The following is a 144,179-nucleotide window of genomic DNA, read 5'->3' as shown; positions in this document are numbered from 1 at the left end:
CCCCTTAACTAAAACCATTTTCCCTGTCCCTGCTGCCGAGAAACATCCACACAGCATGATGCTACCACCACCATGTTTCACTGGGGGCATGGTGTTCTTGGGGTGATGAGCTGTGTTGGTTTCACACATAGCGTTTTTACCTTGGTGGTCAAATTGTTTAATTTTGGTCTCATCTGACCCACAGCACCTTCCTCCATACATTTGTAATGACCAGAGGTCCTAATAAGATCCAGGTGGTCACAAACTGAGGCGGAGACAGAAATACCAAAACTCCCTTTACTGGGATATGAATTGAAATGAAATTCAAGATTATCTGAAACAGTCCAAGATTTCCCAATTATTTACACTCAATCAGCCAAGGCTGAAATCAACGTGCCAGTCCCAAAATCTCCAAATTATGTGTATTACACTGAAGTGACAAAAGAATTTTACCTAACCACTAGTTTAAACAAAGTCTTCTAGTGAACTATCTGAAAAGCAGGTGTAAATCTGATGGAGAGGTGTTATGGGAGACTCTGGGATAGCACACTGGCTATAACTTATCAAATACCAACAATATGAATATACTCTATATGTAAATATAACAACCGTTCCTAAACAGTTAATCTAGGGATACCTGAGTATCTATTACTACAGCACTGTTAACCTGAGATGAGTCTCTAATCAGGTACAGGATATATCTTGCGTCGGCTGCAGCCAGTCCCAGAATCTTCGTTGCCAAACAGTTACAGCAAAACAAAGCTTGTGTCTTGTCTGCCGTTGCCGAGCCCACACGTCGGGGACTTACAGTTCTGAAGCCTCCAGATACGATCCGGGTAGCACTTCAATGGGGCTTGTGGGGATCCCTCTTGATATGGATGATACAGGATACAGTCTCTCCTCTTACAGTCACTAGCAGCTTCCTCTGGGAGCAGACTGCCTGAGTCTGCATAGAAAGGTTGTCTTCAGTCTTTTTTCAGCTCAGCAGAGCAGGGATTCCACCAGGGCCGGCATATATGGCATGAGCCCAACACAGCCTCCCTATATACAGCATGAGCCCCACACAGCCTCCCCATGTACAGCATAAGCGCCACACAGCCTCCCCATGTACAGCATGAGCCCCACACAGCCTCCCCATGTATTGCATGAGCCCCAGTTTCCTCATATATTGGATGAGGCCCCACATAGCCTCCCCATATACTGATTGAGCCCCACACAGCCTCCCCATATATTGCATGACAGTATACAGCCTTCCCATAGCCTCACCAAGTGCAGCATGACACCCCCATAGCCTCCCCCATGTGCAGCATGATACCCCCATAGCCTCACCGTGTGCAGCATGACACCCCCATAGCCTCCCTGTGTGCAGCATGACACTCCCATAGCCTCCACATGTACAGCATGAGCCCCACACAGCCTCCCCATGTACATCATGAGCCCCACAAAGCCTCACCATGTACAGCATGAGCCCCACACAGCCTTCCCATGTACAGCATGAGCCCCACACAGCCTTCCCATGTACAGCATGAGCCCCACACAGCCTCCCCATGTTCTGCATGAGCCCCCAGTTTCCTCATATACTGCATGAGGCCCCACACAGCCTCCCCATAAACTGCATGATCCCCACACAGCCTTCTTATATACAGCATGAGCCCCACAATCTCGCCACATACTGAATGAGGCCCCACACAGCCTCCCATATAATTCATTAGGCCCCCACAGCCTCCCCATATACTGACTGAGCCCCACACAGCCTCCCCATATATTGCATGACAGTATACACCCTTCTTATAGCTTCACCATGTTCAGCATGTCACCCCCATAGCCTCCCCATGTGCAGCATGATACGCCCATAGCCTCCGGTGTGCAGCATGACACCCCCATAGCCTCCCCATGTTCACCCCCATAGAATCCCCATGTTCACCCCCATAGAATCCCCATGTTCACCCCCATAGAATCCCCATGTTCACCCCATAGAATCCACACGTTCACCCCATACAATCCCCATGTTCACCCCCATAGAATCCCCATGTTCACGCCCATAGAATCCCCATGTTCACCCCCATAGAATCCCCATGTCCACTCCCATAGAATCCCCATGTCCACTCCCATAGAATCCCCATGTCCACTCCCATAGAATCCCCATGTCCACTCCCATAGAATCCCCATGTCCACTCCCATAGAATCCCCATGTCCACTCCCATAGAATCCCCATGTCCACTCCCATAGAATCCCCATGTTCATACACATGGAAAAAAAATACCACATACTCGCCTCGGTCCCGTTCCCAGGCGCCCTGCTTCTGCTCCTGTCTTGTTGTCTCCGATGTGCTGACTCTGACGCGATGACATGATGTTATAGCGTCAGCTGTTTCACACGCTGATTGGAGGAAGTGGCCGGAGGCTCCTCCTCCACCAGTGCAGACAACGGGAGACAGCGAGCGAGCGGGTGGTCACGGTGCGGCCGGACTGAGACAGCCAGAGGGCCGGATGTGGCCCACGGGCCGCACTTTGCACAGGTCTGCCCTGTAGTGTCTGTTCACATGCACCATTTTTGCTGTGGATTGATCTACAGTGTTGGCAGAAAATATTCAGCGTTTTTGCAGCCTTTTCACTTGCATTTTTGTGTCCCATTCATTTGAATATGGAAAAAAACCTCCGCAGAAATGCTGAAAGACGACAGCAACAGATTTATAAAAAAAAAATTGTCTTCTGGCCGATGTCCGTATCTGGCTGCTGCACTGGAGCAGCGCCGAATGGTATAATAGACTGCACTATTCCACACAATAGTATATTAAGCCCTGTTCACACTGCGCTTCTGCAGAGCGTCCGGGGGCTCGGCCTGAATCCCTCTAAAATAGGATTCACGTAAATCCCCGGCGGGGCCACAGACGGCACTGACACAAGCAGAGGTCAAATGTTTTTTTTCTGAAACTGACTGATTTATTTTCTTATGCCAGGTGCACACGATCAGGAATTGGCAGTGCTTTGGACGCAGCACATGTCCGCTCCCGGCTATTGAACGTAGGTGATTCCACATGTGATCACTGAATCGTGCGGATTCACTGCGTCCAATACATTTATTGCGTCTCCGCAAGATAGATAGACATGTTGCGATCTGGAAAAACACGCCGCTTGTTCGTCTCCACGGGTGAGCTGCGGGCGTCTGTGGATGCATAGTGGACATGGGATTTCTTCCCATCCACTATGCTCTAACATCTGGACGCTGCACAAGTACACAGCGTACCTACAGCGATTACTGATTGTGTGCACCTACCCTCAGAGATTCTGTTTTTTCATCTAAAGTGTCCACATTTCTGTGGCTGTTGGAACAGACAGACACGTTCAGAAAAAAACCCATCACATGTGGGATTCATGTCATTGCAATCTATGGTTCTATAGGGGATTCAGGCAGAACACACCGGGGCGCAGTAAAGAAATACAGCGTGCCCTAATGTAAAACACAGGCATTAGACAAACTGCTGATCCCTATTTAGGCGACACTAGAGTTACAGAACTATATATGCAGCATTATATACACTATACATGTACACACATTATATATATATTTTTTAAATATAGAAGCATACACTACATATTGTATATACAGTATACAGACACATACATTGTGTACAAGGACAAATATAAGGTACTAGAGGTGTGCCTGATGTGCTGTTCTGTCTAAAGTTATGATTATATGGTTTCATAGATTGTGTTATTTTCCATGCTGTGTAGTCATGCATTTGGTCTGCTGCCACCTGCTGGTCTTTTTCTGTACAGCAGCCTGCAGTCAATTAATTCTAGTATATGCCTTCCACTTCCGGGTCAGGTCACTCCTTCTCCTCCTGCTGGTGGCCATTCTTAGTTTCATTTTCACCTGGGAGAGACTCGCCTGTACAGGCTGTGAAAGGCATCAGTTTTTTGACCAATTTGCTGAATCAATTTGCTGCACCTTGCTACAACTTGCTACCGCCTTGCTGCATATTGCTGTACCACCTTGGCTGTTACACCTGCACTTCTGGAGAAGTACTGCATTACCAATCATATGCTGTATGTCCAGATTTCCAATAAGCAAGTCTAGACTTCACAATATCTGGTGTGTATCATCTCTCCGAACACTGAACAGCAACAATGGTCCTGTCTGCTCTGCATTGAGGAAACGGAAGGTAGGAATCTCTCCCAGCCCCAATTAGCTACACCTCCATTCACCTCATGTGGGGACAGAACAGTCAAAAAACTGCCTTGAAGCCCGGCAAGAAAATCACCCTTATATCCTAACCCATCTGCCCGCTCACATACTGCAGCCCTGCTCTGCTAAGAAACTCTGCAGCATCACCCCAGACCGCATTGTGCATAGAGACTCCCTGTATATTATGCAACATCGCTGCAGATTGTCGGACTGAAAAACCCCACAATTCTCTAAAAAGACATTGGGAATCTTATCAGGACGTCTCAACTAAGCTGCACCGCGATTTCCAGCCCCCAATTCAAAAGTTCAGTTTCTTAAAGAGACAGTGCACCTTAAATCAAAATTGCCGAAAAAGACCCAGCACAGTCTCCCACTGCTGAAACAGAGAAAATACTACCCGATACTGTCCATTATGAAGAGGAGGAAACAGAGCCAGCTTCAGAAACAGACCCAGACTCACGACCAAGACGCTCTGTCAAACCAACCATAAAGGCTGTCGAAAACTATCACAATATGAAGGATGAGTTTAATGACAACCTGGACGACCTAGGGGAACGAGTCACCTCCCTCATGTCAAGCATCCAACGCCACAAAAATGATGCAGCAAGTCTACAGGACACTATAAAACGGCTAGACACAGCCAACGGAAGATACAAGAGACTATCCACAAGGTACATTGCCTTCCTAAAAGACTCTAATATTGATGAAGCCTCATCAGAGTTAAGCAAAGTAGATTCCACAGAAAGAGAAAGGGATGCCGCCGTGCAAGACGCCAAAGATAAAGCGGAGCTCCGTATTGCGCATTTGCAAGAAGCTAGATCTCACAGGTCAGGTTCATTCAAGCACTCTTCTCGGTCATACAAATCACCTGCTCAATTACTTCAACCCTCAGCGACAAAATCCTAGAGGCCCGTTTAAACGCAGAGCGATCCAAACTAAGACATTCCTACACAGAAAAGAAAGTGGAGGCAGAAGCCAAGAAAGCTGAAGTGGAGGCAGAAGCCAAGAAAGCTGAAGCGGAGGCAGAAGCCAAGAGAGCTGAAGCACAGACAGAAGCCAAGAAAGCTGAAGCACAGGCAGAAGCCAAGAAGGCATAGCCTCAAGCAAAGATTCTTCAAACACAAATGGAGGAAGAAATCACGCTAGCCGAAGTAAAAATATTCAAGCAAGCAATGAATCAAAACCTCGACCCGATTTGCCTACCACCACTGGAAGAAGAGGACCCAGCTGTCCGTACCAGTGATTACATGCAGAAACAGATCTCTGCAGCACACACCTCCAGCGATGTTCAGCCCAACAATGTGGAAACGTCCAAGTCAGCCCAACTTACGGTGCCAGTGTTACCCACAGCATCTGCAGAGACCCAAGACCAACGTCATAATGTGTCCCTTCAGGAGCAGTAATCATCAGAAGCCGACTACATGACGCACGCCAGTCCATCTCCACAGTTCAAGCCGCAGTCATCAAATTCTCCAGAGGTTAAACCACAGCTCAACCCTGCAGCAACATCATTCTACCCGGGAACAATTCACCCTTCCACACCACACAGCTTATACGCCCGAGAGGCAACACAAGCTAACATGGTAACAAAGAGTGAAGGATCGGACATGTCCGAGTTAGCCAGGTTTAAGGTGAGCAAAGAGCTAATCAGCACCAGCCTTTCAAAGTTTGACGACTGTGCAGAGAACTACAGAGCCTGGAAAGCAACCTTCAAGGCCACCATTGCTGACCTCAACCTATCTGCAGAACAGGAGCTCGACCTCATGGTAAAATGGTTGGGTCCTGACTCCACAAACCGTATCAAGAGTCTTCGGACCGTCTACGTGGGGCAAGCTGAAGCAGGTCTCGCTGCTGCCTGGCTGAGACTTGAAAGAACCTATGGCAGCGCTGAAGCCATAAAAAAGTCCCTATTCAAAAGACTGCAGAACGTTCCAAGGATCAACCTTAAGGAAGCCCACAAGCTTCTGGGCTTAAGCGATCTGCTTATGGAGCTGGAACTCGCAAAAAGAGACCCTCGTCTGTCTGGATTATGCTACCTGGACACTGCCCATGGGGTGAACCCAATCGTCTCAAAGCTGCTGCATAGTCTGCAAGAGAAGTGGGCAGTATGCGTTTCCAGGTACAAAAGGCCACATGATGTCACCTTTCCTCTGTTCAATCAGTTCTGCAAGTTTGTCGATGAATAGGCCCAAATGAGGAACGACCCTAGCCTAGACTTCCTGGAGTCTAACACTGCAGCTCCAGCAGCACCCTCATCAAGGTATGAAAGCGTCTCACATAAACGCAAGGACATGAGGAGCAGTATAAGTGTCAGAAAGACTAACCTGCCACCACCTGCAGTAACTGCCGATAAACAGCACACTATTACATCGAGAGATAAGTCTTTCAATCGTGAGTGTCCCATTCACAAAAAACCACACTCATTGAACAAATGTAGAGGCTTCAGGTCCAAAACCATGCAGGAGTGCAAGAAAATCCTCAGTGAACTTGGGGTGTGTTTCAAGTGCTGCGCCTCATTAGAACACATGGCCAAGGACTGTAAATCTGCCATTAAGTCTGAAGAGTGTCATAGTGACAAACACCCATCAGCTTTGCATCCAACCTCAGCCACCAGCGATCCAGCAGTCGCAGTTACCTCTAGTCCGGCTACAAGCCATGGCGGGGAGCCACAGAATAACACCAGTTCTACCACGACTGTCTCCTGCTCATGCTTAGAGGTATGTGGGGAGAGCCAAAGTGATAAATGCTGTGCCAGGATATGCCTAATCAGAGTTTATCCAGAAGGGCAACCAGAGAAGGCAGTAAAAATGTATGCCATCATTGACGATCAGAGCAATCGATCCCTAGCTGGACCTAAGTTCTTTGAAGCCTTTGGAATCAAGGGACCAGCAATGCCCTATACTTTGAACACTTGCTCAGGCCGCATAGAGACTAGCGGCAGGAGGGCACAAGGTTTCATTGCTTCTCCTGTCAACGGAGGCGTAGAAATAACCCTACCTATGCTAATCGAATGCGATCAAATACCCAGCCAAAGGGATGAGATTCCTACACCAGAAGCTGCGTTCCACCAACCACACCTAAGGCACCTAGTCAGCGTTATCCCACCTATGGACACAGATGCTGAAATCCTACTTCTGCTCGGCAGAGACAATTTAAGGATACATAAGGTCCGCCAACAGTGCAAATGTCATGGTCACGTGTGACTGGACACACCGCCTCCAGCAGGGCGAATTTAAATAATAGAACGTGCAGCCGGATACACCGCCTCCAGCAGGCGAATTTCAGTAGTACACGTATGTCTGGATACACCGCCTCCAGCAGGGCGAATTTCAGAATAAAGGGGAAAATCAGGATACAATGGTGGCCCTGCGATAGGGAACGGGGACGTGGAGACCTCCTGCACTCCCCTGAGTCAGTGTCTCTACACTCCTAACGATCCCTAGGCCAGTTCCGCACCGGGCGCCGATCAGGATGCCTGAAATCCCTAGCTCGCCCTGAACCAATCCCTTACTAGTGAAGTAGATGGTGCAGAAACTAATCCCACCACTGCACTAAAGCACACATTGAGGAAAGTGACAAACAGGGAAACACCACTTAGCTTTGCTCTATTGCTAATGCTCCAAGCAAACTCACACAACAAGATATGGCCTTACCAGAACCCTGTCTGATGACAAATGCACATATAGCAGGATGCAGCTGGCCTCCACTAATAGAGGCAAGGGGCAGCTCAGGTGCAAACTACTGATAAAAACAGCCACCCCATACCTAACCATGGTGGGGTTGGCTGCCTAGTAGGAAAAATGCACATAGATAAGGCTTGCATAGGACGTCAGTCACATATATATGTGTGATGCAGTGTGTCTGGCTTGCAGCCTATTAATGACGCCCACAGTATTAGCAGGCGGGCTGCTACAGCACTAAAATATGCAACACACAGTGACAGACGCCCCAATAGACCAAGCCAACAAAAAGAGGCCAGACTGCATCCTGCAAAAAATGATATTAGTGCAAAAAAATTAATACATACAATGAGTACATTAAATGAGGTATTGGTTCATATTTTGGCCAAGATAGATATAGCCTGCAAGCCAACGTCAAGGCTCCTCATGATATTGCAGGTCCCTAACACTAATATCAAAACAGCTAACATAGAAAAAATTCAAAAAAACTCACACAACAAGATATGGCCTTACCAGAACCCTGTCTGATGACAAATGCACATATAGCAGAATGCAGCTGGCCTCCACTAATGGAGGCAAGGGGCAGCTCAGGTGCAAACTACTGATAAAAACAGCCACCCCACACCTAACATGACTAAGGACATGAAATATCTGTCAGAAACGCGTAAGGTAGCCTTGCCTGTCACGGTGGCTTATTAATATAATTTTAAAACCTTCCTAATAAATGTGAGTTTTATCTTTTTTTCACTAATTTTGGTGCTGGAGACCCCGTCTTTTTTCCTTTGGATTTGTAGAGAAAGACTTCTATGTAGATGATGGACTAAAATCTCTACCCACAGAAGAAGCAGCGATCGACCTACTCAAGAGGACCCAAGGTATGCTGTCCCAAGCTAAGCTTGCACAAAATTGCTTCAAACAGCACGGCTGTCATGAGAGCCTTTGATTCAAGTGACCACGCACCAGACTGTCCGCCTGTGCAGAGAAGCTAAGGCCGGAGTCACACTGGCGAGGAATACGGGAGAGTGAGAGGCGCTAAAAGCACGCATTAGACACGGACCAATGATTCTCTATGGGGTCCCTCGCACCAGCCGTATATTTCTCATCCGTATTCTACGGTCCGTGCCAATCGCAGCATGCTGCGATTGTCAGCGTACTACGGCTGTAGTACGCCAATGCAAGTCTATGGGTGCGCAAAAAATACGGATTACACACGGACCACACGTGTGACTTGCGAGAAATACGCACCCGGTGTCTTTTAGCAAAGCCGGCAATTCAGTGCGCTATACAGTAAACTCACACTGACAGGTTTACTAAAGAAACGAAAGAATAGATATATACACATAGAATACATATATATATATATATATATATATATGCATTCTATGTGTCTATATCTATTCTTTCATTTCTTTATTAAAACTGTCATAGGGCTCCATTATATGTCCATTTTGCAAGCCTGCGAGAAAATCTCACCATACGGATGCCATACGGATTACATACAGATGCTGACATGCGCAAAATACGCGACCACACCTTGATTACGGATGACATACGGAGCACTATTTAGGGGTCTGTCATCCATATTACGCATGTAAAATACTGACCGTATTTTGCTCAGGTTAGTGTGACTCCAGCCTTAGGCTTGAGGTGGAACCTGTCAGTCGACACCTTCAGTTTCCAAATCAACTGTGTAGACAAACCATTCACTATACGTGGTGTCCTGTCAGTGGTGAATAGCTTATACGACCCACTAGGATTTGTAGCACCAATTACCATACAAGGTAAATCCCTTCTGAGACAGCTTTCCGAAACCGTCAAGGACTGAGATGCCCCACTACCTCCTGATAAGGAACCAAAATGGGAAACCTGGAAGCAGTCTTTGTGTGCCTTGGATGAAATCCATATACCAAGATGCTACGCCAGAACCTCACTTGCTGCCAGCACTAGGACGGAACTCCATGTGTTCTCAGACGCATCCACAGAAGCCATTGCAGCTGTCGCCTACTTGAAGGTGACGGGTCCCGACAATCAAGATCACGTTGGGTTCGTTTTCGGCAAGGCTAAGTTGGCTCCCAAGCCTGATCACACTATTCCCAGGCTTGAACTCTGTGCAACCGTGCTTGCAGTAGAACTCGGAGACTTTATACAGCACGAGATGGACACCAACATAGACGACGTACAATACTACACTGACAGTAAGGTTGTCTTAGGTTATATCTACAGCCAAACAAGGCGCTTCTATGTGTACGTCAGTAAGTGCATCGAAAGAATAAGGAGGTCTTCCGAGCCTGAACAATGGCACTATATCTCATCTGAACTTAATCCAGCTGACCATGCCACGAGACCTATGTCTATAAGGTCCTTTGTTAACTCTTCTTGGCTTTCAGGTCCTAAGTTTCTGTTGGAACAGAAGGGAAGTGAACATGTCCAGGAAGTCTTCAGCATCCAGGATCCGGATGGCGATCCAGAAGTCCGCTCCGAGGTCAGTGCTTTGGCAACGAACACTAAACCAACCTCCAGCCTCGGTTTCCAGCACTTCGAATGCTTCTCCAATTGGATGAGACTCGTCAAGACTACCGCAAGGTTAGTCCACATTGCAAGATCTTATCACGACTCTCGTGGAGACAAAAACGGTCACGGCTGGCACGTCTGCCCTAAACCACTCTCTGCCGAGGACATTTCTTACTGTGAGTCTCTTATAATATGTTACGTCCAGCAGAGCGTATTCAGTACCGAATGGGAATGCCTACACCACAAACAACAGATCCCTCTGAAAAGCCCCATTGCCCATTTGAATCCAGTAATGGACAGCTTCGGTTTGCTAAGAGTCGGTGGTTGTTTAAATCAAGCCAAGATTGCGACTTCAGAGCAACATCCTTGCATCATTCCCAGTAAACATCATATCACTGATCTACTGATCCGGCACTTTCATGAAAAAACCGAGCACCAAGGCAGGCAGATCACAGAAGGCAAGTTACGGTCTGCAGGGCTTTGGATCATAGGTATAAAAAGACGAGTAGCAGGATCATTACATCGCTGTGTGCAATGTCGGAAAACCAGAGGAAAACAGGTACATCAACAAATGGCTGACCTGCCCTCTGACAGATTGAGTGCCGAACCGCCTTTCACCTACGTTGGTCTAGATGTCTTTGGGCCATGGATGGTATCTGCATGCAGAACTCGAGGTGGCCACGCCAACAGCAAACGTTGGGCCGTACTATTCACTTGCATGAGTGTCCGTGCTGTCCACATAGAGGTAATAGTCTATGGACACATCCAGCCTGATCAACGCCCTCCGGCGGTTTCTAGCGATCAGAGGACCAGTGAAACAGTCGAGGTCTGACCGCGGAAGCAACTTCATCAGGGCATGTCGAGAGCTGGATATTAACATCAAGCCAATTCAGGATCAGCTGGCAGAAAGAGACTGCACCTGGATTTTCAATCCTCCGCATAGTTCTCACATGGGAGGTTCCTGGGAAAGGATGATCGGGATCTCACGCAACATCCTGAATTCTATGTTTATGGATGTAAACTCTTCAAGGCTTACGCATGAGACCTTGGTTACTCTTCTGGCCGAAGTTTCTGCCATAATCAACTCAAGACCACTTGTCCCAGTGTCAATGGATCCCGAAATGCCGACCATTCTTTCGCCAGCTACTCTTCTCACCCAAAAGACGGGGAACCCGCTAACAGTCAGCGGAGAGTTTACTCATGCAAACACCTACCAGAAACAGTGGAAATGTGTGCAGTACCTCACTGATTACTTCTGGAACTGGTGGAGAAAGGAGTATCTCGTGATCCTCCAAGGAAGAAGGAAATGGCGACAGAGTAAATCGAACTTGAAAGAAGGAGACGTGGTACTAATGAAAGAACAACAAGCCCAATGGATCGACTGGCCTATGGGAATCATTACAAAGACTTTCCCTAGTCAAGACGGTAAGGTCCGGAAGGTGGAGCTGAAGGTCCTTAGGAAAGGCGAGCCTAAGACATTTCAGAGGCCAATCCATGAGCTCGTATTGATACTACCAATTGAGGACATTTCGGTAGGATGAACCACGAACAGAACCCTGCCCTATTACTTCATCCATTGGATTACCGTTGGGTCGGAGACAGTTTGGCCTAGTGCGGCTTCTCCGATCCGAAGATGGGTTTTCTTTGGATTGTCTCAGGAACTGTTATCTACCTTGTTTTGAAGTTATTATTGCATGCATGCATATTTCTGTTTATTTTACAGGTTATTGAACTTTAAAAAAAAACAAAAAACAATATAGTGAAATCCATTACAGAATTTCAGATGGGGAGTGTGCTGTTCCGTCTAAAGTTATGATTATATGGTTTCATAGATTGTGTTATTTTCCATGCTGTGTAGTTTTGCATTTGGTCTGCTGCCACCTGCTGGTCTTTTTCTGTACAGCAGCCAGCAGCTATTTAATTCTAGTACATGCCTTCCACTTCCGGGTCAGGTCATTCCTTCTCTTCCTGCTGGTGGCCATTCTTAGTTTCATTTTCCCCTAGGAGAGACTCGCCTGTACAGGCTGTGAAAGGCATCAGTTTTTTGACCAATTTGCTGAATCAATTTGCTGCACCTTGCTCCAACTTGCTACCGCCTTGCTGCATCTTGCTGTACCACCTTGGTTGTTACACCTGCATTCCTGGAGAAGTACTGCATTACCAATCATATGCTGTATGTCCAGATTTCCAATAAACCAGTCTGGACTTCACAATCCCTGGTGTGTATAATCTCTCCGAACACTGAACAGCAACAATGGTCCTGTCTGCTCTGCATTGAGGAAATGGAAGGTAGGAATCTCTCCCAGCCCCAATCAACTACACCTCCATTTGCCTCATGTGGCGACAGAACACCCTATGCTATCGCATCGGAAGGGAAGTGTGTGTGTACGTGTTTGTGTGCGAGAGTACGTGTGAGTATGTGTGTGCATCTGAGTACATGTGTGTGTGTACATATGTGTATGTGAGTACATGTGTGTGTACATGTGTGTGTGAGTACGTGTGTGTGTACATGTGTGTGAGAGTGTGTGTGTGTGAGTACATGTGTGCGTGTGTGAGTACATGTGTGTGTGAGTACGTGTGTGTGAGTATGTGTGTGTGTGTCCCGCAGCTGCCTGCTCACCCACCTCCGTGCTGTCACAGCCAGCAGGAAAGAGGGTGGTTTGCAGCCTGTGCTGGAGATGTGAGTACATGTGTGTGTGTGTGTGTGATTATATATGAGCATGTGTGTGTATTTGAGTACATGTGTTTGTAATGTGAGTACGTGTGTACAAGTGTGTGTGAGTGCGTACATGTGTGTGTATGTACATGTGTGTGATACCCCCCTTATTATACCCCCCTCGTTATACCCCCTTGTTGGCAGTTGCGGGTCCAGTGGGGTGGTCCAGCGTCGGAGGGGGTCCTGGCGGCGGGCAGCCGGCAGGAAAGACTGCGGCTTGCGGCCTGTGCTGGAGATGGGGTGCGGCGCCACCAGAGGGCAACCGCACCCCATCTCCAGCACAAGCCGCAAGCCACGGTCTTTCCTGCTGGCTGTGACTGCACGGAGGTGGGTGGGCAGGCAGCAGCAGCGGCTCCGGAAGCGGCGGGTCCAGCAGCGGCGACGGCGGGTTCGGGTCCAGAAGCGGCGGCGGCGGCAGCAAGTCCAGTGGTGGTGGGGTTCCGGTGGAGGCAAGGGGGTTCCCGCGGTGTCCCGCTGCTGGTACTATGGAACGGCCTGGTACCACTAGCAGGTGCCATATTGGAATACCCATCACTTGGGTATTCCAATATGGCTGTTGGTGTACTGCCGTTGCTGCGTGGTGGATTGTGGGATTCGGGGACATCCAGATGGAAGTGGATGACGGACAATTTAAGGAGATTATATATATTGATATACACACAGAAACTGTTTTGCCTTGTTCCACGTATGATGCTGTGTGGATTCCAGCAAATGGCTTAACCTTTCATCCCATCCACTCCCATAAACAAGACTGTATGGGTGCTTAAGTCTATATTTATTGGGATGATATGGACAACAATGGGAGATGAAAACAGATGGTATAGTAGATGAAGTTATTGAACACAGTAGTAGATGAGATCAGGGGTTGTTGTACAAAGTTGTAGATATCAGAGATTGTTGAACACAGTTATGAATGATTCAGATATTGTTGTACACAATGTGGCTGATTCAGGTAAAAACTATAAGAAACAGATAATGCAGCATGTAAGTACTGGTAGATAATATACAATACACAAATACTGGCAGGTAGTCACAGCAATACAAGGTACTATCACAACAGTAGCAATGATACAGGTTATCATGCATTATATAGAAGCTGAGCAATATAACATACACAGCAGCAAAGGAGAAAGATATCTTGGTGAACACAGTAGTAGATGAGATCAGGGGTTGTTGTACAAAGTTGTAGATGATATCAGAGATTGTTGAACACAGTTATGAATGATTCAGACTCATGGCTGCCAGCTATGCATTCACTGGCCAGAGGGTGCGTGTAACTATCATGCAGTGTAATAAAATTACAGGAGTTGAACATGCATTGCAAACATCATGGGGGGCTGCAATATGGCTGCTAACACAGATGCATAACTCATAATTGCGTTAACCTTACCGGAATCCGCTTGTTATAAGCATTAGTTTTGCAGAGAGCTGGACGCATGTGAACAGCTCAGAAATCCGGCAGAAATTGTTACATGTTGTTGACCAGGCAAGGAAGAAGGGGCGGTTCTGAAAAGTTAACCATTTAGGGAAGCAGAAGATTCCAAACACTTGAATAAGAAAGAGACAGGCAACTATGACACCTAATGGCCATAGCTGGAACAGCACTTAAAATATCTTACTGCCTAGAATGGGCAGAACACTCCCCGCTTGGCATCAACAGATGCCACTATTTGGCTCTTTTGGGGATAATAACAATATGAGTTCAGTAACTGGCCTGAGGAACAGTTTGTTCTCCCCAAGTTTGCTCACTTTGACCTCGTCCTTGCTGGGAAGAGGCTTGGTGACTAGGCCGAGTGGCCACTCATTACGATGTGACTGATTGTCTTTGACAAGTACCATATCGCCTGGTTGGATGTTTGGGTGGTCTTTTTGCCACTTTGTCCTGGTTTGTAGAATGAAGAGATATTGCTTCTTCCATCTGTCCCAGAAGACATTGGACACGCTTTGTACTTGCCTCCATTGGCATCTGAAGAGATCATTATCCTTGAATTCTCCGAGTGGAGCTCTTGGGACACAGGTTTTCTGTGTGAGTAGCATTGCCGCAGTAAGGACTGTCGGGTCTCCGGAATCGCTGGAAAGTGCTGACAGTGGCCTGGTGTTCATGATAGCTGATACCTCGGCCAAGAATGTGGTTAAACTCTCAAGTGTGAGTCTGGTGTTCGCTTGGAGGATGATAGAGTCTAGTATCTTGCATGCTATTGTGGCGCCCCTGAGGGTTCAGTTGCCACAGAGGTACTGCACCTCTTCCTGAGGTGTGGTACCCCACCTTCCAGGTGAGTTGGAGGCTCCTAACCACGCTCCAACACTCGCATCCCACACAACATGGTAGTTCAGCAAAGCCACAGTGCGGCTCCCTGTTTGAAGTGTAGCAGAGCACCTTTGGTGGCTCCCTGCTTGGAACACGAAACATGCTGGGAGGCGGGTGGAGTTGAGAATACATAAAAGAGGGGGAAGGTTTAGGAGTTCTGTTCAGAGTCGGAGAGTCACTCAGAGAGGAGTGAGGAAAGAAGATCCCTGGGAGAGGGATGGAGGAAGGAGTGCTGCAGCTGTCTCATTGATCTGAGCCAGCTGGCACGGGAAAGGAGAGAAAGACATTGAACTGAAACCTGATCTTCCATGAGAAGGAGAGATAAGTACGGAACGTAGGAGTAAAAGGGAACAGAGGATGTGGGCTAAAGGAAGAACCCTGCCTAGAAGTTCTAAGCACAAGGCCGGGGACCGGTCCCTGAGGTTGTATCGACACTAGTGGTTCTGCAGCAGACATCGGTGGAGTAGTGGGCTGTAAATGCACTACTCCCATCTAAGACTTGGGGGCACAACAGCAACATTGATAGTGAGCCGGGATTCAGGAGTAAGGAGACCCCGAAGCAGGCTACAGCTGTCTGCCGTACACGTAGAGTTCTTGGGAACATCTGTCAGGAGGAACTCCAGTGTAACTCAGCACTAGGAGATCTTCACACTTAAAGGCGCTATAAGAGGAGATGTTCAGAAAGGCACATGTTGGCGGAGTGTTGGAAGGGAGCATTCCATCTCACTTGGAGGTTGATTGAGTCCCTGACCCGGAGGACACGGCACAGAGGCGGGCACCGGTGTGTACTACAGACTGTGAGTAAAGCTTTGGAACTACAAGCCCCGGTGTCCTCCATTCATTCCTGCGCCAACACACCTGGTACCGCTACATCTGGGTACCAGTTTCTACACTGCCTGCGCTTCTCAGCTACCCCTCCATCTACACTGCCCTGGGACTCCAGTTCCACCTGTGGGGAGCTTCTCCATCTTGGCTGCAACACACCACCAGTCCCAGAGGATCTGCATGCAGCGTCGGCTTAACATCTCCCTTGCCAAACACCACAGGTGGCGTCACGAACTATTCATCAATTCTATTTGATTGTTCTTTCACCCCCTTTTGCCATGGAGCCCTAGGGCCACGGACCAGGTCACAGCTTCCGTGACAACTCCCATTGAGATCAACATGCCCGGTGCCGAGTACCCCGATAGCCCTGGCCGGGCGCCCCACTATGCTTATCATTCTCTCCCAGGCACCTCCCATGTGCGAAGAGTGTGGCGGATTGAAAGTCCAGGTGCATTCTTGCTCGCATAGGTACCTTTCAACATTAGCGATGTCCAAATTAGAAGGGATTTGGAGTTCTCTTGCCACTCCAATAAAATTCGTACTTTTGTCGGAGCGAATATGCTTCACACGGCCTCTGATTGCGGTGAAGCGTTGAAACGTATTTATGAAACTTGAAGTGTCCATAGACTCGATTACTTCATTATGAACAGCTCTGATGGACAGACAAGTGAATAGAACTGCCCAACACTTTGCTTCAGTATTGGATTTCCTAGTGCGTTGAGTAGCCACGAACCAAGGACCAAATATGTCTAGTCCAACGTTGGTTAAGGGAGGTTCGGTACTGAGTCTGTCGGATGGAAGATTGGCCATCTTCGGATTTTGGAACGAGCCACGGAGTTTGCGACACGTAACACAGTTGAAGATGAGTTTGCTCACGCTTCTCTTTGCGCCGACTATCCATAGACCAGCCGCCCGCAGATTCCCTTCGGTGAACAAATGGCCTTGGTGTCTCACCAAGTCATGATGATGCTGAATGAGCAGGGTTGTGATGTGATGACATCCAAGGATTATTACCGGGTGTTTCTCTGAAACTTCTACCTCGGCTTCTTGAAGACGACCACGTACTCTCAGCAGCCTGTCTTGGTCAACAATTAGATCAAGCTTCTTTAGCATGCTGTTTCCAGGAATAGGTTGTCCCTTGTTGAGGTTGTCTTTGACTATTTGTGTATCCATGATGTCCAGGAACATCGTATCTTCTGTGGACATCGCTACCTTATTGTCCTCCTTTGTCCTGTGGAAGACTGTACATCCCATGTGGTCTTGTTCACCCTCACAGGCGTGGTCTTCATTGGTAGGTGCTGAGGAAGGGCAAGGTGGAGTGCTGTTTGGCAATTATTTTACCAGCAGACTAATGTGACATGGCCAGAAGAGAGACATCCATTTTCTAGTGTGCTGGTAAGCATACTGTTGACTGAGGCAGGCTTGTGTGCCCCTCCTAGACAGACGTCTCCTATGATGACCCATCCAAGGCCGAGCCTCTGTGCATACGGAGCGTTCCTGGAGCCGTTTGTACATTCTCTAGTCTTGTGGACTCCTAGTATATCTCTTCCCAGGAGTAGAGCTATTGGGGTTCCTGGATCCATCTCAGGTATCAGGTGGGCTATACGCTTCAGATGGGGTTGATGTGTCGCCACCTCCCGTGAAGGTATTTCTGACCTGTTGTCAGGAATCCGGTTGCACTCCAGGATGGTCGGTAATGATAGGCAGGTTTGGCCATCTATGGACTCCACTTTGCATCCTGTTGCTTTTCTCCCCACTGTCTCAACGGTACCTGAACACGTCCTCAGGGTGTAGGGAGAACCAGGACCTACAATGCTGAAGTTGTCAAAGAAGACGGACCTGGCTAGGGACCTGTTACTTTGGTCATCCAGGATTGCGTATATCTTGAGGGCTTTGTCCTTGCGGCTTGCAGGATAGACTCGGACAAGGCAGATTTTTGAACAGGACCTTCCTCCTGTGAGTCCCCTACAGATCTCTGTACATTTAGAGCTGACCTCAGGGGTGTCTTTGTCAGTGTCCTTCTGCTTCCCATCGTGCTTCTCTGCTTGCGACAACACTTGTGGAGGTGTTCCAGGGTGCAAGGCTGTATTGTGATCTGTGCTGCTGCATTCTGCACATTTCACGCTAGCTTCACAGTTCCTGGCGAAGTGAGCGGTTGTGGCACAACATTTGAAGCAGATGTTGTTCTCCTTGAGGAAACCATTGCGATCCTCTAAAGACTTCTCCCTGAAACTCTGCATTTTAGTAGAGGATGTGGTTTCTTGTGTAGAGGACAATGTTTACTGACATCCTGAGGCTTGTTCTCGTCTGGAGGGGGTTTATTCACCTTGTGAGGAGGGCCTGTGGAAACAATGTTAGTTTTGTGGACTGCCACGGGTGTCTTACCGGATTTGACACCAGGGGCAGTGGAACATGAAAGAGTAAAGTCAAAACTAGGGTCATTTCTAATCCTAGATTGTTTAATGACAAAATCAACAAATACAGTGAAAGGAGGAAATGATACATGATTTTGTTTTACTCTGAACCACATGTAATCCACTTTTCTTGTAGGTTGTCAGGAAGTTTCTGTACTATCGGATTGACACCCTTAGCAGTGTCTAGAATGCCAATCCGGGCAAGTCTCCTTCTTCCTGGGCAACCTGTAACTCATCAATAAATCACTCAGTTCTCTAAGCTGTAGATAACCTTTAGGTCCTATCTTAGGAAAATCATCAATTCTTTTATATAAAGCATTCTTATGACTTCTACTGACCCATAGCATTCATCAAGTCTTTCCCACTCTTTACGTAGACCTGTGCGAGGATGCTTTACATTAATGTCTCTCAGTCTTTTGGCATGCTCGACCGACTCACCTCCGAGCCACTTTACTAGGAGATCTAACTCCTCACTACAAGAAAGGTCTAGACCATGAATGGCGTTCCGGAACGAGGCTCGCCGTGACCTATAGTTCTCGGGTTTGTCAGTAAACTTTACAAGTCCTTTTGTAACTAGTTCTCGGCGGGCAAAGAACTTTGCAAAGTCCATGGTGGCTCCGTCAGTGCTGGTACGAGCCAGTATGTTATAGTCATGTCTAGTGTGTGGTGTATCACCATACCTATAAGACGCTTCTGACTCCAGATAGTCTGTGTGGTACCTTCTCGGTGAAGAAGGTGTCTCTTCAAGGCATGATGGGAGCTGTACCTTCTTCTCAGTGAAACAGTAGCTGTGGTCGACATCTCTGTGCTGGACGTCTCCTCGTCTGTGGTACTGAAGCTCGGGGTTGGATCGCTGGTAATCGGCATAGGCTGATGGATATGATGCGCCAGGGCTGTCATCCACGCCGGAATGTTGACAGACTCTGCGACGCGCTGCGCTGGATCTTGCTGCTCTAGATCTGGTCCAAAAATGCTGCTGCGTCTTTCAGAATTGGGATTCTTCATAGCTTCCAAACACTCAGCCTTAGCTATTGCAGCTGCTGTCTCTTTGTCTGCAGCAAGTCTTTCTAGTTCTGCCTGCAGGCGTGCGGTTTCGGCCTATCTCTCTGCTTGCAGACGTGCGGTTTTGGCTTGCAGACATGCAGTTTTGGCCTCTCTCTCTGCTTGCAGACATGCAGTTTTGGCCTCTTGATCTGCTTGTCTCAGCTTCAGATGCATCTCTTGTTCGACGAAGGAGGATTTTGCTTTGGCTGCTTCGGCCTCGGCACGAGCGACAGCAGCTACCTCTGCTAATGACGATCTGCTGGAGCTTGCTCGTGACCTCGTTTTGAGTGAGGATGTGCTTTTCCGAGACATTATGCGTTTAGCTGAGTACTGCAGAGTATATTGGAGAGAAACTGAGTCTATGTATGGCGGGCTTCCGAGTGGCGGGAAAGATGTAACACTTCTTGGCGGGCTGCAGTAGCATTCTGCGGCTGCTGTGATACCCGTATGCGGATCAGTGTGGGTGTTAGCTTTCCCATACAGTCTATGCAATCACCGAGTGTGACTGGCGGTCCTTTACTGAGCCCTGGGCTCTTATTCCCTGCGGCTGTATGGGGGCTGTTGTAGTACCTGTATGCGGAGCAGTCTGGGTGATAGCGGTCCCTTACAGCCTGTGTAACCACTGCCTGCGACCGGCGGTTCTGTTTTTACTGGGCCCTGGACTCTTGTCCCCTGCAGCTGTATGGCGGCTGCTGTAGTACCCGTATGCAGAGCAGTTTGTGTGATAGTGGCTCTGTACAGCTTGTGTAATCACCGCCTGCGACCGGCGGCTCCGTTTTTGCTGTTCTGTCTTCTTCCATGTCACTGTGTGGATTCCAGCATACGGCTTAACCTTTCATCCACTCCCAGAAACAAGACTGTATGGGTGCTTAAGTCTATATTTATTGGGATGATATGGACAACAATGGGAGATGAAAACAGATGGTATAGTAGATGAAGTTAGTGAACACAGTAGTAGATGAGATCAGGGGTTGTTGTACAAAGTTGTAGATGATATCAGAGATTGTTGAACACAGTTATGGATGATTCAGATACTGTTGTACACAATGTGGATTGTTGTGAATTCTCTTTTTTGGCCTACCTCTGGTTACTAGTGAAGGTAGTGGAGCTGGTTGTATTGACAGTGGGGTCGCAAATTCTCTTTCTGGGCTCCCTCTGGTGGTGACTGGAGGTAATGGAGCTGATCTGATTAACAGAGGCTTGCCACCTGATAATGAGGAGGATGATTGGAGATCTGGAGTTTCTGACTGGATTTAAGACAGCCGACTCCCTCTATCCCTGCTGGTGATTTTTTCCTGCCTCCTGAGGTCTTAGTTTCCAGCTCAGTCCCTGCATGCTCAGCTAAGTGGTCTTTTGCTACTGTTCACATTTGATCTGGTTTTGTCTATTTCAGTTTTGTGTGGTCATCCAGCTCCGGCTAGGGCTGTGCTGAATCTCCATCCATATGTTACTGCTTGTGCCAGTTTGTTTTTGTCCCTTACTAGATTGGCCTCTTTTTTGCTCTGCTTTCAGAATATACCAGAGTGTTGATATAGTGGGCGAAGTCGTGCGACTTCAGTATTTTTTCTATCAGACGTGTTGGACATTTTTTGCAGGGTTTTTTGCGTGATTGCAGACAGTGTCTTTCCTTTCCTGTCCTGTCTAGTTAGTGTGGGCCCCATCGTTTGCTCAGTCTATTTTCCTACCTACGTTTGTGTTTTCATCTTGTCTCACTGACAGTATATGTTTGGGGGCTATCTATTCCTTTGGGGTCTGCTCTGGAGCAGTTTAGATTTCCCCTTTCTTGCTTTATGCTTATTTAGCGCTCCGGCTGTGTCGAGGCGTCTAGGATCATCGTAGGTACGCTCCACGGCAACTGCTAGTTGTGTGGATAGGATCAGGGGTCTGCAATCCACTTAGGTACCAACCTCTCTGGTTTTCTGTGGCTTAGCTTGGTCTTGCTCTCCTTCTCTGTGACCAAATCATAACAGTGGATGATTCAGGTAAAAACTATAAGAAACAGATAATGCAGCTTGTCAGTACTGGTAGATAATATACAATACACAAATACTGGCAGGTAATCACAGCAATACAAGGTACTATCACAACAGTAGCAATGATACAGGATGTTGTTATCATGCATTATGTAGAAGCTGAGCAATATAACATACACCGCAGCAAAGAAGGGATATATCTAAAACAACTCATGGCTGCCAGCTTTGCATTTTCTGGCCAGAGGATCCATGTAACTATCATGCAGTGTAATAACATTTCAGGAGTGGAACATGCATTGCAAACTTCATGGGGGGTCTGCATTATGGCTGCTAACACAGATGCATAACTCATAATTGCATTAACCTTACCGGAATCTGCTTGTTATAAGCAGTGGTTTTGCAGAGAGCTGGACACATGTGAGAAGCTCAGAAATCCGACAGAAATGGTTACATGTTGTTGACCAGGGAAGGAAGAAGGGGCGGTTCTGAAAAGTTAACCATTTAGGGAAGCAGAAGATTCCAAACACTTGAATAAGAAAGAGACAGGCAACTATGACACCTAATGGCCATAGCTGGAACAGCACTTAAAATATCTTACTGCACAGAATGGGCAGAACAGAAACATTCAGTTTATAAACAGTATATACAGTATGCTCACATAAATATACACTGCACACACACACATATATATATATATATAATATACACAGACAAACATACTATATACTGTATGTACATGCATATACAGTATATACACTCACTGGCCACTTTATTAGGTACACCATGCTAGTAAGGGGTTGCACCCCCTTTTGCCTTCAGAACTGCCTCAATTCTTCGTGGCAGAGATTCAACAAGGTGCTGGAAGCATTCCTCAGAGATTTTGGACCATATTGACATGATGGCATCACACAGTTGGCGCAGATTTGTCGGCTGCACATCCCTGATGCGAATCTCCCGTTCCACCACATCCCAAAGATGCTCTATTGGATTGAGATCTGGTGACTGAGGAGGCCATTTGAGTACAGTAAACTCATTGTCATGTTCAAGAAACCAATCTGAGATGATTCGAGCTTTATGACATGGCGCATTATCCTGCTGAAAGTAGCCATCAGATGTTGGGTACATTGTGGTCATAAAGGGATGGACATGGTCAGCAACAATACTCAGGTAGGCTGTGGCGTTGCAACGATGCTCAATTGGTACCAAGGGGCCCAAAGAGTGCCCAGAAAAAATTCCCCACACCATGACACCACCACCACCAGCCTGAACCGTTGATACAAGGCAGGATGGATCCATGCTTTCATGTTGTTTACGCCAAATTCTGACCCTACCATCCGAATGTCGCAGCAGAAATCGAGACTCATCAGACCAGGCAACGTTTTTCCAATCTTCTACTGTCCAATTTCGATGAGCTTGTGCAAATTGTAGCCTCAGTTTCCTGTTCTTAGCTGAGAGGAGTGGTACCCAGTGTGGTCTTCTGCTGCTGTAGCCCATCTGCCTCAAAGTTCGACGCACTGTGCGTTCAGAGATGCTCTTCTGCCTACCTTGGTTGTAATGGGTGGCAATTTGAGTCACTGTTGCCTTTCTATCAGCTCGAACCAGTCTGCCCATTCTCCTCTGACCTCTGGCATCAACATGGCATTTCCGGCCACAGAGCTGCCGCTCACTGGATTTTTTTTCTTTTTCGGACCATTCTCTGTAAACCCTAGAGATGGTTGTGCGTGAAAATCCCAGTAGATCAGCAGTTTCTGAAATTCTCAGACCAGCCCTTCTGGCACCAACAATCATGCCACGTTCAAAGGCACTCAAATCACCTTTCTTCCCCATACTGATGCTCGGTTTGAACTGCAGGAGATTGTCTTGACCATGTCTACATGCCTAAATGCACTGAGTTGCCGCCATGTGATTGGCTGATTAGAAATTAAGTCTTAACACACAGTTGGACAGGTGTACCTAATAAAGTGGCCAGTGAGTGTGTATATATATATATATATATATATATATATATATATATATATACACACACACACACACTACAGTTCAAAAGTTTAGGTTCGCCCAGACAATTTTGTGTTTTCCATGAAAACCCACGCTTTTATTAATCAAATGAGTTGCCAAATCAATTTAAAATCCAGTCCAGACATTGACAAGGTTAGAAAAAAGACTTTTATTTGAAATAATTTCTCCTTCAAACTTTGCTTTTGTCAAAGAATGCTCCTTTTGCAGCAATTCCAGCATTGCAGATCTTTGGCATTCTAACAGTTAATTTGCTGAGGTAATCTGGAGAAATTTCACCCCATGCTTCCAGAAGCCCCTCCTACAAGTTGGTTTGGCTTGATGGGCACTTTTTGCATACCATACGGTCAAGCTGCTCCCACAACAGCTCAATGGGGTTGAGATCTAGAGACTGCGCTGGCCACTCCACTACAGATAGAATACCAGCTGCCTGATTCTTCCCTAAATAGTTCTTGCATAATTTGGAGGTGTCCTTTGGGTCATTGTCCTATTGTAGGATGAAATTGGCTTCAATCAAGCGCTGTCCACAGGGTATGGCATGGCATTGCAAAATAGAGTGATAGCCTTCCTTATTTAAAATCCCTTTTACCTTGTACAAATCTCCCACTGTACTAGCACCAAAGCAACCCCAGACCATCACATTACCTCCACCAATATCCAAGAAGTATCATTTCTCCTTGCGGAGAATGACATGCTAAGCATGTCGAGGTGAGGAGACTTAAAGCCGCAATGCTCCTCTGGGAAATATGCTAATTATGCAAATTGTCTCTTCGGAGAGGAAGAGGACTAGCACTCTAGTGCCACCTATTGGAGGTAGCAATCCTAAAAGTCAATGTTGACCCTTTAACGAGCCTAGTTACATGACTTAGGATAAAAGCCAATCCAGAATCTCCATTTGCAGACTCCATTTGCAGAATCTCCATTTGCAGACTCGCAGACTAGGCTCGTTAAAGGGTCAACATTGATTTTTAGGATTGCTACCTCCAATAGGTGGCACTAGAGTTCTAGTCCTCTTCCTGTCTGAAGAGACAATTTGCATAATTAGCATATTTCCCAGAGGAGCATTGCGGCTTTAAGTCTCCTCACCTCGACATGCTTAGCATGTCATTCTCCGCAAGGAGAAATTATACTTCTTGGATATCGGTCAGATGCCTCTCTCACAGCCAAACCAGATCTTCCACTTTGCACTGATGAGGGGCAGTACCCCGAAACACCGTGTCTGCAAATGGAGATTCTGGCTTGGCTTTTATCCTAAGTCATGTAACTAGGCTCGTTAAAGGGTCAACATTGACTTTTAGGTTTGCTACCTCCAATAGGTGGCACTAGAGTTCTAGTCCTCTTCCTCTCTGAAGAGACAATTTGCATAATTAGCATATTTCCCAGAGGAGCATTGCGGCTTTAAGTCTCCTCACCTCGACATGCTTAGCATGTCATTCTCCGCAAGGAGAAATGATACTTCTTGGATATCGGTCAGACGCCTCTCTCACAGCCAAACCAGATCTCTCACTTTGCACTGATGAGGGGCAGTACCCCGAAACACAGTGTCTGCAAATGGTGATTCTGGCTTGGCTTTTATCCTAAGTCATGTAACTAGGCTCGTTAAAGGGTCAACATTGACTTTTAGGATTGCTACCTCCAATAGGTGGCACTAGAGTTCTAGTCCTCTTCCTCTCCTTTGCATAATTACCTCCACCATGCTTGATAGATGACGTCAGGCATTCTTCCAGTATCTTTTCAGTTGTTATGCGTCTCACAAATGCTCTTTTGTGTGATCCAAACACCTCAAACTTGGATTCGTCGGTCCATAATACTTTTTTCCAATCTTCCTCTGTCCAATGTCTGTGTTCCTTTGCCCATATTAATCTTTTCCTTTTATTAGCCAGTCTGGTATGGCTTTTTCTTTGCCACTCTGCCCTGAAGGCCAGCATCCTGGAGTCGCCTCTTCACTGTAGACGTTGACACTGGCAGTTTGCGTGTACTATTTAATGAAGATGCCAGTTGAGGACCTGCGAGGGGTCAATTTTTCAAACTACAGACTCTAATGTACTTGTCGCTCACTTGTGCAGCAGGGCCTCCCAGTTCTCTTTCTGCTCTGGTTAGAGCCTGTTTGTGCTCTCCTCTGAAGGGAGTAGTACACACCGTTGTAGAAAATCTTCAGTTTCTAGGCAATTTATCACATGGAATAGCCTTCATTTCTAAGAACAAGAATAGACTGTTGAGTTTCACATGAAAGTTCTATTTTTCTGGCCATTTTGAGAGTTTAATGGAACCAACAAATGTAATGCTCCAGATTCTCAGATTCTCAACTAGCTCAAAGGAAGGTCAGGTTTATAGCTTCTCTAATCAGCCAAACTGTTTTTAGCTTTGCAGACATACAGTTAGGTCCATATATATTTGGACAGAGACAACATTTTTCTAATTTTGGTTCTAGACATTACCACAATGAATTTTAAACAAAACAATTCAGATGTAGTTGAAGTTCAGACTTTCAGCTTTCATTTGAGGGTATCCACATTAAAAGTGGATGAAGGGTTTATGAGTTTCAGCTCCTTAACATGTGACACCGTGTTTTTAAAGGGACCAAAAGTAATTGGACAATTGAATCCAAGGCTATTTCATGGACAGGTGTGTGCAATCCCTTCGTTATGTCATTCTTAATTAAGCAGATACAAGGCCTGGAGTAGATTTGAGGTATGGTGCTTGCATTTGGAAGGTTTTTCTGTGAAGGAAACATGTGGTCAAAGGAGCTCTCCATGCAGGTGAAACAAGCCATCCTTAAGCTGCAAAAACAGAAAAAACCCATCCGAGAAATTGCTACAACATTAGGAGTGGCAAAATCTACAGTTTGGCACATCCTGAGAAAGAAAGAAAGCACTGGTGAACTCATCAATGCAAAAAGACCTGGGCGCCCACGGAAGACAACAGTGGTGGATGATCGCAGAATAGTCTCCATGGTGAAGAGAAACCCCTTCACAACAGCCAACTAAGTGAACAACACTCTCCAGGAGGTAGGCGCATCAATATCCAAATCTACAATAAAGAGAAGACTGCATGAAAGTAAATACAGAGGGTTCACTGCACGGTGCAAGCCACTCATAAGCATCAAGAATAAAAAGGCTAGATTGGACTTTGCTAAAAACATCTAAAAAGCCAGCACAGTTCTGGAAGAACATTCTTTGGACAGATGAAACCAAGATCAACCTCTACTAGAATGTTGGAAAGAGAAGTGTGGCGAAGGGTGGTACAGCTCATGATCCAAAGCATACCACAAAATCTGTAAAACACGGCGGAGACAGTGTGATGGCTTGGGCATGCATGGCTGCCAGTGGCACTGGGTCACTAGTGTTTATTGATGATGTGACACAGGACAGAAGCAGTCGAATGAATTCTGAGGTATTCAGAGCCATAATGTGTGCTCAGATCCAGCCAAATGCAGCCAAACTGATTGGTCGTCGTTTCATACTACAGATGGACAATGACCCAAAACATAAAGCCAAAGCAACCCAGGAGTTTATTAAAGCAAATAAGTGGAATATTCTTGAATGGCCAAGTCAGTCACCTGATCTCAACCCAATTGAGCATGCATTACACTTGTTAAAGACTAAATTTCAGACAGAAAGGCCCACAAACAAACAGCAACTGAAAACCACCGCAGTGAAGGCCTGGCAGAGCATCAAAAAGGAGGAAACACAGCGTCTGGTGATGTCCATGAGTTCAAGACTTCAGGCAGTCATTGCCAACATAGGGTTTTCAACCAAGTACTAGAAATAAACTTTTTATTTACAATTATTTAATCTGTCCAATTACTTTTGGTCCCTTTAAAAACAGGGTGGCACATGTTAAGGAGCTGAAACCCCTAAACCCTTCATCCAATTTTAATGTGGATACCCTCAAATGAAAGCTGAAAGTCTGAACTTCAACTGCATCTGAATTGTGTTGTTTAAAATTCATTGTGGTAATGTCTAGAACCAAAATTAGAAAAATGTTGTCTCTGTCCAAATATATATGGACCTAACTGTACTTGCATAAAGGTTTTCAAGGGTATTCTAACCATCCATTAGCCTTTTTACACAGTTAGCAAGCACAAAGTAGCTTAAGAACAATGGAGTGGTGGTTGTTGGAAATGGGCCTCTATACACCTATGAAGATATTGCATTACAAAAACCAGACGTTTGCAGCTAGAATAGTCATTTACCACATTAAAAATGTATAGAGTGTATTTCTGAATCATTTAATGTTAGCTTCATTGGAAAAAAACTGTGCTTTTCTTTCAAAAATAAGGATATTTCTAAGTGACTCAAAACTTTTGAACGAGTGTGTGTGTGTGTGTGTGTGTGTGTGTGTATGTATATATATATATATATATATATATATATACACTCACTGGCCACTTTATTAGGTACACCTGTCCAACTGTGTGTTAAGACTTAATTTCTAATCAGCCAATCACATGGCGGCAACTCAGTGCATTTAGGCATGTAGACATGGTCAAGACAATCTCCTGCAGTTCAAACCGAGCATCAGTATGGGGAAGAAAGGTGATTTGAGTGCCTTTGAACGTGGCATGATTGTTGGTGCCAGAAGGGCTGGTCTGAGAATTTCAGAAACTGCTGATCTACTGGGATTTTCACGCACAACCATCTCTAGGGTTTACAGAGAATGGTCCGAAAAAGAAAAAAAATCCAGGGAGCGGCAGTTCTGTGGCCGGAAATGCCATGTTGATGCCAGAGGTCAGAGGAGAATGGGCAGACTGGTTCGAGCTGATAGAAAGGCAACAGTGACTCAAATTGCCACCCGTTACAACCAAGGTAGGCAGAAGAGCATCTCTGAACGCACAGTGCGTCGAACTTTGAGGCAGATGGGCTACAGCAGCAGAAGACCACACTGGGTACCACTCCTCTCAGCTAAGAACAGGAAACTGAGGCTACAATTTGCACAAGCTCATCGAAATTGGACAGTAGAAGATTGGAAAAACGTTGCCTGGTCTGATGAGTCTCGATTTCTGCTGCGACATTCGGATGGTAGGGTCAGAATTTGGCGTAAACAACATGAAAGCATGGATCCATCCTGCCTTGTATCAACGGTTCAGGCTGGTGGTGGTGGTGTCATGGTGTGGGGAATTTTTTCTGGGCACTCTTTGGGCCCCTTGGTACCAATTGAGCATCGTTGCAACGCCACAGCCTACCTGAGTATTGTTGCTGACCATGTCCATCCCTTTATGACCACAATGTACCCAACATCTGATGGCTACTTTCAGCAGGATAATGCGCCATGTCATAAAGCTCGAATCATCTCAGATTGGTTTCTTGAACATGACAATGAGTTCACTGTACTCAAATGGCCTCCTCAGTCACCAGATCTCAATCCAATAGAGCATCTTTGGGATGTGGTGGAACGGGAGATTCGCATCAGGGATGTGCAGCTGACAAATCTGCGCCAACTGTGTGATGCCATCATGTCAATATGGTCCAAAATCTCTGAGGAATGCTTCCAGCACCTTGTTGAATCTCTGCCACGAAGAATTGAGGCAGTTCTGAAGGCAAAAGGGGGTCCAACCCCTTACTAGCATGGTGTACCTAATAAAGTGGCCAGTGAGTGTATGTGTCCCAAATGCTGGTCCTGGATTCCACGGAGCTCCACAGTCACACAGCTCTCAGAAATGCTATGTACATGCAAGGGAGAGACCTGTCACTCACCTAAAGCAGCCCTGGGAGGAGTCAGCCAAGGCCGGAACTTTTCTAGTCTTGTCTCTGGCTATTGTCCCCAGCTGGCCCTACAGCATATACTTTCTCTGAAATGCTGGAGTGTTTCACAGATTGACATGTGGCTGCTATTGTGCAGCCAGGCTGTGATTCATGCTGGGACTCCAATAATAGTATACATCCCTGAAATAAAAGTTTAACGGTGTTGAGACATGTGACCTTCATGCCTATAAACATCATTTTAGTCCTTAAAGGGGCACTAAACTTTGCTGTGTTGATAAGTGCAAACATTCGCATGACATTTTTGTGTTACACATGACTGGCAAGCTGGTATAAGCATTTACAGTATCTAAGGCTTTAAGTCTTTCTAGTGGAATTTCCCATAAAATATATCAAATACAATAGAAAAAAACACCTATAGAAGTCCCTGCCATGGAACAAACGTTAATCACCAAGCCAAAAAATACTGGAAGATCCAAATACATTACAGACACTGTATTTATTGAAAAAAAATAATGACAAATAAAATTTCAGAAGTGAAAAATGTATTAATAGAGATAAAATCATAATCTGCACAAATACTGAAGGGGAGAAAGTAGGAAACTAGTGACCACCCAACGCGCGTTTCGCTTCTATCCACGGATGAAGCATAGAAAAGAAACATGTGTTGGTTGAGGTGGATCTTGCATCCTTTTGACCATTTCTGCAGGGGCTGTTTGGATGGTTCTGGTTTCTTTCCATGCTTATTTGCTAGCTGTATTTTACGCCAGTATTATTTAGCACTCAGACCATGCTTCTCTTCAGCATCTTAATACTTAGTTCTGTACATTTGCCCTTTCATTACTGGGGTTTTGTATCAATTCTTTTTTTTACATACCGTATATGAATTGCTACTTTTCGAGATAATTCTCTTTTCATTTGTGCAGATTATGATTTTATCTCCATTTACATACTTTTCCTTTTGGGCGTTTTATGTGCTTTTGCCATATTTTTTCACTAAACGTTTTGCCTGTATTTGTGTATTTGGACTATCCCTTTATTTTTTGTTTAGGTGAATACATTTGAAATATTATCAGTCATTTTAAATATAAGCATAATCTTCTCTACCACTGTTACCTATGGGAAAATGATGAAAGATGGTCAGTATTTCAGTACACAACATTCCAGAAGCAAAATGTTCTTTGTTCTCTTAAGTAAGCACGTCCATGCGACTAGCAGCTATAGCAACTGTTAGTAAGGGATATATTGCCTACTCCTGGCATAGGATGGGCACAAAGTTGGCAGATACAGTAACATTGCACAATGCCTATGCTTCCTTTCTAAGCACATACCAATAGATGCGTCAATATATTTTTTATAGCTCACATGTATCATTTTGTCTTTCAACTGGTTAATAGCACCATTGCACAGCAAATAATTACATGTGGATAAAAGAGAGTGGTAAAGATTCAAGTGTCAGTTCGCTTAAAGTGGTTGTCCGGTCTTAAGCTACAAATCTGCAGGTATGCTATGTGACTGCAGACATGTGAATCCTCACATTGCACGCACTGCGCGCTGTGAGGACTCCGATGTCGACGCTGGGAGGTCATGTGGCCAAAAGTATAGGATTTGACTATTTCTGTCCACATTTTCACTAGACTCTATCTGGCCTTGCTCAAAACACTTGCAATGAGCGAGGCTGTGCCCATCTAGTTGACATATGACCGCATGTATGTAAATCGCATACTTGCGGTCATGCTTATGTAGGGAAGGTGACCTGACGGACGGACAGACTTGTCAGAATAGAGAAAGGAAGGTTTGCATAGTTTAGACAGGTGTCAGTTATCACAATGGGGGAAACAGCTAAGAAAGTGTAGTGGACGAGCAATACCTTGGGCTGACCATTAGAGGGCAGGGAGGAGTGTGAGTGAAGGGCTTGACATCAGCTTAGGGCTTAGGAAACCATTGGTCATGGGGGGCGGAGTTACAGGGAAATGGGAATGATATAAATTTAACAGGAGGGTTCCAGAAAGTTCCAGTCCCCAGGGGGAGCTCAAGTGACAGGAAGACTACTACAGTTTGTGCACTGTGAGGAAACCAAACCAGGGGGACTGAAGAGAGAGAAAGTCAGGGGGGTGGTCCTGACATAAAGTACCGCAGTATAGACGAGGCTCCGGGTGTAGGACACCGTATTTGGAACGACGTTTGACCAGTAAAATTACTGTTGGTGCACAGGCCTACGGCGGCCACAGTGACGGCGCTGTCAGAAGCGTCGCAGAGTGTAAAGGGGGACGGTACGTATATATACGTCCCTGGAGAAAGTACGGAGTTAAATGTGTTCTGTAACTGGAGAACTGTGAGGACAAGTGCGGTGTGCAGTGAGGCCGTCTGGCGGACGGCGAGAGAGAGAATAAACTTGGACCTGTTGCACCCGAAACTTGCCTCCAGCTTGTGTCTGTACGTCACTGCGTGGTATCCAGAGGAACCACCCCCCAGCCCGGCCCACCGACTCTACACTTGGCGTAGTCGACAGGATCGCCGCCGCTAATACTTCATCTTCTGCGGCAGGCCTGCCCCAAGGGATGGAAAAAGACTCAGACTGCTCTGTGTGGATTATAAGCACCTGTGGAATACAAATCACCCACCTGTGGATTACAAATCGGGAACGCTGTGGAGGATCCATGTTGTTAACAGAGGATCTGGGGCGGTACCAGGTACTGTGCAGGATGGCGGTGTTACTTCAATGCAGAGGAGAGGTCCGGGTGTTTACAGTTGTTCAGAATGGACTAGGACCCCCTCCAATGTACCCCAGGGGGAGGTGGTATGTACCCGGAGGCCGATGCTCCCATACACTGGATCCTGGCAGATGGGTGGAGAGGCCTGCCACGACCCCACCCAGCATAGGGAGTGGCACAGAGGAAAGGCTTGGCTGCGGCTGCTTGGTGCCATTCGACTGCTGCCCAACAGACGGTATGAGACGCTGTGGGTGTCGAGGCATCGGGTGCCTGGAGTGGCGATGGAGGGGGGAGGTCAAGCTTCGCCAGAAAACGTTCCCCTCAGAGTCACGGGCAGGCAGCTAGATTTTGAGTGGAGAAGTGGAGTCTGTGAGGAACCAGTGGGAGCAGCCACCGAAGTTACCAGCAGAGAGCCTCCCTGCGGAGCCCTTGAGCCTGGAGACTAGTCCTGCCCAATGGCAGGGTGAAGAGCGGAGACTGCGGAAAGAGCCGCGTGATGACGTGATGGGGGCCACTTCGCTGGGAAAGGTGAGAGTTCCCCCGGCCCCGACACTGGCTCCGCAAGCGGCCCCTACCATTCAGTCACAGCACGCGACATCCTGTGTTCCCGGGAGCCCGGCCAAGGAGGGCCCTACCATCTATGCAGAACTGAGCAGGGCCTCCGCTCCTGGTCCCAGACCACCACGCCCGGAGACGCCACATCCGGTGTCGCCGGTCTGGAGTCTGACCCTAGAAGACGCCATTGCGTCCCCTCTGCCACTAGCAACCTCATCTTCAAAGTCAGCCGCTACCCCGGTTCCGGCTGAAAGTTTAGGTGCAGCCTACCCTGCGGCCGCGGCTATGCCGGCCCTGGAACCGGCTGCGGCCTGTTTGACAGGCCCTGTGGCCCAATCTCCTGAGAACATGGCTGCTCCCATCCGCCACCCGGCCCCAGCGGCTGCTGGGCCGCTGACATCATCGGCCGCCTCTGCCCCGCTCTCTTCTTCGGCGGAGTCCCGCCCACCAGACTCCAGAGCCTGCATTGTACCCTCTGTTTGGGTTGCGGAGGTTATTAAGAAGAAGAAGGCCCGGGAGCAGGAGATATGGAAACCTGCTCCATGCAAAGGGAGAGGCTGGTATGGCGGCTACGAGATCTTTGGGGCGGCTCGTGCATATGAACATCGCCAAAGGGTACGGATTCATACGGGATCTTGCGACTGGCCCTGCTTTCTCTGGGTACTGAGAATATCAACCCTTCTATTAGATTTGTTATGCTACATATTTTCCTGGTAACCAAAAACACAATAGCGTTTTGGTGGCTAAAAACCGCTTCGCCTTCTTTTTCAGATATTTTAGATAAGGTTCGGATCCATAGTTCTATGGAGAAAAGGTTTGCTCTTATTAACAATGCCTTACCCGATTATCACTCTAAGTGGGACCTATGGAACCAAAAATTTTCCTAGTCTAAAGTTACTTACTATTTGAGTTATGGTATTTACTGCTTCTCTGATTGTCTGTTTGCCTTAAAAGTATTGCAGAAAGCAGGGGCGTATCCAGGGGGCAGCCGGGGCATTTGCCCCGGGCGCAGCCAACAGGGGGCGCCATCGGGGCGCCTGATGCGGCGGTCTATGGAGGAGAGTCGAGACTCCCCGTCAGCGGCATTCTGCCGCCCCCACACTCAGATGATTCTCCCGTTCACTGACTGAGCGGCTGTCAAACTGACAGCTGGCGCAGAGAAAGTGCTGCGCGTCAGTGTACTAGCGTCTTCAGACGCCAGTACATACATGTGACTGCCACTGACTCACTTGTTCTGTAAGCGCCAGCGGCACCTCACCGCCGCTGGCACTTCCGCATCAATGAAGCACAGCAGCGTGATCAGGTCACATGATCACGCTGCTGATGTCACACGCCGGCGGCCGGCTCTTCAGAGGCGAAGACTAAAAGGCAGGGAGGCAGCGTTGCGGTTAGTGGTAAGTGCTCCAGATGGGTAATGGAGCTGAAGACACCACCGACTGTGCAAGGGAAGATTGGGGGATGGCTGCAGAGTCCCATGGAAGGGATAGGGAGGGAGGAGGGGGAATAAATTTACTGAGGACAGTGTGTGAGGACTCAGAGCAAGGCCAGGGTGCAGACATATTCATGTGGTGTGGTGGAGAAAGATGAGGAATATATGGGGGGAGGAGGGGGAAACCTGAGGACATTATGGGGGTTAATGTGGGGAAGGGGGTTAATGAGTGGAGAAGGGGGTTATTAAGTGGGGGTTAATGAGTGGGGATGGGGGTTAACTATGTGTGGGGGGTTAATGAGTGGGGATGGGGGTTAATTATGTGTGCGGGGCTAATGAGTGGGGATGGGGTTAATTATGTGTGGGGGTTAATGAGTGGGGATGGGGGTTAATTATGTGTGGGGGGTTAATGAGTGGGGATGGGGGTTAATGAGTGGGGATTAATGTGTGGGGGGGTTAATGAGTGGGGATAGGGGTTAATGTGGGGGGGGTTAATGAGTGGGGATAGGGGTTAATGTGTGTGTGGGTTAATGTGTGTGGGGGGTTAATGTGTATGTGGGGTTACTGAGTGGGGATGGGGTGTTATTTAATGTGTGTGGGGATTTGGAGTGTGGATGGGGGGTTGTTTAATGTTTGGGGGGATTTGGAGTGGGTATGGGGGTTATTTAATGTGTGGGGGGATTTGGAGTGGGGATGGGGGTTATTTAATGTGTGTGAGGGATTTGGAGTGTGAATGGGAGATGTGTGGGGGAGGGATTTGGAGTGGGTATGGGGGTTATTTGATGTGTGGGGGGATTTGGAGTGGGTATGGGGGTTATTTAATGTGTTGGGGGATTTGGAGTGGGGATGGGGGTTATTTAATGTGTGTGAGGGATTTGGAGTGTGGATGGGAGATGTGTGGGGGGGATTTGGAGTGGGGATGGGGGAGTTTAATGTATATGGGGGATTGGGGATGGGGGATTTAATGTGTGTGTGTGGAGATTTGAGGACACAAAATGAAGAGTATGTATGAGGAAACAGTATGGGGGATTGGTGCAGGCACAGTATGATGGGTGCAGACAGTATGGGGAGCAAACGGGTTAATGTATGTGGACAGTATGGGGAGTGAGGGTGATGGGATGTGTGCAGACACAGTATGGGGAGTCAGGGGAATGTGCGAGCAGACAGAATAGAGAGTGAGGGGGGTAAATATATGAGGAGACAGTATGGTGAACAGAGGGGATGTTAGAGGAGACCGCATGAGGAGGGAGGGGAATAGTGTGAGGCCACAGTATATTGCAGATATTTTTATTTAGGAGCATTATAATGACACTTCTATCTTTAAGGGCATCGTGTGGAGATTTGCTGCAGAAGACCGGAGAAGATGGACGGCTACAGAGACAGCTGTGGATGAGAAAACTCATCATGGGGTCTGACAAGAAGAAGAAAAGGATAACGACTACAGAGACGACGTCATCTATAAGGTACCAGGATGTAAATATTATTTGTGATGCTAATTCTCATGTTTTTATTTTTTAGGAGCATTAAAGGGGTTGTTCAGGTTTGTGCTGAGTCTGCAGTCATTCTATGTGACTGCAGACTTCTGAATTCTCACAGTGCTCACTGAATGCTGTGAGGATTCTCTCATGCAGGTAATTTACATACATGCGGTCACATGCTGACTAGACATGTGTGGCCTCACTCAATGAAAAAGAACAGAGTGAGGCCGGGCACGTCTAGTCGGAATGTGGCCAGAAGTATATAAATCACATACTTGTGCTGACATGACTGTACATCGGCAAGGGAGAATCCTAAAAGTGTGCAGTGCATTAGTTGTGAGAATTCAGAAGCTGCAATGTCAGGATTCAGCTCTGCAGGTTCCAGTGTCATCACATGGACACTTCACTCATATGCGATTTTCATAGTTATGGTCCTGTGACAACGAGCTTCTCTTCCTGCTTCTCTCAGTTTTTTACTGAACATTGAGAGCATTAGGAGGAGCAGCTCGTGGGTACATGGCTAAGTGTGCAAATCGCATATGTACTTGGGGGGGGCGCCGAACCAAATTCTTGCCCCGGGTGCCAGAAAGCCTAGATACGCCTCTGGCAGAAAGGTAACAAAGTCTTCACCATTTGTCCTAACGCACCATTTGTCTTATCTAATTTTAATTTATTTTATGTGTGATGTAACACTGTAGAGTAGAGTTCTCTACTTTTTATTTTTTTCCCATGTTTACCCTTCCTTCCCTGTAATATTATGAAAATTTAATAAAAATTATATTAAAAAAAAAAACCAAAACTTAAAATTAGAAAATTAACTTTTTACATGCAAAGGAAGCCCCCCAGAATGCTACTTTTCAAATGTTCTGTTGTCTATTGTTGTGGCAGCACAGTGGCTCAGTGGTTAGCATTGCAGCGCTGGAGTCTTGGGTTAAAATCCCACCAAGGACATCTGCAAGGAGTTTGTATGTTCTCCCCGTGTTTGCGTGGGTTCCCTCCATGCACTCCGGTTTCCTCTCACACTCCAAAGACATACTGAAAGGGAACTTAGATTGTGAGCCCCATCGGGGACAGTGATGATATTGTGTGCAAATTGTAAAGCGCTGCGGAATATGTTGGCGCTATATAAAAATAAAGATTATTATTATTTTGTTTTTTTTTATAGATGGGAAGACAGATGAGGACAGATGTCCTTTATTGTAATCTGTCTTAACAATAAAAAAAAACCAAGACAATAAAAATGCCCTGAAAGGGGTAAACAGATCAGAACTAATTGCTTGACAAACTACACTTCAGATTGCAAAGAAATAAAGCCCCAACCTGCCAGGATACATCTTAGGCAGGTGATCATCCTTTTAACCACCTTTCTCCTGAGGACAGTGACTGTAAATGCTGCTGACACTTAACACTCTTCCTTTTTGTTTAGGACAAATACTTTGTTCCCAGCCAGGACTGCAAGGCATGTGGCTGTAAGAGGGTTAAAAGGGAGTGTTTGTAGCAAGCTTTATGTCTCCAAGGAGAAATGTGTAAGCTATTGGTAAGGAAACAAAACACTCAGCAGCTCCTCCAGAATAGCCATTTCCACCCCTGTTGGTTGGTGGGATCCTGTGCCCTGTCCGTACACCCCACCGCAAAATGTCCTCGTGCTCAGCAAAAGATGACATGGGACCTCCATAGACAGGATACTTGCAGGTGGTCTGTCCGAAGAGACCTCAGGTTAGTATTCCATAGGAAGGAATTGGAAGTAAGCTGCTTTTATCTAAGTTACGGGTTGTCAGAAGTAATATAATTGTTTAAAAAATATTAAGTAATGACTTATAGATATTTCATAAATTAAAGTTTGTGCATTTGAAAAGTTTCCAACTTTGCCCTAAAAGTTACTTCTGGTTGAAGTTCCAATTATATTTTTTCTTTGTGTTATATAGATGATACAATACAAGCTAAATATGCGTTCAGATGTATCACAAATGAAACCACGTTATAACATTAGTGTGTGTATGTAATTTTCGTCTACACTCACTGGCCACTTTATTAGGTACACCATGCTAGTAAGGGGTTGGACCCCCTTTTGCCTTCAGAACTGCCTCAATTCTTCGTGGCAGAGATTCAACAAGGTGCTGGAAGCATTCCTCAGAGATTTTGGACCATATTGACATGCTGGCATCACACAGTTGGCGCAGATTTGTCGGCTGCACATCCCTGATGCGAATCTCCCGTTCCACCACATCCCAAAGATGCTCTACTGGATTGAGATCTGGTGACTGAGGAGGCCATTTGAGTACAGTAAACTCATTGTCATGTTCAAGAAACCAATCTGAGATGATTCGAGCTTTATGACATGGCGCATTATCCTGCTGAAAGTAGCCATCAGATGTTGGGTACATTGTGGTCATAAAGGGATGGACATGGTCAGCAACAATACTCAGGTAGGCTGTGGCGTTGCAACGATGCTCAATTGGTACCAAGGGGCCCAAAGAGTGCCCAGAAAAAATTCCCCACACCATGACACCACCACCACCAGCCTGAACCGTTGATACAAGGCAGGATGGATCCATGCTTTCATGTTGTTTACGCCAAATTCTGACCCTACCATCCGAATGTCGCAGCAGAAATCGAGACTCATCAGACCAGGCAACGTTTTTCCAATCTTCTACTGTCCAATTTCGATGAGCTTGTGCAAATTGTAGCCTCAGTTTCCTGTTCTTAGCTGAGAGGAGTGGTACCCAGTGTGGTCTTCTGCTGCTGTAGCCCATCTGCCTCAAAGTTCGACGCACTGTGCGTTCAGAGATGCTCTTCTGCCTACCTTGGTTGTAACGGGTGGCAATTTGAGTCACTGTTGCCTTTCTATCAGCTCGAACCAGTCTGCCCATTCTCCTCTGACCTCTGGCATCAACATGGCATTTCCGGCCACAGAACTGCCGCTCACTGGATTTTTTTTCTTTTTCGGACCATTCTCTGTAAACCCTAGAGATGGTTGTGCGTGAAAATCCCAGTAGATCAGCAGTTTCTGAAATTCTCAGACCAGCCCTTCTGGCACCAACAATCATGCCACGTTCAAAGGCACTCAAATCACCTTTCTTCCCCATACTGATGCTCGGTTTGAACTGCAGGAGATTGTCTTGACCATGTCTACATGCCTAAATGCACTGAGTTGCCGCCATGTGATTGGCTGATTAGAAATTAAGTCTTAACACACAGTTGGACAGGTGTACCTAATAAAGTGGCCAGTGAGTGTATATAATCTGTATCAATACATGTAAATCCATTAGTGCAAAAAATACCATTTTCAAGTTTGTAATAGGGTAAAACTGCATTTAATAATGGCAGAAATACACAATATACCGGTATGTCTACGATCTGTGTTCGATTTGCTACAATACTTTTAATAACATAATTAAAATTACATAAATATTTGGCAATTTTATCTTCTAAATCCTTTTCCTGTGTGGTTTTATTGTGGAACCTGTACTTCTATGCTTTTTGGAATTGATCATCTGTATATCTGTATGAATTCAGAAACTCCTGGAGCCACGGAAAGGTTATGGAGTCTATTTCTTGGAAGAAAAGGTTGATACGACTGCATCAACCAGAAACATCCTTCTCCTTTTACTAGTCCTCAGAAAGGTTATGTTCTGACATGCAAAAACCTCATCAAATATCACTGCTGAGATGTGGCGGATATGAGCTCCATCCAATTGATACCCTAGCATCCCAGTGCTGTGAGGTGACAGAGCTGACTGCTGAGCCATCGTGACTGAGCTATAAATAAATAAAAATTATATTATTCATTTTTATTATTATTATAATATATAATGCATGGTTTTTTTTTCATTTACATATCATATTGTCCATATTGCAACAGCTGTTTTAGTGTCCTAACCAATAATCATCAGTTAATAGAAAATTAGGAATTTTACTTAAAGTTTAATTTAAGAATAGGTATATAAACCTTTAGTTCAGTGTCTGTTTAAAATGTAACTGTCATTTGTTTATTTTCCCCATAAATCAGTAGTATAAGTGAAAACAATTTGTTTTTTAGTGTGTTTACCCCTTTTCACATGTAAAGCGCCATTGGAATAAATGGCTCTATAATAATAATAATAATAATAATACCGATAGTAACTTTGCAATATAGCTTGTCAGAAAAGTGAAAATGTAAAAATACCTCTTTCTGCTCCTGGATTGATGAATTACTCGTAGTTCACTGGTGCTATCTGTCTTCGGTAAATGCAGACTTTCAGCTCACTAAGATGTGAGAGCACAGTTGCTGCTCATAGAAGTCTATGGAGAGGGAACAAGTGAGGACACAGAGGGAGACACAAACATGCTGCTACAAGTTCTCAGGAAAGGACATTTACACCTGAAAAGTTGCTACATACAAATGTGCTTGGGCCTTTAAGTTGTATACACAGTAGACTGCCCCCTACAGTTTCTACTTTTGTAGGCCATTGAATGTGAAAACATAAGGGTGTGTACTGCATGGACGTGCAACTACTGGTCATTAGTACATTTATACACATCAGGTTACAGTAGAACAGTATCATTAATACACCAGACCAGCATTAACAGAGGTAGTTGCTTTATCTGTATTTTTGACTCTGTAGTGATTGTCTGATAAAATAATTTGTGGCCAATTTAGAAATGTAACTCCCAACTAGTTTTCCCAGCAAACACGTTAGCTGGCTGTATCGGCTGATGTATCAGCTGATAATTTGACAGGTTCTCACATGTACAAGAGAGGTAACTCGGCCTGATCTATGAGAGAGCCACCACCAAACATTTCTTTTGGCAACTTATTTCTGGGAGAACAAAGGGATCGGCAGTCCAAAATTGGATTTGCCGGACCTTTAACTCTTTCTACAAACATGGAAGTGTGAAGAAGTGACCAGGATGATGTCTGATTTCTCACCAGTACATGAGGAAATTATGATATGTTTCTGCTAATTGATTAGTTAGCAATTGCTATATCGATTTTATTTGACTTACTTCACAGGTTAAGATTATCCAAAGAACAATTTCCCACCAAAATTGTTTTTTTGTGTTTCAGATATGACAAAAAGTCTCTGGTTTAGCTCGTGACCCTCGATCCTCTTTCGGATAAGATGGTGCTCAGGTAATCTTTGGACCTACGGTGTATGCAAGTCCATTCTGACTGCAGAACTGTCTTAGATCATTTTCTCCAAAATGTCAACTCATCAAGGGAGCAGTGTGCGCAGTATCCGACCCTACAAATCCAGTGAACAGTACCTATTTGCCATGAAGGAAGACTTGGCTGAGTGGTTAAAGGACCTATACAATCTGGATATAACAGTGGAGAACTTTATTGAAGTCCTGGAAACTGGAACTTTACTTTGTTATCACGCCAATAATGTGACTGAGACAGCAGATGGATTTTCTACGGAATATCCTGACTTATGCAACAAACTTTGGCTACCAAAATGTGGAGTAACATTCAATGCTTCAGCCCAGCCTGGGACATTTTTGGCAAGAGATAATGTTTCCAACTTTATCCAATGGTGTAGGAAAGAGATGGTCATTAAAGGTAGGAAATACTAATGTAATTATAAAGACTTCCTTATTTAGACAGATGAAGTGTAATATAGTAATTATTATGAGTTTTATACTATATTTATGTGAGCTAAATCATAATGAGGATAAGCATGACATAAAAAGAGCTCACTGATGAGGAAAGTATAAGGTTGTCATTTCTAAATGGGATAAAACTTCACTATAGTTCAGAGGTGAGATTAGATTTTATCCTAGCCATAGCTAAGCAGACATGTCATTAACACAGCCGGTTATGGCTATATGGATGGTCCAGTAATCCGGCATAAGCACAAGTCATTTTCTTACCACAAATCAGCTATACTTTTTCCTCACTGGGCCTGATACATTTTTGGATCACTCTTAAAAGATCCACCAAATGTATGAGATGGGTCTGAAAATGTTAAGGTTAAAGTTCATTTTATACCATCTTCTGTTTCTGCCAGAGGTGCAGTTCCTGGATTGGCCAATATCATGAGATTAAGGCTGCATTAAAAACATGTTAATCACCCCTCCCCCCCCCACCCAATGTTAATTAAAATTATATTACAGAGCAAATGTGATAGGGGGCTTTTGCCTTTACCATATTAATGTATGTGGTAACATTTACAATGTTAGTTAATCTGTCGTTTCGCTGTATAAATGTGCTGCCCCCCCAAAAAAAAAAAAATTGATACAAAAAGATTTATGGTGTTTGTTTTTTTTCGCCACGATGTAATATTCATTTATAAACTTTCCTTTACTGAAAATGGTGCACTGCTGACATAGCAGAATTTGCCAAAAATTAATCCATTAATGGGGTTTTGTCAAGATCAGTCTTCAGGAGTGCATTGCTCCTTTGCCTCCTGGCTTTCTACTGCTCCTGACTACTGACAGTTTTGGCCGATGGCATGACTGAGCCGCTGGTCCAATATGCGTTGCTCCCCAATGCTCTTAGTAGAGTCAATTTTGCCTCTGCAGGATCAGTGGAACGCATACAAAACTAGCCAGATCAGTGATCTGGATTTTCAGGTCAGCACTTGCGACCTCAACAGTAAACAGCTTGCAAGTGCTGTGATCCCTGCCTAATAAAACAGTCTTACTGACTGCAGGGGTGGCTAGTAACCTAGGCAACGAGCAGTAAAGATGGGCAAACCCAAACAGTAAAGTTCGACGTCCGTACCGAACACCTACTGTTCGAGCATGGACACCGAACACGGACTTCACCAGGAAATCCATGTTACTGTTCAGGTTTGGCTGCCCGAACCCTGGGTGTTTGCTCTGCTGTCATGTGCATGACAGCGCGGCAATCACCGTTTCTGGTCGGCAGTGAAATGATCCCCGCTGGTCAGAGAGCAGCAGTTGCCACCCTGTCAAAAGACAGCGTGAGCGCTCAGCTGTGATCTTAGGTATAAAGTTCACTGGTGTCAGCAGATGAGACTACTGATCCCATCATCCGACACCTGCTGCACCTAATTACAGTGAAAGCAGGAGCGGCAGATGGAAGTATTCATTAGCCGCTCCTGTGCTATAAATAAATAATAAAAAAAAAAATGTTGTGGGTGCCCCTGGATTTTTGCTAACCAGCCAGGCAAAACTCACAGCTGGGGGCTGCAACCCTCAGCTGTTAGATTCAGCAACACTAGTTATCAAGAATAGAGGGGTCCCCATGCTGTTTTTTAAAATTATTTAAATAAATAATTTAAAAAAATGGTGTGGGGTCCGCCCCATTTTTGACAACCAGCTTTGTTAAAGCTGACAGCTGGGGGGCTGGTATTCTCAGGCTGGTAAGGGGCCATGGATATTGACCCCCCAGCCTCAAAATAGCAGCCCACAGCTGCCCAAAAAAGGCACATATGTTAGATGCACCAATTCTGGCACTTTGCCCTGCTCTTCCCACTTGCCCTGTAGTGGTGGCAAGTGGGGTGATAGTTGGGGGGGTTCATGTCACCTTTGTATTGTCAGGTGACATCAATCCCAAGGCTTAGTAATGGTGAGATGCACCTGTATATTGTTGATTTTTAATTTTAGTTTTATTACTGGAGATCGAGGGTTTCAGTGGAATTAGGTGAGGTTGTATGTATGGTTTAATTAGGATTTTTAAAGGAGTCTGTGTCATTCTTTCAATTGAAATACCTTTATTCTGGCTGTGTCTTTATTTACCACACAACTATAGGATTAGTAATGAATAGGTGTCTTATAGACGCTTCTCCATTACTAAACCGTGGGCTTTATGTTACCTGACAATACAAAGGTGACATCAACCCCCTCAACTATCACCCCACATGCCACTACTACAGGGCAAGTGGGAAGAGCAGGGCATTTAATATGTGCCTTTTCTGGGCAGCTGCAGGCTGCTATTTTTAGGCTGGGGGGCCGATATCCATTGCCCCTTACCAGCCTGAGAATACCAGTCCCTAGCTGTCTGCTTTAGCAAGGTTGATTGTCAAAAATGGAGGGGAACCCATGCCGCTTTTTAAAATTATTTATTTAAAAAAATTAAAAAAAAAACAGTGTGGGGACCCCACTATTCTTGATAACTAGCCTTGCTGAAGCTGACAGCTGAGGGTTGCAGCCCCCAGCTGTGAGTTTTGCCTGGCTGTTTAGCAAAAATTAAAGGGGCACCCACGTCGTTTTTTTTTATTATTTATTTACAGAGCAGTAGCGGCTAATGAATACTCCCATCCACTGCTCCTGCTCATACTGTAATTTGCGGCAACAAGTGTCGGATGATGGGATCAGTAGTCCCATCAGCTGACACCAGTGACCGGAGGTTAACTATATACCTCTTATCACAGCTGAGTGCTCACACTGTCTTTTCACAGCATGGCAACTGCGGCTCTCTGACCGGCGGGGATGATTTAACCGCCGATCAGAAGCGGTGTTTGCCGCGCTGTTTGCTGCACTGTCATGCACATGACAGTGTGGAAAACACTGGATGTTCGGGCCCCTCATTCAAGTGAATGGGGTCCAGTTTCGGGTCTGGTTACTGTTCTGGTACCCGAACCTGAACTTTTTGTAACTGTTTGGCCGAACCCGCCAGACCCGAAAATCCAGGTGTACACCCATCTCTAACGAGAAGTAAAAAATAGAATTCTAAATCTCTGTTTAGAACAAAAAGGATTTTTACTAACAAGTAAATTGTAAAGTTGCCTATTTTTCCAAGCACTTTGTGATTTTTAACCATTTATCATGTTAAAACAACTTCTTTCACTATGCAATATAGATCAATGTACTAACGTGTAGCAGTACTGATATCAAATGCAAGTTTCTTTCTCTATGGCATTAATCTTTCGTCTGTCATTTGTTATCTGCTCCATTTTGAAAACGATAAGAAGAACTAACATTGTGTTTGCAATGAGTTTTTTGGTGAGTTTTAGATTTTCTGCACCATTTTTCCACTTATTAGCTAAATTAGGTTATTTTCTTTTTTCACTGCAGTTTTTAGTGCATTTCTCCTTCGTCTCATTGGGGGACACAGAGACTGTGGGTGTGTGCTTCTGCCGTCTGGAGGCTGACACTAAGTATACAAAAAAAGAGTTAGCTCCTCCTCCGCCGCATACACCCTCGCCCCCAGACCGGGCGTAACTCAGTTTTTTGCTTAGTGTCTGATGGAGGCACACGCAGTCTGGAGCTCCAGACTAGATTTTTTTTTTTTTTGGTCTCTTTCTATGAAGATAAGATAGGGGCGACGGATCCTATAGAGAGGGTCCGATCTCCCCAAATCATCAACGGGCGACCACGTGTGAGTAGCCCTCCACGTGTTTTCTCTCCCGCACCGAGGGACACATCTGGGACTTTTCCCCAGACAACCATTTTTCTTTGTTATTTTTCTAAAGAGGTGGCAACGCATCCTGATAAAAGGATTCGGTTCCCCATGAACCCCAGCGGGCGAGCACGTGTGAGTGATCCTCCACGTTGTTACTCTCCTGCAACGTGGGAATGCATTAATGCCCCGACCACCCCTAGGTAGGACACCAGGGGTGGTCCTGGAGGCGCAGGTGAGCCAAGGGAGCGAAGCGTCGAAGACTGGTGCAGTAGCCTCCCCCTCCCGGCCCAGGGATGGGGTTGAGAGCACCACAAGCCCACGGCGCAGAAGCCACAGGGGGGAGGCCCGGCTCACCTCTCTTGTTGATGGGCGTGGAGTGTAGCCAGAGCCCCGTCGGCGGCCGCGCTGTATGGTGAGGCCCGAGCCGCCCGCCCGCTCAGTTACCGGGGAGCTCCCGCCCTCCTCCCTCGAACGCCGCACGTGTAGTGCGGCCAGCGGCGGCCGCGGTCCCCGCTGTATGGGGAGGTCCGGAGTTCCGCGCGCCCGCCCGCCGACTTCCGGGGGTAGCCGGAAGTCCCGCCCACTAACTTCCGGGGGCGGAGAGCGGCGGGCGCGCACAGACACCGGGGAGCTCCGCCCCCCTCCCTCTCCTCATTTCCTCACAAAGTGCGGCCGGAAGCCGCCGCCTATCTCCCGGAGTGCGCCGCAAGTGCCCCGACGAGTAACGCCGCACGCCCCGTGGAAGAGACGCAAGGTGGACATTACCGGTGGGTGAGTGCAACCCCGTTTCGAGTGCCGCATTAGTGGTCAAGGAAGGGGTTATCCTCCTCCTCCTACCCTACCCTGCAATATGTCTGGCAAAGGGAAAGCTCATTCTTTCCTATATGCTGTTTGCGTTTCCTGTGGGGTCAGGCTGCCTAAGGCGCAGCCAGATAAATTTTGTGAAGCCTGCGAGTCGGAGCGAGCCCAGGAGCCCCCCATTGTTGCAGAGCCCAGAAGTCAGGACCCCCCAGAATGGGTGGTGTCTTTATCACACTCTATGATGTCCCTTACAAGGGCAATTGAGTCTCTTCGAGGCCCGGGCAGGGACAAGGATGGTGGTCTGCCAGCGGAAGACAGCTCGTCCACGTCTCAGGACCCTCTGACCGTTAGAGGCCGCTCCAGCACCAGACAAGCTCTTAGCAAAAGAGCTCGTTCCCCGTCGGCCGGACCCTCTGGGGTTTCGGCGGCGGGTATTAGGGCATCTCGTTCCCCGTCGCCGAGCTCGGGAAGCGAGCAGGATGAGGGCGAGGAGGAGGGAGAGGAGGCCTGGAATCCAGAAAGCCTGGGATACCAAGACTCGGTGGACAGCCTCATTGAGGCAGTCAACCAGACTTTAGAGATCGAGGACGATGTGTCCACGGCCTCAGGTCACAAGGTCTCCTTCAAGAAGACCAGGCGACCGCATAGAAGGTTTGCCACACATCCGGAGTTCGAGGAGCTAGTCCAGAAACATAGGGAACACCCGGATAAGCGTTTTGCAATGCAAAAAGCGCCTCAAGCGAAGTATCCGTTTCCTCCTGAACTCCATAAAGGATGGGTGGAGTCGCCAGTAGTGGACCCACCGGTATCACGTTTGGCGTCAAGATCACTATTGTCGATACCCAGCGGTTCTTCTATCAAGGACCCAACTGATCGCCTTATAGAGGGGCTTGCCCGCTCAGTGTATGAGGCAGCGGGGTCGGCCCTGGCCCCCTCCTTTGCGGCTACTTGGGTGGCTAAGGCCATGGTTTCATGGGCAGACGCTCTGCATAATGCCCTCCAGGACAGAGATCTGCCTGCGGAGGTCTTGGAGGTTACAAATCAGATATCAGGGGCAAGTGATTTTCTCGTCAGCGCCTCTCTGGACGCGGCCGAGTGTTCTGCTGTGGCAGCAGCAAATGCGATGGCCGTTAGGCGAGCATTATGGCTGAGATTATGGAAAGCGGATTCTATCTCCAAAAAATCCTTGACCTCATTGCCTTTTCAGGGCAATCGGTTGTTCGGTGAGAAGCTTGATAAGCTTATCTCAGAAGCCACGGGGGGGAGGAGTAGTTTCCTCCCGCAGCAGAGGACTTGGCCAGCATTCAGGCAGACACAGAGGCGTTTTCGGCCCTTTCGTAACCCCTGGAGGGGGACTTCGGCCAGAGCATCCACCTCCGCAAATGATGGTCAGATTAGGGAAAGGCAAATCTCTTATAGAGCCAATCCGCTGGGCAGAGGCCGAGGCCGTTTGCCCAGAACGAGGGGGGCCAGATCCCAAAAGCCTCCAGCAAAATGACTCGAGGCGCTTCGTACCTACGGACGACAGGGTGGGCGGACGCCTACTAAAGTTCAGCCACGTTTGGGTCGCAGTGGCACGCGACGCCTGGGTGGCAGAACTGATATCGTCCGGGTACAAGATAGAGTTTGTCGGACTCCCGCCACGGCGATTCTTTCATTCCCGGTTTTCCGGAACAGGATCGCAGGCAGAGGGTTTGTTACAGGCCATAATGACGCTACAGCGCAACGGGGTCATTGTCCCAGTGCCAAAAAGCGAAGAGGCACAAGGTTTTTACTCCAACCTGTTTTCGGTCCCCAAAAGAGACGGGACAGTAAGGCCAGTACTAGATCTAAAAATCCTGAACAAATTCATCAGAGTCAGGCGGTTCCGGATGGAATCCCTCCGTTCGGTCATTGCAGCCATGGATCCAGGGGAGTTCCTGGCCTCGATCGATGTGCAGGATGCATATCTGCACATTCCGATTTTTCCTCCACACCAGAGGTTCCTGCGTTTTGCGATCGGAGGGCGACATTTTCAATTTGTTGCTCTGCCTTTCGGTCTGGCCACTGCTCCCAGAGTCTTTACGAAGATAATGGCGGTGGTTATGGCCATCCTGCATGCACGGGGGCATAACGGTACTACCTTACCTGGACGACCTGTTGGTAAAGGGGCCGTCGTTTCAGGCGTGCCAGGAGAATGTCAGTATCACGCTGGATACCCTGGCCCGTCTAGGCTGGTTAATCAATCGGAGCAAGTCGTCCTTGGTTCCAGCCCAAAGAATCGTGTTCCTAGGCATGATTTTCGATACCTCCCGGGGGCTGGTGATCCTCCCTCAGGACAAGGCGCAAAAAATCAAGCAAGGAGTACGCAACCTTCTGCAGCCGGGCACCAGACCCATCCGGTACGGCATGAGTGTGTTGGGCAGAATGGTGGCGGCGATGGAGGCAATCCCGTTTGCCCAGTTCCATCTCCGTCCGCTTCAGCATGCGCTCTTGTCTGCATGGGACCGGAGGCTGCTTTCTCTCAGTCATCGGTGCAAGTTGTCTCCGCTGGTTCGACATTCACTCCGGTGGTGGACTCGCGACTCGTCCCTGGTCCAGGGGAAACCTTTTCCCCCGGAACAGTGGTTGGTGGTGACGACCGATGCAAGCCTGCATGGTTGGGGAGCAGTTTTCCAGAGTCACACAGCCCAGGGGCGGTGGTCCATTCAGGAGATAATTCTCCCGATCAACATTCTGGAGATACGGGCAATACGATTGGCCCTGCAACATTTCCAGCGTTTTCTGAGACACCGGCCGGTGCGCATTCAGTCGGACAATGCTACAGCAGTAGCATATGTCAACCATCAAGGGGGCACGCGCAGCCAGGCAGCCATGCGCGAGGTCGGGCTGGTACTGCGTTGGGCAGAGAAGAACCGCGTGGTAATTTCAGCGGTGCACATTCCGGGAGTCGAAAACTGGGCGGCAGATTTTCTCAGCCGACAGAGGGTCGCGGCAGGGGAATGGTCCCTGCACCCCGAGGTTTTTCAACAGATCTGCCAACGGTGGGGGACACCGGACGTGGACCTTATGGCATCCAGAGAGAACGCCAAAGTACAAAGGTTCGTCGCTCGATCCCTCGACCCGCAGGCAATTGCAGCAGACGCTCTGGTGCTTCCGTGGAGCCAGTTTCGTCTCCCGTACTTATTCCCCCCGCTACCTCTCCTTCCAAGAGTCATCAGGAAGTTAAGGAGAGAGAAGGTTCCAGCAATTCTGCTGGCCCCAGACTGGCCTCGGCGGGCCTGGTATGCAGATCTGGTTCAGCTAGTGGTGGACGTACCCTGGCGTCTCCCAGATCGGCCGGACTTGCTGTCCCAGGGGCCGATCTACCATCCGAACTTAGGGGCCCTGTGTTTGACGGCGTGGCCATTGAATCTTGGCTGTTAACACAGGCAGGATTCAGGCGCGATGTGGTAGCCACGATGGTGAGTGCCCGAAAGCCTTCCTCGGCGAGAGTATATCATCGGACTTGGGAAGTTTTTTTCCGTTGGTGTAGGGATCGCGGAGTGGCTCCTCTGTTTTTTTCGATCCCCAACGTACTGGCTTTTCTGCAGGCAGGGCTGGACGCAGGATTGGCTCCGAGTTCGCTCAGAACGCAGATCTCGGCTCTGTCGGTGCTTTTCCAACGAAAGGTCGCTTCGGTCTGGCAGGTTAGGACGTTTATGCAGGGGGTCGCACATTTAGTACCCCCCTATAAGGCGCCGACGGAATCATGGGACCTGAACTTGGTGCTCAGGGCCCTTCAAGAGGCTCCTTTCGAACCGTTACAAGAGGTTTCCTTACCTTACCTGTCCATGAAGGTCGTTTTTCTGGTAGCTATTACGTCTATTAGGCGGGTTTCGGAATTGGCGGCTTTATCTTGTAAACCGCCGTTCCTGACCTTTTATAAGGATAAGGTAGTTTTAAGGCCAGCTCCTCCCTTCTTGCCGAAGGTTGTCTCTGCATTCCATATCAACGAAGACATTGTCTTACCCTCGTTTTGCCCGGCACCGGTGCACAGGGTAGAAAAGGCATTGCACATCTTGGATCTGGTAAGAGCTCTTAGGAGGTATGTGACAAGGACAGCTCCTTTCCGCCGGACAGACTCTCTATTCGTGATCCCAGAAGGGCGGCGGAAGGGGCTCGCTGCGTCCAAAGCGACTTTGGCCAGATGGGTTCGCCTGACGATCCAAGAATCTTATGAAATTAGTGGCACGCCGGTTCCGGCAGGGATCAAGGCACACTCGGCTCGAGCAGTGGGTGCCTCATGGGCACTGCGACACAAAGCTTCAGCGGAACAGGTGTGCAAAGCAGCTACCTGGTCCAGCTTGCATACGTTTGTCAAACATTATAACGTACATACCCAGGCATCCTCGGATGCATGCCTGGGAAGAAAGATTCTCCAGGCAGCAGTTGCGCACCTCTAATCAGGGGCGCAAAATAGCATGGATTGGGTGAGCTAAGATCCCGCCCAGGGACTGCTTTAGAACGTCCCACAGTCTCTGTGTCCCCCAATGAGACGAAGGAGAAACATGGATTTTTGTGAGTACTCACCGTAAAATCCTTTTCTCCGAGACGCTCATTGGGGGACACAGCACCCACCCTACTAGCCAGTTGGCTTTTGCTTATTTTGAGTTATACAAATCCTTATGTAAGGATCAGGGTGGTCCCTTTTCCAGACGTATAATTTCTTGCCTGAATTTAAGGCGCGTTCTCCTACTGCTTATGCACTAAACTGAGTTACGCCCGGTCTGGGGGCGAGGGTGTATGCGGCGGAGGAGGAGCTAACTCTTTTTTTGTATACTTAGTGTCAGCCTCCAGACGGCAGAAGCACACACCCACAGTCTCTGTGTCCCCCAATGAGCGTCTCGGAGAAAAGGATTTTACGGTGAGTACTCACAAAAATCCATGTTTTTGCATCGGGGGGTCAGTAACAGCCCAAAAGATTACTGTAATTATTCCAGAAAATGTAATAAATTATAGCAAAAGTTGACTCCATGTAGATTTTAGATAAAGGATGTGGCGCATGCACCGCCATCTTACTTGAACAGGTTTGTTTGCCTAATAACACGCGAGTCCTAATGAGTCCATAGTATTTTCTGTCTGTCTTCCCATCAAGTTCCATCATTGAGAAACGGGAAACAATTTTCACTTATGATTCCCAACATTTCAGTGGGAAAATAAAATACTCCAATAAATCCTTGCTAGTTTTCAATTCAATCCTTTGTTCCATGGGCAGATAGGACAACCTTTTTGCGATAAATATTATATAATAACTTTTTATACAAAAATAGGTGGAACATAAAAAATATTCCAAGTATAAGCTAAATAGATTCACAAGGCAAAAAAAGATTTAATTGATACTCCTGAACACAGATCATCTTGCTCTCTGTTCAAAGAAAAGGTGCCATCAAAACAATTGAAAAAAATTTAAAGTATTATTATTTTCAAGTTAAAAAAATATTATATTTGTTTTTAATGGAGTAAAATATTAAAAATAATTTTAAAAGGTTTGATATTTCCACTTTTAAACACTAGGGGGAGCAGCTGCTGAAATTTTCCCTGAAAACCTAGTGTACAGCTAGCTCACTAGCTCACATTACGACTGCTGTAAATATGGGCAGGATCTGCTCACATGTGTGTGATGTCACTCCTCGCCTTCCCTTCTGGGCGTCTGTAAAAGGATAAGAAGATGAAGTTTAGGATCACAGTGCGGAGCCATTTTGCTGGTGACTGCAAAGTGATACTGGCAAGTAGACAGTCACCGACGACAGACAGCAGGGCTGATTCTGTTAGTTGATGCTGCTCGCTGTTTCATAAGCTGAGATTAGAAACGTGGAGTGAATCACGTGTGCGATTAGATACGTTTAGTGTAACACGCTGGGATTAAATACAGAGCTAAGTGTAGTATATCACATGATGGGATTAGATATTGGTCTCAGTGGAGTGTATCATACAGCATGGGATTAGATACATCCATCCAGTTTTATGCTAGCATTGGTGTAAGTAGGGTCACAAATTACACCTCTCCTCCCACAGAAGTGTACAGCGCGGGAGTCATACATTACACCACTGCATCCATAGAAGTGGACGGAACGGGGTCACACATTACATGACTGTTCCCTTAGAAATGTGTGACCCTGCTCTGTCCACTTCTAGGAGAGTAGTTTAGTCTCCTTAAAGGGAATCTGTCAGTAGTGTCAACATTTCTAAGCCGTCTATATGGGCATATAGGGCATAGGAAGCTGAAAAAAATAATATCTGTGATCCAATGTCTTATTCCAGTGAAATCCATGTTTTTCTTAATATGTAAGTGAGGTCTATGGGCTGGGCACTGATCTACAGAGCTTGTTTTAAATGAAAGGGGCATTACCTGTGTGAGAAATATACTGTAGATCAGGAGAGCAGACTGTCAGTCATTACATGTCTCACATTGGTAACACCCCTTTTATTTAAAATAAGCTCTGGAGGCAGATTCTCAGGGAGATCTGCGTTTGGCTCATAGATCTTAACAGCTTATTTACTTATTAAGAAAAATGTGGATTTCCCCAGAAAATAATTTTGGATTACAGATATTTCAATTTGTTCAGCTTCCTATGATCTATATGCCCATATAGACGGCTTAGGATAGTTTATTTTAATGACAGATTCACTTTAAGATCAGAATATTGAAAAAAATGTAGAAGAGCTACACGAAAACGGTGATAATTATCTGTTCTATAAAGATATGATTTCATAATTAATGGCAGAAAAACATGGCTGTGCTTTTGGTGTGTAGTGTTTCTCCATAGTAACTAGATATTTTGAAAAAGATGTTTTTATAAAATCTGCCCAGACTGCAAGTGTCAGCTTAGATACAATTGGTCATCATAGAAACCCAATCAGATTTGTGCAGTTATACGGATATATGTAAGGAGATGGACATACTGCCCACTTTCCTCTTCAAAGATCAAGTTTAGTATTGTGATTTGTAATGTGTATTGTGACATGCATTATAGGTGATGGTGTTGTGTTCTGCCTGACAGTAGGGAAAGTTAGAGTTAATATTTGGGACTAGCCCAGAGTGGGAGAGACTAAGTTGAAGGAAAAGAGACCGTGTCCTGTCAGGTGGAGTCCAGTGTGCATCTGAAGTAGACTTAAGGTCTGGACAGTAAGTGAAACACTGGAGATGAGAATAAATGAGTAACGTGAAAGAAATTGGAACTATGTGTGGAAATTGCTCCGTATTGTGAAGGAAATGATCATAAAATTGTATACCTGCTATGTACTGTATATTATTCCCACCAAGTTATCGTTCAGTAAAAGGTTTATTTTTGACTGGTGGTATCCATTATTTGACTTGTCAACATCTGGTACTGGCCAATCCAAGTCATTGGTAACATACGGCCTTCAAAGGCGTAGCTCCCCCATAGCACAAGTCCACACACCCAGCCAAGACCCCCACTTTCATGTAATGTGTTGGGTCGTATGGGTCATAAGAAATGAGTACCTCGCTCATGGCTACCACCCCGTGCCATGTTACATATCAATAATACAAATCCTAATTTATAATTTTAAGATGAATATGCACATTTTGCCATTGGTAAGCACTGTATATTATAATCCATACTTTTTTCAATATATAATCTTTTCAGATGTCCTGATGTTTGAAACAGAAGATTTGGTTCTACGAAAAAATGAAAAAAATTTCATTCTGTGCCTGTTAGAACTGGCTCGACGAGCATCTCGCTTTGGTATGAGTGCCCCAATGCTCATCCAAATGGAGGAACAAATTGAGGAGGAAATTCGTGAGGAATTGGAATTGCCACCTGTAGAGATCCCACTCCCTAAACCACCAAGCAAAAGAAAGCTTTGTGATTTTAAAAATTTGGACCAAATGGTAAGTCATTATCTTACTAAATAGATATTACACAATGGCTTAATGTTGTATGCCACGCATAGAATGAATGTCAAACCGAGTCTACCTTTCTCCAAGGCTAGTTTTTTCTCTTTGGAAGGGCTTTTTCTTATTTGCTCTACTGTTTGCAGAAAAAAAGTGTCAAAGATAGATATATGTAAATGACGATCCTCTGTGTATTTCCCTCCACACTAATGATACATGAATGCAATTTAGAATAAAAGAAAAGTGGGAATAGTTGCCTATAGAAACACAAACTTGTTAAATGGAGTAATCTATAGTAATTAGAGATAGACGATCCTGAACAGTAAAGTACCGTAAATAGTAAAATTTGGGGTCCGTGATGAATGCCTAGTGTTCGGGCATGGACCCCAAACACGGACTTCGTCATGAAGTCCATGTTACTGTTGGGGTTCAGCACCCTGAACATCGGTTGTTTCCCTTACTGCATGACAGTGCGCGAACCACCGGTCACGGGCTTCGGCTTATGAGAGAGTACTAATCCCATCAGCCTACGTCTGTTGTTGCTTATAACAGGTTTACATTGGCGGTGCCATGATGCGAATGGGCACGGTGCTCACAGTGATCTCATTGAGGTGCTGGTGGGAACGCTGCCTCGGTTATCATCACCACTAGTCACTAACCTTATTCTTCCATGGTTTAAAGCCTGGACGGTCGCATTATGGCACTGTCTAGATTGTAAACCGCATATCGCAGACATGGATTACGGCGTGGGACATCTTCACTTCGGCTAGGTGAGCGATATGGTTGTTTTATTATTTTCTGATTTTTACATGTGACAAGGGCTTCAATGGAATGGGTGTAAGGTGAGTATAACTGTGTTTTTTGTTTTCATTTCAAATATAGGAATCAGTGTCTTTCTTTCAAATAAAAGGGGGAGACAGGGCACTTCCAATGCGTAGGTCTGTATGGAAAGTAGATGAGTGCACAGCAAGTGTTAGGCTCACCTGATAGGGTTGTGAGAGTCACAACACCTATAATCGCATAAAACAGCTGCAGCAGTCTGCACAAGGTCCAAGGACTTGGTACAAAGAGAAGGCTGGTAGTGCAATAAGAGACTGCGCTGCTGTGGTAGAATTCAAGGTATCTTTATTGCCAACGCGTTTCCTGAGCTAGTCCCAGCTCACTTCATCAGGGCATCTCATGCCCTGATGAAGTGAGCTGGGACTGGCTCAGGAAACGCGTTGGCAATAAAGATACCTTGAATTCTACCACAGCAGCGCAGTCTCTTATTGCACTACCAGCCTTCTCTTTCTTTCAAATAAAGGATTTTATTCTAGCTGTGTCTTTTTTACAAATTTAACTATGAAGTTAGTAATGGAGAGATGACAGCCTGGCAAACAATGGATGTTAGGGGCCCCTATTCATCTTTTTTAGATGTTCGGCTGAACCTAAACATCCATGGGGTCGCCCATCACTATTCGTATTATGTAGGTCAAATTCATAAGAGTATGTTCACACAGTGCTTTTTGCAGATTTTTTTCTACATGAAAAAAAGAGTGTTGGCAGAAAAATGGAGAAAGAGAAATGAAGTTCTCCATCCTCTCAGCACCTGTGGTCCGACTCTTGCAAACAAGAGAATCGGATCATAGTAAAATGACATTCAGATCACGCTCGCAACAGAGTTTGAATCAAGGATTATTTGCATATACCATCCCATTCTCTCGCAAGTGAGAATCATCTGATGCTTCTTGTGACTGTGAACGAGCCCTAATAATGATAAAAGCATGATTTTAGTAATCAATCAATGATAAAACTATATTTGTAAATCAGAGCAGGAAATATCAGAAGAAAGAGAAGAGATGGAATATAAGCTTCCTGCATAAATAAGGACCAATATACTGTATAGTATGTGGGTGGTATATCATTAACCCCTTCACTACCAAGGGTGATTTGCACGTTAACTCCCGGGCCAATTTTTACAATTCTGACCACTGTCCCTTTATGAGGTAATAACTCTGGAACACTTCAACAGATCTAGGCGATTCTGACATTGTTTTCTTGTGACATATTGTACTTCACTTTAGTGATAAAATTTATTCGCTATAACTTGCGATTATTTATGAAAAAAATGGAAATATGGTGAAAATTAGAAAATTTTGCACTTTTCAAACTTTGAATTTTTATGCCCTTAAACCAGAGAGTTACATGACACAAAATAGTTAATAAATAACATTTCCCACATGTCTACTTTACATCAGCACAATTTTGGAAACAAAATTTTTTTTTGTTAGGAAGTTATAAGGGTTAAAAGTTGACCAGCGATTTCTCATTTTTACAACAAAATTTACAAAACCATTTTTTTTAGGGACCACCTCACATTTGAAGTCACTGAGGGGTCTATATGGCAGAAAATACCCAAAAGTGACACCATTCTAAAAACTGAACCCCTCAAGCTACTCAAAACTACATTCTAGAAGATTATTAACCCTTCAGGTGCTTCACAGGAGCAGAAGCAACATGGAAGGAAAAAATTAACATTTAACTTTTTAGTCACAAAAATGATCTGTTAGCAACAATTTTTTAATTTTCCCAAGGGTAACAGGAGAAAATGAACCCCAAAAGTTGTTGTCCAATTTGTCCTGAGTACGCTGATACCCTATATGTGGGGGGGGGACCACTGTTTGGGCGCACGGCAGGGCTCGGAAGAGAAGCAGCGCCGTTTGACTTTTTCAACCTAAAATTGGCTGGAATTGAGATTGGACGCCATGTTGTGTTTGACGAGCCCCCAATGTGCCCAAACAGTGGAAACCCCCCACAAGTGACCCCATTTTGGAAACTAGACCCCCCACGGAACTTATCTAGATGTGTGGTGAGCACCTTGAGCCCCCTAGGCGCTTCACAGGAGTTTATAACGCCCGGGCGTGAAAATAAAAAATCATATTTTTTCCACAAACATGATCGTTTAGTCCCCAATTTTTTATTCTCCCAAAGGTAGCAGGAGAAATTGCACCCCAAAAGTTGTTGTCCAATTTGTCCTGAGTATGCTGATACCCTATATGTGGGGGGGACCACTGTTTGGGCGCATGGCAGGGCTCAGAAGGGAAGCAGCGCCGTGTGACTTTTTCAACCTAAAATTGGCTGGAATTGAGATTGGATGCCATATTGCGTTTGACGAGCCCCCAATGTGCCCAAACAGTAGAAACCCCCCACAAGTGACCCCATTTTGGAATCTAGACCCCCTAAGGAACTTATCTAGATATGTGGTGAGCACCTTGAACCCCCTAGGGCTTCACAGGAGTTTATAACGCCCGGGCATGAAAATAAAAAATCATATTTTTTCCACAAACATGATCGTTTAGTCCCCAAATTTTTATTCCCCCAAAGGTAGCAGGAGAAATTGGACCCCAAAAGTTGTTTTCCAATTTGTCCTGAGTACGCTGATATCCTATATGTGGGGGGGACCACTGTTTGGGCGCACGGCAGGGCTCGGAAGGGAAGCAGCGCCGTTTGACTTTTTCAACCTAAAATTGGCTGGAATTGAGATTGGACGCCATATTGCGTTTGACGAGCCCCCAATGTGCACAAACAGTGGAAACCCCCCACAAGTGACCCCATTTTGGAAACTAGACCCCCTAAGGAACTTATCTAGATATGTGGTGAGAACTTTGAACCCCTCAGTGTTTCACTAAAGTTTATACTGCCCAGGCATGAAAAAAAAAAATCCTATTTTGTGCCCACAAAAATGATCATTTAGTCCCCAATTTTTAATTTTCCCAAGGGTAACAGGAGAAATTGGACCCCAAAAGTTGTTTTCCAATTTGTCGTGAGTACGCTGGTACCCCATATGTGGGAGAAAACTACTGTTTGGGCACACGTCGGGGCTCAGAAGGGAAGAAGTGACGCTTTGGAATGCAGACTTTGATGGAATGGTCTGCGAGCATCATGTTCCGTTTGCAGAGCCCCTGATGTGGTTAAACAGTAGAAACCCCCCACAAGTGACCCCATTTTGGAAACTAGACCCCCTAAGGAACTTATCTAGATATGTGGTGAGAACTTTGAACCCCCAAGTGTTTCACTAAAGTTTATACTGCCCAGGCGTGAAAATAAAAAATCCTATTTTGTGCCCACAAAAATGATCGTTTAGTCCACAATTTTAAATTTTCCCAAGGGTAACAGGAGAAATTGGACTCCAAAAGTTGTTGTCCAATTTGTCCTGTATACGCTGGTACCCCATATGTGGGAAAAAACTGTTTAGGCACACGTCGGGGTCGGAAGGGAGTGACGTTTTGATATGCAGACTTAGATGGAATGGTCTGCGGGCATCATTTTCCATTTGCAGAGCCCCTGATGTGCTTAAACAGTAAAAAAAACCCACAAGTGACATTGATTTGGAAACTAGACCCCCAAGGAACTTATCTAGATGTGCCCCAACTAATCTAATGTTTCCAGTAAAGAAATTTAGTAGTGCATTGAGGTGTGGTACAATTTGAAGCAATCCTTCATACACAGGCCAGGTTTTTCGGGGCAGGTGTCGCATTGATAAATGGTGTCCTTGCGTATTCCGTTTTTGTAACCCACTCGGCACCTTTTTTGCGATTTACCTTTTTTTCCAGTTTGCGGGACCTCCCCCAGGGAATGCTGACCTGGTACAATACGAGCACCTTCAGTTCCGGAAGTTGTGGGGCCCGCTCCTTCCGGAGTGCCAAACAACAGGGCCTTAATCACTACCTCCTGGAACTCAAGGTACGACGTATCGGTGTGGTGTGCACATTGTGACATCAGGAATGCGTTGAGCATTGCCAATTGGACGATGTGCATGGCCAGCTTTTTGTACCACACTTTGGCCTTTCTCAAAGCATTGTACGGTTGGAGGAGATGATCGGAGCGATCAACGCCCCCCATGTTTTTATTGTACCCCAGCACACATTCAGGTTTGCTGACCTGTGCAGAGGTACCCCGTACAGTGCTGAGGGCGCTGCCATCACCGTGTATGCTGGTCAAGAGAAAGACATCCCACTTGTCCTTGTACTTGACCACCAGCAGGTGGTCGCTACATTGTGCCCTGCTCTCACCTTTTCGGAGCATCTGCCCAAGTAGCGTCTTCGGGAGGCCTCTCTGATTTTTGCGGACAGTACCGCAAGCTGTGGTACCTCGCACAGAGAGGGATTTGTAGAGTGGGACACTGGTATAAAAGTTATCAGTGTAGAGGTGATAACCTTTATCCAGCATTGGGTGCACCAAATCCCACACAATTTTCCCACTCACTCCCATGTCAGGAGGACACTCAGGGGGTTCAATCCTGGTGTCCTTTCCTTCGTACACTCTAAACCTGTGGGTGTACCCTGAGGTACTCTCACACAGCTTATAGAGTTTGATTCCGTACCTGGCCCTCTTACTGGGCAGGTATTGACGGAATCCGAGCCTGCCTTTAAAATGGACCAAGGACTCATCCACGAAGATGTTCCTTTGGGGCACGTACACTTCAGCAAACTTTTTGTTGAAGTGTTCGATGACCGGCCGAACTTTGAACAGACGGTCAAAGTTGGGGTCATCTCGTGCGGGACACTGTGCATTATCGTTATAATGCAGAAACTTAAGGATGGCCAGAAAACGCGCCCAGACCATGACCATTCGGAACACTAGAGTGTTGTATAAAATATCAACACTCCAATATTGCGGAATTTCAGGCTTCCTCAGGATACCCATGTGGAGGACCAGGCCCCAAAACTGTCTCATTTCAACTGCGTCGACAGGAGACCAGTTAGTATAGGATGAATGCGGGTTTTGCTCCAAATATTGCCGAGCGTACAAATTAGCTTGCTCCACCATGTGGTTAACAAAATCCTCAGAGAAAAAGACTTTGAAAAAGTCAATTTCTGTGAGGCCGGTGGTGTCAAACTTGATTCCTGATTCTGCCACAAAATCAGGAATCGGTGGCTCGTAATTTTCGGGGGGCGAGGTCCACACAGGGTCTGCTGAATCAGCTGCGGGCATGGTGGGCGCTGCCTCATCTTCTGTCCTGGAACGTCTGCGTGGCGGTTCCGCAGGACCTGAGGAAGAAGAGGTGGAGGAAGAGGAAGTGGATGAAGAATCCGAAAAATAGTCATCCTCGCTATCGGTGTCGGAGGCAAGGTAAGAATATGCCTCCTCCATTGAATAGCACTGCTGGGAGGAACGTGATGGGCGGGACATTATTTTGTGTAAATATGGTGCTTGGGTGTACTTTATTTATAACTGTGTATGTGGTGGGGGGGCTAGTGATTGGTGCACACTATCCTGTAAGAAAAAGCTAAAAGGAAATGGGGAGCAAATTACCTGTGAAAAAAGTCTAAAACAGCAGGTCCTAGATATGATAAGTGAACGGCGTCACTTATCAAAATTTAGTGGCTGCTGGATGTGTGCACAGGGGTGGCTCAAAGGGGGGGAGGTGAAAAAGAAAAATGGAAAACAGCCGGCACGAACTTTGTCAAGTGAATTGCGTCACTTATCAAAATTCAGCGGCTGCTAAATGTGCACATGAAAATGCCACAAAGGGGGTAAAAAGAGGGGGCTGGGGTGATTGGGGTGGATGAATAGAGATCGGGCAGGGGAAATGGGGGGATGAAGATAGATGGGGGTGAAGATAGATTGGTCAGGGGATCAGGCATCAATTAACACTTACAGTTGTAGTTTTCTTTCTTCTTTCTTCTGCAGGAATTGTGATGCTACAAGCTGTGGCACCACAATACCCAGCACAGGAGCTCTTGCTGCGTCCGACCTCTCTGCAGGAATCCTCAGCTAGAGTGAGGACCCCTGCAGACAGGTCAGAGGCAGGTCAGGGTCAGGTCACAGAGCGGTCACATCGCTGCTGTGACCTGTCATTGGTGGGATTGAATGATTACATCGATCCCACCAATCCTGCTCTGCCTGGTGACCATGGTAACTGCCTAGGATCGGAGCTCACAGCTCCAATTCCTAGGCAGGTCATGGCCAGGTCAACAGCAGGGCACAGAGCGGTCACAGCGTTACCGCAGCTGTGCCCTGTGGCTGACACGATCGCCGATCTAATCGATCTCGCCAACCACTTGCTGCAGGCCCTGCTGGGCCTGTCCTAGGCTCCGGCCTAGGATCGGTGCTATTACAGCACCGATCCGGGCCGGTACCGGCAGGGCACAGCGGTGATATTGCGCCGCTGTGCGCTGCGATTGGGGCGACCGATTAGATCGGCGATCGTGCCAAGCACCGGTCCTAGGATCGAGTATATCGGTACTCGATCCTAGCCTAGGATCCTGTTGTTTCAGCCAATCTGATTGGCTGAAACAAAGAGAAGCGCTGTGATTGGCTGTTCTGAATTGAACAGCCAATCACAGCTCAGAGAGGGGCGGGCCAGGGCGGAGACTGCCCAGGATGCCGAGGCCATCTATCCTGAAGTAAGATGGCGTCGGCATTTTAATGCGATCACCGCGACTTAAGTCGCAATGTCGCATTAAAGGGCATGATGTAATATTCCATCCATGGGAGTTAGGTCCAGGGTCACATGGACGGAATATTACGTCCATTGTAGGTAAAGTGTTAAATCACTATAATATAACTATTTAACTATAATATATACGGTAAGTATTCGCACAAGAGATCCCTCAAATGCAGGCAGGTACCCTAGCCCAGCGTGTGTTTCACTTTCACTGCTTATTTTTGCCTACAGACCTGCTAACCGGATCAAAAGGGACATTGCTTGACAAAACCACATTTGAATGGCATTCCTAGACTTATCTCAATTGTTTCTTGTGGAGGGGCTATAATGTAACAAATTTTCTGGTGTAACTATTGATAAGTAGGGTATAGAGAACATGAGCACATTCACTTTTCTTTTTTTTTTATCTTGCACACACAGGATATACAGTAAGTACAGGATTGATATGATATTTATAAATCATTTTGTTACCCTATTAAAAGACCTAATGGTAAGCAACTAGATGCAAACTCGCCTCTAAATGGACCTGTTTTCTACAGGCCTAAAGGGCAACTTATTGTATCAGGTCCTGTGCCTCCTGGTGGATCCTATAGTACTATTGTAGCAATATGTTATATGTTGATGTGGCCTCTAGGGGTCTCACTACTTTGTTGTGTGTACTATAGAGTGTAAGAACTTGTTGGTTAGTTGTTGTTAGCAGACATCTTGTAATGGAGGAATGTATCACAAATCTCATGTAATAAACAAGCCTGGAGATATCCAAGGAGTGTGATCCTTGACCGGAAATACATAACAGAACATATGCAAACTATGAATAAATCTAAAAAAACAAAAAAAAATCAGTAAAGAAAGCTATTGCAGATGCAGTAACCCTAAAGTATTTCGGTCCAGATCAAGAAGTAGTGGTACATTGTGATGCTTCAGAAAAAGGCCTTGGAGTTACATTAACCCCTTCACGACCTATGACGCCTACGTAGGCGTCATGAAAAGCAGTGCCCAAACAACCTATGACGCCTACGTAGGCGTCATGCTATAAATAGCCCCCCTGCGGGTCGGGTGACCGGGGTCACTGAAAGGTCACCCGACCCGCACACAAAGGACCCTTCAGAGTTAACACCTGGGGGTGTGGCTTAGCCCCCACGTGCCTACGATCGCTCTGATTGGCTGTTAAAAGTGAAACTGCCAATCAGAGCGATTGTAATATTTCACCAATGAAAATTGGTGAAATATTACAATCCAGCCATGGCCGATGCTGAAATAGCATCGGACATGGCTGGACACCGAGACCCGACCCCCCCCACACCGACTGACGGCACCGATCGGCTGCCGCCACCTTCTGACGGCACCGATCGGCAGCCACCGTCATGATCTGCCCCCCCCCGCCTTCTCTCCGCCCCCCCAGCCCTCCGATCATCCCCTCTCACCCTCCGATCACCCCCTCACCCTCCTTTGTGCCTCCGATCTCCCGCTATCCGTCCCGGTGTCCTGCCGTCCAGCGTCATGGGCGCCGCCATCTTGCAAGATGGCGGGCGCATGCGCAGTGCGCCGAATCGAATCTGCAACGCTGCAGATTCATTCATTTATTTTGATCACTATGATAAACTTTCATAGTGATCAAACTAAATAAAAAGTAAATCACCGCCCCCTTTATCACCCCCATAGGTAGGGACAAATAATAAAATATATATATTTTTTTTTTCCATTAGGGTTAGGTCCAGGGCTAGGGTTAGGGCTAGGGTTAGGGCTAGGGTTAGGGTTAGGGTTAGGGTTGGACTAAGGGTTAGGGTTGGACTAGGGGTTAGGGTTGGACTAGGGGTTAGGGTTGGACTAGGGGTTAGGGTTGGACTAGGGGTTAGGGTTGGACTAGGGGTTAGGGTTGGACTAAGGGTTAGGGTTGGACTAAGGGTTAGGGTTGGACTAAGGGTTAGGGTTGGACTAAGGGTTAGGGTTGAATTTAGGGTTAGGGTTGCATTTAGGGTTAGGGTTGGAATTGGGATTAGGGTTGGGGTTGGGATTACGGTTAGGCTTGTGGTTAGGGTTAGAGTTGGGATTTCGTTAGGGGTGTGTTGGGATTAGGGTTGTGGTTAGGGTTATGATTAGGGTTGGGATTAGGGTTAGGGGTGTGTTGGCGTTAGGGTTGGAGATAGAATTGAGGGGTTTCCACTGTTTAGGCACATCAGGGGCTCTCCAAACGCGACATGGAGCCACCATTTATTCCAGCCAATTTTGCGTTCAAAAAGTCAAACGGTGCTCCCTCCATTTCGAGCCCCGATGTGTGCCCAAACAGTGGTGTACCCCCATATATGGGGTACCAGCGTACTCAGGACAAACTGGACAACAACTTTTGGGGTCCAATTTATCCTGTTACCCTTGTGAAAATAAAAAATAGTGGGCTAAAAATCACTTTTTGAGGAAAAAAAATATTTTTTTATTTTCACAGCTCTGCGTTATAAACTTCTGTGAAGCACTTGGGGGTTCAACGTGCTCACCACACATCTAGATAAGTTCCTTGGGGGGTCTAGTTTCCAAAATGGGGTCACTTGTGTGGGGTTTCCACTGTTTAGGTACATCAGGGGCTCTGCAAACGTAACATGACGCCCACAGACCATTCCATCAAGTCGGCATTTCAAAGCGTCACTACTTCCCTTCCGAGCCCCAATGTGTGCCCAAACAGTGGTCCCCCCCCATATATGGGGTACCAGCGTACTCCGGACAACCTGGACAACAACTTTTGGGGTCCAATTTATCCTGTTACCCTTGTGAAAATAAAAAATAGTGGGCTAAAAATCACTTTTTGAGGAAAAAAAAATATTTTTTTATTTTCACAGCTCTGCGTTATAAACTTCTGTGAAGCACTTGGGGGTTCAAAGTGCTGACCTCACATCTAGATTAGTTCCTTAGGTGATATAGTTTCCAAAATGGGGTCACTTGTGGGGGGTTTCCACTGTTTAGGTACATCAGTGGCTCTGCAAATGTAGCATGACGCCCACAGACCATTCCATCAAGTCTTCATTTCAAAGCGTCACTACTTCCCTTCCGAGCCCCAACGTGTGCCCAAACAGTGGTCCTGTAGAGACGGTGGTGGGGTGCCGAGCTGGGGGGGTGGTCCTACTTTTATACCACGCAGAGATGACAACAGAGACACGATGGAGGCAGATTCGGGGTGCAACAGGTCCAAGTTTATTTCTTCACTTGCCGTCCGACTGACGGCACACCTCGCGGCCCTCCGTTTCCAGAGCCGCTTCTCACACCGTACACTGGAGACGTGTCTGCACACACCGTCCCCTCCTTTACTGTCGACGCTCCTGACAGTTCCGTCACTGTGGCCGCCTTAGGCCCATTAACCAACAGCGCTTCTACTGCTCAGTCGTCGTGTCACATATGGTGTCTTACACCCAGTACCTCGTCTCAACTGCGGTCCTTTCCTGTCAGGACCACCCCCCTGACGTCCTCTCTCCTCAGTCCCCCTGGTCTGGATTCTCCTCAGAGTGCACAGACTGTCGTAGTCCTCCTGTCACTTGAGCTCCCCCTGGGGACTGGAACTTTCTGGAACCCTCCCTCAGTATTTATAACTCCCCCGGTTCCTTGAAACTGTCACTCTAACTGTCACCACGCCCCCCATGACCAACGGTTTCTAAAGCCCTAAGCTGCTGTAGAGTCCTTTGCTCACACTCCACCCTGCCATCTAATGGTCATCCCAAGGTACTGCACGTCCACTACACTTTCCTAGTTGTTTCCCCACTGTAATCACTGACTCCTACCTACACTGTGCAAACCTATCTTTCTTCACTCTGACTAGTCCGTCCGTCCGTCAGGTCACCTTCCCTACACTCCCCCTTCCTTTGTCCATTGTCGTCCTCGACAATCGTCATCCCTGCCTTCGTCGTTCTGAATCTACACCTACATTCTGTTGTCGGACCAGAAGTTGAGCCAAACCCACTATCTGCGGGGGCCGAACCATACTGGGAGCACTATGCTCTGAGCAGCCTACTGCTACTCACCAGCGCGCACGCCACATGACAACGTCTTTCAAATTGGGCAAGGTACACCCGTATTCTCTCTACGGCGTGTATCTTTCCCCTACTCTCCCCTACTGTTACCTTTCACTATCCGGTACGCCATGATCGAGGCCACTCACCTACCAGATCATTGCCGGCGCCCGCCTTTCCTTCTTCAGGGGTGTCCGTGGTGTCGGGGGACCTGACCTAGGACGGCTGTCTTTCTCACATCTTCCCATTCATTTTCCTTCTTTCAATTACATGTCATGGTCGGCGTCCCGGTCTCCCAGACCTCAACTCTTAGATCCCTACCGGATCTCACACTTTCCTTTGGTCCCGCAGACCTTCCCTTAACCCGGACCTGTTGCATTTTACTTTGCATATTATACATCATACAACTTTATAATAGCACAAGTACCCCATTTTTTATAATTTTTTTTTTCATTTTCTCTTACTTTTAAAACCAAAATATAACATAACATTGCATTTCCTCTTTCTTCCTCCCCCCCTTCCTTGGACCTGGACACTCCTCCACTTTTCCGTATCCCCGTTCTGTCAGGTAAACATATTTTCGTATATAAAGAACATAGAAAGAAGAAAGAAAGAGAGAGAAAATAGTTGCATCAGTTAAACAACAACAAAACTTTTTTCTAAATGCAACTGTCCTTATAATCTGCACAACGGTGCATCGAACTCCTGACAGTCTATACCACTCTCAATGGACAGAGGTGAGGGCTCCACGGGGATACTGAGGGTGTCCATTCAAGTCCTCTTCTTTTCCATGACGGCCTCTCCTTGAGTGTGGAGCAGGTTCCACACTTCCTGCTCCCGGGCCTTTTTCTTCCTAATCACCTCCGCTTCCCACACGGAGGGAACAGCACGGGCCCTGGAGTCCGGTGGGCGGGACTCCGCTGAAAAAGACCGCAAGACAGAAACGGCCGAAGATTTCTGCGGCCCAGCAGCCGCTGGGGTCAGGTGGCAAATGGGGAGAACCGGGTCCTCGGGGGCTGGAATCACAGGGCCCGCTAAATCGGTCGCAGCCGACTCCAGCAGCGGCATAACCGCGGCCTCAGGACAGGCCGCATCCACTACTTCCAACGCAGTCGGAGTAACGGCCGATTTCAACAATGCAGCTGCTATTAGCAGGGAAAGCGCAGCAGCATCTTCTTTGGGTGAGCTCTGCACTGGTGACTCCGGGCGGGGTAGTTCGGGGACATGAGCGGGGACCTCGCTCAGCTCTGCATACACCACGGGGCCCGTGGTAACTAGGCCTTCCGGTGCGCAGGGGGCCGCGTGCTGCAGCAGAATGGTGGGGGCCGCTTGCGGAGGCACTGGTAGGGCCGGGGGTACTCTCACCTTCCCCGGCGCTGCGGCCTCCGTTCCATCATCACGCAGTTTCCCCCGCAGCCTCCGTTCCTTGCTCCACTGTCCTGCGGGCCTTCCCTCCGGACTCGGGGGCTCCGCTGAGAAGTCCTCTGCTGGTATTGGTGGCAGCCGTTCTCGCTGACTCCCCTCAGGCTCCGCTCCCCGGCTCAGCATCCCGCTGCCTGCCCGTAAATCTGAAGATGACTTCTGGTGCAGCTCCATCTCTCGCCGCCATTGCCACTCTAGGCGGCCGATGCCCCGACACCCGCAGCATCTCATACCGTCCGTTGGGCAGCACTCGAATGGCGTCAGACAGCCGCAGCCAAGTTTTTCTTCTGTGCCACTCCTCCTGCTGGGTGGGGCGTTGGCAGACCTTTCCATCCATCTGCCAGGGTCCAATATATGGAAACGTCGGTCTCCGGGCATATACTGCTTCCTTTTGGGGTACGTTGGAGGGGGTCCCAGTCCATTCTGAACAACTGCAAACACCCGGACCTCTCCTCTGCGCTGAAGTAATACCGCCATCTTGGGCAGAATCAGCTACTGCCTTGGATCCTCTGCAAGCAACACAGATCCGACACAGCGTCCCAATTTGTAATCCACAGGTCAGTAATTTTTAGTCCACAGGTGTTTATAATCCGAAATAGAGCAGTCCAAGTTTTCCTCAGTCCTTCAGTTGCAGGCCTGCCGCAGAAGATAGCGTATTAGCGGCGGCGGTCCTGCCGACTACGCCAAATGTAGTGTCGGTGGTGGGGTGCCGAGCTGGGGGGGTGGTCCTACTTTTATACCGCGCAGAGATGACAACAGAGACACGATGGAGGCAGATTCTGGGTGCAACAGGTCCAAGTTTATTTCTTCACTTGCCGTCCGACTGACGGCACACCTCGCGGCCCTCCGTTTCCAGAGCCGCTTCTCACACCGTACACTGGAGACGTGTCTGCACACACCGTCCCCTCCTTTACTGTCGACGCTCCTGACAGTTCCGTCACTGTGGCCGCCTTAGGCCCATTAACCAACAGCGCTTCTACTGCTCAGTCGTCGTGTCACATATGGTGTCTTACACCCAGTACCTCGTCTCAACTGCGGTCCTTTCCTGTCAGGACCACCCCCCTGACGTCCTCTCTCCTCAGTCCCCCTGGTCTGGATTCTCCTCAGAGTGCACAGACTGTCGTAGTCCTCCTGTCACTTGAGCTCCCCCTGGGGACTGGAACTTTCTGGAACCCTCCCTCAGTATTTATAACTCCCCCGGTTCCTTGAAACTGTCACTCTAACTGTCACCACGCCCCCCATGACCAACGGTTTCTAAAGCCCTAAGCTGCTGTAGAGTCCTTTGCTCACACTCCACCCTGCCATCTAATGGTCATCCCAAGGTACTGCACGTCCACTACACTTTCCTAGTTGTTTCCCCACTGTAATCACTGACTCCTACCTACACTGTGCAAACCTATCTTTCTTCACTCTGACTAGTCCGTCCGTCCGTCAGGTCACCTTCCCTACAGTCCCCCCCACTTATGGGGTACCAGCGTACTCAGGACACACTGGACAACAACTTTTGGGGTCCAATTTATCCTGTTACCCTTGTGAAAATAAAAAATAGTGGACTAAAAATAATTTTTTGAGGAAAAAAAAATATTTTTTTATTTTCACGGCTCTGCGTTATAAACTTCTGTGAAGCACTTGGGGGTTCAACGTGCTCACCACACATCTATATTAGTTTCTTGGGTGATCTAGTTTCCAAAATGGGGTCATTTGTGGGGGGTTTCCACTGTTTAGGTACATCAGGGGCTCTGCAAACATAACATGACGCCCACAGACCATTCCATCAAGTCGGCATTTCAAAACGTCACTACTTCCCTTCTGAGCCCCAACGTGTGCCCAAACAGTGGTCCCCCCCACATATGTGGTACCAGCGTACTCAGGACAAGCTGGACAACAACTTTTGGGGTCCAATTTATCCTGTTACCTTTGTGAAAATAAAAAATAACAGGCTAAAAATTTATTTTTTGAGGGAAAAAAAATATTTTTATTTTAACGGCTCTGCGTTATAAACTTCTGTGTAGCACCTGGGGGTTCAAAGTGCTCACTATGCATCTAGATAAGTTCCTTAGGGGGGTCTAGTTTCCAAAATGGGGTCATTTGTGGGGGAGCTCCAAAGTTTATGCACACAGGGGCTCTGCAAACACAACATGGTGTCCGCTAACGATTGGAGCTAATTTTCCATTCAAAAAGTCAAATGACGCTCCTTCCCTTCTGAGTCATGCCGTGCGCTCAAACAGTGGTTTTCCCCCACATATGGGGTACCAGTGTACTCAGGACAAACTGGACAACAACTTTTGGGGTCCAATTTATCCTGTTACCCTTGGGAAAATAAAAAATAGCGGGCTAAAAAATCATTTTTGAGGAAAAAAAATTATTTTTTTATTTTCACTGCTCTGCGTTATAAACTTCTGTGAAGCACTTGGGGGTTCAAAGTGCTCACCACACATCTAGATAAGTTCCTTCGGGGGTCTAGTTTCCAAAATGGGGTCACTTGTGGGGGAGCTCCAATGTTTAGGCACACAGGGGCTCTCCAAATGCGACATGGTGTCCGCTAACGATTGGAGCTAATTTTCCAATCAAAAAGTCACATGGCGCTCCTTCCCTTCCGGGCCTTGCGGTGCGCCCAAACAGTGGTTTATGACCACATATGAGATATTGATGTACTCAGGAGAAATTGCCCAACAAATTTTAGGATCCATTTTATCCTGTTGCCCATGTGAAAATGAAAAAACTGAGGCCAAATAAAATTTTTGTGAAAAAAAAAAAAGTACTTTTTTTTTTACAGATCAATTTGTGAAGCACCTGGGGGTTCAAAGTGCATACTATGCATCTAGATAAGTTCTTTGGAGGGTCTAGTTTCCAAAATGGGCTCACTTGTGGGGGAGCTCCAATGTTTAGGCACACAGGTACTCTTAAAACAAGACATGGCAACCGCTAAACATTCAAGCATATTTTACATTCAAAAAGTAAAATGGCGCTCCTTGCCTTCTGAGCCCTGCCGTGCGCCCAAACAGTGGTTTATGACCACATATGAGGTATCAGTGTACTCAGGAGAAATTGCCCAACAAATTTTAGGATACATTTTATCCTGTTACCCATGTGAAAATGAAAAAACTGATGCTAAAATAAAATTTTGGTTGGAAAAATTAAAATTTCCATTTTTTCATTCCATGTTGCTTTAGTTCCTGTGAAGCACCTGAAGGGTTAATAATCTTCTTAAATATAGTTTTGAGTAGGTTGAGGGGTGCAGTTTTTAGAATGGTGACACTTTTGGGTATTTTCTTCCATATAGACCCCTCAAAGTGACTTCAAATGTGAGGTGGTCCCTAAAAAAAATGGTTTTGTAAATTTTGTTGTAAAAATGAGAAATTGCTGGTCAACTTTTAACCCTTATAACTTCCTAACGAAAAAAAATGTTGTTTCCAAAATTGTGCTGATGTAAAGTAGACATGTGGGAAATGTTATTTATTAACTATTTTGTGTCACATAACTCTCTGGTTTAACAGAATAAAAATTCAAAATTTGAAAATTGCAAAATTTTCAAAATTTTTGCCAAATTTCCATTTTTTTCACAAATAAACGCAAAAATTATTGACCTAAATATACCACTATCATGAAGCCCAATATGTCACGAAAAAACAATCTCGGAATCGCTAGGATGCGTTGAAGCGTTCCTGAGTTATTACCTCATAAAGGGACATTGGTCAGAATTGCAAAAAATGGCCAGGTCATTAAGGTCAAAATAGGCTGGGTCATGAAGGGGTTAATGCAGAACAAACAGCCACTCACATTTGCAAGCAGAGCCCTTACAACAACAGAGCAGGGAGATGCTCAGATTGAGAAGGAACTACTGGCTGTGGCATTTGGGTTGGAGAAGTTTCACCAATACACCTATGGTCGACGGGTAAGAGTACAGTCGGATCACAAACTTTGGAGAGCATTACAAAGAAACCACTACTGAATGCCCCAAAGAGACTACAGTGCATGCTGTTACGACTTCAGAAATATGATTTTGACATCGGGTACTGTCCAGGAAAAGACTTACTGATTGCAGATATGCTAAGCAGATCTTACCTTCCTATCACAAATGATGAGGAGAAAGACATTGAAACCATCAATATGTGTAACTATCTTGCAGTGTCAAAAGAAAAGTTGAAGAAAATCAAGACTTTCACAGAGAAGGATAAAAGTCTCCAGAGTTTAAAGACTGTCATCTTGCAGGGCTAGCCAAAATACAAGCAACATGCTCCAAGGGAAGTTTCACCATTCTTCTACATAAGAGATGAATTGTCAGTGCAGCAAGGAATCATCTTTAAAGGAGACAGGGCGGTTATACCAGAAGTTCTCAGAAGAGACATACTGAAAACATTGCACTCTTCCCACTTAAGGCATGGAAGGATATCTACGTCGAGCGCGAGAATCTGTTTATTGGCCAGGTATGAATGACCACATTAAAAATTATATAGCACAATGTGAAATATGTGCATCCTGCAGTGATAAACAACCAAAGGAGACATTGCAACCACATGAAATTCCACATAGGCCATGGTCAAAAATAGGAACGGACTTGTTCACATGGAATGACAAAGAATACCTGATTACAGTGGACTATTTCTCTAACTTCTGGGAGGTTGATTTGTTGCAGGACACAAGGGCAGGAACAGTGACTAAAAACTCAAGGCCCATTTTGCCAGGTATGGCATTCCAGATGTCGTTTTCTCGGACAATGCGGCGCAGTTTACTTCGGAAGAGTTCAAAACCTTCAGCAAGACATGGGAATTTGAACACCAGAAGTCTTCTCCCAGATATCCTCAGAGTAATGGGAAAGCAGAGTCAGCAGTAAAAACAGCCAAAAACCTCATGCAGAAAGCAAAACAAGCAGGTACTGATGTATATCTGTCCATACTGGATCATAGAAACACACCCACTCAAGGCCTAGACAGCAGTCCGGCACAGAGGCCCATCAGTAGGCGTACAAAGATACTCTTACCAACTGCTAGTCATCTGTTAAAGCCAAAGTTGCTGGGAAACATCAAAGCTAAATTACAGAAGAATCAAGATAGGCAAGCTTTCTATTACAATAAATCTGCAAAGGATCTGCCTGAGCTCCAGAGAAATGACAACATTCGGCTGCAGCCAAGCAGCTCGTTTGACAAACACTGGCAAAAGGCAAAAGTTGTCCAGAAACTAGGACCTCGGTCCTACGAAATTCTAACAGAGGAAGGAAGAAGACTAAGGAGAAATCGGAAAAACCTGAGGAAATCACAAGAAAGAGAATTCATATTCATGGCCTTTTGAGCAGTATCCTGACACCCAAGACAACGAGGCAGCAAGTACAAGTCAAGTACCAACAGTGACAGTTGACCATCAGGGTGAGGATTCTGGCCAGAGACAGATAATATCAGAAGGCATATTACCAGAATCAGAAGAACTACCAGATGTAGGCAGTGACACATCTTATGTTACTAGAGCTGGCAGAATTATCAGAAAGCCGGCACACCTCAAGGATTATATCTAACTGGACTTATTATGTTATAGCTTTAACTTGGTCATGGTATATGGGTCGCCCTCCCAGGGCTGTGGGGTACTCGGTACCGGGCCCGATGAGCTTCAATGGGAGATGTCACGGCAGCTGGGACCCGGCCCGTGGCCCTGGGCGCCCATTGTAAAAGGGGAATGTGCTGTGTGCTTATGATGATTAGCGTTTATGAATGAATGAGTTGTGACGCCACCTGTGGTGTTCGGCAATGAAGGTGTTAAGTCGACGCTGCAGACAGATCCTCTGGGACAGATGGTGTGGTGCAGCAATGATGTTATAGCCCTCCACAGGCAGGGCTGTAGTCCCAGGGCAGAGTAGGTGAAGTGACACGTAGATGGTGTAGTGTCGGGCGCAGGTGATGTAGCAGTGCCGGGCAGGTTGACGCAGGAATAAGTGGAGGACACCAGGGCATGTAGTTCCAAAGCTTTACTCACAGTCTGTTGTGGCACAAGAGCCCGCATCCGTGCCGTGTCCTCCGGGTCAGGACCTCAGCCAACTTCCAGGCAAGATGAAGTACTCCTTTCCAACACTCCGCCAACATATGTGCCTTTTCCAAACGTCTCCCTCTTAGCGCCTTTAGTGAAGTACTCACAGTACTGAGTTACACTGAAGTTCCTCCTGTCAGATGTTCCTATGAATTCTACTTGTACGGCAGACAGCTGTAGCCTGCTTCGGGGACTCCTTACTACCTAGTCCCGGCTCACTCACGATGCTGTTGTGCCCCCAAGTCTGGTGTGGGAATAAAGTGGTGACAACTTCTATTCCTCCGGTGTCTGCTGCAGGACTATTAGTATCCATACAACCTCGGGGACCGGACCCCGGCCTTGCGCTTAGAACTTGGGAAGGGTTCTCCTCTAACTCTAATCCTTAGTTCTCTTCTTCTCCTCACGTTCCGTACTAATCCTTTCCTTCTTATGGAGAGTCAGGCTTTCTATCGATGCTCCTTTCCTGTGCCAGCGGACCCAGGTCACTGAGGTCGGCTGCAGCACTTCCTTCCTCCATTCCACTCAGGGGATCTTCACTCCTCCTCTGACTCTGTCAGACTGACTAAATCCTAAACTCTTCCCGCTCTTTTGATGCAAACTAAACTCCACCCGCCTCCCTGCACGCTTCGTGTTCCAAGCAGGGAGCCACCAAAGGGTGCTTTGCTACACTACTATGTTGTGTGGGATGCAGGTGTTGGAGTGTGGTTAGGTGTCTCCACCTTACCTGAATGGTGGGGTACCACACCTCAGGAGGAGGTGCAGTACCTCTGTGGCGACTGAACCCTCAGGGGCGCCACATATATATTGTTTATTAATTTTATTGTTCTTTCAGTTAAGAGAAAGGATGTAACAATATGTTATATGTTGATGTGGCCTCTAGGGGGTCTCACTACTTTGATGTGTGTACTATAGAGTGTAAGAACTTGTTGGTTAGTTGTTGATAGCAGATATCTTTTAATGGAGGAATGTTTCACAAGTCTCATGTAATAAGACGCCTGGAGATATCCAAGGAGTGTGATCCTTGACCGGAAATACATAACAGAACAACAATGGTGGACCAGTCTGAGCAGCTCCTCAGGAGGCTATTAAGATATACCTTGGGGGAAATAAGTATTTGATACACGGCCGATTTTGCACGTTTTCCCTCGTACAAAGAATGGAGAGGTCTGTAATGTTTACCATAGGTACACTTCAACTGTGAGAGGCAGAATCTAAAAATAAAAAACAGAAAATAACAAATGACATTGTTTGATTTTTACATAATTTGCATTTTATTGCATGAAATAAGTATTTGATGCAATAGAAAAATAGAACTTAATATTTGGTACATAAACCTATGGTTTTTTTTACCTATGAGGATTCTTTGTTTAGGAGTCATTATTTTACATGCTTGAATAAAATTATTTTAATTAATACTGTGTCTATGTGGCGCCCCTGAGGCTTCAGTCGCCACAGAGGTACTGCACCTTCTCCTAAGGTGTGGTACCCCACCATCCGGGTAGGGTGGGAACTCCCTTCCACATTCCAACACCTGCACCCCACACACAGGATAGTTCAGCAGGGACCCATCCATGCTTTATGCTGGAAAGGTCATAGGGTGCCTTTTGTGGTCCCTGGCTTCGTAACACGAGAGGTGCTGGGGAGGCGGGTGGAGTTAGATATAAAAGAGACGGAAGATGTAGGATTTCAGGTCAGTCTGCAGAAGAGGGCAGGCGGAGTAGGAGATGACAGCCACTCGGTGAGGAGTGGGGATCCCTGGAAGAAGGGATGGAGGAAGGAGTGCTGCAGCTGCCCCAGTGAACTGGGCCAGCTGGCACGGGAAGGAAGAGAAGGAGAAAGAGACGTAGACTGGAAACTACAGATTCCATAAGAGAGAGAGAACAGATCGGAACGAAGGAGAATAGAAGGACGGTGGGAAGCAGGTTGAGAAAGAGAGATAACCCTTCCAGTCCAGAGCGCAAAGGCCGGGGCCCGGTCCCCGAGGTTGATTGGATCTTTATGTCCGGCAACAGACACCGGAGGAGTAGTGAGCCACTAACGCCTTACTCCCATCATAGACTTGGGACACAGCAGCACTTGGATGGTGAGGCGGGACGCAGAGAGGAGTCCCCGAAGCAGGCTACAGCTGTCTGTCATACAAGTATAGACTAGGAACACCTAGAGAGAGGGATTCCAGGGTAATTAAGTACTGGAGTGCTTCACACCTAAAGGCGCATTGGAGGAGTCGTTCAGTAAGGTACATATTGGCGGAGTGTGGAGGGGAGAATCCTATCCGGCCTGGAGGTTGACTGGGGCCCTGACCTGAAGAACACAGTGCGGAGGCAGGCAGTTGTGTGAACTGCAAACAGTGAGTAAAGGTTTGGAACCGCATACTCTGGTGTCCTCCAGTTATTCCAGCACCGCTACACCTGGGTACCTGCACCTATACCATTCTGTGCCTCTCCTCCTCCATTGCACCCACACTGCCCTGGGACTACAGCTCCACCTGTGGGGAGCTACACCATCTTTGCTGCACCACACCACCAGTCCCAGCGGATCTGCACGCAGCGTTGGCTCAACATCTTACTTGCCAAACACCACGGGTGGCGTCACGAACTATGCTATAACACTATTGACATCACCGCAATTGATATTGAGCGCCCATGGCCACGGACCGGGTCACCGCTGCTGTGACACATCCCCCTGACACCGGCCCGGTACCAAGTACCCCGCTGCCCTGGGTGTGGGGGCGGCCCATCTATGCCTCTATATCCCCGTCTATGTGTGGGGATGTTGTTGAAATTATTTGATTTGAGGTGGTTTTGTTATAAGTGGACTGTGTTTGGTAATAAACCTTTGTTTGCAATTACAGAGGTCAGACGTTTCCTGTAGTTCTTGATCAAGTTTGCACACGCTGCAGCATAGAGTTTTGGCCCACTCCTCCATACAGATGTTCTCCAGATCTTTCAGGTTTCAGGGATGTTGCTGGACAACATTGAGTTTCAGCTCCCTTCAAAGATTTTCTATTGGGTTCAGGTATGGAGACTGGCTAGGCCACTCCATGATCTTGAAATGCTTCTTACGGAGCCACTCCTTAGTTGCCCTGGCTGTGTGATTTGGGTCATTGTTATACTGGAAGACCCAGCCATGACCCATCTTCAGCGCTCTTACTGAGTGAAGGAGGTTGTTGGCCAAAATCTCATGATACATTACCCCATCCATCCTCCCCCTCAATACAGTGCAGTCGTCCTGTCCCTTTGGCAGAAAACCACCCCCAATGTATGAGATTTTCCCCACCATGCTATACAGTTGGGACAGTGTTCTTGGGGTTGTTCTCATCCTTCTTCTTCCTCCAAACTTGGCGAGTAGAGTTGATATAAAAAAGTTCTATTTTGGTGTTATCTGACCACATGACCTTCTCCCATGCCTCCTCTGGATCATTCAGATGGTCATTGGCGAACTTTAAATGGGCCTGGACATGTGCTGGCTTCGGCAGGGGGACCTTGCATGCCCTGCAAGATTTTAATCTATGAAGGTGTAGTGGGTTACTAATGGTGATGCCTGAGAATGTGGTACCAGCTCTCTTCAGGTCATTGACCGGGTCCCTCCCATGTAGTTCTGTGCTGATTCCTGACCTTTCTCAGAATCCCCACAAGGCAAGATCTTGCATGGCGCCACAGAAAGAGGAAGACTGACAGTCATCTTGTGTTTCTTCTATTTTCTAATAATTGTGTCAACAGTTGTTGCCTTTTCACCAAGCTGCTTGCCTATTGTCTGCAACCCAGTCTAGCCATGTGCAGGTTTACAATATCGTCTCTGGTGTCAATAGAAAGTTCTTTGGTCTTGGCCATGGTGGAGAGGTTGGAGTGTGATTGAGTGTGTGGACAGGTATATTTTATACAGGTAACAAGTTCAAACAGGTGCAATTAATGGAGTGCAGAGTAGGAGGGCTTCTTAAAGAAAAACGAACGGGTCTGTGAGAGCCAGAATTTTGCTGGTTGGTGAAAAAGGATGAGTGTCCCGCCAAAAATAAAAGTATTATTAATGGGGGAACTCTCCCTGCACCTCTATCGAGGTTCCGATATTAACTGTAAACGTTGAACTTGACTATTAATAAGTAATGCCAACTTAGTAATGCCTTAGCGTGATCTGTTCCTTATACTATATACTAACTGAGACAAAACTGTGAATCAATAAAAAATATTTATTACACACATAAATCTACGGTCTATTACATACGTACGGTATATATTTATACCCAAGCTGGCGACTATAAATTTATGTATACATATATTTACACGTACTGTATATTAGTACTACAACATTAGTACAATAATAGCAAAGCAATATCACACCTTCAAAACCCACGATTAACTAATATCTATTACCGAAGTTACCCAAATCACACATGCAATATCAGCCCACCCCCTATCATTCGTTATTCCTTAGGAGCTAAGGGGGCTTCATGCAGGGCCTAATAAGTAAAGGGTTTACAGGGGAGTAAACTTTAACCAAATGTACTCATCACTCTGTCCATGGAGTACGAGAGACCATGTGGCTCGCTCAGAAGTTTTACATCCAACCAAGAGAGGTGAGTCCAGTCCCATGGGTGGAGAACAGTCTATTGTATTTTCCCACTTCCTTCCACCCACTGGCTAAGATCCTTTGTTCCCTGGCAGAACCTGTTTTCTCAAGGCAACTGAGACCACATGATGGAGGAGGGGGCACCTGTGGGAATTTCATGTGGAATACATGTGGGGGGATTAGATAGATAGATAAATTCAAAAAAGATGATGAAGGCAGCACTCCTTTAGAAATATCACGTGCAGTTTATCGGCCCATATGTAACGTTTCGGTCCCAAGTGTGAACCTTTCTCAAGCTTGGGACCGAAACGTTGCACATGGGCCAATAAACTGCACGTGATATTTCTAAAGGAGTGCTGCCTTCATCATCTTTTTTGGATTTATTGTAAAGGTTTGGTATATGCCTGGAAGGCTTTTTTCACCCTGTTGTATTTTTTTGTGCTGGTTATTATTTTTATTTTTAGATAGATAGATAGATCGATATTTGCATACACTTCAAAGTTCTCAGGATGAAATTTTACCTCCTATACATACATACAGACAGCGACAACCCTGGCACACCCTGCAAACACATTTCCTGCAGCGGTGCTCCAGGTGCGCCAATTGTCTGTGGAGAAAATCCAATCTACACGAAGATTTCATCCATTATAAGTTTATGCTTAGAGCATACAACACTGCCCTTCACCTCTCCAAATAAACCTATATCAACAACCTCATCACCTCACTGTCCAATAACCCTAAACATCTCTTTGACACATTTCTTTCCCTACTCAACCCCAGAGTGCAGGCCCCAACCACGGAGCTTCGAGCTGATGATCTGGCCAATTACTTCAAAGAAAAAATTGACCATAGCCGTCAGGAAATTATCTTCCAATCACCTCATACCATGCATTTTCCTTCTTCCCCCACTGTATCTAGCTCACTGTCTGATTTTCATCCAGTCACAGAAGAAGTAAGCAGGCTCCTTGCATCTTCTCGCCCAACCACTTGCACCAGTGACCCAATTCCGTCACATCTCCTCCAGTCCCTTTACCTTGCTGTCACCGCCCACCTGACAAAAATGAATGCCTGGTCCACTCCCGTCTTATCCGCTATCTCTCTGATAACTCTCTTCTCGACCCTCTCCAATCCGGTTTCCGCTCTTTATACTCTACTGAAACTGCCGTCACTAAAGTCTCTAACAGCTAAATCTAATGGTCATTACTCCATGCTAATTCTCTTGGATCTTTCTGCAGCATTCGACACTGTGGATCACCAGCTCCTCCTCACTATGCTCTGCTCCATCGGCATCAATGTCATCGTTCTCTCCTGGTTTTCCTCCTATCTCTCTGACCGCTCCTTTACTGTGTCTTTTGCTGGATCCTCCTCCCCACATCTTCCACTTACTGTTGGGGTTCCTCAAGGATCGATTCTAGACCCCCCTCCTCTTCTCTTTGTACACTGCCCCTATTGGTCAAACAACAGTAGATTTGGTTTCCAGTACCATCTCTATGCTGATGACACCCAATTATATGCTTCTCCTGACATCACACCTGCCTTTTTAGAAAACACCAGCGATCTAAACACTGTGTCTAACATCATGTCCTCACTATATCTGAAACTGAACCTGTCAAAGACTGATCTCCTTGTGTTTCCTCCCTCTACTAATGTACTTATGCCCAACATTGCCATTTGTGTGTGTGGTTCCACTATTACTCCCCAACAACATGCCCGCTGTCTTGGGGTCATACTTGACTCCGAGCTTTTGTTTGCCCCCCACATCTGATCACTGGCTCACTCTTGTTATCTGCACATCAAAAACATTTCTAGAATTCAACCTTTTCTTACTTTTGACTCCGCAAAAACTGTTACTGTTTCTCTTATTCATTCTCGTCTGGACTATTGTAACTCTTCTAATCGTCTCACTCTTAGGCCTCTTTCACATATCAGGCTTTTGTAATCCGGCACGATGCGGCGAAATTTTTAATAACCGGATCCAGCACCGGATCCGGTTTTATCCCATAAGCTTTCATGGTCGCCGCATCGTGCCGGATGGTTATGCGTCGTGGCCGGTTGTTGCCGGACACGGCAAAAATTAGCCATCCGGCATCTGCAAAAAACATTCTCTGCAACGTTTTTTGTCAGCGCCGGACCGGCTTTTTCCACAGCGCATGCCCGGACTCTGTGAATGTTAACCCCACAAGTGCCCGGCGAGAGAGAGAGATCTTTCTCTGTCACCCGGACACTTGTGAGAGATCTCTCTCGCCGGGCACTTGTGGGGTTAACACTCACAGTGTCTGGGTGAGAGAGAGAGATCTCTCTGTGGGGTTAACCCCACAAGTGCCCGGCAAGAGAGAGAGATTCTCTCGCCTGGACACTGAGTGTTAACCCCACATGTCTCTCTCTCCACCCCCCTCTCCCCTCCCCTCCCTTTCAGCAGCTGTCTCTCTCAGCGGCTGCCTCTCTCATCCACCGGTGTATATGTTCCTCCTGCGGCTCCTTTAAATCATGTCCGAGCTGTATCAGACGCCGCATACACGGCCTGGCTTTTCGCCACACGCCGCCGGACCCCACACACCGGATGTGTGAAAGTAGCCTTACCAAACTCTCCCCCCTCCAATCTGTCTTGAATGCTGCAGCCAGGATCATATTCCTCGCCAATCGTTACATCGATGCCTCTACCTTGTGCCAGTCCTTACATTGGTTACCCATCCACTCCAGAATCCTGTACAAACTTATTACACTCACCCACAAAGCACTCCACGGCTCAGCACCACCCTACTTCTCCTCCCTCGTCTCAGTCTACCACCTTACCCGTGCTCTCCTTTCTGCTGATGACCTGAGGTTAGCACCCTCAATAATCAGAACCTCCCACTCCCGTCTCTAAGACTATACACGTGCTGCACCAATTCTTTGGAATGCACTTCCCAAGTCAATACGACTAGTCCTCTGTGTCTGTACTGTTACACACTTAACATTATGGCTGGTCCGAACAATGAAGGCAACTGTTACCACCCACCTTTCGTGTCTACCTTTTTTCCTCCTAGATTGTAAGCTTGCGAGCAGGGCCCTCATTCCTCTTGGTATCTGTTATGATCTATGTGATTATTGTTATGCTGTAATGTCTGTCGCCTGTACAAGTGCCCTCTGAAATGTAAAGTGCTGTGGAATATATCTGCGCTATACAAATAAAATTATTATTATTTATTATGAGCAAACATTCTATATACAGTGGGTACAGAAAGCATTCAGACCTCTTTAAGTTTTTCACTCTGTTTCATTGCAGCCATTTGGTAGATTAAAAAAAGTTCATTTTTTTCTCATTATTGTACAAGCTGCCCCCCATCTTAACTGAAAAAAACAGACATGTAGAAATTTTTGCAATTTTATTAAAAAAGAAAAGCTGAAATATCACATGGTCAAAAGTATTCAGACCATTTGCTCAGTATTAAGTAGAAGCACCCTTTTGAGCTAGTAGAGCCGTGAGTCTTCTTGGGAATGATGCAACAAGTTTTTCACATCTGGATTTGGGGATCCTCTGTTATTCTTCCTTGCATAGCCTCTGCAGTTCCTTCAGGTTGGATGGTGACCGTTGGTGGATAGCCATTTTCAGATCACTCCAGAGAAGCTCTATTGGGTTTAGGTCAGAGTTCTGACTTGGCCAGTCAATAATGGTCACAGAGTTATTCTGAAGCCACTCCTTTGTTATTTTAGATGTGTGCTTAGCATCATTATCTTGTTGGAAGGTGAACCTTTGTCCAAGTCTGAGGTCCAGAGCCCTCTGGAAAAGGTTTTCATCCAGGGTATCTCTGTACTTAGCCGCATTCATGTTTCCTTCAATCGCAATTAGTCGTCCTGTCATCATAGCATGATGCTGCCACCACCATGTTTCACTGTTGGGATTGTATTGGGCAGGTGATGAGCAGTGCCTGGTTTTCTCCACACATACCGCTTAGAATTATCACAAAAAATTCTATCTTCGTCTCATCAGACCAGAGAATCTTATTTCTCATAGTCTAGGAGATCTGCATGTGGTTTTTAGCAAACTCTATGCAGGCTTTCATATGTCTTGCACTGAGGAGAGGCTTCCGTTGGGCCACTCTTGCCATAAAGACCCGACTGGTGGAGGGCTGCAGTGATAGTTGACTTTGTGGAACTTTCTCCCATCTCCCTACTGCATCTGTGGAGCTCAGCCACAGTGATCTTGAGGTTTCTCTTTACCTCTCTCACCAAAGCTCTTCTCCCATGATTGCTTAGTTTGGCTGTGTAGGAGGAAGGGCCCCCACCGAGTGTCCAGGCCGGAACCAAGGGGACCGTCATCTAAGTTCCTAGGGAACCCGATTCCGGGGAGCAGAGTTAGGGGAGAGAAGGAGCAGGAGACTGTGGGAGCACCAGGGAGCGAGAGACCCGAGCAGAAACCAGAGAGGAGGACAGCGATGGGAGGTTCATGGTGGACTGCAGAGAGACGGCGCCGAGCGACCAACAGAAGATCGCTGCTTCACCCCAACCTGCGGCCGTTGCCGCCTCTCTCCAGCTCGCGGCTGCGGCCTGTCCGCAGTCACCCATGGCCGCTACCGCCTCACTCCAGCTCACGGCTGCAGCCTGCCCGTTGCGGCACACAGCCGCTGCCGCTCCACTCCCGACTGCGGCTGCAGCTTGTCTATTGCTGCTCGCAACCGCCACTGCCCCGCTCCAGTCTGTGGCAAGAGCTGGGTCGTCACCCGCCGCGGGTCCCCTAGTGCAGCCGCTGGCTGCGCCAGTGGCCTACCAACTGCGACTCAGCCTCGCCGCTGCCTGCTCCCGTTCAGGGTCTGCGGCCTCGACTCTCCAACCCCCAGGCAGTGTCCTGCTGCCTCTGCCGGGGGACATCCCGCCAAAGAACTTTTCTAGGGCCTGTTGTTCCCATGCTTCGCCTGGGCCTCGGTACGCCCAAAGAACACGCCAGATCCTCAGTTGCTGGGCCCAGCGGCTGCGACGCCGAAGCACCATCGTCCAGGACGCCGAGGGACGTCAGGACGGATAAGTGACACCACATAATTAAGGACCCGTAGCTGGCCATACCGCGGACCTATAGTGACCGGCCTTTACCGGAGTAGTCGTGTTCTTATGACCATTGTTTGTATTGAGTCCCGGCGAGGACTAGTTCTGTTATTTGGTGTGGTTGCATAGGATAGCCTTATCGGCATCAAACCATAAAAGTTGTTACTAAAAGCAGAATCCATCTCGCGCCTCGTCACTGCATCCCTCGTACCTGCCATGACCACAGCTGGATGGCCAGGTCTAGGAAGACTTCTAGTGGTCCCAAACTTCTTCCTTTTAAGGATTATGGAGGCCACTGTACTCTTAGGAACCTTGAGTACTGCAGAAATTCTTTTGTAACCTTAGCCAGATCTGTGCCTTGCCACAATTCTGTCTCTGAGCTCCTTGGCCAGTTCCTTTGACCTCATGATTCTCATGTAACAAGTAGCACCAGGGTGGTAGTCTGGACCGAGCTCACCCACTAAACACAGTCTGTAGTCACCCTGGCCCCTTGTACATGCAATATGGAATGAATTCATCCTTTCCCCCAAACAGAGTTACCTTCTCTTTTCGGGCCACAGCAGTCCATGCAATTAAAAGTCCAGAGATGCAGCTGTATTCCAACAGGGAAAACGTAACTTTTTATTGAACAGAGGATGAAGTATGGACATAAAAGACAATTTTCAACACTGGATTTCCTGCTCTCGCCCTGACATTTGCTGCAGTCGTACCCACAATGGCCACAACAGTCGAGGATCACAGTCGTCTAACCGCTGGAATCTGGGTACCTGAGACCTCTTTCGCAAAGGCCCCTCTAAAATTCAGAGAGCCTGTGTTGTAATCCTTTTTTAGTCCTTAGTGATATTTAGCCCAGAGCAACAGACCTCTCCCATCTGTGGGGTCTGGCAGTGCCCCGTCTGTCTGTACGACTGCACTGGTCAATGATCCCGACAGTTCTGGAGGGAAACAGCAGCTTCCTCTCTCTCTGCTGCTAACCCTGCTCTCACATTAACCATTGCTGTCCCTAACTAAATACAGCTCTTTAAAGGAGAACATACATAATATAGTATAATACATTGCCAGATATAAGGCATACATAAAACCATACAGGTACATTACTTAGATACATGAGAATTGCATGGGGGGTCACACGGCAGAAGGAGGGGGAACAACTGAGGAGACCTGCCACCTCCTTACACTCATTTGGTCTGACATGCACTGTGAGGTGTGAGGTCTTATATAGACAGGTGTGTGCCTTTACAAATCAAGTCCTATCAGTTTAATTAAACACAGCTGGACTCCAATGAATGAGTAGAACCATCTCAAGGAGGATCACAAGGAAATGGACAGCATGTGACTTAAATATGAGTGTCTGAGCAAAGGGTCTGAATACTTATGACCATGTGATATTTCAGTTTTTCTTTTTTAATAAATTTGCAAAAATTTCTACATTTCTGTTCTTTTTTTTTTCTGTTTCTTTTTCAGTCGAGATGGGGTGCAACGTGTACATTAATGAGAGAAAATGAACTTTTTTGAATTTACCAAAAGGCTGCAATGAAACAAACAGTGAAATATTTAAAGGGAATCTGTCACCCCTTTTTTGAGATATCATATAATGATATCATTCAATTGTGTGTCACATAAGGATTCTTAGTACTTTTGCTTCCCCCTGACAATGCACTTTTCATGCATAGATACATCTGAACCGATATAAAAAAAGGTATGTAAACTGCCACGGTCCGGTCCGATGGGCGGGGCTTATTCAACTGCTCCCTCCCCCCCGTCTTGCTCTACACATTTCTTCTTGTGTAGAGCAAGACAGGGGGGGCAGCAGGTGAATAAGCCCTGCCCAGCGGACCGGACCATGGCAGTTTACATACATCTGAACCGATATAAAAAAGGTATTTATGCATGAAAGGTGTGGGGTCAGGGGGAAGCAAAAGTACTAAGAGAATCCTTATATGACACACAATTGAATGATATCATTATATGATATCTCAAAAAAGGGGTGACAGATTCCCTTTAAAGGGGTCTGAATACTTTCCGTGCCCACTGTATATATACATTTTGGGGCACTTCCCTTCTGCAGTAGGTGATCAAATACGCACCTAATCAACACTTAGCTGTAAGTACTAAAAATCTAAATTGGTGTCCTTTATTCCACCTCATTTACACACTGCGGACTGATATCCCCACCTGTACATACAATTGTGCATGCGCACAACACAATAGTAGAAGAATGATCTGCACTCCTGTCATATCTGGGGTTATTCATGTTGATTGTCTTGAAACCCTTGTACAGGTTGTACTTAATAAAGGGAGTACTAACTAATGGTAAGCATAGCCTGGTCGTTGTACACACATTTGGTATAGTGTGATTCTTGCTACATCTGGTGGAGTTTATGTTGATTGATATGAACCCCTGGTACAAGTGGGGTAGTTAATAAAATGTGTACTAACAGGTGGTGAACACAGACTTGAGATTAAAACCAATAGAGGGCACAATATATGATATAAATAATTGCTTTTCATGTACTACCATATTATCGTTGGTCACTGTATCCGTTAATGAGAGCATGCAATATGTCCCTGCTCTTTTAGTTGCATGGTTTCATTTTTACACTGTTTTTATTTCATTTGGCATTATTTAATACAAATTATGTACTGTATGGTTTACTATACTCTGCTGTATCCCGGGCTTGATTAGGCCTATCCTATGATTTTGTGAGCTATTGATATATTTCAGGTCTGAGCATTCCTACAAGGAATCTGAACCCCTTAGACTAGCATTTCTTCTGCGTTGTTGCTATCAGTGTGTCAAGAGTGGGAGAAGAGGGTTGCATTGACAATCCAACACAATGGGCAGCACTTTGAACACATTTTATAAGTGGTCATAAACTTGTAAATAACTCATGAAAGAATAAAGTTATGTTTAAACCAAACACACCTTTGTTTTTCTTGTGAAATTCTCAATAAGTGTGATGTGTCACATGACCCTCTTCCCATTGAAACAAATAAAGTTGGATCCAAAATGGACAACTTCAAAATGGCTGCCATGGTCACCACCCATCTTGAAAGGTTTGACCCCTCTGATATACTAATGTGCCACAAACATATCACCAACCATTCCCTTTTTATTTAGGTGTATCCATATAAATGGCCCACCCTGTAGAATGGCGGAGTGTACGAATAGATGTGGATGTGTAATATTTTTGCCCAGTGTTCCTGACTACAAGGCAATTTCCAGGCAACAATGTTAAATGGATTATCCAGCTTTTAAGAATTGGTGGCTTATACGTGAGATAAGTCATTAATTGTTGTGAACACTTTTGACCTGGCTTCTGAGTTGGGGCTCCCTCTGGTGGTTACTGCAGGTAATGGAGCTGGTTTAGCTGACACAAGTCAATCACCTGAACAAGATGATTTGAGGTCAGGTGTTACAGACTGGGGAGATTTCAGTGAACAACCTTCCCTCAGCTCTTGCCGGTAATTTGGTTTGCTTCCTGAGCATATTGTGAAGTCTGCTTGTCTCCTGCTCCGTCCTGCATCCTTCAGATAAGTTATTTGTCTTCTTGAATCTTTTTTTGCATTGGATCCATTTTTGCTTTTCTCTGATTGTTGCCTTGCTGGTGTAGTTCAGCCTGGTTCCCTGCTGGGACCTGAGCTGGACTCTGTTCCACATGCCACAGCATATGTTAGTCTTTTTAGTAACCAGTTCACACCAGAGTTCTGATTTAGTGGGGGAGAGGTCGTGTGGCCTCAGTATTTTTGCATATCAGACGTGTTGGATTTTTCTTAGGGTTTTTTGCGTGATTGCAGACAGTATCCTTTCCTGTCCTGTTCTATCTAGACAGTTTTGGCCCCATCATTTGCTTACACTATTCTCTGCCTGTGTTTTTGTTTCATCTTGTCTCACCGGCAATATATGTTCGGCGGCTATCTATTCCTTTGGGGTTCTACTCCGGGGCAGTTTAGCATTCCCATTTCTCTCTCTTTAGGCTTAGATAATTCTTCTGTGGCTGTGCCGAGGCATCTAGGGCATCGTAGGTACGTCCCACGGCTAATTCTAGTTGTGTTGTCAGTTTAGGGGTCTGCAATCCGCTAAGCTACTAACCTCTCTGGTTATCTGGTTGCCTTGTCTATTCCCCTGTTATCCTCCTCGGTCTGTATATGTGTCTGTCTGTCTTTGATATTCTATTATTGTCCAATGCTAACTTTCTAGAATTCTGAGTTTCTTCTGTTTATTGCAATAGGTTCAGCATTTGGTAAGCAGATGTACATGTCCAGAGCAATTCTGTATGATCAAAGTTTCTGAAGGAAAATACAGGGTGGGGGAATCCAGCACTCTCATCTTTGTTCGGGTAAGTAGTTATGAATCTACATATACTATACATCACTCATCATTTTCATTATTTTATCAGTGAATGGGAACAATATGGCTCACAACCAGAGGCAAAATTTTCATCCTAGCCTAGTACTTCTCACAGCTGATAGAAGGCCTGGATTATACCAAGAGTGTGTAAGGGAGCATTCATGGCGAGGTTTGCTTCGCGGACCCAAAGCGCCGGGTTACAGTAGCCCTGAGTGTCTGTACTTGTTGTGGGGGTTCAGCCCTATTTAGGTCAAAAGTGATTAGATAGTATGGAGACCAGAGTCAGATATAAAAATATAAAATAATCTTGGAATTCTTTACAATAGAAATGTAACAATTGATATCAGGCAATACTCTTTCGGTACAGTTCTTCTGTATCATAGAGAGGCGTTCTTTTTATATGTAACAGACACAGCATTTTGATAGTATTGATATTCTGCATGAGTGTCACAGTACGTCCCAAATTTCCTTTATCCTCCACTACAGAGAAACCTTTGTGTCCCCCTTGGTCAGAACAGTAACTCCTATGTTCAAGGAGCGCCTAACACGGCACCCTTGTAATTCACTACTACTAACTGCTGTCACGATTCCACCACTCATTGTGCCTTTGAAACAGCAAGTGACAGTTCAGCCATCGTACCTGAGGCTTGCGCGTGCTGAGCTGTCAGTGTTGTGAGTGACAGTCCAACCGTCCATTCAGAGCTGGGGTGTGCTGGGTTTCCTCCATGTGTCGCCCATCCTGGCTTATTGCCTGGCTATATCTGATTCCTGTTAATTGCAGCTTAGCTCAAGTAGTGTGTGTTTGCTCTGAGTTCTTATATTCTGATCTTTGCTATCCAACCTTGGATTTGCCTTTGACCTTCCGTTTGCCTAGCCTTTTGTCTTGATCTGCTACCGTGCTTGAATTCTGACCTTAGACAATGACCTGACTACATCTCTATCTTTCCCTTAGTTTACGACAATCTCTCTTGGAATCTGACCCCAGATTTCTTGACTACCCTACCTTATGACTTGTCCATGATTAGTGACTAGCATCATAGCTGCCTTGGAGAATTCTGCCTCCCACATTTCTGATATGATATGGTTGTACTCACTGCAGGTGGAAGATACCTCCTTAATTCTCTTTCAATCTTTGCACTCTGGAAGTATTAAAGTCTGTTGCTGGTATAGCTCAAACTTGTTATATCTTTAATTTGTCTGGACTAAACACACTCTCCAATTGTGGCCTTTTCCCAACAGCAATACTTCTTACGCATTCATAAGCTGCTCTCCAACTCTAACAGGAAACAAGTCCCTAGGCTAGATGCCCATTTTGCAGTCCTCCGACCATGGGCTGACCCTACTGTTAACCCTGCCCAAGGCTAACTTACTACCACAGACAAAAATAGATAAAATACATATAAAACAAAGGGTTACATTTAAGGGCATGTCACACTAAGAGATATCGCTAGCAATATCGCTATAACTAGTGACGTTATAGCGATATTGCTAGCGATATCGCTGTGTCTGATACTTATCAGCGACCGGCTCCCCCGCTGGTTATCGCTGATCGCGCGAGAACGTCCTGGACTGTTTCTCGTCGTCAGCTTCCTGCGGCGCTTCCTGCTGTGACGACGAGCGACGCGTGGAGCCGGGCGGGAGGACGCAGGATCGCCTGGTGTGACAGGTAAGTAGCGATCCCCGCCCCCAGCGATGTCGCTGGTGAGATCTGCCTGTGTGGCAGCTCACTAGCGACCACTTAGCGATGTACCAGCGATCCTGACGGCGTCATATCGCTGGTCGAGATCGCTGGTACATCGCTAAGTGTGACAGTACCTTAATACAAATGTTTTTCAGAAGAGGTGCCAACAACTCTTCCACTCCTTTACAATTGAACACATGTGGTAAGTGCCTCAGGGGCTCCAATATCTTATGACAAATTTAGACAGGCAGATTCTGCTCATACAATTATGCTGATTGACTATATACAAGTGAGAGCATGTTTAAAGGGATATTCCTAAAATTGAAAGTTATTTTTTAAACCAGCAATCTTGATAAAAAGGCTCTGCAGAGACCCATTCTTAGTGGAGCAGAAGTCCCCATGCTCGACCTTTGCTGAACTCATTAACTATGAAACTTCTGTAGAAATCCGACTACAGTGCTCGGCTATTTCCAACTCAGTTATAATCAGTGGAGTTGAAGTTGAGCTTGCACACCTTTCCTCTATTCAAGAAAAGTTATTCACACTGCTCAAACTGAATGGGGGCAGAATGATTCTTAATACAATGGGTCTGCACCCCTACAGCATATTGTCAGCAGTAGATCCTGTTTACACAAGGTGATTTGCTAGTGACAACAATAATTTTTCTGAAAGCGATTCAATTGGGCAATGAATGAGAGGTTTGCTCATAAGTTTGCATCAACTTCTTATGAACATTTGTTTGCTGATTAATTATCAGCCCATGTGAATGGGCTGCATTCACAAAAAAGGAGAACTGATTTAACCCCTTAAGGACCAAGCCACTTTGTAGGTTAATGACCAGGCCTTAATTTTTAAATCGGACCACTGTCACTTTATGTGGTTATAACTCTGGAACTCTTCAACGGATCCCGCTGATTCTGAGAATATTTTTTTGTGACATATATTACGTCATGTTAGTGGTAAAATTTCTTCGATATGACTTGTGTTTATTTATGAAAATAACGGAAATTTGTCAAAAATTTTGAACATTTTGCAATTTCCAAACTTTTAATTTTTGTACCCTTAAATCATAGAGTGATGTCACACAAAATAGTTAATAAATAACATTTCCCACATGTCTACTTTACATCAACACAATTTTGGAAACATAATTTTTTTTGTTAAGACGTTATAAGGGTTAAAAGTTGACCAGCAATATCTCATTTTTCAAACAAAATTTACAAAACCATTTTTTTTAGGGACCACCTCACATTTGAAGTGAGTTTGGGGGGTCAATATAACAGAAGATACCCAAAAGTAACACAGTAAAAACTGCACCCCTCAAGGTGTTCCAAACCACATTCAAGAAGTTTATTAACCCTTTAGGTACTTCACAAGAATTGAAGCAATTTGGACGGAAAAAATGAACATTTAACTTTTTTCCCAAAATTTTTTCTTCGGACACAGTTTTTTTTATTTTGGCAAGGGTATCAGGAGAACGTGAGCCACAATATTTGTTGTGTAATTTCTCCTGAGTACAACAATACCCTATGTGTGGTGGAAGACCAATCTTTAGGCGCATGAACGTGCTCAGAAGGTAAGGAGCATCATTTGAAATTTTGAATGTCAAATTGGCTGGAATCCAGGGCGGACGCCATGTCGCGTTTGGAGAGCCTCTGATGTGCCTAAACAGTGGAAACCCCCACAAGTGACCCCATTTTGGAAACTAGACCCCCAAGGAACTTATCTAGATGTGTGGTGAGAGCTCTGAACCCCCAAGGGCTTCATTGAAGTTTATAACATAGAGCCGTAAAATTTAAAAAAATCATATTTTTTCCACAAATATGATCTTTTCAGCCCCAATTTTTATTTTCCCAAGGGTAGCAGGACCCCAAAAGTTATTGTGCAATTTGTCCTGAGTACGCTGATACCCCATATGTGGGGGTAAACCACTTTGTGGGTGCATGGCAGAGCTCCGAAGGGAAGGAGCGCCGTTTGACTTTTTCAACGCAAAATTGGCTGAAATTGAGATCGGATGCATTTCGCGTTTGGAGAGCCCCTGATGTGAATAACAGTGGAAACCCCCCACATATTTTTTTAAAAAAAAGTTTTATTTTTTTACCTTGTCCCTTTATGGGACTTTCACTTTTTTACTTTGATTGCAGGTATAATACATTGCAATGCTCCAGCATTGCAATGCATTAGGCCTATGCTGAATGCTTCTGAGACCATGCTGTGAGCATGGACTCAGAGGCTTTCCGTAGCTGGATGACCCAGGGGTTGTCAAGACAACCCCTGGTCATCATGGCACAGATCAGGCCCCACAATTACATCACGGGGACGCCTAGCTGAAGGCAGAAGGACCCGACCCTCTGCCTCCCCCTGAACGCTGAGATCGTGCCCGATCGCAGAATTCCGGAGGTTAACAGCCAGGGGCGGCGTGGACCGGCAGTGCTGAGCTCTTGCACTGACCTGGCAGGAGATGCTGAAATTTCAGCATCTCCTGCAGGGTCATGCTGCGATCAGTCAGTTAGATTGACTGATCAATCGCAGCGTTCTGTGACAGCTGTCGGCACGTAAATGCATGATGGGCATAGACCGTCATGGTGCGGGAACTTACATCCTGCCATGACAGGTTATACCCGTCAATGGACGTTAAGGGGTTAAAGCCACAACGTTTTACCACACTTTTCAAAAATCGAGGCAAATTCTGCTATTTTGTCGAAGCTGTAGAAAAAAACATAACTCTGAAACATGTGAATGCAGTCTTAGGGGGTCTTCGTGATCCATTTTCTAAACCAGTTATGTCTGTTTTGGTTGTTATAATACACAAATTTAGACTTAAGCAACATTCAGACATCCCTGCAACATGATCCATGAACATGAAATGTCACAATCATGTTACAGTGGCCACAGGTCTCCAGACCTAAACTTAGCAGCCTCATTGGAATCACTATCATCACCCTGCTTGGACGTTGTGTACCATCTACATATCTGTGACATAACCAAGTGACTTCCTTGGACTTTTTGACCTGAGGTCCTTCTGAAGCAAGGGTTCATTGGGCTGCAATTTCTTTTGTGGGACTGAAATTCAGCCCTGTTACTTGAAAGTGCACAAGTCCATTCTAACAACACTCACTTCATAGTTTTACGGTTGAAGGTAGACATAAGTCAATAAAGTTCAACCTATAGCCTAATATATTGATCCAAAGGAAGGCAAAAACCCCATGAGACAGACTTCCTTAGTCTCTCTTACAAATACGGTCCTGACTGACACTGAAGTAAATAAAAATGTACTGCAAATTAACTATTTATAAAATACACGCTAAACCTCTTTGTACAGGATGATAATAATAAGCCATAGATGTGCTCTGTTATGAAGACAAGATTATGCATAGAATAACCAGTCTGGTGCACAGGATAAGAATCAGGACTGAGCCGGTGAGTGTAGAAGTTACCCAGGTCAGATGGAACATTAGGAGATTAAGTAGAGTATTAGGGAAGCCAAGGCACCATTTGGATGTCTGCAAAGTAAGAAACAGATTATTTTTTGTCAATTAACAAAGTGCAAAATGAATGAACAAAAAATATATAAATCAAATCAATATTTTGTGTGACCACCCTTTGCCTTCAAAACAGCATCAGTTCTTCTAGGTGCACACTGACAAAGTCAGACATTTTGTAGGATTATAGTCGGGTGTGTGAGTAACCAGCTATACTAAATAAGTAATAATGATCAGCAAAACTTTGCTATAAAGGTTAGGTTATGAAGACAGTTTCATATCACAGGTCATACACCATGACAAGGCTGTGCACAGCAACAAGACATAAGGAACAAAATACCGCATCAGCAGGTCTTTCCCTCATAAAGATTTCAAAGCAGATTTTGGTTTCAAGATCTGTTGGTTAAGCCATTTTGAAAAATGATAGCTAAAAAGCCAAACCATCGACATGGAAATAAGACCAAGTGATTCAACCATGCTCAAAAGCAGAGGTATTGGGGTGCAGGAAAATGGCTGCAGGTGCCCTGGACTGATGAGTCAAAATATGATATATTTGGCTGTAACAGAAAACATTTGGTTCCTCATGGGGCTGGAGAGAAGTACAATAACGAGTGTCTGCATGCATCAGTGAAATATGATGGTGATTTCTTGCAAATTTTAGGTCAGATTGAGTGGATTTGTTCATAATTAATGGTGTCACGAATGATGAGAAATACAGACAGGTACTTATCTATCATGAAATACCATCAGGAAGGCATCTGATTGGCTCCAAATTAATTCTGCAGCAGGACAATGACTCAACACATGCAACCAATGTCATTACGAAGTATCTTCAGTGGTATGAAGAGCAAGGAATCCTGAAAGCGATTATATGGTCCTCACAGAGGACATCATCGAGTCTGTCTAGGATTACATGAAGAGACCAAAGAACTAGCACAGACCTACATCCACAGAAAAACTGTGGTTAGTTCTCCAAGATGTTTGGAACACCTGTGCCTCCTTACCCCATCGTAATAATTCCCCCTGTGGATCCATATTGTAATGCAACCCTTCTATACTAACGGTGGCCCTCTGTGCTTCCTTATAGCATTGCAGCTTTTCCTATAGTAATAATGCCCCCTTGTCCCTATAACCCCCTTATAGTAATAATGCAACTTATGCTTCCTTATTAGTGATCGAGTATACTCATTGCTCTGGTGTCCTCTGAGTATTTTGGCGTGCTTGGAGATTTAGTTTGTGTCGAAGCAGCTGCATGATTTGCGGCTGCTAGACAGCCTGAATACATGTGGGGATTCCCTAACAAACAGGCATTTCTCACATGTATTCGGCCTGTCCACCAGCCGCAAGTCATGCAACTGCATCGACACAAACTAAATCTCCAAGCACGCCAAAATACTCGGAGGACACCCAAGCAACGAGTATACTCGCTCATCACTACTCCTTATAGTAATGCAGCTCCCATATAGTAGTAATGTACACCGCTATAGTAATAATGCCCTCAGTGCCTCCTTATGGTATTACATCTCCACTATAATAATAATTCCCGTCCCCGTGCTTCCTTACCCTTATAATAATAGGACCTTATAGTAATAATGTCACGCAGTGCCTCCATATAGTAATGTAACATTCATAAAGTAATAATGCCTCCTTACAGTATTACAGCTCTACTATAATAGTAATGCCCCTTTGCTTCCTTACCCTTATAGTAATAATGCCCCCAGTGCCTCCTTATAGTAATGCAGCACTCCTTTAGTAATAATGCCTCCTGTGCCTTCTTATAGTAATGCAGCTCCTCTATAGTAATAATGCCCTCCATGCCTACTTATAATAGTGCAGCTACCATTTGGTAATATTGTCCTTCCCTTCCTGTACTTATTTACTGTTGTAATAAAGCCCTCTTTTGCCTTATTATACTATGTATTCTGCCTCTTTCTGATGGCTGCAAATCTCAAGCGTTCTAATTATCAGATTCTTAGATAATTGTATAACTTGTACTCACACCACCAGGTATCCGCAGATAGTTTTAACTCGACTGCCACTGCAAACTGTAGAAAGACCAGGAGAAACAATGCTGTTTTCTTCCAAAATCTTGTATTAGTTACAATAATCAGTAGGTAAAAAGGAGTAATCTGTACAGGACAGTACACATGTGTCTTGAATAATGGCTGCTGTAGGCTAAACTGAAGAAAAAGGGAGGAGTAACCTAATACAGAGCTCAACTACGGGAGGGACATAGGGACAATCTTCACACAGTCTATTTCTACCTAGCACCAACAGGGAATTTTGCTGATTGGAGGAAAAAACTCAACACAGAGAATATACATTACAGGTTGTTCCCATTCGTGGGACACAACACTCCCCATCTGAAACCATCAGATTTCATAAGTCCTTATGCGTAAGGATTTGACTCTGTCCCTTGATATTGTGATACCTGCAATGAGAGGAGAGAAGGAAAAACAATGCAACAATAATGCAGTAATCAAGTCCATACTTGCAGTAAAACGTAGTCCTTGAATGAAAAATAGAAAAATGAGTCCAATAGAAAAGCCCATCTTCAGATTGGGGAAGCCACAACATGCCAACTCTTCCACTAACCCAACAGTAGAAGTTCCAGTCCACAAGGTGAAGTTCCAGGTTCAGTTGGACTCTGACAGTCCTGTGTCCTAGCACGGCAATAGTATGCAAAGGTATGCTCTCCGCCCTGGCAGAGTCCAGCGACAAAGCCAAGTTCATGTGATTCCTGCTCGAAGGAGCCAGCAGATGATGAACCTGAAATGGATGTCAGCAGGCACGATGGCTGACCAGCTGGAAGGATGTCCAGGGTGATGAGATCTCAGCTAATGTACTGGCACCTTGGACAAACAACTTGTAATGCAGTTTGGTTCGAGATCCTTCCTAGACTCTGGTTCTCTTGGCTCAAGTTTGTTAATGAGTTCATCACAGGGTGATGGTTGGGAAGTGATTGTGTCTTGTTTGACATCTGGCAGTGTGCTGAGGCTGCGTTGCGTGGGGAGAATGCTAGCACTATCGGTAAAAGGTAAGCTGTTGAGAGAGGGGCTCTCACTCTGAGCACTTAAGTCTGGCATGGTTTTGCCTTGACCAGGTTTGTGATGGAGATAGGCATCAATGGCTGGGAACTTAGCAGTTGTTTGCTGTGAATCCCTTGGCAACTCAGTCTTTGCGGGAAGAGAAGGTGAGGGAGCTAGCCAGCTGTTATAGTTGTCATCAGTGGGTTTGAACTCATCACCCTGATGATCACCTTGTCTTCCTCTGTAGGTGGTGAGTTGTTGTCCTTGGTTGAAGGATCGAGTGCTGTTGTCTCGAGGTTGTAGTCTCGAGGATAAAGGAGACTTGAATTGTCAGTTGGTTGTTGTTGACACTTAATGTCATTTGACTTCTCCTTAATCCAGTAGTGACGTGGGTCTGGCAGGGGGGACAAGTCATGGTGATCTGACGTGATAAGTGTTTTGTAAGTGGAGATGTTGCTTGGATCCTTTGTCTGGTCACTACAGACGTTGCCGATGATAACCCAGCCTAGCTCGAGGTGCTGGGCGTACGGTTCATTGAGTAGTCTGTGGATTTGTTGACGCATCTTGTGCAGTCGTATAATATCTCTACCAAGGAGAATTAGGATGTCTGCCTTGTCATCCTGGGGTGGCATCTCTTTGGCTATCATTCTGGGATGAGGATGCTGAAGAGCAACTTCTGGGGTTGGGATTTCTTCCCTGTTGAATGGTATTTGGTTACACTCAACAAGCATGGGTAGTGGTATCTCCATGGAGTCCCTCTCAAGAGAAGTTATCATGAGGCCACTGGCCCTTCTTCCAGAGGTTTTTTAACACAGCTGCAGGTGCCCAAGGTGTAGGGATAGACGTCTCCTTTTAAGTTGAACAAGTCGAAGAGTTCTGACCTGGCCAGTGACTTGTTGCTCTGGTCGTCCAGACTAACGTACACCTTGAATGTCTTCTCTGGAGGACCCTTGGGATACACCCTTGCCAGGTAAATCTTCACGTAGGACTTGTCTCGAAGACCGTCTACGCAGACTTCGGTGTATGAGGAAGATACCGCAACATGGCTTGACGCATGGTCTGAACTCTCCCCGCCATGGCTTGTGGTGGGAGAAGGTGTAGACGCAGAGTCTGGCTGTGATGGATGGAGCACTTTGTACATGGTCTTGGCAGTCAAACTCTAGATACTTGATTGCGATGACACAGTCCTTAGCAAGATGTTCGGTAGAGGCGCAGCACCTGAAGCATACTCCAAACTTCTTCAAGAGCTCCTTTCCTTCTTGAAGGGGTTTCTTCCTGAAGCCGATGCACTTCTTCAGGGTATGTGGCAGTTTGTGAATTGGACACTGGCGGTTCAGATTTTCCACCTTCTCACCTTCATTGCCTTTGTCAAGCGATGATGTCGGTGTAGGCAGAACTTCTATCTTTTTTGCAGACACCGGACCACTGCGGTTACTGTTGTGAGAGCACGAACTCCAGTACCTAGATGATGCAGTGCCACTGGGATCTTCATAGCAGAAGCTGGGGTCGGTTTTGCACTCTGCAATCTCCTTGATGAAGTCACAGAAATAGGAAAATGGAGGAAAAGAGACTTGGTATTGTCAATTGTAGTTTGACCTTCGTATGGCCCACCTTTCTTGTATGTTGTAGGGTAACTTGGCAACTATGGGTTTCACCCCACGAGCGGTGTCCAGGTAGCTGAGGCCAGTTAGGTGCGTGTCTGCCTTGGCTAACTGGAGCTCTAAGAGCAGGTCACTGAGCTCTAGGAATTTTGAACTGTCCTTGCTGGATATTTTGGGGAAATCCTGTAGTCACTTGAACAATGCATTCTCTGTAGCTTCGGGACTGCCAAAGCTACGTTCTAGTCTTTCCCATGCAGCCATGAAACCAGCTGCTGGATTACTGATGTGGACGGATCTGAGCCTCTTGACCCACTCTGTGGATTGAGGTCCGAGCTACCTGATGAGCAGATCCAGCTCTTCAGCAGCAGTGATGCCAAGGTCACTAATTGCGGCTTTAAAGGCACGTTTCCAACCTCTATAGCTCTCTGGTTGATCATCGAACCTTGTGAAACCGGTCTTAGTAAGTTCACAGCGAACCATGTACCTTGCAAAGTTAGACATGTCAGTTTTCTCTGACTTTGGGAAGACAATTATCGGCTGAGTAGCGCTGTTCATATGGTCTGTAGCATCTTGACTTAGAAACGTAAGATAGTATGATGCGGCAAAAGCATTTAGTGCAGTAACCGGTTTACTGAGAATAGTTTCTGCCATAGATGTAACTGGAGCTATATGGCTTTGCTGAAGTGTAGGATCTGGCTGTGTATTGAAGCATGAAGGAGGTTTGGGTTTGAATGTTTCTGGCACATTGGACTGACCTTGAAAGCTGGGAGCTGCAGGCAGATTGACATCTTGATGCTTTGGAGAGAGGTCGGTACTGACGGGAATGTTGTTGGTGGTCAGGGGTTCATTAGCTTGGCTCAGCACGTAGTCTCTTGTGCGCTTGAGTCTTCCATGTCGAATTCACACAAGGCTGCCTCCCTGGCTCTCACCTAGGGCTTGCTGGAATACCTTTAGCTTTGCCATGGCTGCTGCATGTTCACATTCCTTCTGCAGGGCTTCTATTTCCGCCCTCTTGTGTGCAGATTCAGCTTCCATCTCTGCTTTCTTGCATGCAGATTCAGCTTCTATATATGCTTTCTTGCGTGCAGATTCCATTTCCCTCTCTGCTTTCCTTTGGACAAAAATGGCTTGCACTTTCGTAGCTTCCACTTCGGCAAGTGCTCTTATGAATTGCTCACTGAGGGTTGAGTACCTAGATGAACTTGACTTGACTGAGTGCTTTGAGCTCCTAGCGGACCTGGATCTGTGCAATGCCACTTCTGACATTTGTGCAATTTTGGCTTCTGTATTGTCCACAATGTCACGCACGGTGCAGTCTCGTTCAGCATTGAGCTGTTGGAAGTCCTGGGTTTCCTTTAGAGACTCTGGCATATTTAATAATCAGCAGAGTAGAGATGTATTTTTTACAAGTGTCTTTATAAGACTGGTATGCAGAGTACAATTGTTCAAGGGCTCCCTCTGGTGGTAACTCGTGAGATCCGGGCACAGTTAAGACAGTCACTTGGTTCAGCACTCTTTTCCATAGGGAAGTTGTGTGGTGTAGCAATTCACTTTTGATGGATTCTAGATTGTCTTTGACCTTCCATGTAAGATTGGTTGATCGTTTGGATCTTTCACTGCGAACTGTGAGAAGTTCTGTTTCCATTTCTTGCTGCTGCTGGTTGACTGACAGTGAAAGGGTTCTTTTAGTTTTGGACATAGTGGCAGGAGTGAAGGGTGGGGGCTGTTCTGCTCCTGGTTGTCAGGGAGACCAATACAAAGTTGCAAATACCTTAGCTGAAGATCACAGAATGTGATACAAGTCTATGAAAACTGCGGCTTCTCAATAGCTATAGATGATCCTTTCTCTGGATTATAGGCTGTGAACTGTTCTTAGTAACAGGTTAAATCTTTGGCTGTACAATTTTCTGAGGTGAAGAGCACAGAGAATGTCTGCAACCATGTAAGCTGCTGTTGTTGTGGCTTTAAGTTAGCCTTATAAACAATCCTATTCTTGGATTACAACTGTATACTATTCCTAGTCACAGCTACTCCTTTTTACTATTCTGCCTCTTCCTGATGGCTGCAAATCCCAAACGTTTTAATTATCAGCTACTTAGATAATTGTATAACTCGTACTCACACCACCAGGCATCCGCAGATAGTTTTAATTCAACCGCCACTGCAAACTGTACAAAGACCAGGAGAAATGATGCTGTTTTCTTCCAAAGAATTGTATTGGTTACAATGATCAGAAGTTAAAAAGGAGTAATCTGTACAGGGCAGTACACATGCGTCTAGAGTAATGGCCGCTGTAGTCTAAACTGAAGAAGAAGGGAGGAGCAACCTAATACAGCGCTCAACTACGGAAGGGACATAGGGACAATCTTCACATAGTCTAATTCTATCTAGCAACAATTTTGATAATTGGAGGAAAAAACTCAACACAGAGAATATACATTACAGGTTGTTCCCATTCGTGGGACACAACACTATGCAAATCCAATCCTAAATTAAAGAAAATCTGTCACCAGGTTTTAACTCTGTAATCTGACAGCAGCATGAGGTAGAGACAGAGTCCTTGCTTCCAGCAATGTATCAGTTAACTGGGTGCTGCTATTGTGAGCGTATCACTGTTTTCTCTGTTGCACACCTAGCAGAGCTCAAATGTTGATCCCTGTGTAACTCCATCCACACCACTGATTGGAAGCTTTCCATGTACATTATATAGTGACAGAAAGACGTTAGTGTGTTTGGGGGATTGTACTATGAGGCATGAAGTAGCTTGTGCTATAGTGATAATCTCGTGCTGATAAAATGCTGATTTTAATGAAACAGCAAGACATAGCACAGTAAGTGAAACATTGCTGAAATCATGGTTTCTGCTCTTACATCTGGCTGCTGTCAGATTACATAGCAAAAAACAATGACAGATTCCCCTTGATAATGCTCCCACCATACCTGACAATGAACAAAATAATATAATACCTTACCCCAGTTCCATGCCGAGCGATGAAGTACGGCTCGTCCTCCTCTACAACAGTCTCAGCCCAGCACAGAAGGCACGAGGCAGGACGATGAAGTGAAGTCACTGTGCCATCTGAAGACCCCTGCAATGGCCAAAAGCAGTGGGTGGCCTGTTAACACACTGTCCCCTTTGGCATTCGGCAGAACTGCAAGACATTCTGTGCCCAGGTTGATTGTTAATAGCAAATCTAGATTATCAGAATTTGTCTAGCAAGTCCAAAGTGTGATTTAGGCTTTAACCCCTTTCCTTCATTGGACGTAATATTCCGTCCATGTGCCCTGGGCCCTAATTACCATGGACGGAATATTACGTCTAATGCGATCAGCGGCGCCCACGTGGTGAGCGCCGCTGATCGCGGCCGGGTGTCAGCTAATTATCATAGCTGACACCTGGCACAATGTGTCAGGGGCGGTCACGGACCGCCCCTGACACGTTAACCCCTTGTACACCACGATCAAACACGATCGCGGTGTACCGGGGGTTAAAGGGAAGCATCGGCAGGGAGGGGGCTCCCTCCGTGCTTCCCTGAGCCCCCCACAGCAGCGCAATGTGCAGCGCTGCTGCGGGGGTCTCCTTTCCTGCAGGTCCCCGCATCCAATATGGCGGCGGGGACCTTCCTGCAGGAAGCTGGCTTCCTCAGTGCCTGCAAAGCGCAGGTAAGGAGGAAACCTGCACACTGCCTGTGACAGATTGCTGATCTGTCACAGCGATCTGTGATGTGACAGATCAGCGATCTGTCACAGGACAGTTATGTCCCCTCTGGGACATTGTAATAAAGTACAAAAATGTAAAAAAAAAAAGTGTAAAAATAATTTAAAAAAAAATTCGCTAAGTAAATTCAAGAAAAAATAAAAATATTCCCCAATAAATTCATTTTTTGGAAATAAAAAAAACCAAAAAAACAATAAAAGTACACATATTTGGTATCGTCGCGTCTGTAACAACCCACCCTATAAAACCGTCCCATTAGTTAACCCCTTAAGCAAACCCCTTAAAAAATAAAAATAAAAAACGAAGCAAAAAATAATGATTTATTATCAAACCGCTGAACAAAAAGTGCAATAACGCACGATCAAAAAGACGCATTTAAATATCCAAGGTACCACTGAAAACGTCATCTTGTCCCGCAAAAAATGAGCTGCCACACAGCATCATCAGCGAAAAATTAAAAAAGTTATAGCTCGCAGAATAAAGCGATGCAAAAATATTTATTTTTTATATAAAATTGTTTTCATTGCATAAAAGCGCCAAAACATAAAAAAAGACATAAATGAGGTATCGCTGTAACCGTACTGACCCAAAAAAGAAAACCGCTTTATCAATTTTATCGCACGCAGAACGCCGTAAACGCACCACCCAAAAGAAATTCATGAAACGCTGTTTTTTGTAAATTCTGCGTCCCAAAAAACAAAATAAAAAGCGATCAAAAAATGTCATGTGCCCGAAAATGGTACCAATAAAAACGTCAACTCGTCCCGCAAAAAATAAGACCTCACATGACTCGGTGGGTCAAAATATGGACAAATTATAGCTCTCAATATGTGGTGATGCAAAAACTATTTTTACAATAAAAAGCGTCTTTTAGCGTGTGACAGCCGCCAAACATAAAAACCACCATAAATAGTAAATCAAACCACCCGTTATCACCCCCTTAGTTAGGGAAAAATAATAAAATTAAAAAAATGTATTTATTTCCATTTTCCCATTAGGGTTAGGGCTAGGGTTAGGGGTGTGTTGGGGTTCGGGTTGGAGTTAGAATTGGGGGTTTCCACTATTTGAGCACATCAGGTGCTCTCCAAATGCAACATGGCGTCTGATCTCAATTCCAGACAATTCTGCGATGAAAAAGTCAAATGGCGCTGCTTTCCTTCCAAGCTCTGCCATGCGCCCAAACAGTGTTTTACCCCCACATATGGGGTATCAGCCTACTCAGGACAATTTGCAAAACAACTTTTGGGGTCCAATTTCTCCTGTTGCCCTTAGGAAAATAAAAAATTGGGGGCAAAAATATCATTTTTGTGGAAAAAAAAATGATTTTTTTATTTTCACGCCTGGGCGTTATAAACTTCTGTGAAGCCCTTGGGGGTTCAAAGTGCTCACCACAAATCTAGATAAGTTCCTTGGGGGGTCTAGTTTCCAAAATGGTGTCATTGGGGGGTTTCCACTGTTTTGGTACATCAGGGGCTTTCTAAACGCGACATGGTGTCCGATCTCAATTCCAGCCAAAATCTTCAAATGGCGCTGCTTCCCTTCTGAGCTCTGCCATGCGCCCAAATAGTGGTCTACCCCCACATATGGGGTATCAGCGTACTCAGGACAAATTGCACAATAACTTTTAAGGTCCTGTTACCCTTGGGAAAATAAAAATTGGGGGTGAAAAGATCATTTTGTGGAAAAAATATGATTTTTTAATTGTACCGCTGTACGTTATAAACTTCTGTGACGCCCTTGTGGGTTCAAAGTTCTCACCACATATCTAGATAAGTTCCTTGGGGGTCTAGTTTCCAAAATGGGGTCACTTGTGGGGAGTTTCCATTGTTTAGGTACATCAGGGGCTCTCCAAACGTGACATGGCGTCCGATCTGAATTCCAGCCAATTTTGCATTGTAAAAGTCAAACGGCGCTCCTTCCCTTCTGAGCTCTGCCATGCGCCGAAACAGTGGTTCCCCCCCACGTATCAGGTATCAGCGTGCTCAGGACAAATTGCACAATAATTTTTGCAGTCCAATTTCTCCTGTTACCCTTGGTAAAATAAAAAAAATTGAACCTGAAGTATTTTTTTGTGAAAAAAAAGTTAAATGTTCATTTTTTTTTTTTAAATACTCAAAAAATTCCTGTGAAGCACTTGAAGGGTTAATAAACTCCTTGAATGTGGTTTTGAGCACCTTAAGGGGTGCAGTTTTTAGAATGGTGTCACTTTTGGGTGTTTTCTATTATATAGACCCCTCAAAGTGGCTTCAAATGTGATGTGGTCCGTAAAAATAAAATGGTGTTGCAAAAATGAGAAATTTTAACCCTTATAACTTCCTAACAAAAAAAAATTTTGGTTCCAAAATTTTGCTGATGTAAAGTAAATATGTGGGAAATGTTACTTAAGTTTTTTGTGTGCCGTATCTCTGTGATTTAAGGGCATAAAAATTCAAAGGTGGAAAATTGCGAAATTTTCAAAATTTTCGCCAAATTTCCATTTTTTTCACAAATAAACGCAAGTTATATGAATGAAATGTTACCACTAACATGAAGTACAATATGTCACGAGAAAACATTGTCAGAATCACCGGGATCCAAGGAAGCGTTCCAGAGTTATGGCCTCATAAAAGGACAGTGGTCAGAATTGTAAAAATTGGCCCGGGAGTTAACGTGCAAACCACCCTTGGTAGTGAAGGGGTTAAGCAAATTTTTTACCTAATCCATCCTTAACAGACAGTTTCCTACAACTGCACCCAACTTAAAGAGGTCTCCGACTACTGAACAACTCATTTTTAAATGCTTAATTGCCCCAAATTAAAATAAAAAACACATACCTTTGGACTGGTGCTGTACTGGTCCCTATCAGCGGCCTCTGATCAGTTGCAGCCTTCATGGTTCTGTCTTATGAAGGTGTGAAGGCTTCACCAAACAGCCGCTGATTTCTTACAGAAGTCACATGACACAACATCTGAGAGTTCAATACATATTGTTGTTTTTTTTACTGTAATATTTGGAGAAATTTAGCATTAACATGTTTTTGTCCAGTATTAAGCAACCCCTTTAAGCACTCTTACATATATGAAAAGCAAGGCACATGCTATGAACACAGGGATCACCACAAATGAAAAAGAATACATTTTACTGGAACAAAACAGCAAACGCAAATTAAAAACGCTTGGCTCAGTCCTTAGCAGCTAAGAATAGACTATCCCGCATAAGGCATCCCTGGTTAGACAGCCCTATGTCCACCCCACTTCATTGAGACAGGACAAGAATTAGAAAAGTAATGGTGGAATCTCCATCTCCTATGTGACCATGCACATGTTAAGTTTGGATGTAGTCATGGAGAAACAGTTCATATTGCCTCCTTGTCCAATACATTAGGTTTACTGCTTAAGGCTATGTGCCCACGTAGCATTTTAAAACGCTCACTAAAAACCGGACTCCTTCCCAGAAATCGCGCGTTTTTTTCCGCGCGATTTCACCGCGATTATGATCGCGATTTTGCCGCGATTTTCGCGTGCGATATTCAAGCACTTTCCAAGCGATTTGAAGCATCGCTTGGAAAGTGATTGACAGGTTGGTCACACTCGTCAAACATAGTGTTTGACAAGTGTGACCAGGTTTTTACTGTTGAGGCTGCCTATGCGGCATCAATAGTAAAAGATAGAATGTTAAAATGCTAAAAAAAATAAAAAATCGGGGTATATTTACCTTCCGGCGTCCCGCGCTGCCATCCCAGGCCTCAGCGTTCCCAGTAATGCCTTGCGAGACCTGTGATGACGTAGTCTCGCGTTGCTATAGCGATCTCGCGAGACCGCTGGAGTCACGCGAGACTACGTCATTACAGGGCCTTGCCGCAAGGCATTACTGGGAACGCTGAGGCCGGGAATGCAGCGCGGGACACCGGAAGGTAAATATACCCCGATTTTTTATTTTTTATTCTTTTTTTTACAGGGGTATGGTACCCAGGGCCTGGAGGACAGTCTCCTCTCCTCCACACCGTGGGTACCAACCGCACATGAGACGCTTAACTTCCCACATGGTGGGCATAGCCACATGCGGGAAGTCAGCGATTCTCATGCATTCCTATGGGTGCGGAATCGCGGCAATTCTTTGCGATTCCGCACAAAAGAATGAGCATGCTGTGATTTTTTCCGCGATGCGATTCCGCCGCGGAAAAAAGAGCAGCATTAGCACAGCATGTGCGGAATGCCATAGGAATGCATGGGGGGCGTTCTGTACACGATTTTTAAACGTTTTCCCAGCGTTTTCGCACCGAAAATCGCGGCAAAAACGCTTAAAAATCGCTACGTGGGCACACAGCCTAATACTCAAAAGATACATGATTACTTGATGGAAAAGCTGAGATCACAGTGTTATTGATATATTGCACAGATATCTTCTGTAAGTTATGTTTTTCCGCTAGCCATGTTGGCAGGTGGCTGTTTGTATTGAATTTTGAAAACTTAATAAAAATTTATTGGAGTAAAAAAAATAAATAAAAACTCTAAAAAGTCCAAAAAGACACAAATGACCGAATCCTGCAATAGAGCTTCACCCCGCAAAACACTCAACCATATAAATGGATCTAATAAAGCAGAATAGTGGCAAAAACAATCAGAATGGAATATTTGCATGTGTGGTCTAATTCAATAAAAAGCTGTGCTGTAGAATCATAGAATGTTAGATTTGTAAGGGACCTCCAGGGTCATCATGTCCAACCCCCTGCTCATTGCAGGATTTACTAAACCATCTCAGACAGATGTCTGTCCGGCCTCTGTTTGAAGACTTCCATTGAAGGAGAACTCACCACCTGTCATGGCAGCCTGTTCCACTCATTGATCACCCTCACTGTCAAAATTTATTTTCTAATATCTAATCTGTATCTTTTACCTAATTTGATAGAGGAATGCTTATATACTGTTTTTACTCTGAGATCTCTGTTTACTGTGTCCATCCCTAACATGGCTACGCAACATACTGCATTTTTGCTCCAGGAGCGAATAGATAGATACACATTTTTCTGCTGCATGTAAATCGAGCGTACATTTTATTGCATTTTGTACTGAACCTACAAAGCCTTTTCATTATCTGTCTCCTCCATACATCTCCAGAATAAGGATGATGTCTCTACACTGTGACGTCCCTTCAGATATTTGTAGGCCGTTATTAAATGTCCACATCTTTTTTGCAAGCTAAACATTCCCAGATACTTTAAGCAATTCTTGTAGGACAGACTTTGCAGTCTGCTCATGCTTTCCAAGTAGCTCTTCCCTGAACGTGCTCCAATTTTTCAATGTATTTTTTAAAATGTGGTGCCCAGAACTGGACACAGTATTCCAGATGAGTCCTGACCAAGGAAGAATAGAGGGGGATAATTACTTCAAGTGATCTAGACTTCATGCTTCTCTTAATACATCCTAGAACTGTTTTTGCCTTTTTTGCCGTTGCATCGCACTGTTGACTCATGTGCAGTCTGTGATCTATTAGTATACCCGTCTTTTTCACACATGCTATTGCTTAGTTCTATTCCTCCCATTCTGTAGATGTAATTTTTCGTTTTTCTTGCCCAGATGTAGAATCTTGCATTTCTCCCTGTTAAATACCATTTTATTATTCACTGCCCATTGTTCAAGCTTATCTAATCCTTCTGAATCCTGTCTCTGTATTCTCTAGTGTTAGCAATCCCTCCTAGCTTTGCATCGTCTGCAAATTTGATTAGTTTACCTTCAGTTCCTTTATTTAGATCATTTATAAAAATGTTGAACAACACTGGGGCCAGGCCAGAGCCTTGTGGTACTCTACTTGAAACTCTCTTCCAGTTGGATGTGCCACCATTTATTACCACTCTTTGAGTACGATCACTGAGCCAGTTATGAATCCACCTAACCATAGCCTTGTCAATCCAATACATGGTCATTTTTTCCATAAGGATAATATGAAAAACTTTACCAAATGCTTTGCTGAAGTCGAAATTTACTATATCTACTGCATTTCCCTGATCCACACAATCAGTGATTCCAACATAGAAGGAAATAAGACTAGTCTGGCATGACTTGTGTGCTGCAAACCCATGATGATGGCTCTTGTTAATTACTGTATTCTTATCCAAGTACTTACATACATGCTGTTTAACAATTTGTTCAAAGATCTTTCCTGGTATAGAAGTAAGGCCGGGGTCACACTAACCGACGCAAAATACGGTCCGTAGTTTACAGGTGTAATATGGATGAATGGCCCCTAAATAGTGCTCCATATGTCATCCGTAAGCAAGGTGTGGTTGCGTATTTTGCGCATGTCAGCATCCGTATGTAATCCGTATGCAATCCGTATGGAGAGATTTTCTCGCCGCCTTGCAAAATGGACATATAATGGAGCCCTATGACAGGGTTTCTAACAGAAACGAAATAATAGATAAAGACACATAGTATGTATATATATATATATATATATATATATATATATATATATATATACACACATACATGTCATTGTGACAAACATATATATATATTTATATTTCACAGAGTTCTTCATAGCAGAATAGCCGCTAATTAAATTGCCGGCTTCTATCAAATCATTCCCCAACCCGACATGAAATGACACATGGTTTACATTCAGTAAAGAATTTCATTTCATGTTCTTTTATATGTCCCTGACTAATAATTAGATGAGGGTTTGTGTGCAAGATTTGGGAGTTGTAGTTGTTATTTTAAGGGGTTAATTCGTTGTTAAAAAATGCGTGGGCTTCCCATTGCCCTATAGTGGTGGCGAATGGGTTAATCTAACAAAGGGTTAATGTCACCTTACAATCGAATGGTGACATTAACCCTTTGTTAGATGAACCCACTCGCCACCACTATAAGGCAATGCACGAAATCCTGATGACAAAAAAAAAACAAGCTCTGTGCATGAGATTTCTGAAATCTTATGGACTTTGCTTATACTGTAAAACACAGCTGAAAATTTGCATAAAAATGCATTAAAAATAGCTGCAAAAATGCCTCGTGTGAACTTAGCCTTAAAGTCTTCCTCCTCAGGTCTTCTTCCTCTTATAATCCAAAATTCGAGGATAGCATGATCCCTGCCTCCTAAATTCCCAACCACCTTTACTTCCTCAACAGTTTCCTCCCTTTTGGAAAGAATTAGGTCCATGATTGCAAATCCTGTTGTTCTCTCTTCTACTTTTTGAAAGATAAAGTTGTCAGCGAAAGAAGATAAGAATTTCCTGGACACATTACTTTTGCCCCTGAGAGAGATTCCTTGTAATTAAAAATTGTACACAAAAAAATGATCTGAACCCTGTCAAAAAAGAACAATGATTATAAATGCATAAAGGTAAATACGTTCGGTAGAAGTGTGAAGTACAGAAATGCTAACACTGTTAGCCTAATCAGATAAAAGGCTAAAAAGTGCTCAAAATTAAAGAAAATCTATCACCAGTTTTATGTTGCCAAAACTGAGGGCAGCATAAAGTAGTGGCAGACTTGATAATTCCAGCAATGCGTGACGTACTGGGCTGCTTACTAACTTAATGATAAATCACTGATTTATCAGCTGCTGCTCTGCTAGTCCTCTCAGTGATAAGCTCCTACTATGCAGTCGTCCATATTCATGAGCTCCTGCTATCCCTACCACTCACCATTGATTAGAAGCTCTATGTTTTTGATAGACAGCAATTAATGGTTTGGGCAAATTTAGACAGTTTATCACTGAGAAGACTAGCAGAAATGCAACAATAAAAAAATGTGATTTTATCAAAACTACAACAACAAGCCCAGAAAGTCTGCTAACCTCAGACTGGGAAGCCTAAACTTGGTGACAGATTCCTTTTACAGACTGCATATTTTTCAGGCTCCATTGATAACTATTGAGACAATATGGATTAAAAGGCTTGAATCTTAAGGGTCTACAGTTGTGTGGATGAGGCCAAATTGGAGACTTTAAACTGCATCTGATTTATTTTGATAAGTATATATGGATCCATGTTTTACAGATCCTGCGCAACCATGTGATGGTCAGAGTTGGAGGTGGCTGGGACACACTGGAACATTATTTGGATAAACATGACCCCTGCCGCTGCACTTCTCTCTGTATGTATTTGTGAGGAGATGAACATATTGCCCCCGTTCCTCCTTGAAGACACGAGTACTGTTATGGTGTAGAGTGTGATATGCATTATTAGTGGGGGTTTTTGTGTTCTTCCCAACAGTACAGAGAGTTAGAGTTAATCATTGAGACTAAAGGCCCCGTCACACATAGCAATCTCGGTAGCGAGATCGCTGCTGAGTCACAAGTTTTGTGACGTAACAGCGATCTCACCAGCGAGATCACTGTGTGTGACAGCGATCAGCGAGCGGCCCCCCTGCCGGTATCGCTGATCGCTGCAAGAAACCTCTGGACATTTTTTTGGTCACTGATCTCCCGCTGGCCAGCACGCATCGTTGTGTGTGACAGCGGGAGACCAGCGATCAGGTGTAAAAAATAATAAAAAAAAAATATATTGTTATTCTCACCTTCCGGCGTCCCGCGCAGTCATCCTGCCTCTCTCCATGCTCCCGGTCCCAGTAATCCTTTGCAAGAATGACCGCGAGACTTCGCGATCCAGCGAGAACGGACGTCATCACGGTAATTCTCGCAAAGGATTACTGGGATCGGAGTGTGGAGAGAGGCGGAATGCTGCGCGGGACGTCGGAAGGTGAGAATAACAATATTTTTTATTTTAATTCTATTTTTGACATGAATATGGCATCAGCGCTAACAAACACAGCGATGCCGCGCGCTCGGCATCGCTGTACTGATCGCTGGTTAAGCTGTCTGTTTGACAGCTCACCAGCGATCACATAGCGACTTAACAGCGATCCTGACACCTTGATATCGTTGTCGGGATCGCTGGTAAGTTGCTATGTGTGACTCCAGCTTAACTCAGAGTAAGAGGAGCGAAGGTGAAGCGACAAGATACAGTTTCCTGTCAAGACATCATACAGGTCCTTGCTTGCAGCTAGAACAGACCATTGGTCTGAGTACTCAGCAGAGCCGCATGAGTTGGGTATCCCTCACGTGAATGGAGACTGAGGCAGTGGATAGCGAAATCTGGAGTGGAGATGAGGAAGAGTGACAGGAGTGTGAGTGATGCCCAGGAGACGGGTCCTGGGAAAGGAACCATAGCAGTACAGTTTATAACTTAGGTAACGGACTAGGTGGAATAGGGAACATGAGAAGAGGAGAGTGCCAAGGAGTCAGAAGTAGAGAAGCTAAATACTAGCCATAGTGGCAAACAAGTTTCTTTAGGAGGAACAGAGGACATGGAACAGCAGGTTGAGAATAGGACTCTCGCAAACTGGACTGCAGTATCATGTTGGGGTGTGAGGAAGGAAACGGGATTAGATGAGGCAGAAACAAATACATTTTGAAAAAGTAATAGAAACTGTGTGTGAAAATGCCCGTGTTGTAAAAGGAATTTTGTGAAGTTCTGCACCCACTATCTATTGTACATAATCCCCACCAAGTTGATGTTCAGCAAAAGACTATATTTTTGAGTGGTGGTCTCACTCTTTGAACACTACAACAACTGGTTCTGGCCAGCTGAAGTCACCGGCATCATGCGACCAGCAAGGGCATGGCGCACCTTTAGACAAAGTCCACACACCCAGCCAGGACCGCCACCTTCATATAATGTGTCGGGGCATGAGACGAGTATCGCGCAAAGGGCTACTGCCCCGCGCCATATTACATATCATTAAAACACATGACTCTTTGTATGCTTAATCTTAATAAATATCAAAGGATAAACCGAACCCTTATAGGATCACTTCTACTTCCACTGCAGCAAGGAACGTCTGTCACAGACACATTAATGGACTGCAAAGGGCCCATATACTGCTGTTGTACAGGGGCTTTCCTCTGTCTACGTGCAACCCCTGAAGGGCAGCACAATTACAAATGGTGGATGCATTTATTTTTGTTGGTTAGGGAAACCTTCATTCTGCATAATATTGTGCCATGGTACAATGGCGACAAAGGAAGGATGCATGATATTTGTGTGCTTGCACTGAAAGTTGTACATCTCTGATGTTTTGCTGTTATTTCTTTCATTTTATGACTTTGAGTTTTATAAAAAGGGATAAAAAAGTATTTCTAGATTTGAGAAACTGGTGATATTTATGTTTTTTTATGGACAAAGATACTAATATTTAAAAAAAAGTAACCATCGTTTTAATTTTTATTTTATAAATCAATAGTACATGTAAAAATAAGAAACTTTGTAATATATCTCATCATATAAATCTGCTTTTTTTCTCTTCCTGAACTAATGATTCACTCTTAAAATTGTCAATTCAGGGGCTTGGCTTTCAGTGTATACAGATTTTCCTATTATTGAGATCACAGCTGGTACTCTTAAAGTTCTATGGAGATCTGTAACTGTGCTTTCAGGAGAACATGCAGCATAAGGTTTGTGTCTGCCTCTAGCTTCTCCCTTCTCTCTCCATAGAATTAAAAAAGCACCAACTGTCATCTCCTGTCTCAGTAATGGAAAAATCTGCTTTGACTGAATACAGATTTTATCTATGAATTGGGAGTGAATGGTCAATCCATGGGCAGAAAGAAGCAAATTTATATTATAAGATATATTACAGGGTTGCCTATTTTTATGTGCACTATAGGATTTATGAATCAAAATTTAAACAATGGTTACTCTTTAAGTAATTTGTCATATTAAGTGTTCGTTATGACAACCTGATCTGGAGAATAGCAATGTTTGAAGCAACGTTTAACTAAAAGTAGTCAGTAGTGATGAGCGAGAGTATACTCATTGCTCTGGTTTCCCCGAGCATGCTCGGGTGTCCTCAGAGTATTTTCGCGTGCTCGGAAATTTAGTTTTCTTTGTCTTGGCTGCATGATTTGCAGCTGATAGACAGCCCGAATACATGTAAGGATTCCCTAACAAAAAGGCAACCACCACATGTATTCAGGCTTTCTAGCAGCCACAAATCATGCAGCTGTGTCGACACAAACTAAATCTCCGAGCGCGCCAGAATACTCGGAGGTCACCCAAGCAACGAGTATACTCGCGCATCACTAGTAGTCAGCAATTAAACTGCTGAGCTGACAAATATATACAGGTTGTACTACTGAGATTGAAGCTTTGATGTTTTAGTTTTGTTTCGTTTTTTTTTTTTTAACTAAAATCCAAATATTTTTCTGAGACGCCAATTATAAATACAACTTTCTCCCTGTTTGCCTTCAATGACCACTAGAGCGAGCATGACAGCTTACTCACTAGCATTAAACTGATATGATCCCTCCTCCCTGACTTAGTGGAGCATATGTGTGTTTTCAATCGACAGAGGAGAGAATCCTGCTGCTAGGCCCTTTTTCCACATCTCTTCTCCCCTGAAAGCAAAAGAATCAGGAGTTTGAATATCACCTTCCACATCCGTATGCCCCCCAACATCATAATCAAGTGTTCAAGGGGGGGAACAACTCATATCACATTGTCATCCAGTCTTGCTGAAATCAGTGGACTCGCTTGACTTATATCTTACTAGCTATTGAACCCGTTCTACGCCCGGGTGGAGAGCACTTATATTGGTATATGGTCTCCATCCTGGTATGTGCTGCTTCCATCCTGCGCCCTCATCCTGTCATTTACTGCTCCCATCCTGCGCCCCCTTCCTGTAATGTGCAACTCCCATCCTGCGCCCTCATCCTGTTTTGTGTGCCTCCATCTTGTCATGTGCTACTTTCTTCCTGTGCCCTCATCCTGTCATGTGCTCCCATCCTGCACCCCAGTCCTGTCATGTGCTCCCATCCTGCACCCCCATCCTGTCATGTGGTGCTCCCATCCTGCACCCCCATGCTGTCTTATGGTGCTCCCATCCTGTGCCCCAATCCTGTCATGTGGTGCTTCCATCCTGCTCCCATCCTACGCCTCCATTCTGGTATGTGCTGCCCCCATCCTGGTATGTGCTACTCCAATTCTGCGCCCTCAACCTGTCATGTGGTGCTCCCATCCTGCGCCCCAATCCTGTTATGTGGTGCTCCCATCCTGTGCCCCCATCCTGTCATGTGGTGCTCCCATCCTGCACCCCCATGCTGTCATGTGGTGCTCCCATCCTGTGCCCCAATCCTGTCATGCTCCCATCCTGCCCCCCATGCTGTCATGTGGTGCTCCCATCCTGTGCCCCAATCCTGTCATGCTCCCATCCTGCCCCCCCATGCTGTCATGTGGTGCTCCCATCCTGTGCCCCAATCCTGTCATGCTCCCATCCTGCCCCCCCATGCTGTCTTATGGTGCTCCCATCCTGTGCCCCAATCCGGTCATGTGGTGCTTCCATCCTTCTCCCATCCTACGCCTCCATTCTGGTATGTGCTGCCCCCATCCTGGTATGTGCTACTCCAATTCTGCGCCCTCATCCTGTCATGTGGTGCTCCCATCCTGCGCCCCAATCCTGTTATGTGGTGCTCCCATCCTGTGCCCCCATCCTGTCATGTGGTGCTCCCATCCTGCACCCCCATGCTGTCATATGGTGCTCCCATCCTGTGCCCCAATCCTGTCATGCTCCCATCCTGCCCCCCATGCTGTCATGTGGTGCTCCCATCCTGTGCCCCAATCCTGTCATGCTCCCATCCTGCCCCCCCATGCTGTCATGTGGTGCTCCCATCCTGTGCCCCAATCCTGTCATGCTCCCATCCTGCCCCCCCATGCTGTCTTATGGTGCTCCCATCCTGTGCCCCAATCCTGTCATGTGGTGCTTCCATCCTTCTCCCATCCTACGCCTCCATTCTGGTATGTGCTGCCCCCATCCTGGTATATGCTACTCCAATTCTGCGCCCTCATCCTGTCATGTGGTGCTCCCATCCTGCGCCCCAATCCTGTTATGTGGTGCTCCCATCCTGTGCCCCCATCCTGTCATGTGGTGCTCCCATCCTGCACCCCCATGCTGTCATATGGTGCTCCCATCCTGTGCCCCATTCCTGTCATGCTCCCATCCTGCCCCCCATGCTGTCATGTGGTGCTCCCATCCTGTTCCCCAATCCTGTCATGCTCCCATCCTGCCCCCCATGCTGTCATGTGGTGCTCCCATCCTGTGCCCCAATCCTGTCATGCTCCCATCCTGCCCCCCCATGCTGTCATGTGGTGCTCCCATCCTGTGCCCCAATCCTGTCATACTCCCATCCTGCCCCCCCATGCTGTCATGTGGTGCTCCCATCCTACGTCCCCATTCTGGTATGTGCTACTCCAATTCTGCGCCCCCATCCTGTCATGTGGTGCTCTCATTCTGCGTCCCCATCTGCGCACGCGCCGATTCCAGCAACACAGCCTGCCCTCTCCTGACATCACGACCTTATTTCAATAATTTCCGCCTACCATTAAAATGGTGCCTGAAGTGCGCTATACACATGCACCATTTTCGACGGAGGATTCATGTCCTGGCTTCTAGCCCGAAGAGACCCCACGGCAATACCGGATAGGTATGTTGTTGTGCCGGTGATCGCGGTATGCGTTCAGTGCTTACTCATACCGTGATCTCCTGGGCCACGATCCTCATCCCCGGATGTGTAACTCTGTGGGGTCCAGACTGCGCAGGTGTGTCGCGCTTGCGCAGTCTATAAAGGCTTCAGAGTGACGCTCCTAGCATTATATTATAGATGTGTATAATAGAATCATAGAATTGTAGAGTTGGAAGGGACCTCCTGGGCCATCTGGTCCAACCCCCTGCTCAAAGCAGGATTCACGAAATCATCCCAGACAGATGTCTGTCCAGCCTCTGTTTGAAGACTTCTATTGGAGGAGAACTCACCTCGTGGCAGCCTGTTCCACTCATTGATCACTCTAACTGTCAAAAAGTTTTTTTCTGATATCTAATCTGTGTCTCCTCCCATTCAGTTTCATCCCATTGCTTCTAGTCTTTCAGGGTCTTCATACATTGACTTCAACTCCTCTTGAAGTGTGGCCTACATGTACATACACAGGCCAACTATATAACATTGAGACCCACATATTAAAATTCAATTTATGATTAATTATAGCAATAGTTGACAGACCCTATATCCTTGCCATAATAAAATATAATTTTAGTTTGCTATTTGTATGGGGTATCAAAATAGTTGCGCTATTCTAAATGAGAAAACAACCCCAAGAAGGCACTTTTCATATGTAAGAGATACTTTGTGTTTTATAAGCAAAATAAATAAATCATAAATGCATCTCTTATATACAGACCCAGCAATTACCTGTCAGAGCCTTTGAAAAGCAATGACTTGAGCTAGGTCATCGTTGTGCGGTGGTTATGACAGGTTGCTTCACTGAGCCCATCTAATCGATCTCTAGCATCAGTCACCTGAAATGCCTCGTTTCATGCGCACCCTACTGCTGTCACTCATGACTTACTGGAACGCTGCCAGCAGCCCGCTCTATTCTGCTAGACAAGGTATGAGAGACAATCAAGTCTTGGCACGGTCCATTACCTCTTTACTGTAATGTCACTTGTGCCTGATACTTGTGACATTATGTCTCCAATTCTGCAGATTCTATTCCTGGCTTCTTGGGAGACATTAACTGTTCACCGCTCAGGTTTATTTAGTATGCGAACCTTCTGCGAATGCCAGGATTCATACTGTCCCCTTCATACAGCATGGGAACCAGGGCCGGCGTCAGCACCCGGGCAAGTGCCGGGGCCCTGAGCGGGCGGGGGGCCACTTGCCGTCAGGAATGCATGGCGCATGGTATAATCTAGACAGTAATTAAAGAAATGAATTGCGTACAAGATGTGTAAGCAAAGCATATCTTATTTCTTGTTATATTATCTGAGAGCATAGAAGTAATAACAATATTAATCACAATGTGACAACGCTCACTATTTTAATAAAAAAACTCTTTGAAGTTGTTTTTTTTATCCTAAAAGGGAACCTGTCATGTTGACAACAGTATCTGATCTGCAGGCAGGATGTTCCAGAGCTGGAGGAGAGGATCAGATTAGTACACAGTTTGTGAGAAGAGTTTCCATAAACCTTGTATTTCATTATGCCTAATGTGTGTAGTCATCTGAGTCCAGTGGGCGGTCCTATTCAGTGATTGGCAGTCTTCCCTGTCTGATTGTGCATGCAGAGATTGCTGTCAGTCGCTGAGTAGGACCGCCCACTGGACTCATGTATACACACACCAGGGATTTCCATGAATACAAAGTAGGTTATACTGAGTCTTTTCCAACAAACCTATATATCATATTTTTTTTCATTTGTAGTTGTCATGAAGAAGGAGTCGGAGTGACTCCCATTGACGATAAACCAGCATTCCATATTCCGTTGTGGCTTGTCATTTGGATGTTTCCATCGCCCGTGGCAAATTTTTTATATCGCTCTGCTCAGCTTCTTCTCCATACAATGATGTCTACAGATCAGACAACATGACAGGTTCCCTTTAATACAGAATCTCGTTTTTGGTCTGTGAAATTGCCAAGGGAAGAGCATATGTGTATGTGATCCAACAGCAGTTTGATATAAAAGGAACATTGGGTGGATCCAATTTTATACTTATGGCAGTGCCAATATCCTGCCTGTAGATGCCGGTGCCAACATTCTGCCTGTTAGATGCCGGTGCCAGCATCCTGCCTATTAGGTGCCAGTGCCAATATCCTGCCTGTAGATGCCGGTGCCAATATCCTGCCTGTAGATGCCGGTACCAACATCCTACCTGTTAGATGCTGGTGCCAATATCCTGCCTGTTAGATGCCGCCGGTACCAACATCCTACCTGTTAAATGCTGGTGCCAATATCCTGCCTGTTAGATGCCGGTGCCAATATCCTGCCTGTAGATGCCGGTACCAACATCCTACCTGTTAGATGCCAGTGCCAATATCCTTCCTGGTAGATGCCGATGCCAACACCCTACCTGTTAGATGCCAGATCCAATATCCTCTGTTAGATGCCGGTGCCAATATCCTACCTGTTAGATGCCGATGCCAATATTCTGCCTATTAGGTGCTGGTGCCAATATCCTGCCTGTTATATATCGGTGCCAATATCCTGCCTGTTAGATGCCGGTGCCAATATCCTGCCTGTTAGATGCCGATGCCAATATCCTGCCTGTTAGATGCCGGTGCCAATATCCTACCTGTTAGATGCTGGTGCCAATATCCTGCCTGTTAGATGCCGGTGCCAATATCCTACCTGTTAGATGCTGGTGCCAATATCCTGCCTGTTAGATGCCGATGCCAATATCCTGCCTGTTAGATGCCAGTGCCAATATCCTACCTGTTAGATGCTGGTGCCAATATCCTACCTGTTAGACGCCAGATCCAATATCCTGCCTGTTAGATGCTGGTGCCAATATCCTACCTGTTAGAAGCCGATGCCAATATCCTGCCTGTTATATGTCGGTGCCAATATCCTGCCTGTTAGATGCCGGTGCCAATATCCTGCCTGTCAGGTCAGTTTAGTTGAAAAACTCATATGGACAGCTGAATAACCAGCATTTATGAAGTGAGAGTTGTCAGTGGAGTGCAGACATAGAAGGAAGGTTTCATCTCGAAAAATGTGACTGACCACAACTGTTATTGATATTTTAGAATAAACACAGCAAAAAAGGTGCAACAGTGTTTACCCGCCCAGGTCTCAGGTACAGCCAAGCCCATCAGAGTTGGCATTGTAAGCTAAGGTGTCTGTCCTCATGGGGTGCACTAAGGCTAGGTTCACATTTATGGCTGGGCGAGCTGTGGAGGGCTGCGGACGTCCTCTGTGAAGCTCCGCCCATGGCCGCATACTTCTGCATGCGGCCTGCATACACTATCTTTAGCATGGGGTACGCAGGTCGTACTGCAGTATGCAGATGCCTCCGCATGTGTCGCTTTGATGATGTGGTGACCCGCGTCAAACGCACCATGTTGGAATTTGTTTTTTGTCGCATCATCAAAACAACGCATGCGGAGGCATCTGCATACTGCAGCACGACCTGCGTACCCAATGCTAAAGATAGGGTATGCAGGCTGCATGCAGAAGTATGCGGCCATAGGCGGCGCTGACCGGAGGAGGCGCGGCTGTGGGTGGAGCTTCACGGAGGTCGTCCGCAGCCCTCCGCATCCCGCCCAGCCACAAATGTGAACCTTGCCTTAGATAGTGCTGGGTAGCCCGCCTGATCTAATAGTATGGCGTCACTAATAGGCTATAAACCAGATGCTGTAAACTTCCTGTGTGTGACCAGCGCCCTAAACAAGCCGCTTCTGTGCAATCTAATACTAAGCACTCACACCCTCCATGAATTGGTATGCTGTAAGTGGTTGTCTCACCTGTATTTTGCACCAGTGTTGCTGCCATCTTTATTATAAGGATTTGCTGCTTCCTGTGTGCTGAGATTAGTTCTGAGACCTCAGCAGGTATGAAATGGAGGCCAGGGGGGTAGTCGTGGTTGAGAGTGGCAGAACTGGCACACCCTAGCCCTCCGCCCTATTAACACACACAGGGTCGGCGTTAGGGGCAGGCAGACCAGGCAGCTGCCTAGGGCCCCCACTCTCCACTCCCGCTATGGGGCCCCTGGGAAGCAGGGGGGCCCACCTGCCCCCAGCGTCAACTCCCCCCGATGCCGCCTGCCCCCAGCGCCGACTGACCCCCACCGCCGCAATGATGGAGGAGAGAGCGTCAGCTGACGCGCCCTCTCCCATCATTCCCCGCTCTGCCTCTGACACAGTGGGTGCGCGATGACATCATCGCGAGCTCACTGTGAGCCAGGCAGAGCAGGAGAGGAGACAAGAGCTGGGAGCAGCATGGGCATGAGGAGAAGGTAAGGATGCTGGGGGGGCTGTGCTGGGGGGGCTGTGCTGTATACCATGGGGCTGTGCTGAGGGAGGGGTGCTGTATACCATGGGGCTCTGCTGGAGGGACTGTGCTGTATACCATGGTGCTGTGCTGGGAGGGGGTGCTGTTGTGAGTTCATTTTCCCCTTCACCATTGAGGTCTGATGAACTCCCTCTTCTGGTGAAGGAAGGTAGTGAGGCTGATTACAAAGCACCTGAGCAGAATGAGGATGACTGGGATTGCTGACTGGATATAAGGCAGCCGACGCCCTTCTGCCTTGCGGGTGATTACTCTGAGGGATTCTTGGAGACCAGTCTGATTCCTGCTCCTCAAAAGCTAAGTTTTCTGCTCTACTTTTTGCATTTCTGTTTTGGTTTTGTTTTGCCTTGTTTTTCTGGATTTCTGCCTTTCCCTTCTGGGTGAGCTGAATTCCTTTTTGCTCTGTCTTCAGATAATACCTGAGTACTGATATAGTCTTTTTGAAGCCTAGCGTCTTCAGGGCTTTTTTCCCTATCAGTCTGTTGGCTCTTGTTTTTGAGAGGGTTTTGGCGGATTGCAGACAGCAGCTTTTCTATTCTGTCCTATTTAGTTAGCTGGGGCCCCATCATTTGCTCAGCCTATCTTTCTATCTGTGTGAGTGTTTTGTCATCTTGCTTCACCGTCATTATATGTTGGGGGCTGCCTATTGCTTTGGGGTCTGCTCTGGGGCAGTTTAGATTTCCCTTTCTGTCTTTAGGCTATGTAGTTCTCCGGCTGTGATCGAGGGGTCTAGGGCACCGTAGGAACCCCCCACGGCTACTGCTAGTTGTTGTTGTTAGGTTCAGGGGTCTGCAATCCGATAGCTGCCAACTTCTCTGGTTTTCTGGACTCAGCTAGTATTTCTGTTTTTGCCTCCTACGGTGACTCATTCATAACAGAATCACCCACCATACCGCAGATCCTAGGGTACTCAATAGCAGGAAAGAATTGTAAAAAAAAAAAAAAAAAAAAGTGTGTATATTTTTTCCTCTATATCTCTGAGGCCGTAGGTGGAATTTTTTTTTTTCTCTCAATGGAGATAAAGCAATTGTCTGATCGTGTGGAGCAGCTCGCTGTGGAAGTGCGGGGAATTTCCGCCTACCTTGCTCATTCACATGCTGCTGAACCAAAGATCTCTACTCCCGATGTGTTTTTTGGGGATCGGTCTAAATTTTTGAATTTCAAAAATAATTGTAAATTATTTTTTGCCTTGAAGCCTAACTCGTCAGGGAGCTCCGCGCAGCAGGTTAAAATTGTCATCTCTTTGCTACGTGGCAATCCCCAGGATTGGGCGTTTTCTTTGAAACCAGATGATCCTATTCTGACTAATGTGAACGCATTTTTTCAAGCCTTGGGGATGTTGTATGACGAACCTAATGCTATCGATCAGGCTGAAAAGACCCTGTTGGCATTGAGCCAGGGTCCAGATTCTGCAGAATTGTACTGTCAAAAATTCCGAAAGTGGGCGGTCCTTACTACCTGGAATGATAATGCCTTGGCAACTCTCTTTCGGAAGGATTTGTCAGAAGCCGTAAAAGATACTATGGTGGGATTTCCTGTTCCCTCTGGTCTTGACGATTCTATGTCATTAGCCATTCAGGTTGACCGGCGTTTACGTGACCGCAGGACTGCACGAGAGGTGTTGCCACCTGTTGAACAAGTGTCTGAACCTATGCAATGTGATAGAGTTTTGTCCAGGGAGCAACGTCAGGAGTTCAGAAGGCGTAATATGCTGTGTTTTTTTTGTGGAGATGCCTCGCATATTATTTCTGTCTGTCCTAAACGAGAGAAACGTTTTGCACACATGTTTTCTGTGGGTGGTGTTCAACCTAAGTTTCTTCTGGCAATTACTCTGATCTGCTCCCTGTACACATTTTCCGCCAAGGCTTTTGTGGATTCGGGAGCAGCCCTGAATCTAATGGACTTGGATTTTGCTAAACGTTGTGGATTTCCAGTGACACCTCTGCGGACGCCTATCCCTTTGAGGGGGATTGATGCTACTCCTTTGGCGAAAAATAAACCTCAGTTTGGACCCAGGTGGTAATGCGGGTCACCCCAGACCATCAAGAAAATTGCAAATTTTTGGTGTTGCATAATTTGCATGATACCATTGTTCTGGGGTTTCCCTGGTTGCAAATTCATAATCCAGTTTTGGATTGGAAATCTGTGTCTGTGGTGAGTTGGGGTTGTCGGTGTGCCCTTAGTGAGGCTCCGGTTTTTTCCACCTCTCCTCAGTTGCATGATGTTCCTGACTATTTGGCGGACTTTTATGATGTATTTAGTGAGAATGAGTCTGCGTCTTTGCCTCCTCATAGGAGTTATGACTGTGCAATTGAACTGAGCCCGGGGTGTAAATTTCCTAAGGGTCGGCTCTTCAATTTATCTGTACCCGAGCACGAGGATATGCGATCCTATATTAAGGAGGCGTTGGAGAAGGGTCATATTAGACCATCCTCTTCACCCTTAGGTGCCGTTTTTTTTTTCGTGGCCAAAAAGGATGGTTCATTAAGGCCTTGTATTGATTATCGTGCCCTCAACAAAATTACTATTAAATATCAGTATCCGTTACCCCTGATTTTGGATCTATTCTCCAGAGTTAAAGGTGCTTGCTGGTTTACCAAGCTTGACCTCAGGGGGGGCGTATAATCTTATCCGCATTAAGAATGGGGATGAATGGAAGACGGCGTTTAATACTCCGGAGGGACATTTTGAGTACCTGGAGATGCCTTTTGGGCTCACTAATGCCCCTTCTGTCTTCCAGTGCTTCATGAACGACATTTTCCGAGACTTTGTGGATAAATTTTTGATTATCTATCTGGATGATATTTTGATCTTCTCCAAGGATTGGGATTCTCATGTGGAACATGTTCGGACTGTGTTCCGGATCTTGAGGGAGAATTCCCTGTATGTCAAAGGATCGAAATGCCTTTTTGGGGTACAGAGGATTTCATTTTTGGGATTTATTTTGTCTCCGTCAACTATTGAAATGGACCCGGCCAAGGTACAGGCCATTTATGATTGGGTTCAGCCCACTTCTTTGAAGGCCCTCCAGAAGTTTTTGGGTTTTGCTAATTTTTATCGGAAATTTATAGCAAAATTTTCTAGTATTGCCAAGCCATTGACTGATCTGACTAAAAAGGGTGCTGATGTGTTAAATTGGTCTCCGGAGGCTGTTTTTTCCTTTCAGGAGCTGAAGCGAATATTCACTTCTGCCCCGGTTTTGCTGCAACCTGATGTCTCACTCCCGTTCCAGGTAGAGGTGGACGCTTCTGAGATTGGTGCAGGAGCTGTTTGGTCCCAAAAGGATCCTGTAACATCTAAAATGAATCCCTGTGCTTTCTTTTCCCGAAAATTCTCTCCATCTGAACGTAACTATGATGTGGGGAATCGGGAACTGTTAGCCATGAAATGGGCATTTGAGGAGTGGAGACATTGGTTGGAGGGAGCTAAACACCAAGTCGTGGTCCCCACTGACCACAAGAATTTGATTTACCTGGAGTCGGCCAAATGCTTGAACCCTAGACAGGCTAGGTGGGCCTTGTTTTTTACACGTTTTGATTTTGTGGTCTCTTTTCTTCCTGGCACTAAGAATGTCAAGGCAGACACCCTCTCTAGGAGCTTCTTTGCTGATTCTCCTGTGGTGACCAAGCCTGCTACCATGTTAGGCGAAGGGGTAGTTCTTTCTGCCATCTCGCTCGATTTGAGACGTGTTCTGGAAGAGTTCCAGGAGGACAAACCTGAGCATTGTCCCAGTGGAAAGTTCTATGTTCCTGACCAGTGGAAGAAGAGAGTGATGTCTGAAGTTCATTGCTCTGCATTGGCTGGTCATCCAGGTATTTTTGGTACTAGAGATCTAGTGATTCGCTCTTTTTGGTGGCCCTCCTTGTCTCGTGATGTCAGGAATTTTGTGCAGTCCTGTGGGACGTGCTCCCGGTCTAAATCGTGTTCTCGCTCTAGTGGGTTGTTGATGCCTTTGCCTGTCCCCAAGAGGCCATGAACCCATATTTCAATGGATTTCATCGCTGATATGCCTGTCTCTCAGAGAATGACTGTTATTTGGGTGATTTGTGATAGGTTCTCTAAGATGGTTCATCTTGTACCACTCCCTAAGTTGCCATCTTCCTCTGAGTTGGTGCCCCTGTTTTTGCAACAGGTGGTTCGCTTGCACGGGATTCCTGAGAACATTGTATCTGACAGAAGAGTTCAATTTGTGTCTAGATTTTGGAGGACTTTCTGTTCCAAGCTGGGAATTCAGTTGTCCTTCTCCTCTGCTTTTCACCCTCAGACCAATGGGCAGACGGAGAGAACAAACCAGATGTCACGCGGGGCTTAGGTCAACTAAGGCTGAAATACCCGGGGCCCCTGTGGTGTCCCTTTAACTAGGGGAAACCCTGTCTGACCCTCAACCCAGGGTTTTTGCTGATGGTGCAAATGCCTGAGCCTCCAACCTTTCCTTATCTCCTGCTCAGCCCTAAGCTTAACCCTCCACCCTCCACCCAGTGAGGAGACAAACCACCAAAGCCCAACACAGTAATGACAGACGGGGAGAACTTAAACTGCACCGCGCCGCATACACACAGGACTATACAGTAATGTGAACAGGGCACAACAAAACACAAATATGGGAAGGGGAAAAGGTAACAACGGATCATACGCCACCAGATACGAATCTCTCTCTCTCCAACACCTCCACTCCAGACCGGAACCACTTGGTATGAAACACAAGCTATAATCGGCGACGCCCATAGGCCAGCACGACTATTTAAAGACCGTGGACGTGACCAAACATCCAACCTGATCTCCAGCTAGATTAACCCCCGATAGCCTGAGAAAATCAAGCCGGCGCCACTGAGGCTATAGTGGACGGAGGTGGAACTACCTCTGCCTGCCGGACGCTGTGGTGTGAATAGCGTCCGACATGACAGCACCCCGTCTTCTACGAGGGACCCCAGGGCCCTCAAGACTCATAGGACCCGGCTTGTCCGGATGACGACGGTGAAAAGAACTGACAAGCCGATCCGCATGTATGTCCGAGGCTGGTACCCAAGACCTCTCCTCTGGACCATACCCCCGCCAGTGTACCAAATACTGAAGAGTACGGCGCACTACTCAAGAGTCCACTACCTTGGAGACCTCAAACTCTAAATCGCCATCCACCATGACCGGAGGTGGCATCGGCGTCGTGTCCACAGAGCCTACCACCTTTTTCAATAAAGCCCTGTGAAACACGTTGTGTATCTTGTATACCGCAGGAAGTTCCAACCGATAAGCAACTGGGTTAATGATGGCAGCAATCTTAAAAGGCCCAATAAACCTTGGACCCAATTTTAAAGATGGAATTTTGAGTTTTATGTTTTTAGTCGCTAACCACACCCATTCACCCACACACAGGTCCGGACCTGGCACCCGTCTACTGTCAGCCACCCGTTTGTACCTTGCACTCATGCTCAATAATCGCTGTTTCACCCTCCTCCAGACCGAAGATAATTGAGCTCCTAGCTGGTCCTCCTCCGGGACGCCCCCCGAGTCACCCTGACGTAAGGTACAAAATTGAGGATGTTGACCGTAAACACAAAAGAACGGAGACTCTCCCAATGACTCTTTAACGCGAACTCGGCCAGAGGAAGGAAAGTAGACCACTCCTCTTGGTTGTCGGACACAAAGCATCGTAAATACTGCTCCAGATTTTGGTTCATGCGCTCAGTTTGACCATTTGACTGTGGATGAAACGCCGATGAATGTGACAACTTGATCCCCAAACGTGAGCAAAAAGCTTTCCAAAACCTCGCCACAAATTGAGTTCCCCTATCAGATACTATGTCCGACGGAACTCCGTGGAGTCTGACCACCTCCTGCACAAACACCTGAGCCAACGTCTTTGCATTGGGCAAGGAAGGCAACGACACAAAATGCGCCATCTTTGAAAATCGGTCTACCACCACCAGGATGACCGTGTTCCCCGCCGAGGCTGGCAAGTCAGTGATAAAATCCATGGAGATTTCTGTCCATGGCCTATTAGGTACCCCCAGAGGCTGTAGAGTGCCAGCAGGACAGGCTCGGGGCGACTTGGCCCTAGTGCACGTGATGCAAGCTGCCACGTACGAGACCACGTCCTGCCGGATTTTGGGCCACCAGAAACGACGCGATACCAGCTCTAAGGTGCCCTTAACCCCTGGATGACCAGCCAGTACTGAGTCGTGGTGTTCCCTCAACACCTTAAGACGAAGATGAAGGGGTACAAATGATTTTGTTGGCGGGAAGTCCTGGCGGTACCTCCTCTTGGGCCTCGGCAATCTCCGCCTCTACCTCCGTCGTGAGAGCCGAGACCACTACACCTTCCTGGAGGATGGGTACCGGCTCTTCCCGAGGTTCTCCCCCGGAAAACACCTAGACAAGGCATCCGCCTTGGTGTTTTTAGCCCCGGGACGGTAAGTCACCAGAAAATTGAAACGTGTAAAAAACAATGCCCATCGAGCCTGCCTAGGAGACAGACGCTTGGCCGACTCCAGATAGAGCAGGTTCTTATGGTCGGTGATGACTGTGACCTGGTGAGCCGCCCCCTCCAAGAAGTGTCGCCACTCCTCAAAAGCCAATTTGATGGCCAACAACTCCCTGTTGCCGATATCATAATTCCGTTCGGCCGGCGACAGCTTCTTGGAGAAGTAGGCGCATGGATGTATATCGCTCAGGACTATACAGTAATGTGAACAGGGCACAACAAAACAAAAATATGGGAAGGGGAAAAGGTAACAACGGATCATACGCCACCAGATACGAATCTCTCTCTCTCCAACACCTCCACTCCAGACCGGAACCACTTGGTATGAAACACAAGCTATAATCGGCGACGCCCATAGGCCAGCATGACTATTTAAAGACCGTGGGCGTGACCAAACATCCAACCTGATCTCCAGCTAGATTAACCCCCGATAGCCTGAGAAAATCAAGCCGGCGCCACTGAGGCTATAGTGGACGGAGGTGGAACTACCTCTGCCTGCCGGACGCTGTGGTGTGAATAGCGTCCGACATGACACCAGACCTTGGAGTCGTATTTGAGATGTTTTATTTCCGCTGATCAGGATGATTGGGTTTCATTTTTGCCCTTGGCCGAATTTGCTTTAAATAATAGAGCTAGTTCTGCCACTTTGATGTCACCTTTTTTTTGTAACTTTGGGTTTCATCCTCGATTTTCTTCAGGGCAGGTGGAGCCTTCTGCCTGCCCAGGTGTTGACACTGTGGTGGAGAGAATGCACCAGATCTGGGACCAAGTGGTGGATAAGTTATCTCTCTCCCGGGAAAAGGCCCAGCGGTTTTCCAACCGACATAGGACCATTGGTCCCCAGTTTAAGGTTGGTGATGTGGTTTGGTTATCATAAAAAAATATCGCTATGAAGGTGGCTTCTCCTAAGTTTAAGCCTAGATTTATTGGACCTTACAAGATTTTGGAGATTATTAATCCGGTCTCTTTTCGTTTGGCTCTTCCTGTCACATTTAAAATTCATAATGTGTTTCATAAGTCCTTGTTGAAGAGGTTTGTAGAACCAGTTGTTCCTGGGGTGGCACCTCCGGACCCTGTATTAGTTGAAGGTAACATGGAATATGAGGTAGAGAAGATACTGGATTCCCGTCTGGCTAGACGGAGACTCCAGTATTTGGTTAAGTGGAATTGTTATGGTCAGGAGGATAATTCCTGGGTCTCTGCCTCTGATATTCATGCCAAAAGATTGGTGCGTGCCTTTCATCGGGCTCACCCTGATCGCCCTGGTGGCGTGGATGAGGGTTCGGTGACTCCTCCTCAAGGGGGAGGTACTGTTGTGAGTTCATTTTCCCCTTCACCATTGAGGTCTGATGAACTCCCTCTTCTGGTGAAGGAAGGTAGTGAGGCTGATTACAAAGCAGTTGAGCAGAATGATGATGACTGGGTGACTGGGATTGCTGACTGGATATAAGGCAACTGACGCCCTTCTGCCTTGCGGGTGATTACTCTGAGGGATTCTTGGAGACCAGTCTGATTCCTGCTCCTCAAAAGCTAAGTTTTCTGCTCTACTTTTTGCATTTTTGTTTTGGTTTTGTTTTGCCTTGTTTTTCTGGATTTCTGCCTTTCCCTTCTGGGTGAGCTGAATTCCTTTTTGCTCTGTCTTCAGATAATACCTGAGTACTGATATAGTCTTTTTGAAGCCTAGCATCTTCAGGGCTTTTTTCCCTATCCGTCTGTTGGCTCTTGTTTTTGAGAGGGTTTTGGCGGATTGCAGACAGCAGCTTTTCTATTCTGTCCTATTTAGTTAGCTGGGGCCCCATCATTTGCTCAGCCTTAATTTCTATCTGTGTGAGTATTTTTTCATCTTGCTTCACCGTCATATGTTGGGGGCTGCCTATTGCTTTGGGGTCTGCTCTGGGGCAGTTTAGATTTCCCTTTCTGTCTTTAGGCTATGTAGTTCTCCGGCTGTGATTGAGGGGTCTAGGGCACCGTAGGAACCCCCCACGGCTACTGCTAGTTGTTGTTGTTAGGTTCAGGGGTCTGCAATCCGATAGCTGCCAACTTCTCTGGTTTTCTGGACTTAGCTAGTATTTCTGTTTTTGCCTCCTACGGTGACTCATTCATAACAGGGTGCTGTATACCATGATGCTGTGCTGGGCTTTATACCATGGTGCTGTGCTGGAGGGCTGTGCTGTATACCATGGGACTGAGCAGGGGGGTGCTGTATACCATGGGACTGTGCTGGGAGTGCTGTATAACATGGGGCTGTGCTGGGGGTGCTGTATACCATGGTGCTGTGCTTGGAGGGGGTGCTGTATACCATGGTGCTGTGCTGGGGGGGCTCTGCTGGGGGAAGCTGTGCTGTATATCATGGGGCTGTGCTGGGGGGGTTGTGCTGTATACGATGGGGCTGTGCTGGGGGGTTGTGCTGTATATAATGCTGTGCTTGGGGGCTATACTATATACCATGGTGCTGTGCTGGGGGGCTGTGCTGTATACCATGGTGTTGTGCTGGGGGGCTGTGCTGTATACCATGGTGCTGTTGTGCTGGGGGAGGGGGGCTGTGCTGTATACCATGTAGGGCTGTGCTGTATACCATGGTGCTGTGCTGGGGGAGGGGGGCTGTGCTGTATACCTTGTGGGGCTGTGCTATATACCATGTGGGGCTGTGCTATATACCATGTGGTGCTGTACTATATACCATGTGGGGCTGTGCTGTATGCCATGTGGGCTGTGCTTTATACCATGTGGTGCTGTGCTATATACATGTGGGGCTGTGTTATATACTATGCGGCTGTGCTATATACCATGGGTGGTACATTATACATTAAATTCTATGGGGGAGGCTGTGTTATACAATGTGGGGGGCTACATTATATTCTATGGGGAGGTGGGCTGTATTATATTCTATTTGGGCTACATTATATTCTATGGGGGACTGTATTATATATATTATATTCTATGGGGGTGATTACATCATACTCTGAGGAGCTACATTATACTATATGAGGAGGCTACCTTGTATTCTATGGGGGGTGCATTATATTCTATGGGGGGCTATATTATATTGTATGGGGCTGCATTATACTTTATGAGGGGGCTACATTATATTCTACTAGGGCTGCATTATACAGTACTATATGAGGAGGGCTACATTGTATTCTATGGAGGGGCTACATTATACTATATAAGGGGCTGCATTATATTCTATGGGGGGCTGCATTATACTCTATGAGGGGGCTGCCATATATTCTATGGAGGGGCTGCATTAAATTCTATGGGGGGTTACATTAGATTCTGTGGGGTAGCTGCATTATGCTCTAAGGGTGGGCTGCATTATATTCTACTGTATGGATGGTTACATTATATTGTATGGTGGGGCTGCATTATACTCTGTGGGGTGGCTGCATTATACTTTGTGGGCTGCATTATACTGTATCAAGCACTATGGGGAATACATTATATACTATGTGAAGAACTATGGGGTGCATTATACTATGGGAAATGAATTGTACTACATGGATGACTGGCGATGTATTATACTATATGGAGCACTATGAGGAGTGTATTATACTATATGGAAGACTGAGCAGTGTATTTTAATATATGGAGGACTATGAGGAGTGTATTATACTATATGGAGGGCTATGATCAGTGTATTATACTATATGGAGGACTATGAGGAGTGTATTATACTATATGGAGAGCTATGAGGAGTGTATTATACTATATGGAGGACTATGGGGCACATTATATTATATGGAGGACTATGGGGCGTAAACTGTAGATGTGCTGCTGATAACATGATACTGTATGGTGATCTGTTAGTGATCCATTAGTGATTGTTCTGTCCCCATCATTCTTTCTCAGATGGTGGAAAGAATGGGAAACAAGTGACTTCAATATTATCGATCACACTCATTTAGCGGCCTGAACTCAGCACATGTAAATACAATTGAAATGCTTCTGTGTGATGTGCAATATGTTAGCATTTGGGGCCCCATTTTAAACTTTGCCTAGGGCCCCACTTTGCCTAAAACCGGCCCTGAACACACAGTAGTTCACTCACTTGCAAGTCAGGGTCCATCTAACACTCTTGGGAGTCCTTTTCCTTTAACATCACACAATAACAGTCAGAGTCCAGATTCATCTTCAACAAAACAATTTTACTCAGCTCATTCAGTTTAGTCATAGAAGCAGCACAAGATTCTTCGCAGAATATCACCATTCCCTGTACTGTCCCTCACTCCTCCAAGAATATCTACCGGATCTGCCGATCCAGCAGCTTACTTACTGGTCAGACTAACCCACTTCAGGAGTTCCCTGCCCACTCCCCTCTCCAAAGGTGAAGTCAAGAAATGTCTCTTCCATTTCTTACCAGGCCGTAGGCCTCAGATGTTTAGGGTTGTTTCCATGAAGTTAACTGCTACCATTCTGATGCTGCCAAGATATTCCTCCACATTGTGTGTCTGCTAGCTCTAAGGCCCTGGACTGCTGGGCTCCTCGGCTTAAACGTTCACCCTGGACATGACTGTCCTGTCCTTGCTCCCGGCTCACACTGACTAACTCCAGGAAGCTCCTCCAACTACTCTTTTCCAATCCCCTCCTAGCCAGACAAAATCCTAATGGTCTAACTAATCCCCATTCTATTCTATTTATAGTGCTCCCCCTACTGGGCTAAGTCCTACACTATCCCTATATCTTTGCAACACATGAACATAGGTACATTGCAATGCACAATATATATCCATTACACGACATATGAAATATACCACTTCCTCCAGGGACATATGCAAGTGCAGAGCATTAAACTGGCCCCTACACCCATTACACTCCTCCCACCTAAAATATGGTTGTCCTCGACCATACAGTGCCGGAAGTACACAACTTTTAATAAAAGACACACTTTTTTTTCTTGTTAAAACGTATCTTAACGGTACTAATAGTCTCTTTCCTCTACATAAGAGTCCGTTTTTTTAACATTTACCTCTGACCTTTTGGCCAGCAATATGCTTTGGGCAGGCGCTGGGTCACAGTCCTCCATGGCCCGAACACATACACACTTCACATTAAATTGACCCAGCTCATTCATCAGGTCCTCCTATTTGAGTTCTTCCCCCTTCCTCCTTTGCACAGAGTATTGCCCTTTAGCGCACGTATGCTGCTCTTAGGGATAAAGTTCAGGTTAAGCAAACTAAAATACAGTCCTTTGCAGCAGCCACATATTGTCTGATTTCAGTCCAAGGGCATATAACCCCTCAGGGTCAGGATCCTGCAATCCAGCAGGGGATGTGCAACAAGTGCAACAAAACTTGGGGAGGGGAAGAACAGTGTTCCACTTAAACGTTCAATTGTGGCCGCACCAGCCACACTCATGTCCGCACCAGGTTTTGGTGCTACAGGGCTCCTCTGCCCCCAGGGACGCAGAACAGTCCCATTTTTTACTTGGTTACTAGGTGCAGCAAGCACAACTTTTTCTTTTAAATGACCACAGTCACTCACTGTCCCGGTGGCACACGTCCTGTTCCGCTCTGTCCCACATCGGGCTCCGTGCCCATGCTCCAGGGGGTGACGGTAGTTCCAACGCCTCCGCAGGTGTCACATCCCCCAGTGTCAGCAATAGGGGAGATGCAGAGCCCGGTCGTGTAACAGGCAGGGAACGTGAGGACGGTTGCACCCGTTCCTGGCACTCGCACAGTTCCGGGTCATCCTCAGGGGGCAACAGAGTGACCGCAACAGTAAAGTACCCCCGAGGTCCATCTTCTTTGAAGAAGGTGACCCAGTCTCCTTCCCTCAGGGGCCTCTTTAATTTGATGGAACTGGCGTTTACATACACCTTGTCATCGATGTAGGCCTCTCGGATAAAGCCATGCCCGCGAGACGGGTTTGTGTGTACTAGCAACCCGCTGGTCCGCCCTCCAGCCATTGTGCCCCCTCCTGGTCGGCGCAGCTCAGCCCAGATCTGCCTATCTCTCTCCTTCTTTCCTTCTATCACCCCCATGATCCATGCTGCCTGCCCAGGGGATGGGAAGGGACCCTATCCTTCCTGGTATCGGTTTGACGGATCCAGGGACGGAGCATGGCTGAAGATGGGTCTGCGCTCCAGGGTGTGGGACCGAGTTCCACTCACTACATGCTCGTCGTCCCGCTCCCGCTCTTCTGGCATCCTGACCGCGATCGCTCCGCCACCGTCAGACTCAACCGGTACAGTTACTGCGCCCTCCAGCCCAGGCTCCAGGTCAGGCTCTGGCTCCTCCAGTTCCACCTCTTCTGGGTCAGGTTATTCTGGGGCAGCTTCTTCCAGATCGCTGACCTCCTCAGGTACGTGACGTTCCGGGTCTGGCATCCGCCAATACTGCTCTCCAACGCACTGCGTTCCAGGTCTGGCAGCCGCCGGTACTGCTCTCCAACATGTAGCGGGAACCTGTTGAGCGATTCATCCCCGACATCAGATGCTCCCCACAGTCTTCCGGGCCGGGTCCTTTCCTCCACCTGCCGCCATGGGTGGGCACTGCTCACCGGGGAATGCATCTCAGGCACAGGCCACTGTCCCTGCCATATGGAGTTTGACACAATTTTCAGGTTAAGATGCCCACAAGGGGCGGAGCTAGAGTTGTCCCCAGTCTCTGCGTCATTTTCTGCCATCTTTGCCATAGTAAGGGTACCTCCACTTTCAGTATGCGAGGTACCCAGATCCTGCCATACAATGCCAAGTGAAACGGAGGCCAGGGTGTAGTCGTGGTTGAGAGTGGCAGCACTGGCACACCCTAGCCCTCCCCCCTATTAACACACGGTAGTTCAATAACTTGCAAGTCGGAGTCCATTTCACACTGCAGGGAGTCCTTTTCCTTTAACATCACACAATGACAGTCAGAGTCCAGATTCATCTTCAACAAAACAATTTTACTCAGCTCGTCCAGTTTAGTCAGACTAACCCGCTTCAGGAGTTCTCCGCCCGCTTCCCTCTCCAATGGTGAAATCGAGAAACGGCTTGGGCTGTAGGCCTCGGACATTTAGGGATGTTCCCACAAAGTTAGCTGCTACTATTCTGATGCTGCCAAGATATTTCTTCACCACTTGTGACTGTCAGCATTAAGGCCCTGGACTGCTGGGCTCCTCGGCTTAAACGTTCACACTGGACACGACTGTCCTGTCCTTGCTCCTGGCTCACACTGACTAACTCCAGGAAGCTCCCCAACTACTCTTTTCCTAGCCCCTCCTAACCAGACAAAATCCTATTGGTCTAACTAATCCCCATTCTATTCTATTTTGCTCCCCCTACTGGGCTAAGTCCTACACTCTCCCTATATCTTTACAGCATATGAACATAGGTACATTGATATACACTATATATATATATATATACACTGTATATATATTCCATGACATATGAAATATACCACTTCCACCAAGGACGTATGCAAGAAGTGCAGGGCACTAAACTGGCCCCCACACCCCTTACAAGCAAACACTGCTGCCCTTTTTTTGCTGTGTTTATTCAATTTTGAGGGAATTTTAATTCTTCTTATTGTGGCTTTACTTTTAATTTATTGATATTTTAGTAAAACCATAATGCCAAAGTGAGACCAAAATATATAATCTACTTGCTTAACAATATTTATGTTATAAATATTTTGATGCATATTTATGGTTTTCTTCTTTTGGAACATTTTTTCCTACAGCTCACAAGCAAGTTTCAAAATCAGGAAATCAGCAGAAGCTATTAAACCCAACTCATGAGATAAAAGCTCGTTTAACACCTCGATCAGATAATCCCAATAAAACTCAAACAACGTTGATAGTAAGCAGATCTCAAAGTCCACTTCCCCCGGTGGATTGGAAGACATACACATCTAACAGTAGTAGAAGCTATTCCTTATCATCCAATTCCCCTGACAGTACAGACAAGAATGCGGTGTACAGAACCCCTCATGGGCCGTCTGATCTCAAAAGAAGCTTTGCTTTCAGGTAGGTGGCCTGTCGCTTCAATGATTTATGTAGGGGAAGTGGACTGACCTATGGACCTGTCTGCAGCAGGAGGGTAATGTACAGTGTGCTTGACGTGGACTGCTGGATATGAAGGTGGGAGACAACTAGAAATAGGAGCAGGATGGTGTAATACTGTAGTTTGGCCACAAGATGGCAGCAGAGAGCAGTGAGAAAAGGGCTTTACATCAGCTTAAGGCAATGAAACCGCAGAGTCATGGGGGCGGGGTTACAGGAGCTCTAGAGGGGAATTCCCACAGAGATGGAATATAAGAAGGGGTAGAGTTCCAGAAGCAAGCCAGTCCAGGGAGAGGAGCTCAGGAGAGGAGAAGACTGAAGGGAGAGATGGACAGAGAAGAAGCTCCAGAAGGGACTGAGGAGGAAGACAGTCAGGGGGGTGGCCCTGACAGGAGAGCCACAGGACAGAGAAGACCAGGGGTACCAGACGGACGGACTCGGACGGGTGAAGCGCTGTGGTGGTAGGCCTAGGGCAGCCACAGTGAAAGAGCCACGAGGGACGTCAATTAGGAAAAGGAAGGAAGTGAAGGTACCCAAGCCTGTGTGCGGAGTCGAGCAGTTGCTGTGTGGTGCTGCGGGTCGTCGAGAGGACGGCCAATAAAGAGGACCTGTTGAATGCACATCGGTGTATGTCTCAAGTCTGTTCGCGGCAGGAAAACTGACCACCCCCCAGTCGGCTCACCTACCTACAATTACATGCTAGGTTTTGGACCAGTTAGAGAATAGATATTTTGGGTTGGAAAAGTTTTGTACAGCATTCACTTAAAGATGACCTTCATGGCGAACCAGATAAAGGATATAATAGTGGCTGCAGTGGAATAAAACATTTTTTTTTTTTTATTTCACCTCTCCATTGCAGAGATATTAGCAATCAAAGTATTTGGCACCTACTGTATTAACTTTTATTAAGTCGAATTGGGTATAATCAGAGTTTTCACTTGGGTGTGTACTTCTTCTCCATGTATGATTTGCCAAATCATAAGCAGGCAGGAACATGACAGAAAAAGAACACACCCCACCAAAGCTTAGTTTTTTCATTTTGTGAGATGTAACGATATATCTCTGCCTATGATTGGTCAGCGTCAGCATAAAACATGATGAAAAACGGGCATTTTGAACGCAGCTTTTTTACCGTCAAGAGAGAAGGTTTTGGTAGCAGAAAAAAAAGGGCAGCAAAAAATGCTGCATATGAACATGGCCATAGGGTATGTACACACATATGTGCATAAATCCAATACACCAGCGTTTTTTATGCACTTTTTGCATGCATCTTTTTATGATTATTTCTATTTTAACTGCATTAGTAGGTGATATTTTGTAGGAACATATTTCAATACATCATAGATTATACAGTATTATTATTTTACAGTATATAGGACAGTTAATTCCATGGTGCTGTACATGAGACGGGGTTACATTAAAATACAAATATCACAGTAAACAAACTAACAATGACAGACTGGTACAGAGGGAAGAGGACTCTGCAGTTGAGGGCTTACATTCTACAGAATTATGGGGAAGGAGACAGTAGGTCAGTGTAGCAGTAGCTCCGATGGTGTTGAGGTGGCCATGTGGTCATTACTGGTTGTAAGCTTTTTTGTAGAGATGGGTTTTCAGGTTCTAATTGAACAATCCAAATGTGGTGGATAACCGGATGTGTTGGGGCATAGAATTCCAGTGTATGGGGGATATTTGGGAGAAATCTTGGAGGCGATTGGGTGAGGAACGAATAAGCGTGGAGGAGAGAATAAGGTCTTGGGAGGACCGGAGATTACGTGAGGGAAGATATTGAAAGATTAGTTCGAAAATATACGTAGGAGAAAGGCTATGGATGGCTTTGTAGATCAGTGTTAGTGGTTACGCTGGGAAATTGGGAGCCAATGAAGGGATTTTCAAAGAGGGGAAGTAGGAGTGTAGCGAGGAGAGAGATTAGTCGGGCAGCAGAGTTAAGGATGGACTGGAGGGGTGCGACAGTGTTAGAAGGTAGGCCACAGAGGAGGATGTTGCAGTAGTCGAGTTGTGAGGTGATTAGGGCATGCACAAGCATTTTGGTAGAGTGAGGGTTGAGGAAAGTCCGGCTTCAGAAAATATTTTTGAGCTGGAGGCAACAGGAGGTGGCGAGAGCTTGGATGTGCGGTTTGAAGGACAGGGCAGAGTCAAGGGTTATTCCGAGGCAGCGGATTACCGGGACAGGAGAAAGTGTGAATTAATTCATTGGGATAGATAGATCAGGTAGGGAAGGTATGCGAGATGGAAGAAAGATAAGTAGTTCAGGTTTGTCCACATTGAGTTTGAGGAAGCGAGAGGAGAAGAAGGAGGATATGGCTGATATGGCTAGGATTCTGGAGAGCAGAGAGGTGACATCTGGGCCAGAGAGGTAGATCTGAGTGTCATCAGCATAAAGATGGTACTGGAAGCCATAGGAATTTAAGAGTTGTCCCAGGCCAAAGGTATAGATTCAGAAGAGAAGGGGTCCTAGGACAGAGCCTTGAGGGACACGAACAGAGAGAGGGTGAGATGAAAAGGTAGTGTGGGAGTAGGAAACGCTAAATGTGCGGTCGTTAAGGTATGAGGAGATCCAGGATAGGGCAAGGTCTTTGACACCAAAGGAAGAGAGGATCTGTAGTAGGAGGCAGTGGTCAACTGTGTCGAAGACAGAGGACAGGTCTATAAAGAGGAGTATAAAGAATTGTCTGTTAGCTTTGGCTGTAAGTGAGTTGTTAGTAAGTTTGGACAGGGAAGTCTCAGTGGAATGGTGGGTATGGAAGCAAGATTGTAGGTTGTCAAAGAGCGAGTTAGATGCAAAGTGAGAGGAAAGTTCAGTGTGGACGTGCTGCTCAAGGAGTTTGGAAGCAAATGGGAGCAAAGATATGAGGTGATAGCTGGACATAGCGCTCGGGTCAAAGGTTGGCTTTTTTAGGATAGGTGTGATTGTGGCATGTTTGAAAGCAGAGGGGAGAGTACCAGAAGTTAGTGATAGGTTGAAGAGATGGGTTAGGGATGGGATTAGTGTAGTGGTGAGGGTGGGGAGGAGGTGGGATGGGATGTGGTTAAGTGCACAAGTGGTGAGGTGTGATTTGGAGAGAAGATGAGCAAGCTCTCCTTCAGTGATTTTGGAGAGGGAAGTTATGCAGTTAGGGCATTGATCTGGCATACAAAGGGATTGTGGTGGTTGGACAACAAAGACTTGCCATGTTTGGTCTTATTTTTGAAGTGCGTGGCAAAGTCCTCAGCAGAGATTAGGGAAGTCGGAAGGGGCAGTGGTGGGCAGAGCAAGGAGTTAAAAGTGTTGAACAACTGTTTGGGGTTGTGGGATAAGGAAACTACAAGGGATGTGAAGTAGGCCTGTTTAGCAGACTTGAGAGCTGATATGAATGCAAGTGTTGCTTGTTTGAGTGCAGTGAAATCATCTTGTGAATGAGTTTTCTTCCAACGTCGTTCTGCAATTCTGGATACTTGCCGAAGCTTTTTAGTGATGTTATTGTGCCAGGGTTGTCTATTGATTCATTGCACTCTGCTATGCATGACAGGGGCGACCGAATCGATGGCTGATGCACGAGTGGCATTGTAGAAACTAGTGGCAGTGTTTGTGTCGTGGAGTGAGGTTATGGATGCCAGTGGTAGAATAGAGTCAGAGAGTGTGCGAGTGTCTAGATGTGTGACGTTTCTGTGGGGGTGCGCTTGTTGCTGGACATGGGTGACAGGTGAGGTGGACAGGGATGAGAAAGTGAGTAGATGGTGGTCAGATAGAGGTAGAGGGGAGGTTCTAAAGTTAGATAGGGAGCAGAGACGGGTGAAGACCAGGTCTAACGTGTGTCCGTCTGTGTTGTGGCTGAGGAGGACCACTGAGTAAGTCCAAAAGATGAAGTAAGGGACAGGAGTTTGGAGGCTGCCGATTGGTGGGTTTCAATGGGATGGTGGGAATTTCAGCAGAGAGAAACTGAAGAAGCCAGGTTGAGAATGGGTCAATAAAGACAGTGGCCGGGCTCGGAGGTCGGTATATGATTGCCATTTGGAGGTTGGAGGTGGAGTAGATGCGGACAGAGTGGACTTCAAAAGAGTGGAGGATAAGGGAGGGTAGAGGTGGGATTGGGTTAAAGATACAGTTGGAAGAAAGAAGAAGGCCCACTCCTCCACCATGTCTGTTGCTAGGGCTAGGAGTGTGGGTGAATGGAGGCCGCCGTAACATAGCGCAGCAGGGGAGGCTGTGTCGGAGGGTGTCAGCCATGTTTCTGTGAGGCCCAAGGAAGGCAAGATTACTAGAGGTTAAGAGGTCATGAATCATGTGGAGTTTAATGCAGATGGAGCGGGCATTCCAGAGTGATCGAGAGAGAGGGAGCAGGGTGGTGGGCGTCAAGGGCACGGATTTGAGGTGGGCAAGTTTTCGGGTGTGTATATTGGATTGGCAGCGATATAAGGAGGTAATAATTGGAGGTATGAGATGTGGGGGTCCATGATTGGGAGATATGTTGACAGAAGTGAGGAGAAGCAGAGAGAGACAGAGCAGGTGGGAGAAGGAGAGTGGGAGGCTTGTTTTGTGTTTTGTTAGGAGATATCATAGGTTGAGGAGCAGGTCAGCAGATGAGGTCAGGTGGGGGGCAAGAGGGAAGGAGAGATTCTTACTTGGTTAGAGGGTGCTGGGGTTTGTGGATATCAAAAGAGAGTGAGAAGTAAACAAGCCAAAACTGTTAGAGCATAGCTCAGCTTGAAGAGAGTAAGTGTGGAGGAAAGAGAAAGAAATTTAGTACATTTAATAACAGTGGTTAGTCGTACCTTCTGTTCACTTCTGGCTAATTTCTGGCATATTTCTGCTGTATCCTTACAGAGCCATCCTTATAGAGACAGACCTGCGACTCTGCATTTGTAACAAGCTAAGTGCACATGAAATAGGCCATGTGTGATCAGGAGGGAGGGGCAGGAGGGAGACTGATCACAGACACAGGAGGGGATTAATTATAAGTCAGAGGGGAAAATGCAAAAGGAAATAGTCAGATCAAAATGGACAGATAAAGCCAACTGTGTTAGCATCAAGGAATTAAGGAGAGAAAACATGCAGAGGAGAAAAAAACAACAACAGTAATGGCAGACAGATACAGGGTGAGTGGGGTCAGGAAAGATGGGTGATGGTATTTCAGCCAGTGGACATAAAAGTAATAGCAGACATACACAGGATGAGTGGGGTCAGGAAAGATGGGTGATGGTATTGCAGCCAGTGGACATAACAGTAATAGCAGACAGATACAGAGTGAGTGGGGTCAGGAAAGATGGGTGATGGTACTACAGCCAGTGGACATACCTGAGGATGAAGCAGATCGATTGTCAGATTAATAGTAATAATGAAGCATAGTAATAATAATAATAATGAAGCATCTATAGCAGGGGGTTATTTTTCTGGCATATTTCTGCTGTATTCTTACAGAGCCATCCTTATGGAGACAATAAATATTTGATACACGGTCAATTTTGCAAGTTTTCCCACCTACAAAGAATGGAGAGGTCTGTAATTTTTATCGTAGGTACACTTCAACTGTGAGAGACAGAATCTAAAAATAAAATCCTGTAATCACATTGTATGATTTTTACATAATTGATTTGCAATATATTGCATTAAATAAGCATTTGATAAATAGAAAAACAGATCTTAATATTTGGTACAGAAACCTTTGTTTGCAATTACAGAGGTCAGACGTTTCCTGTAGTTCTTGACCAAGTTTGCACACAATGCAGCAGGGATTTTGGGACTGTTGCTGGGCAACATTGAGTTTCAACCTCCTGCAAATATTTTCTATTGGGTTCAGGTAAGCTGGCTAGGCTACTCCAGGACTTTGAAATGCTTCTTATAGAGCCACTCCTTAGTTGCACTGGCCATGTGTTTCAGGTCATTTTCATGCTGGAAGACCCAGCCACAACCAATCTTCAATGCTCTTACTGAGGGAAGGAAGTTGATGGGCAAAATCTTGAGATACATGACCCCATTCTTCCTCCTCTCAATAAGGTAGAGTCATCATGTCCACTTTGCACAAAAGGAACCTCAAAGCATGATGTTTCCCTCACCATGCTTCAAGGTTGGGATGGTGTTCTTGGGGTTATACTCATCTTTCTTCTTCCTCCAAAAACGGCGACTGGAGTTGATACCAAAAAGTTCTATTTTGTCCTCATGTAACCACATGACCATCTCCCGTGCCTCTTCTGGATCATCCAGATGGTCACTGACAAACTGCAAACAGGCCTGGACATGTTCTGGCCTGAGCAGGGATACTTGGGTGCCCTGCAAGATTTTAATCCATGACAGTGTAGTGTGCTGCTAGTAGTAATGTTTGAGACTGTGGTCCCAGCTCTCTTCAGGTCATTTACCAGGTTCTCCCATGTAGTTCTGGGCTGATTCCTGACCTTTCTCAGAATTATCCTTACCACACTAGGCGATAACTTGCATGAAGCTCCAGACCAAGGAAGATTGACAGTCATCCTGTGTTTCTTCCATTTTCTAATAATTGTGCCAACAGTTGTTGCCTTCTCACAAAGCTGCTTGCCTATGGTCCTGTAGCCCATCCCAGCCATGTGCAGCCAGCCATGTGCAGATCTACAATTTTGGCCCTGGTGTCCTGAGACAGCTCTTTGGTCTTGACCATGGTGGAGAGGTTGGCATATGATTGATTGAGTGTGTGGACAGGTGTCTTTTAAACAGGTAGCGAGTTCACGCAGGAGAAATTAATACAGTTAATGAGTGTAGAATAGGAGGGCTTCTTAAATAAAAAACTAACAGGTCTGTGAGAGCCAGAATTCTTGCTGGTTTGTAGGTGATCAAATATGTATTTCATGCAAAATAATGCAATTTAATTATTTCACAGTTGTAGTGTACCCATATTAAAAATTACAGACCTCTCCATTCTTTGTAGGTGGGAAAATATGCAAAAATCGGCAGTGTGTTTAATGCTTATTTTCCCCAGTGTATGTTATTTCCAAATATGTGATTTTTATTTTGGTCGTTGAGATGTTTGTTTCATTTCTCTATTTATCTTAATTATTTGTAGGTAATTTCCAACTGAACTCTGCACATCACTGCATTTATCAATTAATCATCCTAAGAATGTAATTTATTTTATTTACTGTTGACAGAGGTCATGAACGTCCAGCTACCCCAACCAGGAGGCAACTGTTTTTGGAGGATAATTTCTCCACATCCTCTACAGCATCTCAATTGACTGGAAGTGAAGAGGAAAACTCGCTTTCTTCAGATGTTGTTATTAAGAATCACAGAGGAAGACGTGAAGTTGGAAAGAGTCCTGCACCTGGTATTAAAGAGTCATTGACTAAAAATATACACCAAAATCATACATACAATGCATATGTGAAAGCACAAACCCTAACAGAACAAGAGAAAATTCAACATGAATCAAGACCTAAAACTCCTGCTCGGTTTTTACGACCACCTAGCCCCTCCAAGTATTTGCTTTACAATCAACAAAATAAAATGTCTGAATACCAGTCTAATAACACTTTTGACATAACACGGTCAAGTTCCCCAATTAAACAGCATAGCACTCATCTTTCATTTCCAACTAAACAGCTTAGCACACGTTCTTCATCTCCATCAAAACAGCTTGGTGCACGTTCTCCGTCACCAACTAAACAGGTTAGCACACGCACTTCATCTCCAACTAGACAACTTAGTATACGATCTTCATCTCCAACTAAACAGTTGAACATCCGGTCTTCTTCTCCAACTAAACAATTTGTCCAGCCAATAACACAAGAATTTAATGGGATTAGGCCAATGTCAACTTTTAATAGGCCATCTACTCCTAGTAGGGCTTACCAAGGTGAATCTGAGTACAGAGATAGAAGCAGATCATTAGGAAATAATTTCAACACTCATCACATTAAACTCCCTACAACAAAAAGTGTTACTGGTCATACTGAACAAGTCAGAAATCTAAGAAATGGTGGAAATACTTCAACAATCCAGCTTAACAGAAATGGTACACCCGTAAAGGAGAATAATTTTTCCACAAAAACACAGTACAAGCAAGCCAGTTCTTTGGAAGCCTCAATTTTGTCAGATAATTTGGATACTGGTTGTACATATGAACCATTGCCAATTGGTCCAGATCAAGAAAAAGAGTTGTATCAAAGTCTAGAAGATGAAATCCTATCAAATATTAAAGTTCTGGAGGGAGATTCAGATGAAAATAGCAACCATGAAAACAGACGTAGTGACTTTACTGCTAGCATTGCCAGTGATGTTGCAGTTCATGACTTTGACATGAAAAGGAAATCAGTACCTGCTTTGTCGTCAGTTCGGAATGCACTAAAGACACCTGATGGAGAAGTAGCAATACCCAGGAGTGGTGTGTATATAAACATGAAATGGCCATCGGGAGGAGGAAACTATGATGATGTTATCACAGAACTGACAAAGGGTCCAGTAAAACTCAATAGAGTAGATGTGGAAAACTGGATTTCAAGAATATCTCCAAAAGCTGGAGCAATAGTAGATGCAAAAAAGGAGCTACTTCCACAGCCACCAGAATCACAAGAAAAAGGAGAAATAAAGCCAAAAATACAGACCATTGAGAAAAAGAAAATATGTTCAGTTAATAGCAATAGTAACAAAACCAAACAGTTGCCATCCCAAATACTGAGACAGCAGGCAATGGAAGCCAAAAAGAAAACTTTACAGGCTTCAGATGACAATCAAGATTCATCAGTTCCAAATTCTAATAAAGATAATGCTCATGAACAATCCAAGCTACCGCAATCATCAAAGCCAAAAAAAGGTTTGAAAAAACCAGAAAGAGTGCCATCAATTTATAAACTAAAACTAAAACCAAAAATACGCCCCCGAAAAGATAATAGACCAGAAAAGAAACCATCCAAAATTCCAACTCCAGTCTTATATCGACAAGGACAAAGCAAAAGAAAAAACACAAAAAAATATGCTAAACAATCTTCTAGCATCCGAAATCAGAATGAGTCACAGAGTACAGCTGTTAGTACAGGAGACTTGGATACTGATGAAGGAACATGGTCCTCAGAACATTCCTTGTCTCTAGAAGCTTCTAATCCTCAGAGCAAAGAACAGAGTGATACAGATAACAAAAGGGCTGATGAAAAAGAACCACAAGATGGAGAAAGAGAAGAGGATGATGACCATGATGAAGAAGAGGAGACATGGGTTTAAGCCATTTGAAAGCAAATTTCTAATGAATGCAAATTTGCTCAATTGCCAAATAATGAAACTCAGCTTGGGTTATCTATATTAAGAATGAAAATATTGGGGAAAATCGAAAAGAGGGTGAAGTGCAGAATGAAAACAAATATATTTATTTTTCACTCATGTTCATAATAATCTATTTATTGTATAAGGGATATAAGGAACACTCCAGGCAAACCTGATCCAGTCTGTAGTAAGTAGTGCAGGGTCTTCAAAGGGCTTGAAAGAGTGTTTTAGCTTGTCTGGAGCGTTCATCTTTGCAAATAATGTGCAGATTATGTCACCCAAAAATGGTGATACTTTAATTTTATATCATTATAATAGTTTGCAGTATTACTACATTGATAAATCTATTTAGGGAAGAGTCAGACGGCTGTATAACTCGGAGGCGACAACAATGTAATGCTCGGACTGATCGTTGGCTCTCCTGTCCCAAGCGTGGTAGCTGCATAAAAATACATGCAGTCACGATCAGAAGAGCCGCTGGCCAGTCCGAGCAGTGCGTTGTGATCCCCGTCCAACTTATACGGTCGTCTGACTCTTCCTTAAGAGCTGCTGAGAATCATTGGAAATTGCAGGTCTTACTTCATTACGTGTACTTTTTTTTGTTTTCTTCTGTCATGTCTCAATAGATATAAACTTGTATAATTCAAAGATTTCTCAAAGTTATTTATTTTAATCAAAGGTAAACCCATAAAAGTGCTCATAATGAATAAATCTAGCCCACAAATATAGACACCCGTTTTTAATTAATGCATTATATACAGGTCAGAATAGAATGTTTTTGTTTTTTTTAAATTGCAGTTTTTTTTATTTGAACACAAAATAAAAAGATATACGGTAAGCAGATGAGCTTCAGATTAATGCACATATTCCAATTCTCTTTTTTCAGTTGCACCTTATATTTGTGGGATCATGATATTTTGGAGGAAACTAGATCCTTTTTTATTACAGCAAAATTATACATTCCTGTTCATAACTGGTCAGTTAATTAACTCCCTTAGGCTATGTTCACACGATGCGTTCAAAAAAAAAAGCTGCGTTCAAAATGCCCATTTTCCAACATTTTCATGGCGTTTTCTTGCTACATGTCTTGCTGCGGATTACTTGTGTGATTTGTCTAAAGTACATGTTTAATAAAGTTAGTTTTATTCAACAAAAAATATTGCAAAAACCAAAGAAATGTAACTAAGAATTTTTTCACTTTCTCATTTTTTTCTATGGGTGAAAAAACACTGAAAGAAATCACATGCTGCAGCTTTAAAAAAATGCTGTCTTTTTCCAATTCAATGAGGCAGAAAAAAAAGTGTGCATCAGATTTCTGAAATCTCATAGCTTTTGCTGGTACTGTAAAAAGCACTTTGCATAAAAAATGCAAAAAAAAAACAAAGCAAAACTGCAACGTGTGAACATAGGCCTTAAGGCCCCGTCACACTTGGCGATGCACCAGCGATTCCGACAACGATATGACCCGGTCAGGATCGCTGGTGCATCGCTAAGTGGTCGTTATTGAGCTGCCACACAGGCAGATCTCCCCAGCGACGTAGCAGCGGTCGGCGGTGGCTACTTACCTGTCAGACGAGGCGATGAAGACGTCCTCCCGCCCGGCTCCACGCGTTGCTCGTCTCCACAGCAGGAAGCTGATGACGAGAAACGGCCCAGGACGTTCTCGCGCGATCAGCGATAACCAGTGGGGGAGCCGGTCGGAGGCAAGTATCACACATAGCGATATCGCTAGCAATATCGCTGCTGCGTCACAAAACCAGTGATGTTATAGCGATATTGCTAGCGATATCGCTTAGTGTGATGAAGCCTTTAGACTTGCATACACACATTGTGGCATCGGTGCATTTTTTTGCACCCAACTCTCAAAGGTTTTTAATAGTATTAGTCTTATATTCTTCAAAGGAACATTTGGACCTCAAAGCGATCTAGTGACCAGACGGCACTGCAATCCGTGTGCACACTATGTGCCTGATGTAGTCTAATAGCATTGAAAACTTGACCATCAATTGTAGGGTTGCAGTGGGGTCCAGAATCTTTTTCTTCCATTTTGCACTTGCAGGGTCTAGGAATATTTGAGTATTTGGTACACTGAACCCTCTACGAATTTACTTGTTTGGCAGCTGGGAGAAAATACTCATTTGCTCTGTCTAACCAAGTACAGAATATAATTGTTCAGTATGTATGAAAAAGAGCAATAATAAATTATAAAACTATAATTTATGCTATGATATCACTTATCAGTGGCACGATCTGTAAATAAAAATTATACTAGTCGTGTTACATTTATATGAGGTAATAATGCCATTGTTACGGCTCGCTCACACATCTGATTTTCTCATTTGAGCGCTATCCATGGTTTTCATGGATAGCACTGGTACTTATGTGCGCACTTATGAGTGCTGTCCGATTTACATGGACTGTCAGAAAGGAGAAAATGGAGAAACTTTTTTTCTCTCCACATACGAGAAGAACTGATGGGACTCGGACCACCTTTTGATCAAACTCTGATCAAAGTCTGATCAGAATAATCGGTCCTTTTTTCTCATACGTGGAAAATGCTGACGTGTGACTGTGCCTTTAGCGTAATCACTAACCAACAATGGAGCCCTTTGCCTTGTAGTGGTGTGTTCTTAAGTGGGGTGTGCTGCGTATGGGGTGTACTCGTATGTTGGTTATGCTGCGTATGGGGTGTGCTCATCTGTGGGGTGTGCTGCATATGATGTGTGCTCGCATGTGGGGTGTGCTGTATTTGTTGTGTGCTGCATACGTTGTGTGCTTGCATGTGGGGTGTGCTGTATATGTTGTGTGGTGCATATGTTGTGTGCTCGTATGTTGGGTGCACTGCATATGGGGTGTGCTCGTATGTTGTGTGCTCGCATGT

The 144,179-nt window shown here is 45.7% G+C and overlaps 1 protein-coding gene across 1 annotated transcript; it reads left to right on the top strand.

Annotated features, from left to right (window-relative positions):
- The first annotated feature begins 40,581 nt into the window (after positions 1-40,581).
- On the top strand, positions 40,582-141,946 carry GAS2L2 (growth arrest specific 2 like 2). Its single transcript, XM_073573738.1, has 6 exons — positions 40,582-41,074; positions 53,257-53,501; positions 86,174-86,281; positions 107,782-107,878; positions 131,757-132,042; positions 139,195-141,946. Exons 1-6 carry the CDS (start codon positions 40,717-40,719, stop codon positions 141,257-141,259), a joined length of 3,159 nt encoding a protein of 1,052 aa, XP_073429839.1. The 5' UTR covers positions 40,582-40,716; the 3' UTR covers positions 141,260-141,946.
- Positions 141,947-144,179: the final 2,233 nt, after the last annotated feature.

The sequence above is a fragment of the Dendrobates tinctorius genome, unplaced genomic scaffold (genome assembly GCF_039654945.1).
Source record: "Dendrobates tinctorius isolate UK_male_01 unplaced genomic scaffold, ASM3965494v1 ptg000007l, whole genome shotgun sequence".
In the NCBI taxonomy this organism is placed as follows: Eukaryota; Metazoa; Chordata; class Amphibia; order Anura; family Dendrobatidae; genus Dendrobates; species Dendrobates tinctorius.
The sequence above is the reverse complement of the archived record's forward strand: the minus strand, read 5'-3'. Positions and strand labels throughout refer to the sequence as shown.

Coding starts and splice junctions, on each gene's coding strand:
- GAS2L2 (XM_073573738.1), top strand. CDS start 40,717: ATGTCAACTCATCAAGGGAGCAGTGTGCGCAGTATCCGACCCTACAAA. Junction 86,282..107,781: donor GCACTCTCATCTTTGTTCGG/GTAAGTAGTTAT, acceptor CATGTTTTACAG/ATCCTGCGCAACCATGTGAT. Junction 132,043..139,194: donor AAAAGAAGCTTTGCTTTCAG/GTAGGTGGCCTG, acceptor TACTGTTGACAG/AGGTCATGAACGTCCAGCTA.